The 144,179-nt window shown below is 39.4% G+C and overlaps 2 protein-coding genes and 3 long non-coding RNA genes across 6 annotated transcripts in view; 2 read left to right on the forward strand and 3 right to left on the reverse strand.

Annotated features, from left to right (window-relative positions):
• LOC124857399 overlaps nucleotides 1-351 on the reverse strand; it is a 2,890-nt gene extending 2,539 nt beyond the window's left edge. For both annotated transcript variants that reach the window (XR_007035583.1, XR_007035582.1), the window contains exons 1-2: nucleotides 211-351; nucleotides 43-123 (exon numbers count right to left, since the gene is read on the reverse strand). This is a non-coding gene — a long non-coding RNA (uncharacterized LOC124857399). The remainder of the gene's footprint in view (nucleotides 1-42; nucleotides 124-210) is intronic.
• Nucleotides 245-4,482, forward strand: LOC124857398. The gene is made up of 2 exons (XM_047348652.1): nucleotides 245-894; nucleotides 1,032-4,482. Exon 2 carries the CDS (start codon nucleotides 1,310-1,312, stop codon nucleotides 3,653-3,655), a length of 2,346 nt encoding a protein of 781 aa, XP_047204608.1. The 5' UTR covers nucleotides 245-894; nucleotides 1,032-1,309; the 3' UTR covers nucleotides 3,656-4,482.
• A 2,934-nt stretch (nucleotides 4,483-7,416) lies between these two features.
• LOC124857400 lies at nucleotides 7,417-8,200 on the reverse strand. The gene is made up of 2 exons (XR_007035584.1): nucleotides 7,951-8,200; nucleotides 7,417-7,671 (listed from the first exon to the last, which is right to left on the reverse strand). It is a non-coding gene; the product is annotated as an uncharacterized LOC124857400 (long non-coding RNA).
• Nucleotides 8,201-39,968: 31,768 nt separating this feature from the next.
• On the reverse strand, nucleotides 39,969-95,062 carry cfap20dc (CFAP20 domain containing). Its single transcript, XM_047346845.1, is given in 18 exon segments — nucleotides 39,969-40,568; nucleotides 41,399-41,493; nucleotides 49,537-49,598; nucleotides 65,572-65,808; nucleotides 69,761-70,102; nucleotides 80,652-80,965; nucleotides 82,732-82,851; nucleotides 82,937-83,047; nucleotides 85,779-85,884; nucleotides 86,855-87,006; nucleotides 91,317-91,463; nucleotides 91,920-92,061; nucleotides 92,209-92,323; nucleotides 93,685-93,757; nucleotides 93,867-93,960; nucleotides 94,521-94,544; nucleotides 94,546-94,611; nucleotides 94,821-95,062. Coding segments are annotated over 18 exon segments (2,340 nt in total). The 5' UTR covers nucleotides 94,842-95,062; the 3' UTR covers nucleotides 39,969-40,449.
• Nucleotides 74,051-76,949, forward strand: LOC124856443. Its single transcript, XR_007035331.1, has 3 exons — nucleotides 74,051-74,436; nucleotides 76,082-76,210; nucleotides 76,634-76,949. It is a non-coding gene; the product is annotated as an uncharacterized LOC124856443 (long non-coding RNA).
• Nucleotides 95,063-144,179: the final 49,117 nt, after the last annotated feature.

Raw genomic sequence — 144,179 nt, forward strand, 5'->3', positions numbered from 1 at the left:
AGATATTAAAACAGCACAAACGAAAATTTTAACGGCACAAACCTGCACAAACGAAGCACTAAAAAATGAGCCCACTCCGGTTCAATTCGGAGTAAAATGGGGGGATGGTGACCTCTGGATGACCTAAAAAATAATCTTTAATATCTCAGAAACCAAAACAGCACAAACAAAAATTTTAACGGCACAAACCTGCACAAACGAAGCACTAACCATTCTGTCTATTTGCTGGAATTTTTCAAGTGGGTGGGGTGTCAGCTTCACGCAGCTGAAGAAAATCCATTATTCAAAGATGCTACAGCAGAAAATAGTTATTTTTCAAACATGAGTGCTTCAGTAGCTGCTTAACGTAAAAAGTGTTTTGTATAGAACTGACTGAGGTTTTATCACTGAAGTAAACACCATATAGATCAGTAAAACCACCTGGAAACTGTTGCATATGATGTTCAGGAGCTGCTAAAAGAGGCTCTGCTGAAGTTTGCAGATATAAAAAAAGTATTTAATCACTTTAGACTTCAATGTCAATAATGTACCAGCAGATTAATTTTAATTAAGCATGCAGCTATGATACCTGTGGCTACAAAACGCTTTGTAGAAATACAATCCAGTTTTTTAAAGCATGGATGGTGAGCCTGCAGACCACTGAAGCCCCTGATGAACAGCTACTGATGGAGAAACGCATCTGGACACAGCAGCCACCATCCCGCAAACAGCTTACAAGAGTCTTTTTAAACTATGACCTCCAGATGCTACATGTGGTGGGGAATTAAACTCCTGCATCCCGGCAGAACGGACGAAGATCGGGACGCCTCTCCGAACGAGCTCCGGAGCGAATCAGACCAACTAACTAACTGAGAGGAGATGACAGCTGGAGCTCTATACGGAGAACTTTAGCAGGTAGGCTAACTTTAACCTGTCAGTTTCATTCTACAACATGGAGAATTGTTTATAGGTTACTTATGAAGACGAACGATCTCCATAAGTAACTAGCTAATCACAAATAACCTTAAATTACAACTTTTGGTGAGATGCAGCCTAGTTGACGGTCAACTACTTCCGGGGGGTTTCTAAGGCTACAGAGCTATGTGGAGCACGTGACAGCCGACGCGTTGATCTTCTGTTGGATGTTCTCTCGAGAGAATTCGCTTACCAATCATGTCTAATACGCACGCGTCTTGTGACGTAACGGAATGTGACGCATCATAGGCACTCTACGTTAAATATCTTTTCATTCTGAGTAAACATCACTTCAAGAAGAGTAGGAAATCAGATCGTCCGTTTTTGAGTTTTCGGTCCAAAAAAGCTTTTAAAAATGTCTCGGTCCAATAAGCAAATGAAGAGAAATATCTCCATCTCAATTGACAACGTGGAGGACATAATACTACCTCGTTTGAACACTTTATCACCGGCACAGTGGACCTTGCTGTCCCAAGGTCTGAAGGATTCACATATTACAGGCGTTCTGGCTGACATACTTAGCGAAATTTTTCAGCAATGTGTGGAAAATTCATTGAAAATCGTGGTTCCAATGATTGAAGAGAATATGGAGGCCTGTGCAAAGACTGAAATCCCAGATGAAAACATCAGTGTGAATTTAAACAGTTTGATTACAGCAGAAATGGCCACCGCTCTCCAGGTTTCACCAGAAATTTGTCACAGTGGGGAGGAGTTAAACTCATTGATGGAAGAGGAGGTCTCTCAAAAAGTAACTTCTATTGCAAATGTGATCATAAGGACCCCCGTTTATCCTGTGGAACCTGCCGTGTATGTGAGTGCCCGCTTTTCCAGCCTAATAAATCTCAACAGAATGGTTTCCAACGCAGTTGAATTTCTCCGAAAACATCTTAACAGAGCCAGATCAAGTTGTGCTGACAGATACTGGAGCAGATTCGTGAAAAAGCGGGCCTCAAGTGTGCCTCCACCAAAACCAGAGACTGCATTTGAACTTCCACCGAAAAGCGTTTCTTCAGTCGTAAAACATCCCTCTTTTCTGGCTTTAGTTGGTGAGGGAATTACAAAAATAATAGAGAAACATTCACATGATTCATACGATGCCAAAAAAGCAGACGATGTTACAGAATTTTGCCCAGCAGTTCAAGTGGCAGAAGCAATTAGCCAAACTATCATTGAGGACCTTCATTTCTGCAAATCCGAAGGTTCAGTTAGACAGAAATATGAGAAAAGTTCATGCGCGCCACATTTTAACTTGAAAAAAATTGTTGGTGATATCAGAAGCCTATTTTCATCAAAGCTCAAACCCGCTCCAGCTGGAAGACAACAAATAACCAGCAAACCAGAATTTTCCAGCTTTGTCAAGCAGCGGTTTTCCAGTATGGTGTCTTCGTTGAAGAAATCATTGGATTCAAGCGACACAAAGGTGGTCAAATTGAAACATGACCCAGGTAGATCAAGCAGACTTGTGTGCCTCATGTGTCCTGGATGTGTCCCTGAAGTTTCATCAGATGAGGAAAGCCCAAAACATCGAGACTACACAGAGACAGACCACATTCCTAAACTGGATTTTCAGTCTATCAAACCTCAGATTGATAGCCTGTGTGCAGAATCTACAGAAAACACATTTCTAAATGACAAGATCAAACAGTTTGCAAAGGAACTGACAGATACATTATATGTTAATATCATGAGGAGCCATTATTATCAAATTCCTGTTCCTCCAGAAGGAAAATGTCTTTCAGACTCTGTCCTCTCTAGCAAGAAAATAAGGGACGCTTCCGGCCAAATACAAGTTTGCCCTGAAGTCTTCTATGCCAGAGCAGAAGACGAGGTAAGGACATTTCTCCAAAGAATCTTTCTCTGGATAAAAAATGAGGAAACTTATCAGATAAGTGAAGAGGATAAAGTTTCCAGTGTGCTCTCAGAAATCAACGATCTGGTTAAACAAATATGTGTCACATCGACCCAAATAATGTCTCCAGAGCCCTGTGAGCCACAAAATGAAAAGGACAGTAAACCAAATATTTCAAGGGAATTTGCAGACAAGTCTAAATCTGATGAAGCAGACCAGTCTAAATATGATGAAGCAGACAAGTCTAAATCTGATGAAGCAGACCAAGTCTCTTTAACGTCTGACATTGAGTCCTGGATTGTGACACGTGAAAAATTTCTCAAAAAGATATCAACCAGCGATGGGTTTACAGCATCAGGGAATATTTATTTCAGTTGTAATGATGAAATTCAAACTAACATGTCAAATCAGGAGGCAATTGAAAGTGACGTGTCTGAGAACACAGAACGAGAGGAAGGTAATACATTTTTAGTAATGAGTGCAGCTTTAAACTGTTCAAAGAAAAATGGAGGGCCCTTTACGTCCAAAGAGATGGGAATGATCCTGTGTCATCTGTCAGGAGTGGATGATGTAGAAAAAGACTTTACTGTCAATATATACAATGAAAACACTAAACAATTTGTTAGAGAAATCACCAAAGATCTAAAAAACGAGTTTGGCTCCACTGAAGCAGTGTTGAAGGCTATGATGTCAGAAGCTGGCCGTCCTTTTAAGAGGGCTGTATTGAGATTTTTAAAAAGTTACTTTAACATAAAACCCCCGAAATCTGCAGTTCAAAGGTTCTTTTCAGCAATCACAAAACTTTTTAGGAATCTTTTCCGAAAGCAAAGAGTATCTTCTTCCTCCCTGTAGATTACAGACCACAAACATACACAATCTCTGGCATCCTTCTGCAAACCAAACCATTAACATTTTAGTAATAGCTAAAATAACTTTTTATACGTGTAGATATGATCTGCCATTTGATAACATAGACCAAACAAATTTCAGGAATAACTCCTATTAGCATAATATTTTTCTAGGTCAGGGCAACAAGGGTAAAAATCCCAGCCTAGCTTTGATATTTAAAGTCTCTCCTTTGGGTTTTCGCCAGGTGCTCCGGTTTTTCCTATTAAAAACCATTCATGCAATCTTATTGGAATGTTACCCTGTTATGGACTGGTTTACAGCTTAAAAGACTACAGGCAGACGTTGTCTTATTACAAGAGATTCATAAAACTGCCACAGCTGCAAATGATCTTAAATCACCTGAGTTTCCTAATCTGTTTTCCGCCTGCTATAATTCTAAGCAAAGGGGAGTAGCAAACTTAATTCACAAAAATGTTAACTTTACAGTATTAGACAAAGTTAGAGATCCAGAGGGTAAAATCCCAGCCTACCTTTGATATTTAAAGTCTCTCACTTTGGGTTTTCGCCGGGTGCTCCGGTTTTTCCTATTAAAAACTATTCATGTAATCTTATTGGAATGTTACCCTGTTATGGACTGGTTTACTTCACCACTGCCACAAGAACGGCCGAGGTACTTTAAGGGACAAACACATCAAATTCAAATTAAGAAATTTGTAACCAAATCAATTCAGTACATTCCAATAATTCTCATTCATGCTTTCATCACCTCGAGACTACTGTAATAGCATTCTTTATGGTTCATCATCCTAAGTCCTTGATAAACTCCAAAACATACAGAACTCTGCTGCTCACCTACACCCGCTCTCTTGACTACATCACCCCAGTTATCCAGAAGCTCCATTGGCTCCTTGTCCCCCAACACATTCATTTCATAGTTCTCCTTCTTACTTACAAAGCCCTTCATAACCAAGGCCCTTGCTACCTCATCAATCTGCTCCACCATCACATTCCTTCACGCAGCCTCCGCTCCTCTGATGCCGACCTGCTGTCTCTACCACCCTACTGTGACCTGGGGGGACGGAGCCTTCTCCATAGCTGCTCCCACCCTCAGGAGCTCTCTCTAACCACATCCTTGATTGTACAGTTTTATGTACATTCTAATCACATCTTAAAACTCACCTTTTTAGAAATGTTTTTAATGTGTGATTTTTTTGTCTAATGCTTATCCTGTGTTGTTAATGTCTAGTAAGATGTACTTAAGTGTTTTGATCTTATAATTTTGTTTGATTCCTGTAAAGTGTCTTTGAGATCTTTGAAAAGCACTAACCAGATAAAATGTATTATTATTATTATTATAATTGTTATCGTTTTAACGGCTGAGCCTGCCAGGATTTGTATCCCCTTCCAAAAATTGACTGACAATGTCCCATGTTCTTGATTTTTGGATCATAAACATTTCTTATAATGAAAAAGTACTCCATAAATGTTGTAACTGTTATCTCTTGAAATGTAATATTTACGGGGGATATGAAAAATATCAGGCTGACCCTGCCATAATTTGTATCCCCTCCCAAAAATTGACTAACAGTATACCACATTCTTGATTTTTGGATCATAAACACTTCTTATAATGAAGAACTACTCTTGAAATTTTGAAGCAGTTAGCTCTTTAAATGCAAAAGTTACAGCAGGATACAAAACATATCAGGGCCAGTCTGCCATAATTTGTATTCCCATCCAAATAATGGACTAACAATATCCCACATGTATATGTATATTTAATGGCATTTCATGTGACAGACCAACACAAAATAATTTAAAATTATGAAGTAGAAGGAAACTCATAAAAATGTTTAACAAAACAATCTGAGATTTATATTCAACCCTACTCCCTAGTCAATATTATGTAGAGCCACCTTTCTCTGCAGTTCCAGCAGCTTTAACCATCTACAGGTCCTTCTCAAAATATTAGCATATTGTGATAAAGTTCATTATTTTCCATAATGTCATGATGAAAATTTAACATTCATATATTTTAGATTCATTGCACACTAACTGAAATATTTCAGGTCTTTTATTGTCTTAATACGGATGATTTTGGCATACAGCTCATGAAAACCCAAAATTCCTATCTCACAAAATTAGCATATTTCATCCGACCAATAAAAGAAAAGTGTTTTTAATACAAAAAACGTCAACCTTCAAATAATCATGTACAGTTATGCACTCAATACTTGGTCGGGAATCCTTTTGCTGAAATGACTGCTTCAATGCGGCGTGGCATGGAGGCAATCAGCCTGTGGCACTGCTGAGGTCTTATGGAGGCCCAGGATGCTTCGATAGCGGCCTTTAGCTCATCCAGAGTGTTGGGTCTTGAGTCTCTCAACGTTCTCTTCACAATATCCCACAGATTCTCTATGGGGTTCAGGTCAGGAGAGTTGGCAGGCCAATTGAGCACAGTGATACCATGGTCAGTAAACCATTTACCAGTGGTTTTGGCACTGTGAGCAGGTGCCAGGTCGTGCTGAAAAATGAAATCTTCATCTCCATAAAGCTTTTCAGCAGATGGAAGCATGAAGTGCTCCAAAATCTCCTGATGGCTAGCTGCATTGACCCTGCCCTTGATAAAACACAGTGGACCAACACCAGCAGCTGACACGGCACCCCAGACCATCACTGACTGTGGGTACTTGACACTGGACTTCTGGCATTTTGGCATTTCCTTCTCCCCAGTCTTCCTCCAGACTCTGGCACCTTGATTTCCGAATGACATGCAGAATTTGCTTTCATCCGAAAAAAGTACTTTGAACCACTGAGCAACAGTCCAGTGCTGCTTCTCTGTAGCCCAGGTTAGGCGCTTCTGCCGCTGTTTCTGGTTCAAAAGTGGCTTGACCTGGGGAATGCGGCACCTATAGCCCATTTCCTGCACACACCTGTGCACGGTGGCTCTGGATGTTTCTACTCCAGACTCAGTCCACTGCTTCCGCAGGTCCCCCAAGGTCTGGAATCGGCCCTTCTCCACAATCTTCCTCAGGGTCCGGTCACCTCTTCTCGTTGTGCAGCGTTTTCTGCCACACTTTTTCCTTCCCACAGACTTCCCACTGAGGTGCCTTGATACAGCACTCTGGGAACAGCCTATTCGTTCAGAAATTTCTTTCTGTGTCTTACCCTCTTGCTTGAGGGTGTCAATAGTGGCCTTCTGGACAGCAGTCAGGTCAGCAGTCTTACCCATGATTGGGGTTTTGAGTGATGAACCAGGCTGGGAGTTTTAAAGGCCTCAGGAATCTTTTGCAGGTGTTTAGAGTTAACTCGTTGATTCAGATGATTAGGTTCATAGCTCGTTTAGAGACCCTTTTAATGATATGCTAATTTTGTGAGATAGGAATTTTGGGTTTTCATGAGCTGTATGCCAAAATCATCCGTATTAAGACAATAAAAGACCTGAAATATTTCAGTTAGTGTGCAATGAATCTAAAATATATGAATGTTAAATTTTCATCATGACATTATGGAAAATAATGAACTTTATCACAATATGCTAATATTTTGAGAAGGACCTGTATATGCGTTTTTGTACATTTTTGCTCATTCTTCTTTCAAAATAGCTTAAGCTCAGTCAGACTGGATGGAGATCATCTCTGAAGATCAGTTCTCAAGTCTTGCCACATATTTTCCCTTGTATTTAGGCCTGGACTTTGACTGGGCCATGCTAACACATAAATATGCTTTGACCTAAATCATTCCATCGTAGCTCTGGCTGTATGTTTAGGGCCGTTGTCCTGCTGGAAGGTGAACCTCCACCTGCAGCCTCTAACAGGTTTCATCTAGGATACTCCATCTACCTTTTCCCTTCTGAAATAAAGCATGATGTTGCATCTCCATGGAGATGGTGTTTTCATGGTGGAAAAGTGAACATGAAAAAGTTGATTACCTGTTCTTGGCACTGTAAGGAGCTTTCCAGTCCACTGTGGCCCTGACCAGTGCTGGTGTCACTGTCCATGATGATGCAGCCAGCTAGTCTGCCACCATTTTTAAGTAGAAGAAAATCCATTATTCAAAGATGCTACAGCAGAAAATAGTTATTTTTCAAACATGAGTGCTTCAGTAGCTGCTTAACGTAAAAAGTGTTTTGTATAGAACTGACTGAGGTTTTATCACTGAAGTAAACACCATATAGATCAGTAAAACCACCTGGAAACTGAAGTTTGCAGATATAAAAAAAGTATTTAATCACTTTAGACTTCAATGTCAATAATCTACCAGCAGATGAATTTTAATTAAGCATGCAGCTATGATACCTGTGGCTACAAAACGCTTTGTAGAAATACAATCCAGTTTTTTAAAGCATGGATGGTGAGCCTGCAGACCACTGAAGCCCCTGATGAACAGCTACTGATGGAGAAACGCATCTGGACACAGCAGCCACCATCCCGCTGTTGGGATTATAATTATTGATTAATTCATATTTATCAATAATTATAATTAAAAATCATAATTTGACATTTTTTTTTTCTTAACCAAAAAATCCTCATTTATGAATCGAAACCAGAGATGTCTTCTGGTGTTGTAATTGTGGCTCAATGCCTTTGATAATTACAACCGTTAAATACTCAGTAATAATTGATAACTATTACCAGAGATGTCACTGTTTAATCAACCGTTTCTGCCGAAACGTGGGTAACTTTAACCTTATTTTGACTGAAAAATCACTCTTGCACAAAATAAACACAAACGACTTCTCTTTATCTACGTGAATCTTTATTAAATCAACAGCCTGATCCACCTCGCTATTCCGATTCAATAATCTTCACCTAATCAAACATGCAAAGTTCTACACCAAAGAGGGCAAAATATCTAACTAAACAAAATAAAAACAGCAGTGAGTGTGTATGAGATCAAACCAGCAGTTATGGCAGTTATGGCAAAATAAAAAGGGAATATGGTTGATCGAAGCTTTGGGAGCGCAGTCCGCCAGAAAGTGTAGCTCAGTGAGATACAGGCAGTCATAAACCTTCCCCCCAGCATGGTTGTAAACCCAGAGGACAAAGGATAATAAAACTTTTGGCGGCAAGCCAGTAAGCAGTAAAGTTGGAGACAAAGAAAATGTTGAATTTCACCATAAGGTTATTATAGCAGTCCAGTTTCACAGCGCACCTGCTCTCAGGTGTTCACACGGTAAAAGCACAAGTTGCGAGACTCGACGGCCTCAGAAATCAACAGTAATCAAGTTTCAATAAGATGGCATGCACATACAATTCAGAACACATTAGACTATAAGTGGCGATTCTACATCACACTAAAACCCTACTCTACCCTGCCCAAGGTATTCCTAATAAAGAACTGAAAATAAAAGGGTGGATTTAACTTTTTGAAATCTTCCTTCTGGGGCAGCGAATGAGAGAGAAAAGGGGGGTGAAGAGTTTCTGCGCGTCCGCAGTTAAACTCCAAGGAAGCGGTCAATCTCCGTCCTTTGGCCTCCTTGGCGAAAGGGAAAAATATGATATGACTGTCAGCAGTCGACTGGAACAAAACAAGGTGGCGATCCGTCTCCTTGAAACCATTGTGAGGTTTTTTTTTCTTCTGTTACATGTTAAACTCACGTCTTCAATCGGCAAAGTGAAATTTCTGGCCTTCTAATTCCAGAAACCTCTTTCATGAATTATTCTTTTCCGTTGGCCAACGTGGAGAATAAATGAAATCCACGTGGGACCTCTTCTCCAGAATGATGCGCTTCAGTTGCTGGTCCGGTTTCCAGCGTGAAAAGCAAATGGTGGGCTAACTCATACTCTGTTATATAGTTGGTGGTGGCCTTAGAGCTGTAACGCCCTCGTCCTATCAGTGGCCACTGGGATTTGTAGTAATGGACTGTCCTGGGATACAAAATGGCCGTAAACATCAGAAGGCCTGGTAGCGTCCAGCAACGTGGAAATGGTCCAATATTCAGCAAACAAGCGGTCCAACATTCCCCCCTAGGTTCAAAGGGTGAGATGAATCGCAGTCTTTGAAGCTACTGGGACCATTCTGTCCTTAGCTGAACGTTCAGTGATCCGTGGTGAAGTAAAACAAAACAAAATGTCTCTGTGTTCCTCAAAAGCCTATGATTGGGCAGGATAGAGATTAGCCTGGGCAGGGCTAAACTCTGACTAACTCATACCTTTCTGTGTTGTTCAATGAGAAAATACAAAACAATACATTCATATCATCATTACATTCTTTTGGTCTTCAGCTTTTGGTAACCTGAGACAAAATGAAACAACAATAAAAGATACCGTATATATATATATATATATATATATATTTATATAAAAAAAGAACTAAATCATGGTTCATAGCTTATTCGTCCAACCAACTTCCATTAGGCACTGGAACTTGGCTGTGTCATTGGCAAAGGTGGTGCTATGAACCGTGGGGGAATGAATGTGAGGGAATCAATCCTGACCTGTAGACGCTTAACTTGCCTGTATGCAGTGTGTGCCGTTACTGCCGTCACGACCCACCCGATTACAAGGAGAACTAGCGTAACGGTCATAGTGTGGGTTTCTGTCCATTCTGTTCGCCTGGGGAACTGAGGGAGAGGTGTGAAGCTTAACTCTGCAGGGGTGAGACTGAACCTAATTTGTTTGGTACCTTCCACTACAAGTTGTTCTTCAATACTAGCATCAATGCTGAAATTATATCCTTTGAAGGCATCCATAATTTCAATTTCTGTATCATATCGATCGAGATTAAGATGTTGAAGGATTATGTCTCCAAGATGGAGGAGTGCACCTTGGGGTACGGAGCGGAATATCGTTTGGTTTGGTCATTTTATTCGGGTAACTGTGTCATGCTGATCGTAGGATAGCAGGGCTTCTGTTACTGGTGTGCTTACAAGCCATCGATTGCCCGCACGTTCGACCTTGGTTTCTATTCCTACGTCCTTCAGAGTTACTTTAGCCTAACAGTTTTGTTCAGGAGATCCCTCCCTTAAACCACACATGTAATCGGTGACGTCTCTAATAAAAAGATTACTTGGACAAACCCAATGGAGGTCCTTGGTTTTGGTGCACAGGTCTAAATTGGGAATTAGGTAAAGTTTTGTGTCGGCCTCGTGGTAAGCTAAGAGTGATGGGGTTTTGCGTGGGGTTTCATGTGTATGCGCCTTCCAGAACCCGACATTTAACACTGTTTTAAGCCTGTATACATTTGCTCTTTTGATGATAGGGAGTTTGAGCATAAATCCTATGTCTAAATTATCTGGATTGACGAAAATTGGAATTGTGCTGCCTAAGCTATAAGCTAGGTGTGTTTGTGGAGGTTGCAAGGTGTCTGTTGTGGTGGACTTTAGGATTTTCTCTACTAAATCCAGCGGAACTAGGTAAGTAGGTATCCGTCCTTCGGTTAGGCTGTCTACCGATGAACCAACCTCCCTAATCAGGTCTTGCATCAAATCTCTTACAACCTGTGTGTACATCAAATCATTCTTGACCACTTCTGTGAGGGTTTGTAGTGCATGCAGGGTATTGTTAATAAGAGTGGAGTGTAAATTTATAGTAACCAAGGTGCCCTGGAGGGTCTTGGTTTGTACTTCCAATAGTCTCTGTTGGAGGAGGAGTCTGTTGGATTTCCGACATTTCTTCATCTAATTCTTGCACGTGCCTCTGAATAGTTTTCAGGCTAACGGAATTTGCTGCTGAAAGGCCAATGGAAAACAAAGATCCCAGCGCCGCAGCTGAGGCTATCAGTCCACCTAGGAATCTCTTTGGGTGTTTACTGCCACTGAGGTCCTCTTCGGTGACCATGAATTTCTGCAGTTGTTTGAGAATATAGATTGTAGTTTGTTTGGCATGGTCTATGGTGTCAGGGGTTTGAGTCCCCTGCGGTCTTCCTTCAGTCATCAGTGGAGGAAGACGGACGTGTTTGCGGTACACGTCCCATGGGTCTAGACGTACGAAAACCCTCTGCGTGTGAAGTCTACAGTGTGTAATAAGGAGCCCGGTGGTGTCTTGCAGGACTGTGCCGGTTGGGGGTCCTATCTCTATTACACTGGTTGGTAGAGCAAGATTGGAGCCAACAAGAATGCCAATCATCCAGATGACCTCCATCCTGCAACAGGGAAATCTTGATTATAGAAGGGAATTTTTATGGGTGGAATTGTTAGTGATTAGTGCATGTTAGTGTGGGTTTATTTTAACATGCACCTATCTGGCCGACCCTATGCACTATCCTCTCCTCCCTCCTGTCCGGAAGTGAGCCCTGTTCCTGTGGAGGAGAGTATTTTGTAGGGTTTGATCTGATTTGCATTAACCGGTTTGTACACCGGGGCCTGTTTGGATTTTGAGATCCTTATTCTGTAGGCCACTGGTGAGAGTTTTCCCACAATTTTGAAGGGGCCTGCCCATTTTGGGAGAGATTTCCTGGAACGCCCGGCTGGTTGAGCAAATCTGAAGTAGAAAACTTTTTCGCCCACTTCGTATTCACAGTGGGCTGCTTTCCGGTCATAATATGCTTTTGCGCCCTCTACGCTGGCTTCCAGGTTCGTTTGTGCCCAAGCGAACGTGGATCTGAGGTGCTCCTTCAAGTCTGCGACATATTGATGTGGTGTGTAGGCAGTTGTCACACTCACATCTTCTGGATAGTACAGCAGATGGAGTGGGAGGGTCATTTGCCTTTCAGTTATCATCTCAAAGGGTGTTACTCCTGTAAAGTGTTGGGGGGTGGACCGGATGGCCATCAGGACCAAAGGGAGTTTGATGTCCCAGTCTTTTCCGTTGCTGCTAACATACTTCTTTAGCACGGCCACTATGGTACAGTTCATTCACTCCAGCTGATTGTGGGTGGTAGGGAACGTGAAATTTTACTTCCACTCCCAGAATGTCAAAAAGTGCTGTCATGACGCTTGAGGTGAAATGTGTTCCTCTGTCTGAGTTAATCGACAGGGGAAGACCCCACCGGCTGAAAACATGGTTCAGCAAAAGAACAGCCATGGTTACAGCTTTGTCGTTTTGTGCAGGTAAGCATTCAACCCACTTAGTGAAACTGCACGTCACTGTTAGGAGGTATTTATTACCTCTGGTCAATTTGGGGACTGGTCCAACCCAGTCGATTTGCAGGTGGGACCACGGGAATGTAACCCCCCTTCGCTGAAGTGGAGCCCGACCGAGTGTCTTGGATGGTTGGAACTGACAGCAGGTGAAACATCCTTGGATGTAGATTTGGGTGTCGTGAGCCATCAAAGGCCAGTACGCCACCTGTTGGAGGGTATGGAGTGTGGCTTTAAGACCCCTGTGACCCCTACAGGAGAGTCATGAGCGTAGGCTAACATGACCCTTTATGGTCAGTTGGTACCACCCATCGGGGCGTCCCGCGCCCGTTGTGGGTGTAGACTAACAAACCTTTCTCCAGCTTCAGGCGGGACAGGTTACGTCGGAGGGTCTCGCCCGTCGCCAATAGCGACGTTTCAGCTGACACACCGCTGGCCACTAGCTCCCTGATGGTGTGGAGGTTAGGGTCTTGGTCCTGCATAGTTACCAAGTCCGTATCACTGGGTTTTCGTCCAAGGTGGAGAATCTCCCCAGAGCTTTGTGGGTCTTCACGCGTCTCCTTTGTCTGTCGTCGAGTAACGGCACAGACGGCATAGGTATGAGAGGGAGGAAGCCATTCTTTTTGGAAACTCCACGGGGTTCCACTTTCAGCTCCCAATCGGGCTAGATGGTCTGCTTCATCATTTCCGTTCTTGTCTGGGCCCAACGTCCAGGAATGACACTTCACCTTTTCCAGTACACTACCATCCCCTGTTCTGTGGTGAGATGGTCACATGTCAGAAAGAGTTCTGAATGTTTTATCTCTTTATTCCTGGCATTCTTCATTCCATTCTCTTTCCACACCGGGAGGTGGGAGATGAAACTGTGCCGAGCATAGTTGGAGTCGGAGCAGATCACCAGTTGTTTAATGTCCAGGGCTGTAGCCTGCTGGGGGGTGATGAGTACTGCTGCAATCTCTGCATACTGACTTGTTTTCGGCCCCAGTTGGTAGTGGTTTGGTTCGGTGACGTGATGTCCAACCCAGCCACATTGCATGGTTCAGTAGTCCTTGGCAGTGACACGCCCATCTAGCACAAGTATTGGGCCAAGGGAATGCCATGATATGGCAGTCCAAACCATCACTGATCCACCCCCATGCTTCACTCTGGGCCTGCAACAGTCTGGGTGGTACGCTTCTTTGGGGCTTCTCCACACCGTAACTCTCCCGGATGTGGGGGAAAACAGTAAAGGTGGACTCATCAGAGAACAATACATGTTTCACATTGTCCACAGCCCAAGATTTGCGCTCCTTGCACCATTGAAACCGACATTTGGCATTGGCATGAGTGCCCAAAGGTTTGGCTATAGCAGCCCGGCTGTGTATATTGACCCTGTGGAGCTCCCGACGGACAGTTCTGGTGGAAACAGGAGAGTTGAGGTGCACATTTAATTCTGCCGTGATTTGGGCAGCCGTGGTTTTATGTTTTTTGGATACAATCCGGGTTAGCACCCGAACATCCCTTTCAGACAGCTTCCTCTTGTGTCCACAGTTAATCCTGTTGGATGTGGTTCGTCCTTCTTGGTGGTATGCTGACATTACCCTGGATACCGTGGCTCTTGATACATCACAAAGACTTGCTGTCTTTGTCACAGATGCGCCAGCAAGACGTGCACCAACAATTTGTCCTCTTTTGAACTCTGGTATGTCACCCATAATGTTGTGTGCATTTCAATATTTTGGGCAAAACTGTGCTCTTACCCTGCTAATTGAACCTTTACACTCTGCTCTTACTGGTGCGATGCGCAATCAATGAAGACTGGCTACCAGGCTGGTCCAATTTAGCCATGAAACCTCCCACACTAAAATGACAGGTGTTTCAGTTTCATTGTCCAACCGCTGTATATATAGATATATAAAAGTTTGGACACACCTTTTCATTCAAAGAGTTTTCTTTATTTTCATGACTATGAATATTGTAGCTTCACACTGAAGGCATCAAAACTATGAATTAACACATGTGGAATTATATACTGAACAAAAAAGTGTGAAACAACTGAAAATATGTCTTATATTCTAGGTTCTTCAAAGTAGCCACCTTTTGCTTTGATTACTGCTCCGCACACTCTTGGCATTCTGTTGATGAGCTTCAAGAGGTAGTCATCTGAAATGGTTTCCCAACAGTCTTGAAGGAGTTCCCAGAGATGCTTAGCACTTGTTGGCCCTTTTGCCTTCATTCTGCGGTCCAGCTCATCCCAAACCATTGTTGGACCACTTGTTTGCTGAGTATTGGATTATCTGCACAATGTTGGACGTCACTGTGCCCCTCCAATGGCATCGGCCATTTTGTACCCAGGACAGCCCGCTCCTACATATCCCATCGAGCATTGCGACTGATATGACTAGGCGTCCCCAGTCTGACGTCACAGGATGCTATATAGGAGGCGCTCATGTTTGAAAAGCCGCCTTCTGCTGGAAATGACCTGGTGATTGAAGAGCGCCACTTTAAGAGAAGAACTCTGTGAAGAGTTTCATTAATTCTCTCTCGTTGGACAACGAACTATTCATAACTGAAGTCTGTGGACTAAGAAGGCCGCAGGTTTCACTTTTGCCGATCGAAGACGTGAGTTAACACGTAACTGGAGACACGGAGCTTCGGAGAGACGAACCGCTACCGTGTTTCATTTTCAAGTCGACTTTGATGGTCACTTTTTTTGATGGTAATTATAATTACAATGATTTGTAATTATAATTATTGATCAAGATTATTCAATCAATAATCATACTCCCAACATATGGCGTCCCTTTGACGGGCCTTAAAAAGACATACATCAAATCACTGTTGCACAGAATGAACAGTTGTGATCCCCGTTAACTAGACGTGTATTGGGAGACTTGAGTTTCGCACAGAACGTTTGTGAATTAGGGGATTTCGATTAGGTTGTGCTCAGTTCTACTGCAAAGGATAACGTTAGCTTTCAGAGGTGTTTGTTGTGGATGCAAGGTGAAAGTTGGTTTAACTTGTGGAAAAGTTAAAGTTAATTTCCAGTCGCCAGCCTGCTGCTGCAGCTGTAAAAACCAGCGCTGATAAGCAGCAGACCTGCCCCAGTGTCCACTGAGCGTAATTACAGTTGTGACCAACATTCTCCCAGTCAGTTAGAGAACAACACCTACATCTGGTGGCCATTTAATAGATTACAGATTGCAGCTGGATTTCCCAAACCGCAGACCTGCACTCAGTACCATCTGGTGGTCACTAGTGCGAATTGCATTTCCTACGTTGATATGTTGTTTTTTTTTGTTTTTTTTTTGCATGTTTGCTTGATCAACCCCATTAAAGCATAGACTTGGGTAAGCCACAGTTTGAACGGTCAAACCTGTGTGCCCAGTTTAAGCAAACCCATACACCTGGAAGAGACAGGTATGAATCAGACAGCTAGCTGAATAGCTTAGCCTGTTGTGTGCAGCTAATTAAGTTTAGCAATCCTTAATCACTGAACAGCTTAGCCTGTTGTGTGCAGCTAATTAAGTTTAGCAATCCCTAATCACTGAACAGCTTAGCCTGTTGTGTGCAGCTAATTAAGTTTAGCAATCCCTAATCACTGAATAGCTTAGCCTGTTGAATTGCTGCTAATTTCTTTAGTGGTGGTTCATAAATAAACAGTTTGTGTGTTTGCATTGTGCATTTTGGGCCAAAGATGGAGGGAACATCCCAGACTGCAGCTGGAGATGTGTGTATGGTGGAGGACCCCATAGGAATGCAGGCACAAGAGGTGATAGGGTCATTGATTCTGTTGTCCCCCGAGGAGCGTAAAGGCCTCAATGATTATGGCATTGAGCAATGTGAAGCCAGGATTCAGGAGTTGCTCCAAGTCATTAAAAACCCACCGAAGGACAGACGGGTCTCAGATGTTTTAGGACAGCTCACTCTGTTGTATCAGCGAAGGTTAATGTTGGAAGTTGACCAGCGCGTTAAACTGCAGTTCGAGCTGAATGATACGTTGCAGACGGTGGATGTCCTTCGAGGGGAAATAACAGAAGTGGGAAATAGATTGGAAGCAATAGAGGGTAGCCATGCCACCGCGCCCCCCCTGGAAGAATGGGGGGACGAACCGAAACCCACCTCACAGGTTGAAACCTTTGGAGGTGAGCCACACCTGCGAAACCCTGAGAGAACCTGCAGGTCAGATCTGGAGGATGTAGAAGCTGCTCTCCAGAGATTACCTTTCCAGGCTCATGGGGTTCCCCAGACATCCACCGAGGTAAGAACGGGGGTAAGTAGTCAGAATAGGTTCAGTGGTGCGGTGCCCCACCCCACTGCAATCAGCAGCCATGAACGGTACCTAGCTGGGGACCCAGCAGGTGTAAATAGTTCACGGTTCAGATGCGAGCAGCCGTCAAACGTGACTCGCAGTACGGTCCTCTACGATCCCTCACCTCCGCCACGGCGACAGGAGTGCCGCCCCTGGGATTCAGGTAGCTCCTACCGCCCTCAACCGCTGCCCAGGACCCGAGTCCGGGAAGCACAGGGCCCACAGTTATACCGGGAGCAGCCTCCACTGCCTCCTCCGAGGATGAGGCGTGATGAACCGATACCCTCTGAGTGCAACCGGAGTGAACTCTCCAATGATGACTCAGATGGGCCGGGACCAATCCCTGAAAGTGGATTGCGCACCCGCCAGCTTGAGTCCCTTGCTAAAGACATAGAGCGTTTCGACCCTAATAAGGCAGAATCAAACATTGATGATTACCTTAGGGAAGTGGAACGCTGTCTTCTAGATTTGTACTGCCCATCAGCACGGGAGAAACTGAAGCTCATCTGGAAGACAACGTCCAGGAGCGTCCATGTTTTCATGGAGAGCCTGACACCCGCAGTCCGAGACCGTTATTCAACCCTTTGCGAAGCTTTGAGGGAAGAATATTCTGTGTACACGGACCGGGCCTCAGCCACACTTGGGGCTTTCACGATCCAGCAAAAGAAAAGCGAAGCACCCAGGGAGTATTACCGGCGCTTGAGAGCCGTTTACTTCCAAGGACGCAATGCGCCAGGCATTGAGGAGGAACATGCTTTTAAATCCCTGTTCCTCCACAACCTTCATGAAAGTGTGCGATACGAAGTTACTATGTATTGCAGGACCAAGGCCATGAGCATGCAAGAGATCCGCAAATATGCTCAGATGGCGTGGGAAACACGTGCTCGCCCGACCAAGGGATCGAAGAGCGAGGCTAGGGTTTTACAGGTCCAGACTGAAAGAACCAGCCATGCATTAGAAGGTCAGGAAAGGCCTTCAACCAGAACCTATGCGAAGAACAGGTTCAGGGAACAACATAGGTTTGGTCAGCTGGACTGGGGGGGTGGTACTGAATACCAACCACAGTCAAAGTTGCCGGACCACTTCCGGTCAAACAGACGACCTGACCATCACGTGAAGCCTAAAGGTAAACCTGATGGAAGAGGGTGGAACCCACACGCAGAAGGGATTATGGGGAAAGAGATGGAGGAGGCCTTGCGTAAGATGGTGACGGAAGCGGTGCGTCAGGCCACCAGGCCCCCACAACCCTTGAAACAGGAAGCGGACCTAGTTAAACCAGACCCAAACTTCCCGTCAGCATGACTAGGCGTGGACCCAGTCTGCACAGCCATCAGAGTCTACCTGATCGGATGGGGAGACAAACATGGGAAACTCCAAGAACCCCTTGGGACTTCTCCAGGAGAAACACCACAAATCATTGCTCCAAGGTTCTTAGGTAAACTGAACCATAATGAACATATAGGTTACCTACACTATCTCACTAGTATAGGAGGACAGGTCAAACTGAGGTTCCATTTTAAAACAGGATCAGAGATCAGCCTGTGGTTCTCGGTCTCGTTTGAGGAGGCGAGTAGAGCCATGCTCTCCCTCAGTAAACCACTTCAGGCTGAATTTCGTGATGTAAGTATCACCAGCTGCACCCAAAACTGATCATGCACCACTAATTGGGTGGAGCTGGACATTACACCCGAAGACACTGCTCTGGTGCACCCCATCTATAGGTGGACATTAAACAAAGACCTTTGTCTTGGTGGCCAGGACCTGCTGGACAGGCTGGCCCCACTCATTGACGGCCACCAGGACCAACTCTGGGTCCAGGCGGAGGTGCAAAACCCACGGGGTGCACGCAGCGAATGATTCGTTGTGACCAATCAGGTCAGCAGCTTAGAGGAGCCCGAAGGACCTCTCAGGCCCTCATCAGAGCCGGTCATGTGCACCTCCGAGACACAGCTGCACCCAGCCATCCAGGAAACTCCTGCCAGAGGCGGTCATGCATTGCTTGGCTCTTTAAAGAACCCAGGTGTGGACACTTACAACCCCAAAGTGGTGGAAGATGTACACCTGGAAACCATGTTCACACCAGAAGTGCTACTAGCATTCTGGCTGGGACATCCATCAACCATTAGAGAGCTGTATGACCGTTTGTGCCAAAAAGACCCCTTTGTAACTGAGGCACAACACAGCCACACACTCCTTTTAGTAGACGGGCTCCGCCCTCTCCTCAAGACAGCCAGTGTGCAGATTGGCATCAAACAGCTCTCCCATGCTGTTGGTCTGTTGGATATTGTTCCAACAGACCAAAGGGGGGTCATGTTATCCGACGCCCATTACTCTCCTGTTAGGTGCCATAGGAGCTACAAAGCCACACTCCACACCCTCCAGCAGATGGCGCACTGGCCTCCAAGGTCTCACGACACCCAGGTCTACATCAAAGGATGTTTAACCTGCCGCCAGTTTCAGCCATCCCAGCCAACCAGTAAACCTCCGCTTCAGCGAAGGGGGGTTACATTACCTTGGTTCCACCTTCAGACCAACTGGGTCGAACCAGCTCCAAAATTAACAGGAGGTAACAAATTCCTCCTAACTGCGACATGCAGCTTCATCAAGTGGGTTGGATGCTTGTCAGAAAAGGTTGACACCATCATCCCAGCTGCTGCTCTTTAGCTGAACCAGATGAAGTCCTACATCGAACTCTCCTCCCCAAGAACAGAGCTTGTCTCAATGTCCGGGAAAGGAGAGGCCAGTGCGTAGGACTAGTTAAATCGGTGCATGTAAATAAACTCCACACTAACATGCACTAACCACTAACAACTTCATCCATAAAATTTTCCCTTCTATAATCAGGATTTCTCTGTTGCAGGATGGAGGTCATCTGGATGATTGGCATTCTTATTGGCTCCACACTTGCTCTACCAACCGGCGTAGTACAGATAGGACCACAAACCGGCACAGTCCTGCAAGACACCCCCGGGCTCCTTATTACGCGCTGTAGACTCCACACGCAGAGGGTCTTCGTGCGCCTAGACCCGTGGGACGTATACCGTAAACACATCCGTCTTCCGCCACTGATGACTGAAGGAAGACCTCAGGGGACTCAAACCCCCGACACTATAGACCATGCCAAACTGGCTACAATCTATATCCTCAAACAATTGCAGAAATTCATGGTCACCGAAGAGGACCTCAGCGGCAGTAAACGCCCAAAGAGATTCCTCGGTGGATTGATAGCCTGAGGCAGACACCCTGTCTACTTTTAAGGCTAGGCTTAAAACTTTCCTTTTTGATAAAGCTTATAGTTAGGTTATCAGGGAGGGAGCCTTCCTCCCTCCCTGTTGGATGGAGTAAGGGGGAGTCAGGTTTAGCCTAAACCGGTTCAGTTATGGTTGAGGTGCAAACACACCCTTCATTTCTGCTACCTGTATGACCCCTTCTCTTTTCCAATGGTTATAATCAGTCTGACAGAAGGAGGTGTCCCAATCCTTATGGTTTTTAGTATAACAATGACCATCAGTGGGACCCTTTGTGATGTGCCTTGTGACGACATTGTTGTAAATAAGCGCCGTTTAACTAAACAATCTGAACTGAAACTATCTGTGTAGTTATGCTGCTATAGGCTTAGGCTGCTGGAGGACATAATGACCATTTTCACCCTCTTCGCTACATTCTCACGCTACTCTCCAATTTTGCATTACTTGCTGTTATTTCGGCACTTTTCTGGAGAGGGGCATCGTCCGGGCTTCTGCTGGCAACAACTTAATGCTCACCCTCTACCGATGATCCACATGGCCCTGTCTTTTAGTGTCTAACCCTTTCTCTCTCCTAGACATGGCGATTGACTGAGCTTTACTGTAACTAACTCTATGTGCTCTTTTTCAGACTCTAACCTTGAAAACCGGCTCAGAGTTGATATGTTCTTTCTTTCTAGGTGAAACGACTAAAGGAGCTACATCCATTAACATTTACTTTTCCTTCCCATAGAAAGGACTCCTGGATCAGTGCTTCTTTGTTCTCTTTGTGTCTCTGCTCTGTTCTCTCAAACCCCCAGTCGGTCGTGGCAGATGGCCGCTCACACCGAGCCTGGTTCTGCTGGAGGTTTCTTCCTGTTAAAAGGGAGTTTTTCCTCTCCACTGTCGCTACATGCATGCTCAGTATGAGGGATTGCTGCAAAGTCAACGCCAGTGACTGTCCACTGTCTCTACATGCTCATCCAGGAGGAGTGAATGCTGCAAGTCACTGACTGGATGCAATCTGCTGGGTTTCCTTACACAGAAATATTTTTTATCCAATTTGAATAAATAACTGAATCTGACTGCACTGTTCAATGGTTAGGACTAATTGGAATGTATGTACCTGACTGTTGTGAAGTGCCTTGAGACAACATGTGTTGTGAATTGGCGCTATATAAATAAAACTGAATTGAATTGAATTGAATAGAGATGTGTCTGCTGCTAGAACTCTGTGTGGCATTGACCTGTTCTCTAATCTGAGCTGCTGTTAACCTGCGATTTCTGAGGCTGGTGACTCGGATGAACTTATCGTCCGCAGCACAGGTGACTCTTGGTCTTCCTTTCCTGGGGCAGTCCTCATGTGAGCCAATTCTTTGTAGCGCTTGATGGTTTTTGCGACTACACTTGGGGACACTTTCAAAGTTTTCCCAATTGTTCAGACTGACTGACCTTCATTTCTTAAAGTAATGATGGCCACTCGTTTTTCTTTGCTTAGCTGCTTTTTTCTTGCCATAATACAAATTCTAACAGTCTATTCAGTAGGACTATCAGCTGTGTACTGTATCCACCTCCTGCACAACACAACTGATGGTCCCAACCCCATTTATAAGGCTTGAAATCCCACTTATTAAACCTGACAGGGCACACCTGTGAAGTGAAAATCATTTCAGGTGACTATCTGTTGAAGTTCATCAACAGAATGCCAAGAGTGTGCGGAGCAGTAATCAAAGCAAAAGGTGGCTACTTTGAAGAACCTAGAATATAAGACATATTTTCAGTTGTTTCACAGTTTTTTGTTCAGTATATAATTCCACATGTGTTAATTCATAGTTTTGATGCCTTCAGTGTGAAGCTACAATATTCATAGTCATGAAAATAAAGACAACTCTTTGAATGAGAAGGTGTGTCCAAACTTTTGGTCTGTATATATATAAATAATCCCCCCCCCCTCCCCCTTCCACTTGTGTGTGAAGAGACAACTGCAAATACTGAATCGGAATAAGCCTGCAGGTCCAGATTATGTCAGCCCTAGAGTCCTGAAGGGCTGTGCAGAGCAGCTCTGCTCTGCAGCTCCTCTTCAATCTTAGTCTGGCCCAGAAGAAGGTTCCAGTGTTGTGGAAGACCTCCTGTCTTGTTACGGTACCAAAGAAAACTCACCCATCAGTACTCAATTTGTATTGTAGATATGTTTATACTGTTTAATTTGTATTGTATTGCACCAACTACGCCAAAACAAATTCCTCGTATGTCCAAAAACGTACTTGGCAATAAAGCTTTTCTGATTCTGATTCAAGCACTATAGACCTGTTGCCCTGACATCCCACATCATGAGGGTCCTAGAGACACTCCTGTTGGCCCACCTATATAAGCAAACAATAAACTTTCAGGACCCCCTTCAGTTTGCTTATCGCTGTGGAGTTGGAGTTGAAGATGCCGTCATACACCTGCTTCAACAAACCCACTGTCATCTGGACAAAGCCAGCAGCACTGTGTGGATCATGTTCTTTGATTTCTCCAGTACATTTAATACAATCCAACCTGATTTGCTTTGTCAGAAACTCCAGAAGACTCAGGTGGAGGCCTCAACAATCTTCTGGATCAAAGACTACCTGACAAACAGACCACAGTTTGTGAGACTGAAGGGTTGTGAGTCTAACCAGGTAGTCAGCAGCACAGGAGCACCACAGGGGACTGTACTCTCACCATTCCTTTTCACTCTGTACACCTCAGACTTCCAGTACAAGACAGACTCCTGTCATCTGCAGAAATACTTGGATAATTCTGCAGTCGTGGGGTGGATCAGAGATGGACAAGAAGCTGAGTACAGGAAGGTGGTGGACCGCTTTGTGGCATGGTGTGGAAACAATCATCTCATTTTGAACGTGACTTAAACAAAGGAGATGATTGTAGATTTTAAGAGAAACAGGAATAAGTCAAAAACTATTTCCATCACGGGAGAAGAGGTGGAGGTGGTGGAAGAGTATAAATACCTCGGTATTTACCTGGACAACAGACTGGAGTGGAGATGCAACTGTGAAGCCATCTAAAAGAAGGGACAGAGCAGACTGTACTTCTTGAGGAAGCTTAGGTCCTTTGGTGTTTGCAGCAAGATGCTGCATATCTTCTATAAGTCTGTTGTGGAGAGTGTGATCTCTTCTACCATCATCTGCTGGGGAAGCAGCATCAGAGCCAGGGACTTAACAAAAACTCAACAAGCTGATAAAAAAGGCTGGCTCTGTTCTGGGGACTCCTCTGGAACTTCTGGAGATCATTGTGCAAAGAAGGATTCTTCATAAAATGAAGAACATTATGGAGAACCCTGAGCATCCTCTTCATGAGACTGTCCTACAACGACAGAGTGTCTTCAGTCAGAGGCATCTTCAGATCTGCTGTAAGACGGAGCGCTACAGGAGATCCTTCCTGCCCACAGCCATCAGCATCTACAACGGCTCTTTGAAGAAATCTGTATAATATGAGCTACAACAACATTTAATTTCCCTTTTGGATTGATAAAGTATTTTTGAATTGAAGACGAGTACGGGTATATTTGAAAATACTGTTTTAGATTAATCTTTTTATAATAGGAGTGCCACTACTTGTATCTCAGGCGAACATAAACAAACATAAATAAAACAAATCTCAAATTATGTGTTGGGATTTTGCAGTGTGAGAGTATGCTATTGCATTCTAAGTTGAATATTTACACATCTTTACCAGGGGTGCCAATACATTTGCTGTAAACGATTATAAATCTCCAAAAAACCAAAACTACAATCATATCTGTTATTCTGGACATAATTTGCTTACTCTAGAAAAGAGGCTATGTCAAAACCTATCCATCTGTACACCTTTACAGAAAATATAACCATGTTTGGCACTTTGAAATGTCGAGGATAAGGCTGTCTTGTTCAAAATCTTCAATCTGACTTGAATTTTATACTAATGCTTAGAGAATTTTTTTTTTATATGTTATATTGAAATATTAGGGTTTGACATCAAAAATGATTCCCAAAGATTGTGGCAATTATGCTTCAAAGCCATTTTTATTCAAAAACACATTAATCTGTGAAATTACCAACAGTAAAATCTTAACAGAGTAAAGCCGGGCTCATAAGGAGGAACTAAGGGTGCAGCCTTTATTTAATCTATCTTCTAGGTTTTATGTTTCCTCACCTAATCAAGTTCCTGTCTGCAATGGTAACATTTTAACTTATTTAGTTTTATATCATAAAATAAAAATTAAGATAAAATCAAGGTGTAATACTAAAGACAACCAGAAGGGGGCCCTTGTGCACTGCCAGGCTGGTCTAGTGGAACCAAAAGCTTCTAGAGTCAAAGACAGTAAAACTGTGGAAAGAGATCATTCATGTCAAATTCTTATTAAAATTTGAGATGGAAATAATAGCCTATTTAAAAAGTGAGCAATAGAATTCATGATCATTAACATAAACAAATAATTAATGTAAAAGAGTAGACAAAGAACAACAAGCTGAACACATCTTCACAGTTGAAAATATAAACGTGTTTGATAAACATTACATGTATATATTTCTCAAATAATTCACCAGTATGTAAACATTCAGTAATGACATCATTACAATGATCCACATTCACAGGTAAGTAGAACAATAAAAGCATAAACCCAATAAAGAGGCGACAGAAGATTCCTGTGTGGTTTTATTTTATAATTTCCTGATCACAAGGACAATGAGCAAATAAAGAGAGTGAAAGAAAGTACAGTGAAGTAATTTCTGATTAATTATTTATTATGATGCCACGGGCAACCTGTGACACTCACCACATCACGGTGTTTGCTCCAAACACCCTGACAGGTGCAAATGCTATTTTCCCTCCTTCTTTTTGTTGGATACGGTGTCACAAAACGTTAAAATCATAAAGCCCATTTAAAATTCGGCGATGGGACTCTGAGCTCTACAGAAAATTGACCTTAAGTGGGTTAATGAAAGAAGAAATCGTTTCTAAGGGGAATTTGCCAGCTGGTGGATGATCACCTCTTAATGCAGCTATTTCTGACTGCAGATCATTTAGCTTGTTTTAAGTTAAAAAACAAAACAAAATCCAAAACATCTAATATCGATGTGATAGTTTGTGAGAGATGCTAATTACATTTCCGCTGGAAGTTATACACCCGTGATCTGTAACACTGTTTCAATTTAAAATGCTCAGTTTGCTAATTAACAACATTTATTACACTACCAGGGAAATACTGCTGATTTATTAACTAGACACATTTTACTATATTTATATAAGCAATCTTATTAAATTCATAAACTTTGGTTTTATTTAGTTTGAATCTTTTGCCTTGTATCATTAGTCCAAACACAAACAGCTAATCAATGTAAAAATAACACAAATGGTGTCACCAGCAAATCCAGTGTTGTTCTTAATGGCTGAGGTCCTTCTACAATGAGTAAGATGAATACCGAAGACAAATATTTTTTTCACCAAATATATTTCTAAATGGGGATACTGACATGAAATTCACACCAAAAATTGTCAATAACCCAGATAATTACAACATACAAAGAAATCAAAACAAATTAAATTACGTGTAATAAAGTGTAATGAGAGATGGGATCATTTTAAACACATTAAGCAAACAAGATACAAAAAGCCACAGAGAACCAAGAAAATAACTGAAATCTGTCTGTATTTCCAAAGTAATCCCACTCCCCACCAGTTCAAAGTAGTATCAGCTGGTTTAGTTCTAGCTGACGGTCTATAAACAGGTTTCCAATTAGGAAACACAAAAGCATCTCATCGTGGGTAAAAGCAAAGAGGTCCCTTAAGATCTTTGCAAGCCTATTATCGCAAAACATATAATGCAGCTGGCACTGATTCAATATTTCTAAACTTCCAGTGGGCAACACGTTCCAGTGGGCAACACTGAGGCCATAATATAGAAGCGAAGAGGGCATAATTTCACCACACCCAGAACAAGGAGTTCCTCACAAGATTTGAGACATACAGGATAAAATAATAATCAGAAGAGATAAGAAAGTATCTGGAATACCTAGGTACAATTGTTTTTCATGAATACATCACGCAATACATGTAACCGCAATGGCCTTTAAGCATGGTCACTGCACAAGACTCCACTGCTGAAGAAAAAGCATGTTAAAGCTTGTTTTAAACATGCTGCCGGACATTTGGACAACAGAGTCTTGTCAAATATGAGAGAAAGAGAAATGACAAAAACACAATGTCAACAGTGAAGTTTGGAGCTGGGATCTTTATATTGTGGGGCTGTTTTTCAGCTTATGTTACTGACAGACTTAGCTTGAAGATTTGAAGAGTTTGTGTGAAAGAATGGCTTAAAATTACATCCATGCAATACATGTAAATAATTTCTTAACACTGGAGGCTTCTTGAAGTTGTCCTTACAAACCAAGGTATTTCTAAGTAGTTAATATGCTTCAGTTAATGTGTTCAATTTTTTTTTTCTTGTGACACTGTGCTTTATCACACATAATTTATGGAATAATTTGTTTAAATTTCTATGTGGAGACATTTGTGTTTCTATGTGTGTAATTCATGTTAACATCCCGACAAGAAAAACATTTATGAAGAAAAATGTCGATTTGCTCAACATTTATTTTTTCCCACCGTATCGCTCAGCCATATACCATCTTTCATGTTCCTTTTATAAAAACCATAATTTCACCCTGAAGGTGTATGGGGAAAGAATGCCACAATCATTTACAGATCATTTGTGTTAAGAACAACTCAGATTTTCAACATAGCAGCTCAGATCTAAAGATTGATTCCCTCTGTAGAGATGCAACCCATGTGATCTGTGAGGTAAAATTATCACTTATTCAAAGGAGTCTAGTGGCTTTGAAGAGAGCAATACAACAGCCGCCTTCCTGTGAAACTGTGAAAATAGTCTAAATGTTACATACTCTTAAAGCTGATTTTAACCCATTACAACCTGATTTTCTATCTCTAAAGAAGTGTTTAGTTAATTCTGACAGTGAAATGTAAAAATAATTTTATTTTGCATCTTCAAATTTAATAAACTTGTGTTTAGTACAAGGTAGTAGTGATTTAAGTGAATAAAGCACATTTTGTGTTTGACCCCAATTCAAAGCAGAAAATTGCTTTGTGCCCGTGCAGGTAATCCTGTCTGCTTTTCTTAAACTTGAGGTGTGCAAAGGGCGGTCTACTCTCAGAATTTATATAAGAGATAGGCAGACGTGAAGCGGCAACAGGAACTTAAACAGTTATACCACTGATGGAAGCTGCTTCTTCATTATCACTGCCTTTGATATAATACCATTCAACAAACAGCAAGTTCTCTTATGAAATATAACCTAACAAAATATTTTTTCTAAATTCATTGAATGCATGCTTTGCGCAGTCCAAAAACATGACTGTTAGGTTAATTAGTCTCTCTAAAGTGTCCTCGTAATCAATTACTTGGTTACAGTTAGTACACAAACGTTTGTCCAGTGTGTCTCAATGTTGCCCTGCGATGTACGGTCGACCTGTTCAGGGTGTACCCGCCTCTCGCCCGTAGACTGCTGGAGATAGGCACCAGCTCCCCCACGACCCTGTACGAAAGAAGCGGGTATAGAAAACGGATGAATGGATGGCATTTTTCTGTTCTAATAAAAAGTCAAATATAAAACAGTAGTTTTGAGTTCAGAATACAAAACTATTATTGTATTGCATAGTTAACAAAGCCTGTCGACATACCTGGGAGGAAATAGTCTACCACAAATCGTGGTGCTGACAACACCTTCTCTAGTAGGTACATTCTATCTCATTACCCATGCATTTCAATCATTAAGGATGAGAAGTTATGTGTTCTGAAAATAAAAGTGTAGCTCATCTGTGGTCCCTGTGTCCATTTTTTTATTCTTTTCCGATAAAACTATGATAGCAAACATTCGTGCAGGATTAGTTAGGTGTTGCAAAAAGGGTATTTTAGCCTTGAAAAGAAGCACAGTAGCAGTTTGCAAACAACTTGGTGCATTACTGCCTTTATCAAAAATGTATATATTTGAAACAAAATATAACATTTACCTAATATCCTTAGCTAATGTGTATACTTGAGGTCATTTATTTAAGAATGTGTCAATCAACTAAATTTTAGATCTTGATGGTGCTTATTTTTGTAAATTCCAACAGCTCAAAGTTTCAATGTGACAGTTTGCAAACAAGGGGTGTTGTCACAGTGGCTAAAACCATCTCCTATAAACAGCTTGCTGTGACAGTACAGTGGGAAATAATGCTGAATTCAATAATAAATAAGTCCTAGAACTCTAATGATTAAAAAAATCCCTTGTCGATAATTTGAAAAGAGGAAGACTTTTCACAGCTGATCGTTATTTCCCTCTTTTTCACATAGGCAGAAAAACCATACCCTTATCATAAGCAAAAGCCTGGAAAATGTGCACAGTTTAGAGGAATTTAGGTAGATAAACAGTAAAGTATTAAAATATATATTTCTTCTACATCAGCTGTACAAATAAGCTCACAAAAATATACATGCTGTCTGATACTTTGCCCACCTTCTCTGCCACCGCTGACAATAAATATTTAACTTATGTTCTATTGTTGCACATTTTAGAAGTATACTGACAATGAAAACCAAAGATGGCTTCTGTAGTTTCTTTAAGCCCTGGGTTATGCCTGCAGGTACAGCCTTCAATCTATCAGAAGGTCCAACAGTAGCCGGAGGTAAAAACCAGGTCAAGGATTAATGCTTATTGACAGCTCAGTGTCACTTCAAAGGCATCAAGTTTAACTGTATCTGTTCTCTGATAGAAACTGACTCAACTTGTGGGAGTCTACGATGCAACTGATGATCAATACCCCACATCAAACAGAAGAAAAAAGTCTGAGTTGGATTTATATAAATGATGAGTCCACAGGGCAGTTGAAACAAGACAATTATCCGATCCTCTGTAGAATAATCAGGAGGTGTTAGTAAAAATTAAATCTCAAAGAAAAAAAAAAATACTTGATGGTTCCAGCTTCTCAAATGTGAGTTTGTATCATATTCTTGTCTTACGCTGTAATAAATCTAACATTTTAGGATAAGCAGCAAGAAGTTAAACAAGTCTTAAACATCTTCAGCAAATAATAGTCAGCTGCAGGTCTTTGTACCGCACAATCCGTCGATAATGAATTCTTTTCCCGTCAGTTCGGCTGTGTCCCTGTTGGAGATTTATTCCAGTAGCTCCTGTCACAAGATAAAAAAGGAGGAGGTTGCATGAGATGAGGAAGGTTATGGTGGTGTTGACTTGTGCTGGGGGACAGAGGAGAGTGAAAGCTCCAGTCAGAGATGCCACAATGCACTGACCTCGTCTGACTCCTCTCCCACGGTGGAGGGCCCCCTGTCGCCATCTTCCTCTGTCATCGCAGACTCCTGATCCTCCATGCGCTTAAGCACAGAGTATCTGTATGTTGCCTCGCTGGAATAAAGTTACGTGACAGAATAGGCTGATGAGTATCGCCTGTGTTAATGGTTTAAAATAATCACGCCACAGCTCATTAATCAAGCCTGCTTACTTGACTGGGAAGCAGTATTTTCGGATGATCAATACGGCAGCAGCGGCTGCTGCCATGCAGACCAGGATCACCGATGCAATAATGCCAGGGTGAAGCCTTAACCCGGCCTAAAAAGACAAATGAATCCAATAAGATGTAACAGTGGGGTAGTTAAAGAGCCCATAAACCTAACAGCTCGGTTCATGATGTGTAGCACAGATAAAAAGGAAATACACGCAGGAGATATGACAGCTGAACAGCCATGGGTTATAAATCATAGCGAAGCTCCGCAGCAGGGCTGTGAATCTCTGAGTAAGCACAAAAAAGTGACACTTTCTTGGACCATCACTAATCATACAAATCATCTATTATCCCTTAGCGTGTTTAAAGCAAGGGCTGTGCATGGGATCGTTTTGTAATGTGGACTTTGTGAGTATTAGTGTTTGCAGCAATAATTAGAAAGCACAGCGAGCGTGACCGAAGCCCAACAGACCCAACAGGAACAATTTATCACATGTGGTGCCGTCAGACATGAGAAACAGTGAAACAGAGATGAGGTTGGACTGTAGTGTGACACTTGTAACGCATCATTTAGCGCCGTCTTTTAATTGGTGATGTACGGGGCCTTGCAGAAATATTCATACCCCTTGAACTTTTGCACATTTTGTCACATTACAATCACAAACTACAGCTGTTTTTTGAGGGGGTGTTATCAGACAGACCAACAAAAAGTATTGCATAATAGTGAAGTTTAAGGAAAATAATACATGTTTTTAATTGTTTTTTTCTTACATTTTACGTCTATCTCAACCAGGTTTGCAGACATAAATACTGAAATCTTTGCTCATTCATTTTTGCAAAATAACTCCAAATCAGTAAGATTTCTTGATAAAGTTGATAAAGTCTGTAAACATTGAATTTCTACTCTTGCTGGAATATCTCCATTGCATTTAGGTTTGGAGTTTTCCATTTTCCTCTGTCTGTATGTTCTGGGTTGTTATCCTGCCTGAAGGTGAACCTCTGCCTCATTCTCCAGTGTTTTGCAGCCTCCAACTGGTTTTCTTCTGTTTTCTTCAAGAATTTCCCTTTACTTTGCTCCATACATCTTCCAACTCTGCTGAAGAAAAGCATTCCCACAGCATTATGCTGTCACCATCATGTGTCACTGTAGACATGGTGGGTACAAGGTGATGTGCAGTGTCAATTTTCTTTCACCAAAGCATTTTGCATGAAGGTGAATTGATATCAGTTATAATTAATCCACATTTTATAGTACACTCTCTTTTTTTTTCCATCATTACGTCCTCACCACATAAAATCTTAGTAAACTTTGCTAACATTTGTGGTTGAAGCTTACTTTGAAAGTACTTATATTTGTCATGTATAAGTGTAAAGATTACGTCTAGAGTGGAACTTTATCTCTACAGGTAAAATAAATCTTCTAATTTTTTCACAATACACAGAGGAAGTTGTAGATACTTTGGAGATTATATTCTTTTCTAGACATGTTTTCATAAAGCTTTAGCATCTGTGACTTTCATGCTCAGATGATGTGCAATAAATTCATCTGTATTTGCAGACAAATAATGGACATAAACAAGGGACAGCAAACTGTGAGTATTTACCAGAAAACAAATTAGACACAAATGAGGGACTTAGTGCTGGTTAAACAGTAGTTGATATGTACCTCCTAATTACATTGTGTTAATGATAGACTAATGGTAAGTCAGTTAAAAATGAAGAAGGATACAAATTAGAAATTAGGCTTGCAAATTGCTTAAACCAAAGAGCTTCCATAATGCTTTGGAATAGAAATCTGGACAAACTAACTAATATGTTCCTGCACTCCAAGAAATAATATATAACTCCGCAAAGTCCTGAGGCGTAGGAAGAAGTCCTTTATTATATCAGTGATAACTTGTTCTTTAAAGCAAAGTGTGTTAGAGTGAGAAGTTGCTGCGAGTGGAACCTTACGTCATCATGACTGATCTACTTGTTAGATCGCAACTTGTATTTATTATTTATATTCAACAAGTAAAATATTCCAATGCATAATTTATTTTGCCCTTTTAGGTCTTGCTAATTTTGTCGTCATAGAAGGAACTGATCTAATCATGATGAAATGATGCCATTTAAAGCTTTGTCAGTGAGGGGCATGACAAGTCAAAACACGGATTATTAAAGTTTGTCAAAACACGGATTATTAAAGTTTGTCAAAACATGGATTATTAGAGTTCATTTTCAGTAAATCACTAAAGGACAGCTTAGGTACAAGGAAACATCCATGTTGCACCACTTCACTTGAAGGCAGCAAAATAAGGATAAGTATTATCTGGAGTAATGAATTACTTGGTTACAGTTTTATAAAGAGAAGAAGAAAACATTACTGATGTAGCAGTAATTATTAATGAGTGCCATTAATAGTTAAATGCTGCTCAACAGTAGAGTTAATGAGGAAGCTTACATAAAAGCAGTCTCACATATTCAAGTAGTAATCTTTACTTAATGATTGATTAATTTATTATCTCCTCAATCATTTCTAATCTACCTTCTTTGGGGCACAACTTATTTATCAGCAGTTATTTTTTATTTGTATGCTTTGTCACTCATTTAACAAACAAAAATGTGAAGAATCACATAATTTAACAAGAGTAAACCAGCAGCGGTACCTAATTTGAGGCTATTATTCATAGATCCTACGTCAGTCAGCTATAGTTGTTGTTAGGATCGCAACACTTTCTGTTTCTGCGCCCAACAGCTCTACAAATGAAAATAAATTTAGCAACCGAATAATCAAACAGCGAGAGGACAGAAAACATACAGCCTATACAGACGTTAACGCCAAAGACTATATTTATAACTTTAACTACATGATCTGATCTGCTCTCAGGAGGAAGTAAAGACTTAAATGTGTACCTGTTGCGTTGACATCTTAGAAAACTTCAGAGCAGGTTTTTAACACTTTCTCATCGCGAAGTGGTCTAACTTTCTCCACACACAAAGCCACAACGGTTAAAAGGTGTGAGACTATGTAAAAAGATGTTTTCTTTTACAGTCTTGCAAAGTTTCTGAAGACAGCCATCGTTGTTTACTTCCTGGTTCCTGGTCGTGGCACCTGTTGCCACGCCCCCTAACGACGCGTCTCGGAAACGGGTTTTCACGCTACAGGAAGTTTTAATAATTTCTAACAAGTACCAACCAGAGGTGGGCAGAAGAGCCAAAAGTTTTACTCAAGTAAAAGTAGAGTTACTTCTATATATTTTTACTCACGTAGAAGTAAAAAGTAATTTTCTAAAAACTGATTAAAGTAAGAGTAAAAATGTATTTAGTAACACAACTACTCAAGCACTGAGTACCTGTTTGATCATAACATCTGATTTAATTTGTAAAACAATTATGTAATCACAGATAAATATAGAAATATGTGCAATTTCTGGTATTTTAAAGAATAAAACAAAGAACGATTAAACAAATAATAAATTCAAGCAAAGAAAAAAACATTTCCAAATCTGATTTTGCTCATAACATTGCTTTTAATACCTACAGTAGGTCATTTCTGTTAGAATCAGAATCAGAAAAGCTTTATTGCCAAGTACGTTTTTGGACATACAAGGAATTTGTTTTGGAGTAGTCGGTGCAATACAATACAAATTAAACAGTATAAACTTATCTACAATATAATATAAATATATGTGCACAGTTTTAAGTGAGTGAGAGTAAATGTAGAGCAGTATAAGATGCGAGAGCAGTACAACAGTGATCATTGTGCAAGTAAAGCAGAAGTCCAACCTGATCGTTAATGTAACGCATAGAGTTACAGGTTACAAGTGTCCTGTCAGCAAAAAAGGGGGGGTGTGGGAGAATGGGAGAGTGTCAGGGTAGTTTCCGGGCTTTGTTAACCAGGCTGGTGGCAGATGGGAAAAAACTGTTCTTGTGGCGTGAGGTTTTGGTCCGGATGGACCGCAGCCTCCTGCCAGAGGAGAGAGTTTCAAAGAGTCTGTGACCGGGGTGGGAGGGATCAGCCAGAATCTTCCCTGCCCGCTTCAGGGTCCTGGAGGTGTACAGTTCCTGGAGCGACAGTAGACTGCAGCCAATCACCTTCTCAGCAGACCGAATGACACGCTGCAGCCTGCCCTTATCCTTGGCTGTAGCAGCGGCGTACCAGATGGTGATGGAGGAGGTGAGGATGGACTCAATGATGGCTGTGTAGAAGTGCACCATCATAGCCTTTGGCAGGTTGAATTTCTTCAGCTGCCGCAGGAAGAACATCTTCTGCTGGGCTTTCTTGATGAGGGAGCTGATGTTTGGCTCCCACTTGAGATCCTGGGAGATGATGGTTCCCAGGAAGCGGAAAGATTCCACAGTGTCAATTGTGGAGTCACAGAGGGTGATGGGGGCAGGTGGGGCTGGGTTCTGCCTGAAGTCCACAACCATCTCCACTGTCTTTAGAGCGTTGAGCTCAAGGTTGTTCTGGCTGCACCAGTCCAACAGATGGTCCACCTCCCATATGTACGCGGACTCGTCACCATCAGAGATGGTTATAACTGTGCAAAGTACTTCCAGTGACATTGCATACTTTGTAATGTATATTCACCTGACCTCCTAATGTAACAGCAGGCTTAGCAGGTAATACCATTAGAACAATGAAATGTCACTTTAAGATAAACTTTAGATGTGTGCCTCTGTCTGCAGCATTTTTGGTTAAAACAAACTTCTTTTTTATTCAGTGAAGTAACAAGCTAATAAAGTAGCCAAAAATTGTACTCAAAAAAAGACAGAGTTACTTCAGAATAGTCTTACTCATTTAGAAGTAAAAAGTATGGTGCAGTAAACCTACCCATACAGGACATTTTTTTCAAAAGTTATTTAGGTAGTTATGTTCAGAGGTGTGACTGGTTACATTTACTCTACTTTAGTAATATTATTTTAAACTAACGCTACTTAACATTACTTAAAACTACATAAAAAACTTAGTAAGGGTAAAAAAGCATTCAAAGTATTCAAAGGCTACTGAAGAACCACATAAATATAATTTGTGATTTGTGTTTTGGAAATGATCTAATCAGACTGACAAAAAGATAAGAACAATGAACAAATTGTTACATTTTAAAATATTAAATCATGAGTAAAAATATGAAATTTTTTTACAAAATACCAATTTAGGGCACAACACATATAAAGTTCCAAATCTCACTTTTTCAGCACATACAAATATCCACAGTTAGTAACTTACAGTTAAGCCCAACATTATTCATACCCTGGAGGGTTTAGATTTCAATTTATTTTTACTCAACCAAAACGTTTGTCTGATTAAAAAAAATTCGTTTTTATTTACATTTTATTTATAGCTAGCACATAAAAAACAGCTATTTCTCTCTCATTAATCAGTGAAAAGTACAGCATTAGAGCAATCAAACCTTTCTTTTATCTAGATTTGGAGTATGTTCATGCTGGGTGTGCTTGTGTTCTCCAGATGCTGCAGGACTGGTGTCTAGGGGCCAGGGCTTGGCTGAGTGCTGCAGTCACACCTGACTGCCATCAACTAATCTACTTCACAATACTTAAAGAGCTCTCGGAAGATCAGTCGGTGCTTGATGGTCAACCACTACTGGTAGCAAGTCAAGACAAACACTAGATCTTTTCTGGGATTTTCTTAAAACTCTTTTGTTTTCAGATATTGATGTTTTTGTCCTTTCCACAGAACGTACCTAAGAAAGATCTTACCAGTCCAAGATGCTTTCCATGAGCTCCCACTTTAGAGCAACGCAGGTTGTCTATACCACAATTCTTACTTCAACATACACTGTGTGGGTGTATCTGTTCATAGTTGGTTAAAAAATGCTTGTTCTTCATCCAGAACAGAGGTTGGTACAGTAGCCAAACACTGTTTTCAAATAAAGGTTGCGTTACTCCAAATGGTGCAGCAAAACTACTCTCATAAGAACTTTTTGAAAAAGATAACTGGAGTGAATGTAATGGTAGTACATTTAACTCATTATTAGCCACCTTTGGTACCTCTTCAGTAAACATTTCCAAGTATACCATCTTACTATGTATTTTTAAACAACTTATTAAGACAAGAAGTACAAAAAAAGGGTAAAGAAGTAACTTACTTGCATTATGCATTCCTCCAAATCTGTGGTGGTTTGAGAACCATGGGACATTATTATCATCATGACCTCCAAAGTTGTGCTTGACTTTGAGGGGAAACCAAGGAGGCCAAACTCACAAGTAATCCCTGGACATACAGTATCCCAGTCAGTCATGCATTATGATATAAAACATTGACATCATGTTTAAAATGTATGACTTGTAGTTAATTTATGACAGCTCCTTATGTAACATTCAATGTCTTTTTAACACTCATGCTGCAGCACAGTTTCCACTACCTCTATTTTGTAAGGCATGAGAGCATTCGAAATGATATCCATGAACTCTATGTCCAATGTTTTGTTATCTGAAACAATGAAATATGAAACTGAATATTGTAACCTGGATGTTGTGCAGAATAAAATTCCAGTCAGATGTTTACATGCAATCATCACAGGCATGGATATCAGTAACTTGGGGCTTCTGATGATGTATTTTCCAGGGTGGAATTATTATACAACATAGCACATCAGGTGATCTTTAAAAGAATAAGAAATGGTTTGAAAGTTTTGTCGGTTTTCATTAATCCACACAGGGTATAAAGTATACAGATATACATACATACATACATAAATTCCTACTAATATTTTGACATTTAGATCTGTGATAGATAGCAAGTTGCAGAGAAAACATTTTGTAGCCATCAACAAGGTTTTGGCATAATTTAGGTTAGATATTTCCTCATCAGAAATGGTGAACGTAATTTAAACTGTGTGGTTACAGGTAGAGCTGAAACAATTAATCGGATTAATCGTGATTAATCGATTATTGAAATAATCGTCAACTAATTTAGTAATCGAATAATCGTTAACTGGACTATAGACTGTGAAACATGCCATTTGCTGAAAGAACAACCTGCTCAGAGCAGTAATTAAGCCAAAATTGTAAAAAGAAAAAGATAGATTTTACATTAAAAATTAAAAACATTCTTTGTCTGTAAATATGTTCTATACAGAACTCCTCAAGTGTCGTAGTTTTAGCTTCACCTGGTTCAAAATCTGTTCAAAATGTCATTTTAAAGCACCTTTTGCTATCTGATTAATAATTGATTAATTGAAAAAAAATAGACGTCAGATTAATTAGCAAAATAATCGTTAGTTGGAGTCATAGTTTCAAGGCATTGGCCTGGCTTGAAAACATTGCTCATGCATTTGCAAATGGGTTAAAGTCAGTGCTATTGCCACAGCTGAACGGTAGTCTGTTTTTCCACTCCAAAAACATTATATATGTTTGGGATCATTGTCCATTTTGTACAGTAAACTCTGTTTGAGCCAAACAGTTGGAACTGTTTGGCTCAAACAGTCTCCCTCAGATGAAAGCAAATTATTTTGGTTATTCAATAACATTGCAAGATACACCAAGGCCAAAGCCTGGTGTATCTTGTCAGTGTCATTGTCCACAGTGATTTGATTTTACATCAGTATTGACTGACAGGGTTCTAATCGAGAGAAAAAGGCCACCTCTAAAATTAAAGACAGAATTAAAATTAAAAACAGAAATTTGCAGCCGCCCATGTGGACATGCTAAATGTCTTCTGGACAAAAGATTTATGGTCAGACAAAATGACAAGAAGCGTCTGACGAGTTTCGGTAAGGTTTTCATACCTAAGAATGCTGAACTAACTGTAATGTATGTTGGGACCCGCAGTCATGGTTACAACGTGAAAGGCCAGTACAAACTTTTCTGGAACTTTCAAAATAAATTGCATTAACCTACTTCCGGCACAGCCAGGAAACGGGGTAACTGTGAACTTCCTGTGACGTCACTGTCCAAATAAAAGCATCGCTGTTGCTACATCCTGCCTTATCTACGCGGGTCTCTCTGTCCAGGTCCCTAATGTCTCTTTGCTGGCAAACAGACAGGCTATCTGCAGCACACGTGCTCAGTTTTGTGTTCTGTGTTTGTGTGGTTTTAAAGTTAAGACAAACTTTATCTAAAGGGGTGATTTTAACACAGAAAATTGATCATAACGCACCGTCCGCGCTTATGCATTTTAACCCTTTTATTGACGGTAATTTTAAAGGTGTGTGTTTGATTCTGGTGCTAAGCTATCAGCTTCTTTTGTTAGCTTTAACTGCTAACAACTAAGGACACGTGCTTGTTGCTGAAGAATATTTACCCAGAAAGGTTGTTAGTTTTCAATCCAGTAAATAATATTTCCCTAACATTATTTTGCAAAATTTGATAACTAAGTAAACACCATTAAGCCCCATTTCTCCCCATTTGTGTCTACCTTTGACACCTTTCTGGAGAGGGGCATTGTCCAAGCTTCTGCTGGCAACAACTTAATGCACACCTTCTACAGATGATCCACATGGCCCTGTCTTTCAGTGTTTAACCCTTTCTCTCTCCTAGACATGGCAATTGACTGAGCTTTTACTGTAACTAACTCTATGTGCTCTCTTTCAGACTCTATCCTTGAAAACTGGCTCAAAGTTTATCTGTTCTTTCTTTCTAGATGAAACGACTAAAGGAGCTACATCCACTAACATTTACTTTTCCTTCCCATAGAAAGGACTCCTGGATCAGTGCTTCTTTGTTCTCTTTGTGTCTCTGTTCTGTTCTCTCAAACCCCCAGTCGGTTGTAGCAGATGGCCGCTCACACTGAGCCTGGTTCTGCTGGAGGTTTCTTCCTGTTAAAAGGGAGTTTTTCCTCTCCACTGTCGCTACATGCATGCTCAGTATGAGGGATTGCTGCAAAGTCAACGCCAGTGACTGTCCACTGTCTCTACATGCTCATCCAGGAGGAGTAAATGCAACAAATCTCTGACTCGATGCAATCTGCTGGGTTTCCTTAGATAGAAAAAGTTTTTATCCAATTTGATTAAATAACTGAATCTGACTGCACTGTTCAATGGTTAGGATTAATTGGAATGTATGTACCTGACTTTGTGAAGTGTCTTGAGACGTGTTGTGAATTGGCGCTATATAAATAAAACTGAATTGTTGATTGAAATATGTTTGACTTTGAGTTGACTTATTTTTGTTAAATTCTTGTATTTTAAGAAATTTTGTGAATTCATTCCATGTGTGTGCAGAGTTTTGCTGTTCAATAATGTCAGAGCTTGGCTCACCCTTTTGATTTTGTCCTATTACCACCGTCTTACTAGGCTGGTATTCACAGGACAACCCTTAACAGACCGAAATATTATTTGATGAAATATTAAATTATTATTAAATATTAAATTATATTTTCAGATTCATAGTCACAACATGTATGATGGTGCTAGCGTGCCTTGCACAAAGTGGATGGAATACTAAACCATCCGATTCTTAAACTTCACCTCAAATCAACAACCCAAAAGGTTAAAATTTAGACACAGTTGGGTGTTTTGTTGTCAGTTTGGGAGCAATAATGATCCAGAAAAAACAACAAAATTAGGTTTTAAGAAAGCGGGTTGACATTAGGCTAGTGGAACATCCCCAAGCTCAATCCTATTTTAAATTTATAAAGCTTGCAAAAAAGGCGTGGCAATGCTAAGAAACAACCAATTCAATGAGCTTGTCCAATTCTAATGAGAAAAAAGGTAAGAAATCCAGACTTTTTCATGCCCGAACCTTGTTTATGGCTACAAAAGGTGTTTTTCTCAAACTCCCTAAGGGAATTTATGTGAATGTGGGGAAAATATGTAAATATTTTATAATTGTACTTATAATAGTAATAAATCCAAAGTTGTCATCATGCCGATGATGACTGTGTTTTAACTTCTGGCCAGAACTTTACATTAAAATAACAATTTTGCACATGCTTTCACATTTCACTCAAGCTGAATGAGATGCAGTGTAATTAGAAACAAATAAAAGAAAAAAATCAAGTTTTTTCAATTTTTTTTCCCATTTTGTGCAGTAATTGTATCAGCCACAAAAATGATGAATCAATACCCCATTGTTTCAGGTGATTCGAATGTAGTGGGGGGATGGTTAGAGACCTGCCAGTCTAATCAGCGGCCCACCAGCTGCTTCTCCTGGTTACAGTTAAACACCATGAAAAGAGCCTAGAGTATGTTAAATCCACTTGAATGTATTAAAATCAATCATCTTTCATTTCATTCTTGTATTCTTGGACAGCTCTGACTAATTGGAAAGAAAAACAAGAGAAACCGGAACCATATTTTTCAAATCAAATTTATTTCAAAAACTATAAAAGCACATCAACATATTTTGATGGCTTTTTTGCATAAATTACATTAAAAAAACATCAATGCTTTTACTATTTAAATGTTAGACATTGTAATATTAAAAGGAAGCTCTGGAAAATTCTTTTAGAAGGTTTCCATATTAATTTCCAAGCCAAGACTTATGAAAAGCCTCTCTTTGTCATCAGCAGTCTGTGTGAATGAGCCCATACTTGCAAAAGGCCATGTGTTTGATTTAGTGAGTTTCCCAATACCTTACAATCTAGCATGACTAACCACACATGGCAAAACAAAGCTGCCGTCGGTTCCCAGCAACAAAGGAGCTAACACAGGAAGAAGTTTTGGTGAAAAGGGAATTCAGTTCTGATCAATAAAGCTCGACCTCAAAAAAATAAAAATCTCGAAGCAATTTATCTGCTTTTAATGTGATTCTGATGGTAATGGGCTTTCAGTTAAACTAGTTCATAGTACTTTCCTGACTCAGGATCAAAATAGCAGTTGAGGCAAGGATCATAGAGCAGTTTTAAATATTCATCTCCATTCTCCTCTTCTTTCACCAAGCCATCCCCTCCTGTATTAAAGCCAAGAAAATCACAGTGAAAACCTCATGTTCAAAACATGCAAACTGAAACAAGAAAGTATCAATTCCAATCAAGATTGTACAGATATTGTTTTGTATTTTGAGTAGCATTGCAATGCCAGATGCGAATAAAGGCCTACTCTGTCAACTTTTAATAGAATACAGCTTGGATGGTGACCTTCAGACCCAGGTGGATTTAAAAGTTTTCTGCCGCTGCCATTTTTTCTCTAATCAATCAAGCCCTAAGACACCCAGACGCGGAACCAAATTATGAAGCCGTAAAGAGATTCCCTGTAATCTCCCACTACCTTAAAGCACAGAAACTGAGCTGTTAAACTGACAGGCAGTTAAATGCTAAAAAGGTTATGGAACGCATAGAGACGAGCATTTTATCTTATCCGAACGTGAGCAACAATAATGAAAACTAATTATATGACACGTTGTGCGAGAAGTTTAAAAGTGATGTAGTAAAGTGGAAAGGTTTCATCAGTTAACCTTGCGGATGTGTCTAGGGGGGTACAGCCCTGTAATGAGCCTGTCTCTTCTGACCTATGGTGTTATGTGGAGGACAGAGAGCTCCACTCTCATGGCTTTTTTTTAGCCCTAATTAGATACACTTTCAGTTGCTGTCCCATCTTCCTGCCCGCATCCTTGGTAGAAATTTAACATCCCTGAAAGCTCTTTCAGCAGGGACTGTTTCCATTAGCTGAATGCTTTCATGTAACTAGTCTTAAAGCAACGGACTGTTTGCCGTCTTCCGAACTCCCAAGGACATAAAAGGCAGAGCAGGGGTAAAAGGACTAAAATGAAGGTTACCATACCTCTGAGTGGACTTTCCAAATTGTTCTCTGTGTTGCCTGACCTTCTCTGCTGGCTGGGAGGCATAATAGGAGGGCTGAGCACGTCCATCCACTCTCTGGGGAAAAGACCATAAAGCCAGACAGTCATGACAACACATACCATTACACTCACCATCTTACCCTATGACATTTTAACAATGGAGTCCAATCATCATGCACTCTCAGAAGCCCATCTAAGATTCCATTGTCCTTGAGCCACTTCTCTAGCAGCCTTGCAGATTTACCTGAAGGATCACTTATTAAATTCTGACTCCAGCTGTGACTTTCAAGTATCATCACATTGTGGCTACGCGTCGAGGTCCTAACCTCGCCTGTTTCTGTGGGAGCATGACTTCATTTCTCCCCAAATGAGTGCATCCTCCCCATCCGTGTTGTACGCAGGGCACAACTATAGATCTTTCACTTACCAGTAAATGAAAACACTGCTCCTTTAGCACGGTGTGAATGATTGCAGCCAGGGAGGAAATATTGCAAGATGAGTTATTACTCGGAAGAGATGCAAGATTCATTTGTTAAACAGCATCCATAATCATTTTTCGGCTATACATCAGTGGTGCAATCATCCATTAACATTTTGCGCCTCTGGATAAGAGCAAACCAGAGCATATTTAATGTGGAATTACAGTATAATCTTTTGCACAATATTTGCCTTGCAGCAGAAGATTCAAATGTTTGCCTCTGGTTGGTCTGCCTTCTCATCCAGAAGTGCAATGTTTTCTGCTGTCGCTCTTTCTAAAACAGTTCATCCACTTAGGAGGCAAATTTTTCATGCTTTGTTTACTGCTATAATTTACAGCACACTGCCAGCAACATGACATATTTAAGACTGTTGTCAATTTAAAACACTTTCAGAGAAATTCAAAGCAGCATTTCTCAAAATCCACAAAAGATTAACAAAGTAAGTTTGTGATTACAACATTTTGCCTGATTAATGACACCACAGTGATGCTAGTTTATTTGGATATTAGAAGAAAAAACAAAAAACAAAACAGCCAGTGACTTAGATCTTCAAATAACAGCTATTGAAAAAAACTAAACGCTTTGAGGTAGTTCAACCCATGTCAAATTCGGACCCATATTTCTCACCTGATTTTGTACCCATGGTGTGTCAGTTTTTTTTTTTTCATTGTAGTGTTTGCAGGAATAGTCATAAAAAAACTAAACTGTCACATGTAATTTAATTTATTCACCCATCCATACATGCCACTCTGCAGGTGTTGTCCTGGTCCTCCATGCAAGACTTAAGACACATGTCAACCATGACCAAAAGCTAAATATTTAATTTAACTGAATATAACTATTTAAAAACTTTACATTACACTGATTTTAATTCTCCTTTGGGCACGTTGACTCTTATAAAGCATGACAAATTATGACCTCAGATAAAACCATAACACAAAGTGACCTCCTAATTGGTAGATATCATTTATTGGAGTCATATAATGCTATATTCCTTACAGAAGTTTATGAATAGATTCTAGAAAATTACTTTGAATCGTTGGTTGACAAAGCAGGCACAAAACAATCCTCGGATTCATGCATTGCAATGAACCTGCTTTAGAGGGTACTGTTGCATACCCATAAAAGTTTGGTACCAAGTTTCCAAAACAGCAAAAAGCACAAAATAGCAAAAAGGCAAAATGACCAGCACCCTAAGCAAATATTCTGTTGAATTATCACAGAAAACAGGACACTTTCTCATCTTGCGATGTGTTTGAAGATTAATTCATTTCCTTCATTTTTGTTCTGATTGCTTTTAAAGGGATAACATACGTGAGGTGCTCTGAGGGTTAAATTTTTCTGTATCACAAAAGCAGTTACCGCTTTCCAAAAAAAAAAACGCTCCGACTGTTTGATGGGCAGGAACATTGTACAAAAGGTAATGGAAGCAATTTTCAAGGACAAGGGCCCCTGCAACGGAAGTGTAAATTAGACTTCAAAATGTTAAGTGGAACTTGGCAAGAGTGATTAAATTCTAGGAATTTTAATTTATTACACTCCAAATACAGGTTTTGGATAAAGAGAATAATTCGTCTTCATTTAATGTGAGCAGGTAGGCTGCTTCTGCAAAGCTATTCTTCAGTGTATTGAAAATATGCTGCCCAAATAGCTTCCACATAAAAAAATCCCCAAGAAACGTCTGTTTGCTTTACACCTTTGCAACGCCATAAAAGTACACATTTGTATTTTGTTTGAGCCTATAGTTATTCTAATTTACAGCTAAGTCTGTCTCTAACATCCTTATTTGCATTATCTCGTATTGTGTGCCAGACGACATTGTGACAATTGCAAAACGCATGTCAAGATGTTATATTTTAAAATAAGCTGGAAAAGAAAATACATCACATGTACAAAAACACAAAGCCATAGCAACATAAAGCTCAGAGACTGGAACATTTTAGTTGTCAAGGAAGCTGTAGCTCTTAGCAGAGAGAAAGGCTTGCAGTGGTGCCAGGATGCTCTAGAAACATTATAATAGTATTCACTGTAAGGGTGTCTGAGGATGCAAAGCCTTGAAGAAAAACACCATAAATCCTGCACAGCTGCTATTTAATATGTAAATAATGACTTGCCTCTAAGTCCAGTTTCAGTATTACAGCTGTAGATGCTGTAGATTTGTGTGTTTGAGCTCCCAGTCAATACTAATATCCATTTCAGTGGACATTCAATCAAATAACATCCCTTCGGTGAGCAATCACACAGTTAGTTAGTCAAATACAACAAAAACGAAAACACCTATCTGTCACAATCTGTGGCTGTAGTGGACAAAAAGGCAGACAAGCACTGGGCAGCAGCATGATGAGAGCAAGCTTCATTCTTTAATCAAAAGGTTTTCCAAAAACGTCACATAAGTTACTCCCGAGAACTTACATGAGTAGAGCCCAAACTCGCATGAGTTCTCTGAGGGAAAACATAACACCAACAGAACTTAAACAGGGGTAGTGAACAGGAGGAACCAGCGACCAGTAATAAACACAGAGCTTTTAAACAGAGGGAAGTGAATGTGGAACAAAGGAATGAGAGGCAAGGCAATCAGTGGAAATGGAGTCAGGTGTGGACCAGGTATGCGGTGAGGCTGAGGAACAGGTGGAACTGATTACAAAACTAAACCATAGGGGAAGGGACTAAATAACAAAACAGATCTAAGAAACTATAACAACACAAGATAGAGGAATCTGGAAAATAAGAACTAACAAGGTAACCTGAAGACATAAAGGAAAACCCTAACAGAAAAAGTAAAGAAACCAAAACAACTGACATAAAGCACAGACCAGAATTCAGGAATAAATAAGGAATAAAAACGAACAAAAACACCCACAGAACAAGACACAAACCAGAACCCAAAATGGCAGAATTGTTTGTTCCCACAGCTGAGGAGATATTTTACATCTGTTCTTACAAATAATACCTTGCTTTTCATCATCAATAAATCAGAAGCGTTCGGGTGTTTTTTTTTGTGTGTGTGTGTGTGGGGGGGGGGGGTTGCATAATTTCAGCAGTGGATCTGTGATGCAACCCCTTTGTTTTCCTTTGTAACACATCACATGGTTGTGTACACCCACAAAGAGACGGACAAGCACAGAGACGCGGCTGTGCTTTAACAGGCGCTGGTGCCTGTTAATGTCTCCAGAAGCCTCCATGGACAACTGGATCCATTCCTGCACTGCCACAGCAGGGCGCTCAGATGGATAAATAGTACACAATACAGCCTAGATAAAAGCTGGGATTCAAGCTCACTGAGAGGGGACGGTATTTGTGACATCCTTCCAATGTTATATTATTTATTATTTTTGCTTTTATTCATTTTTTTAATGAAAAAGGTATTAAAGCAGATTTTGAACCTGTTTTGAAATTAACACATTTTTCCTATAGCTTACTTCTCTCTGAGGACTAAAACAGTTAAGACTAACCTTGGACACAAAGAGACATCACACCTCTGTTACAAATTCTTATTTTTTACGATGTTAAAGACATGAGGCTAAGATAAACAACTGCTGAACTTTTTACACCTTTAGTGTGACCTACAACTCAATTTTAAAAACAAAATAAAATCTTGTTTAGAGGTGAAAACAAAGAAATAAAAATAATGTTGTACGTATAGATCCCCTCAAAATAATGAAGCACCTTTTCATTTCATTGCAGTCTTTTTGGGTAGGAGCCTATTCACATTGCACATCTTGACTTGGTGTTACTTGTCCTTCCAAAAATCTGATTTAGGTCTAGGCTGTGGCTGGCCCATGAATCTTCTTCTGATGAACTCATCAATTCTTCTGTTGATTTGGATGCATAGTTTGGGCTATTGTTGTGCTGAAGGATAATGTTCCTCTTCATCTTTAGTTTTCTAGCAGAAGCCTGAAGATTTTGTGCCAACATCGAGTGGTAACTGGAACTGTACATAATTCCCTTCACCTTGACTAACGCCTTGCTCACACTGAACGCGGTGCAGCTGCAGAAAGCCACTCACACTGTGCTGTGGCTATCTCTTGCTATCCCTCTAAATGAGTAAAATCAGCTATGGATTTCCTTTTCTATGGCAAAACCTGTTATTCGTGCGCATAACATTACTTTTTCATCCTCCAATCGTATTTTGTTTTTTGTCGTTTTGTTTACACTAGTCAAGTTAGCGTATGTTAGTGGGCTGAGTTTATTATGAAATTCACTGGAACTCTCTCCTGCCTGTCTTTCTGTTTGGCTGGTAAAATTCAGGAGCTTGATACAGAAGACGCTGCGGTGTCCAGCCAAACATTCTGCTTCTTGCGGAAACATTTCATTGAGTCGCACGGCATCGGTAACCACAACCGCTGATGTGAGTGTACACATTGATTTTGATGATTTGGGTTCCTTGCAGCGTCCGTACCACAGCTGCACTGCAGCGGCACTGTGTTCAGTGCAAGCCTAAGCATAAGCTCCTAGTTCTACCTGAAGCAACAAGTATGCCCAAAACAGGATGCTGCCCCCACCATGCTTCACTGTGGGTATTGTGCTCTTTTCTTGATGGTCAGTGTTATTTTCACACCAAACATATGTCTTGCATTTCATGCAAAGAAGTTCAACCTTGGTTTCATCATGCCGTGACACATTCTCTCACACATAGTTTTGGGAGGCTTTAAATGTGTATTTCTAAAATATAGTTGGGCTTAGATCATTTCTTCATCAGAAAAGGCTTCCAACCTTATACCCTAGACACATTAAGAACACTAGAGATTGTTTTTGCATGTACTGGATAGGGGGCACCTGCCAGAAATTCCTTCAGCTCTTTTAAGGGTTTGCTGTAGACCTCCTGGCAGCTTCCTTGACCAGTTCTCTCCATGTCCTTTTATCCATTCAAAGAGAGGTCCAGTTCTTGGTAATTTTACAGTTGTGCCTTATTCTCCGCCTCTTTCTCAATATTTTCTCAACTTTATTTAATCTGTTCTTTTAATTGGAAATTTGGTGGTACTATTCTCCTGACTGATACTTTTACACAATGAGATTCTTCTGATGCTTTGGAAGCTCTCAGTGAATGACAGCATATGAGAACAGCTGAACTGTATTTGTGTTTAATCTGAGCCACATTAAATGCCCCTAAAACAATTGTGCCGTACAGCTTATAGGGCAAAATAATGATGGAAAAAAGTCTGAAATGATTTGTGCTCGTCTCATGTCTTTACATCACAAAAAAACCTGGCATTTGTTATGCAGCAGAATGTAGTCCAGCTTTAAACTTGAATGAAGACTGGAATTATTAAATTATTCTATCTCTTCTAGTAATAAGAGGTTACTTCACAGAATTTGATTCTTTTTGTGGTTAGAATTTCACTTTAATCTACAAGCAAGTAAAACAACGTGGAAAACGTCTAATGGCTGTTCTGCATTAAAGAGTGCTGAATCTTCTGCATTGTAGAAAGGCAAATACAGGTCCTTCTCAAAATATTAGCATATTGTGATAAAGTTCATTATTTCCCATAATGTCATGATGAAAATTTAACATTCATATATTTTAGATTCATTGCACACTAACTGAAATATTTCAGGTCTTTTATTGTCTTAATACGGATGATTTTGGCATACAGCTCATGAAAACCCCAAATTCCTATCTCACAAAATTAGCATATCATTAAAAGGGTCTCTAAACGAGCTATGAACCTAATCATCTGAATCAACGAGTTAACTCTAAACACCTGCAAAAGATTCCTGAGGCCTTTAAAACTCCCAGCCTGGTTCATCACTCAAAACCCCAATCATGGGTAAGGCTGCCGACCTGACTGCTGTCCAGAAGGCCACTATTGACACCCTCAAGCAAGAGGGTAAGACACAGAAAGAAATTTCTGAACGAATAGGCTGTTCCCAGAGTGCTGTATCAAGGCACCTCAGTGGGAAGTCTGTGGGAAGGAAAAAGTGTGGCAGAAAACGCTGCACAACGAGAAGAGGTGACCGGACCCTGAGGAAGATTGTGGAGAAGGGCCGATTCCAGACCTTGGGGGACCTGCGGAAGCAGTGGACTGAGTCTGGAGTAGAAACATCCAGAGCCACCGTGCACAGACGTGTGCAGGAAATGGGCTACAGGTGCCGCATTCCCCAGGTCAAGCCACTTTTGAACCAGAAACAGCGGCAGAAGTGCCTGACCTGGGCTACAGAGAAGCAGCACTGGACTGTTGCTCAGTGGTCCAAAGTACTTTTTTTGGATGAAAGCAAATTCTGCATGTCATTCGGAAATCAAGGTGCCAGAGTCTGGAGGAAGACTGGGGAGAAGGAAATGCCAAAATGCCAGAAGTCCAGTGTCAAGTACCCACAGTCAGTGATGGTCTGGGGTGCCGTGTCAGCTGCTGGTGTTGGTCCACTGTGTTTTATCAAGGGCAGGGTCAATGCAGCTAGCTATCAGGAGATTTTGGAGCACTTCATGCTTCCATCTGCTGAAAAGCTTTTTGGAGATGAAGATTTCATTTTTCAGCACGACCTGGCACCTGCTCACAGTGCCAAAACCACTGGTAAATGGTTTACTGACCATGGTATCACTGTGCTCAATTGGCCTGCCAACTCTCCTGACCTGAACCCCATAGAGAATCTGTGGGATATTGTGAAGAGAACGTTGAGAGACTCAAGACCCAACACTCTGGATGAGCTAAAGGCCGCTATTGAAGCATCCTGGGCCTCCATAAGACCTCAGCAGTGCCACAGGCTGATTGCCTCCATGCCACGCCGCATTGAAGCAGTCATTTCTGCAAAAGGATTCCCGACCAAGTATTGAGTGCATAACTGTACATGATTATTTGAAGGTTGACGTTTTTTGTATTAAAAACACTTTTCTTTTATTGGTCGGATGAAATATGCTAATTTTGTGAGATAGGAATTTTGTGTTTTCATGAGCTGTATGCCAAAATCATCCGTATTAAGACAATAAAAGACCTGAAATATTTCAGTTCGTGTGCAATGAATCTAAAATATATGAAAGTTAAATTTTCATCATGACATTATGGAAAATAATGAACTTTATCACAATATGCTAATATTTTGAGAAGGACCTGTAGCTTGCTTTTTTTTTATTTTCAAAAACGGAAGTCTAATGTCTAACTCAAATTTTCATGTGAAATTAAACTACTTATCAAATCTTTTCCAGATCTGAAGTCTGTCAAGAGTAATAATCTGTGAAAAAAGACACAAATGACATTGTGAAAATGACAACAGCAGTTCTGGGAGAAGAAAAGCACAGTACCTGACATACTCCAAGTTTATTTGGAGTCTTCTGAGAGCAAGATAAGCCCCAGTCTACACATCCATCTGACAGTTGACATTTAAAGTAAATATTGCAGTCACTGGTAACCATCTGATTATGAATCTTTATCTTTTCCTTTTTTCCATGCCTAACTCTATTCTTCAAGGCTGTTTGTTTTTAAGGCATTGCATGCTGTACATCAGTGGTGATTACAATTTTATAAACAATTTTCTTTTCATCATGAAGGCTATCAATAATACAGAACACAAATAGGTTAGACAGCATCTCAGTTCTAAAGGGAACCAGTCTTTTCACAGCAAGACCTTTAAGTGAAACATATTTGAATTTACAAAATAGAAAACAGAAAACTTGCAACACAGATGTGTAGTGAGACACATGATTTTACCTTGGGTTTGATTGAAGCAAGGGATTCATTTCCTTCTGATAGTGATGTCCCTGATTCACTGCCTAGATGAAAAAAAAAAATGTCAGAAGCTACTTTAAAATGTCACCAATACTCAAGTTCAGCACATTTCCATTAATTATTATTATTTTGTCATGTCCATGATGTGTCAGTGTGAAAAAGAGCATTAAGTATGTAATTAAGAAACAAAAAAATACATGCATCAAGGGAAAAATATATATTTTTTGTTGTGGATGAGTAATTAAGGTCACTGCTCGTCCAACATTGATGCCTCTAAACAGAAAGTGGCAGTTTTCAACACATTATTGTCCAGGGCATTTAGCCTTTCTTGTGGATAGAGGAAGTTTCGTAAAGTCAAATGAGTTTGAAACAATTGGACATTGAAAAGGATTGCAAATACAAATTAGGTAGGAAGTGGTCTTAGTATGACAGTAAAAATACTGACGTGTTGATGATTTGCCAAACTTTATTGCTGCTGCTGATTTTCTCGTCTTTTGATCAGTGTTGGTGAGATTTAGTTTGTGGGCTGCAACCTTTTTTACCTTAAAAAAATCACAGGTTGCTGCTGTGAAATACTTGGGATCACTGCCCATCTGTTCTGTGAAACAATATCAGCTGATTGGCTGCATTTGGGTATATCGGAGCAGACAGTATATCTTAATTTCCTACATAATACTTTTTGAATCCTTTGGTCCATCATATCATCAGCAGACACTTGTGACCCGGTGACAAGAGAAGCCACGTGTGTCTTTGCTATCTTTCTTTCTCCACATGTTTCACAGATGATGAATGATTTAGATCTAAAGCCATTTAAACCTTCTCTGCTCCTTTTTGTATTCAGCATCCTGGTTAATGTCGATCTTTCACACTTTACAGAATGTTATTCTTGAGAAATGAGTAATGAATGATTTGCACCTCAGGGTAAATTCTCATTATTTGCATTAATGAAGTTTCATGGCAGATTCACCGATCCACCTTCTTCAATGAACTGGATTTTCTGAGGACATTTTTCTTTAATATAGAAAGGATTGCCACCACATCTGTCTCCTATGGACCTTCAGGTCCTTTAATGTTGTTAAACTTAAAGTGCATTTTTTTCATCGCAGGATGTACCAGACTGTACTGTTTTTCCCCATTCTCAGCATTCCTGCTGTCTCTCTGATGTATTTTTATTTGTTTCTGCGGCCTAAGGATGGCTGGTTACACTGGCACTGAGAGCTTGTTTGACTGCATATTGTGTGTGCACAGTAGCAGTTTCCAAATGTAAATGCATCAATTTCATTTCTGCTCCTCCCTAAGTGATGAACAAATAACACACAAGACTGTTCTTAAATGTAGTTCTTTCAAAATATATTTAGTTTTTTTCTAATTATATTGCTTTATGTTTATAATGGTAACTGATATGATTGGAAGCTTTTAATCTAATTAAGAAATAATGTTAAAGTTTGAAAATTCTTATTTTTAGTTTTAGTAGTTTGACTCAAGTGTTATTTTGGTTTGCAATTTATTTTTAGGGTGACTCTGTAACACTTTAGGGACAACAGATGAGAAATAGCCTTTTGGCTAACTCTGGCACATTTGCTTAACTGGTAATTAATGTGCACTGTTTCTATAAATAAAAAAAAACTAATAAGCTAATAGCTCAAAAATCAAGGTTCTTCATATTAAAGAGCTGTAGTCACCATCATTTGATTAGGTACACCTTGCTTTAACTGAGTTGAACCCCATTTTGCCATCAGAAATGCTTTAATACTTGGTTTACAGATTCAGCAAAGTGTTAGAAACATTTCTCAGAGATTCTGGTCCAAATTAACAGGACAGCATCACACAGTCACATCCATGATGCAAATCTCCACTGCCTCCCTTAGATTTTCTGTTATGTTGAGATCAGGAGACTGTGGAGGCCATTGAAGTACAATGAACTCATTGTCGCATTCAAGAAACCAGTTTGAGATTATTTGAGCCTTGTGACATTGTGCATTATCCTGCTGAGGTAGCCATCAGAAGATGGGTATGCTGTGGTCATAAAGAATGGGCACGGGCACCAGCAATACTCAGCTGGCTATGGGAATTATTGCCTCAGTTTTGTGTTCTTAACTGACAGGAGTGACACCTGTCTCTGTTCTGCTGATGTGTACCATCTGCTTCAAGTTTTGATGTTCAAATTCAATTCAAATTCAAAAATACTTCATTAATCCCAAAGGGAAATTAAATGTTGTTGTAGCTCATTATGAGGGTTTCCTCAAAGAGCTGTTGTAGACACTGTATAGTGACACTGCTGCTCACTGGTTGTTTCTCCTTTTTTGGACCATTTTCTGTAAATTAGAAATAGGGTTGTGCACGAAAAGTCCAGTACATCATAAGTTTCTGAAAGGCTCAGACCATCAACCAAGCCACCGTTTAGCTTAACTTAAATCTTTTTTCTTCATCAATCTGATGCTCGGGTTGACCTTCAGCAAGAAGTCACCCATGTCTACATGCCTAGCTGAACTGAGTTGCAGCCACGTGATTGGCTTATTCACTTTTTGTGTTAACAAACAATTGAGCATGTGTATCAAATAAAGCGGCCAGGAAGTATACACTTATCTGAGATTTATTATAAAACTAAATGTTATTGTCTGAGCTAGGAAATTCAGTATCCACAGTATATCTGGGTAAACAACAAATGCAAATGTATCAGTTAAAAACTCTACAAACGTATCTCTAAAATGCTTTCCCCATAAAACAATTTAATCCGGAATGCAGAGCACACTTGCATTAAAGTCACAAATCAGCCCATCTGGTCCCTGACCTTTCTACATGACAAGCATACACTCTGGAAATCGCACTTCTTCTGACAGGGCCCCACCCATGTTTTACATGGGGTCTTCAAAGGGCTGCCCTCTGGCAGGTGCACATGCAGCCCTACAGCGAGGACAAACCAGAGGAAGACAGCTTTGAATTCAACTGCTGAAGTGTACTTTGATTTATCCCCTGCTTTACAAAATAGCTTGTAACCTTCAAAAATGCACATAGAGATATGTGTTTTGTATTTCCTTTCAAATTTGTGGAGATTCATGATCAAACTCAATGCAGGCTTGTCTGAAAATTAAACCATGCCACTATGGCCCCTATTATCAATGGAGTAATTTCAGTATTTCTAGAACATGTCCCTCAGGTAGGCATTATATTCAGTGTGAGGAGTGTCTTGTGGAGACACGGTCCAGAATATCAACTCTCTAACACAAACTGTACCACTGGAACTACTCATCAAAACAGCACACAAGAAAATGAAGGAGACCTAGAGGGAATTCTCATAAAAGCCTTTAGTTCTTTAGTTTCATATTTCTATGTAATTTATGCATATATTACGCTGCGTGGTCAGATTGGGGCAAAAAGTTATTTTTGTGTTGCAAAAAGTACATTTTAAGGTTCCACTCCACAGTAAGCAAGTCAAATAAGCTAAGATTTTTATTCAAACCACAGAAAAGAAAAGAAAAGAAAAACATACGCACAAGAGATCTAACAACCTGAATAAACAAGTGAGCTATGAAAGGTCAACACATCAAGATCAAGGGATCCATAAAATGATAACAAAATAATAATCTGATGTATAATTCAAAACTAAAACAACTGCAGCAAAGGCAGAGACAAACAGACAGATACTGCTGAGGCTAAATACCATATTACAGCCTCTGGAGTGTTTTTGAGCGTAAGGGCTATTTTATTAGAAGACTTTGATGTAGAAGTAGACACACTGGAACTTTACTCTTTGCATTGCTTGATTTAATTTAGGCTCTGTCCCACTGCCTTTCTTTATGTAATCCTATAGTAGAAACTAAAATTGCACCCTGTGGAATTCTGCAGGTAAAACAGACTGATGATGACATGTTACCTGGAAAGGACCAGGAAAGAAAAAACAAAAACTGAAACTGAAGGTTAAAAACCATTTCAGTATTCTACTGTAACATAAAAACAGTCACGTATGTCATCATAAACTTACATTGAGTAGAACACCAAATTGCATCGTCTGTTCTTAGAGGTACATCATTTATTTTGAACAAACACCATTTTCTATTTGCCTGGCAGCAAAATGTTGTTTGAAAGTTCCATTCAGCAGCTGCAGCTGATGCACTGATGGCCTGTCTGACACACACGTTGCTGTTGAGCTTCTCAAAAAAACACATACAAGACAACTAGCTTTTACAGCTGACATCTCAATTGCTTGTATTGTCTCACTGTGTTATCATCAGTGATCGTCAAGCCGTAGTTTATTATGCTCCACCTCATACCCACTTTTGTACATAAGAATCTTGCATGTGAAGTAATGTGTCCCTGCAACAAAAATGAGAAAACCTTAAGAGCTGTGTTTTTGTTCCTTAACTTATCAGCTAGGACAACAAAAAATAATTATAACATACAGCAAAAAGCCTTTAATAAAATATTTCAGTGGAATCCTACTGGCCAACATATCTTAATAAACCATAACAGATAGTTATTGTCTACCTCTAGAGCATTTCTTTTAATGAAGGCTGTTTTCAGGAGATGAGTAGTGGTCCAGTTCCTGTCTCAAGGCTGTTCTCTTTTATTTCCTATGTATGCAGCTCCAGCTGTTTACTTCCACTGTTTACTGCCCAAACAAATTTACAGACGAGGCAGTAACAATGAATATTTGTTCTTAAGTAAAACAAATGTGTATTGTGTAACTCTTACAGAAACCTTGCTCCGCTGCGCATTCAGATGTAATTATGTTACATGTATAGTGTGAATAAACCTTTCTTGGCCATAACAGGAAATGTTATTCAGATTTATTAATTATTAAAGAAAGCTGCTTTCTTATTTGTTTATTAACTAACTATTTTTCTTAAAACATTTTGCTTCATTATAAACCTTATTTTAAAAAATGAAAGTACAAAGAAGTCAATGTCTGAAAATAGAAAAACTGTGTCGACTCTAGAAAGATAAAAAATGCATAAGGGAAAACTGTTCCATATCAATTTCTGTACACAGAAATTTAGAGATGAACATGTAAATCAACTGGTGAGGTAAAGGGGCTGATCTTTCTCTTGATTGGCCTGTGTTTGCACGAGCTACCAGGTCACACTGATAACATTCTCCTGTGTGTAAGTCGTTACTGAGGGAAGAAGACTCAAATGCCCCTTTTCCATGTGCTCTACTTTGGTCGGCTTCACTCCACCCAGCCCGTTTTGTGACTGTTTCCATCACTGGCTTTTCTGGACAGGTACTGGCTGAGCAGGGCCAAAATATGATGAGAACAGACTTCTGTTCATTGGTTGGCATTGTTAGTTGTACATCAGTGGCATGAGAAAGTGTTCACCAAGGTAACGCAGAGAATGAAAAGCCCAGGATTTTAATGCATGGTGCAGTGCTGGGAAAAGCTCCAAAAACTCAAGAGTGACAGCAAATTTGTCAAAGACCCCAATGACCGGAGCGGGTCAAACCAAAAGCCATGGACGTCATTTATGGCCATCGTCCCACGAATGCGGACGGGAGGGTAGTCTGGACTCCGCAACCGCACTGTCTTAGGAGGACATATTGTGCGACGGTGAGTGTTTATTTTACTTTGCACGGCACAAGACGCAACTGGAGGCTTCCAGCCACACCTCCAGCCTTCAATAGAAACACAACAGGTTTACTGCCAAGTAGGGCAAGGCAGAGCAGAGTGGAGTGGAGTCCTGCACTGTTGGAACCGTGAATGGAAAAGAGGCAAAAGTTAGTTATTTTACTGAGTTGTTTAGGCCATGCCAACTTTTCCTGCAGGCTGCTAGTTTGAAACAGATAACAGGAAGCTGCACATGCTGCAGAAAACTTGCACCATTCTATCCTATTGAAGAGTCCAGTTTTACCTGTCATGGGACATGCTGCATTTAAAAATATTGACAACCTTTTTGATATTTCACAGTTAAGGTAAGGGTCTGCTTATTCTACGAGATATACACACACAGACTGCTGTCAGTAATGATGATTATGCCAAATGCACTAACTACCAATATGAGATCCTAAAGGCAGCTTAAAATGTCAACTCTATAATCATGTTGTCTTTGGTTTTTGAATAGTAGTGAAACCCTGTTTAACAGCAGAGCTTTGTAGCACTGACTGACTCTCACATCGTGTGATGTCCTTTCTAGTCCTAATCAGTGCCATTTCTATTTTTTCTGATTTATAGTTGGACTATTGTTGCACTTTATGCTATTCTGTACATAGGTTTGTTATTTATGCACCTTACATGGATTCAGTAGACCAATTTTGTTCTAATACACATTGTATGTTGGTACAATGAAAATAAAGACTTATGTTAATATAATTAATCATGATTGAGCAGGGCAGAAATGCTCCTTGAGGCGCCTTTATTGTTCCATCCATCCATCCATCCATTTTCTTCCGCTTATCTGAGGTTGGGTCGCGGGGGCAGCAGCCTAAGCAGAGAGACCCAGACTTCCCTCTCCCCAGCCACTTAGACCACATCATCCGCAAAAAGCAGAGACGCAATCCTAAGGCCACCAAAACGGATCCCCTCAACACCTTGGCTGCGCCTAGAAACTGTCAGTAAAGTTATGAACAGAATCGGTGACAAAGGGCAACCTTGGCGGAGTCCAACCCTCACAGGAAACTAGTCCGACTTACTATCGGCAATGCGGACCAAGCTCTGACACTGGTCATACAGGAACCTAACAACCCGCATCAAAGGGCCTGGTACCCCATACTCCCGGAGTACCCCCCACAGAATTCCCCAAGGGAGACGGTCGAACGCCTTCTCCAAGTCCACAAAGCACATGTAGACTGGTTGGACGAACTGCCACGCACCCTCCAGGACCCTGCAGAGGGTTTAGAGCAAGTCCAGTGTTCAACGGCCAGGACGAAAACCACACTGGTCTTCTTGAATCCGAGGTTCGACTATCCAACGGACCCTCCTCTCCAGAACCCGCCGTATAGACCTTACCAGGGAGGGTTAAGAGTGTGACTCCCGTATAGTTGGAACACACTCTACGGTCCCCCTTTTTGGATAGGGGGACCACCACCCCGGTCTGCCAATCCAGTGGAACTGCCCCCGATGTCCACGCCATGCTGCAGAGTTAGCCAACACAACCCTACAACATCCAGAGCCTTAAGGAACTCTGGGCGAATTTCATCCGCCCCCCGCCTTACCACCGAGGAGATTTTTAATCACCTCGGTGACCTCAGCACCAGAGATTGGAGAGCCCGCTCCAAGGTCCCCAGTCTACGCTTCCTCAGTGGAAGATGTGCCGGTGGGGATTGAGGAGATCTTCGAAGCACTCCGCCCACCGACCCACAGGATCCCAAGTTGAGGTCAACAGCACGCCCTCCCCACTGTAAACAGTGTTGGTGGTGTACCTCTTCCCACCCCCCTGAGACACAGAATGGTGGACCAGAATCGCCTCGAAGCCGTACGGAAGTTGTTTTCCATGGCCTCACCAAACTCCTCTCACGCCCGAGTTTTTGCCACAGCAACCACCAGCCGCATGCCGCTTGGACTGCTTCCGGAGTCCCACAGTCCAAAAAGACCCGATAGTACTCCTTCTTCGGCCTGACAGCATTCCTCACCGCCGGAACCCACCAGCGGGTTCGAGGAAGTCCACCAGCGGGTTAGAGGATTGCCGCCGCAACAGGCACCAACAACCTTTCGACCATAGCTCCGGTAAGCCGCCTCAGCAATAGAGGTACATGGCCCACTCAGACTCAATGTCCCCCACCTCCCCCAGAACATGTTTGAAGCTCTCATGGAGGTGGGAGTTGAAGCTCTGCCTCATGGGAGACTCCGCCAAGCATTCCCAGCAGACCCTCAAGATTCGTTTGGGTCTGCCAGGTCTGACCGGCATCCTGCCCCACCATCGGAGCCAGCTCACCACCCGGTAGTGGTCAGTGGAAATCTCCGCTCCCCTCTTAACCTGAGTGTCCAAGACATGCAGCCGCAGATCAGATGACACGGCAACAAAGTCGATCATCGAACTGCGGCCTAGGTGTCCTGGTGCCAAGAGCACATATGGACACCCTTACGCTTGAACATGGTGTTAGTTATGGACAATCCATGACGAGCACAGAAGTCCAATAACAAAACACCACTTGGGTTCAGAACGGGAGGGTCATTCCTCTCAACCACATCCCTCCAGGTCTCACTGTCATTGCCACCGTGAGCGTTAAAGTCCCCCAGCAGAACAAGGGAGTCCCCCGGAGGGGCGCTCTCCAACACGCCGTCCAAGGACTCCAAAAAGGGTGGGTAGTCTGAACTGCTGCCCGGTGCATAAGCACAAACAACAGTCAGAACCCGTCTCCCCACCTGTAGGCGGAGGGAGGCTACCCTCTCATTTACCGGGTTGAACCCCAAAGTACAGGCGCCGAGATGGGGTGCAACAAGTATGCCCACCCTAGCTCAGCGCCCCTCACCAGGGGCAACTCCAGAGTGGAAGACTGTCCAACCCCTCTCAAGGAGACGGGTTCCACAGTCAGAGCCGTGCGTTGAGGTGAGCCCGACTATTTCTAGCTGGAACCTCTCTACCTCGTACACCAACTCAGGCTCTTTCCCCACCAGAGCGGTGACATTTCACGTCCCAAGAGCCAGCTTATTTATTGCTACAATAAATGAATTAATGATTTACGAATCCTACACATCAGATGTTTTCCCTTTTAAATATTGAAAGGGAGACAGCTGTTATTTATTATGAAATGGAAAAAAGTATGTAATAGCTTGTGCACACTAAACATTTAAGTGTTTAAAAACAAAGAAAAAAAATAGTGAGCTCTAACTCTTCTGTACTTGGTTTTTGTTAATGTAAATACGTCCGTCCCATAACACGGACGATTAACTGTATTTGTACATTATTAGTAATGCAGAGAGAGACAGCTCTAAATGCTCCTTGTGGTTTTTGAGAAAGGATTATTTAGTATTACCCTAAACAATTTATTTATTTCAGTATGAATAAATGATTTTGCTGTTATTTATAGCTCTTGAAGAGAAACTGGAATCAGGTAAAAGCTGTATCAGCAGGTCAAGGCTTTAAAAAAAACTTTGATCAAAACTTGGCTACAAAATCTCTGATCAGTTCATTTTTACTTAATGGTATTTTAATTTTAGAATTAAAAAAGTTAGAAGTTTGGGCTTTGAATGTGCTGTAGTTATTACATTTTCACTTCAGGAGGACAGAGGAAGATTAAACTGACTGGTCTCTCTTTCTGCCTGGGTGCGTGGGCTTTTCTCATGGGCCTACAACTACAGACAATCCAAAACCAAGCATGTTAGGTTAATTACTGATTCTGAACTGGGTATGAGCACGAGTGGGTGTCAGGTTGGCCCTGAGATGGACTCGCAACCTGCCCAGGGTATACTCCACCTCTTTCCCAATGTAAGCTGGAAAAGATTCGGCTTGGTGCAACCCCTACCCTATAAGATAAATCACGTATAACTAATCAATGTATAGGTTTATATTTTTACATTACCATCTATATTAAGAATTTCATAAACTTTTTAACCATCATGAATTATATATGGAATGAGACCATTATGTAAATTATTTAGCATTAGGCTGGGCTTTTTTAACATAAAGGTTACATTAGGGTTAGGCTATGTAACTTATATATTAAGTGCTTGTATCCACATGGTGTTGTATATGAACGATGGAATCTCTTATCTGTTTCTCCCAATGATGAGAAAATGTTTGTGGCTGCATTCGACCTCCTATAAGAAAAGTGCTGCACCAAGCTGTTTCAGAGCTTCCTCTCCCTTTATTCTGTCAAGCTGATCCAAGTGCTTTAGGTAAAAAAATAATAATAATAAAATCCCTGAGCTTTTTTAAAAGGTGCTGATGTCATCAGTGTTGCTACTTCTCAGGCAACTACCCAAAAACATAGAAAAAGTCACCCTAGCACCCACAAAAATGGAGCAGGAGTGCAAGCCGTCCTGAGTTGTGGCAGGATTCGTCAGAGAGGTGTTTTCATAAAAAACACAGGAATGCTCCATTTGTTGGGGAAGATTGTCAGGGCGCTCTGTGTTGCTGGTGATTGTTGTGCTTTTATCACAGTGCAAGTTGTCATGAGCTGTTTAGCAACACTGACATGTAAGAGAGCTCTTTTGATCAAGCGACTGGATGAAGCTCTCTACCAATGCTTTTGTGGCATTTAAAATACCTGAGTGTAGTCGCATGCCTTATCTATTTAAATTCTTCACAGCGTCTGTCACAAAGTTATCATGGTAAATTCACAAATGTTTATGTACAAGAAAAGAAAAAAGAAAATGAATTACAAAAAAAAAATTATTTAATGCACAATAATTTGTTTGTGCATTGTCATTTGCTACATGTACTGTTTTTTGGTTCTGCTTCAATTAGACTTTCACCTGTAGCTTTTGTTGTTAAGAGATTTGCAGAAGTATTCATTTCCCTTTGACCTTTTCCCATTTTTTTCACATTGAAAACATAAACTTCCATGTATTTTGTGATTTTTAAGTGGAGGTAAAAGGAGAGATGATTTGTTTCCACAAATCTAGATCTCAAAAATGCAGCATAAATTTGTATTTACCCCCTTTCAAACCGATACCCCTAAATAAACAGTCCACCTGTGCGTAATTCAATCTCAGTATAAATCCAGCTGTTCGGTGAAGGCCTTGGAGGTTTGTCAGAGAAGATTAGAAAAATACAGCATCATGAAGATCAAGGAACGGCAGACAGGTCAGGGATAGAGTTGTGGAGATGTTTAAAACAGGGTTAAGTCATAAAAATATGACAAGCTTTTAATATCTCACAGAGCACTGTGCAATCTGTCATTTGGAAATGGAAAGAGCATGGCACAATTGCAAACTTATCAAGACACCCACCTTAACTTACAGCACTTCTAAAAATAGCATTAATCAGAGAAGCAACCAAGAAGCCCATAACTCCAGAACAGCTGTAGAGATCTACAGCTAAAGTGGGAGAATCTGTCAACATGAAAGCTATTAGTTGTACACTTTATACGCCTGGTCATTATGGAACAGTTCAGTAACAAAGCCATTATAGATAGAAGGCTGTTAGTAGTTCCATTTACAATTTGCCACAATCAAAGCATGGAAGGTAGAAAACACATTTTACATGTATTTTTGGAATACATGTAAAATGCATTATGTGGCAGAAAACTAACATTGCAAATCACCCCGGACACACCATCACCACATGATGGTGGCAGTGTCATGCTGTGGAATTCTTGTCTTTGTCTGAGGAGGGGGAAATCTTTAATGATGATGGGAAGATGGATGGAGCTAAACACAGGTCAGTCCTGGAGGAAAAGATGTTTCAAAAGATTCGAGATTGGAATATACAGTGGGGAGAGCAAGTATCTGATGCACTTCAGATTTTGCAGGTTTTCCCACTTGCAAAGCATATAGAAGTCTTTCAATTTTATCATAGGTACTCTTCAACTGTGAGTGACGGAATCTAAAACAAAAATCCAGAAAATCACATTGTATGATTTTTAGGTAAATAATTTACATTTTATTGCATGATATAAGTATTTGATCACCTAACAGCTAATAAGAATACCGGCTCTCACAGGCCTGTTAGTTCCTCCTTAAGAAGGCCTCCTGTTCTCCACACATTACCTGTATTAACTGCACCCATTTAAACCCGTTGCCTGTATAAAAGACACCTGTCCACAAACTCCAAACAAACTCCAACCTCTCCACCATGGCCGAGACCAGAGAGCTGTATAAGGACATCAGGGATAAAATAGTAGACCTGCTCAAGGCTGGGATGGCCTACAGGAAAATAGCCAAGCAGCTTGGTGAGAAGGCAACAACTGTTGCCACAATTATAAGAAAATGGAAGAAGTTCAAGATGACTGTCAATTTCCCTTGGTCTGGGGCTCCATGCAAGATCTCACCTCGTGGGGCATCAGTGTTAATGAGGAAGGTGAGGAATCAGCCCAAAACTACACGGCAGGACCTAGTCAATGACCTGAAAAGAGCTGGAACCACAGTGGCAGAGGAGGAATGAGAGAAGGTCATGTGGTCTGATAAGACAAAAATAGAGCTTCTTGGTCAAAACTCCACTCGCCATGTTTGGAGGAAGAAGAAGAATGAGTACAACCCCAAGAACACCATCCCTACCATGAAGCATGGAGGTGGAAACATCACTCTTTGGGGATGCTTTTCTGCAAAGGGCGACTGCACTGTATTGATGGGAGGATGGATGGGGTTATGTATCGGGAGATCTTAGCCAACAACCTCCTTCCCTCAGTAAGGGCATTGACGATGGGTCATGGCTAGGTCTTCCAGCATGACAACGACCCAAAGCACACAGCCAGGGCAACTAAGGAGTGGCTCCGTAAGAAGCACCTCAAGGTCCTGGAGTAGCCTAGCCAGTCTCCAGACCTGAACCAAGTCGAACATCTTTGGAGGGAGCTGAAAGTCTGTATTGCCCGGTGACAGCTCCGAAACCTGAAGGATCTGGAGAAAATCTGTATGAAGGAGATGTCCTAAATCCCTGCTGCAGTGTGCAAACCTCGTCAAGAACTACAGGAAACATATGATATCTGTAATTACAAACAAAGGTTCTGTACCAAATATGAAGTTTTGTTTTTCTGATTCAAATACTTATGTCATGCAATAACATGCATATTAATTACTAAAAAAATCACACAATGTGATTTTGTGGATTTTTGTTTTAGATTCCGTTACTCACAGTTGAAGAGTACCTATGATCAGAATTAAAGATTTCTATATGCTTTGCAAGTGGGAAACCTGCAAAATCGACAGTGTGTCAAATACTTGTTCTCCCCACTGTAGCTTCACCTTCCAGCAAGACAACAACACTAAATATACAGCCAGAACTACATTGGAATGAATTAGCTCAAAGTATATTCATGTGTCAAAGCCCAGACCTAAATCCAGTTAAGAATCTGTGGCAATATGCTATCTTTCTCCTGGAGAAAAAAGCTTTTAAAATAGTTCAAATAGTCTGCTTGTGACAAAATGAGAAAAATATTTAAAAAGCACAAATACTTTTGCAAGGCACTGTAAAGAAATACACCAAAAATTATGCATATCCAAGTCTTACTTTATGGTCTTTCAGTTTAAGAAGATGGTGTCTTCAAAATAATAAAAACAAAGAACCACTCTTTTTCTGATAAAAAGTTTTTACACGGTCATCTAACAAAGCGCAGACCTGAGTTAAATAGGAAAAACACTGTAGGACTTTGTTTTTCCAAAAATAATCTCGTAAATATAAAGTCAGAAACCACATATACAGGTCCTTCTCAAACAATTTGCATATTGTGATAAAGTTCATTATTTTCCATAATGTCATGATGAAAATTTAACATTCATATATTTTAGATTCATTGCACACTAACTGAAATATTTCAGGTCTTTTATTGTCTTCATACGGATGATTTTGGTTTACAGCTCATGAAAACCCAAAATTCCTATCTCACAAAATTAGCATATCATTAAAAGGGTCTCTAAACGAGCTATGAACCTAATCATCTGAATCAACAAGTTAACTCTAAACACCTGCAAAAGATTCCTGAGGCCTTTAAAACTCCCAGCCTGGTTCATCACTCAAAACCCCAATCATGGGTAAGACTGCCAACCTGACTGCTGTCCAGAAGGCCACTATTGACACCCTCAAGCAAAAGGGTAAGACACAGAAAGAAATTTCTGAACGAATAGGCTGTTCCCAGAGTGCTGTATCAAGGCACCTCAGTGGGAAGTCTGTGGGAAGGAAAAAGTGTGGCAGAAAACGCTGCACAACGAGAAGAGGTGACCGGACCTTGAGGAAGATTGTGGAGAAGGGCCGATTCCAGACCTTGGGGGACCTGCGGAAGCAGTGGACTGAGTCTGGAGTAGAAACATCCAGAGCCACCGTGCACAGGCGTGTGCAGGAAATGGGCTACAGGTGCCGCATTCCCCAGGTCAAGCCACTTTTGAACCAGAAACAGCGGCAGAAGCGCCTGACCTGGGCTACAGAGAAGCAGCACTGGACTGTTGCTCAGTGGTTCAAAGTACTTTTTTCGGATGAAAGCAAATTCTGCATGTCATTCGGAAATCAAGGTGCCAGAGTCTGGAGGAAGACTGGGGAGAAGGAAATGCCAAAATGCCAGAAGTCCAGTGTCAAGTACCCACAGTCAGTGATGGTCTGGGGTACCGTGTCAGCTGCTGGTGTTGGTCCACTGTGTTTTATCAAGGGCAGGGTCAATGCAGCTAGCTATCAGGAGATTTTGGAGCACTTCATGCTTCCATCTGCTGAAAAGCTTTATGGAGATGAAGATTTCATTTTTCAGCACGACCTGGCACCTGCTCACAGTGCCAAAACCACTGGTAAATGGTTTACTGACCATGGTATCACTGTGCTCAATTGGCCTGCCAACTCTCCTGACCTGAACCCCATAGAGAATCTGTGGGATATTGTGAAGAGAACGTTGAGAGACTCAAGACCCAACACTCTGGATGAGCTAAAGGCCGCTATCGAAGCATCCTGGGCCTCCATAAGACCTCAGCAGTGCCACAGGCTGATTGCCTCCATGCCACGCCGCATTGAAGCAGTCATTTCTGCCAAAGGATTCCCGACCAAGTATTGAGTGCATAACTGTACATGATTATTTGAAGGTTGACGTTTTTTGTATTAAAAACACTTTTCTTTTATTGGTCGGATGAAATATGCTAATTTTGTGAGATAGGAATTTTGGGTTTTCATGAGCTGTATGCCACAATCATCCGTATTAAGACAATAAAAGACCTGAAATATTTCAGTTAGTGTGCAATGAATCTAAAATATATGAATGTTAAATTTTCATCATGACATTATGGAAAATAATGAACTGTATCACAATATGCTAATATTTTGAGAAGGACCTGTAAATGTGAAACAATTTCACACCATTGTTTAATCTACAAGTAGGCTGCTAGTAATGACAGCATCGCACAGTATCGCCTGGGGGAGAACTTCTGTCTGGGCTCTAACAGTGGCTGCTGAAGCAGGGAAACCAGCGACAATGGCACGAATGACAGTAGTGGGAATCACTGAAATCACTGCATCCAGGGACAAGAAATGGCTTGTCATTTCCTGTGGGTGCCTGCCTTTTCTATTAAGGTTTCATGATTATCTTCTGGTTCTAAATGCATCACTACATTTCTGTTGGAGGTTTTATTTGTTACAGTGTCTCCAAATCTATATTTTCTCACACAATGTTGTACTGTGTGTTTATTTGCCTGCTTCTCTCTTTATTTAAAAGCATTTTCGTTATATACTGTTGGTGGTGCTGTTGTCATACTGTGCACATTAAGACTTTAAAACCGTGCAGCTGACTAGAGCTCACTCCTATAAATCTCTCTCAGTCCTTCATTAAAAGCTGCATCTACTATAGGTTTCAGAAACTTTTTTTTTTTTTATTGATAACCATATCCATGTCTCCTCGAACCAAACCACAAGATAAAATCCCTTTGGTACTACTCCTGTTTATGTGCAGCTTGAATCCCAGAACTTTAAAGGAAACCTGCATGTATAGAGTTGCTAACAGCCCCAGAACCTAAGCTTTGTGATGATTGTTATTCACTCGGGACTCTACTTCGAAGCCAGCAATGTTCTGTCTTCATAAAAGAGTCATCCATATGCTAATGGTCCATAATATAATGACCTTCAATAGCCAAGAGCAAACTGCACCATCTTTGAATTCTGTAAAGACTTCTGGGGGATAATTTCAAATGACCTAAATAATTTTCAGTCACTGGAGGTGCTATGATATGATGCCAGTATAGTCTTAAAAGCAGAAAAAAGGCCAATAAATGTGCTGCTATCTTCTCAGCCCTTTGTAATGCAGAGAGGGGTGTAGAGAAGAAGATGCATTAGCACTTCATGGTGGCATATGTCGGGTCTTGAAATGGAAATTAGCAAGAGTGAGGGTCGACCAGGGTCAAAGGAAATATTTTAGACAGAAGGACAACCTACTAATGACTACATCCCTCTTCTGAACAGGGTTTGTTAGGAAAGAGTTAACAAGAACTGCTGGAAAGTATCAGAGCGTGATAGTGCATACTTGTGGGATGTGGGTCCAGGTTGAGGCATCGTCACTGCTCAGGCTGATGCTGACATCACACTGGTGGATTTGAGATGCGCTGAGGGCAGGAGCCCTACATTCATCTTCGTCCTGCTGTCTTTTCAGGCTTGCCAGCATTTGAAGCTCCTCATCATCTTCACACATGCCCGTACTGCCGTGCAGTTGTGAGACATAATTACTTGACTCAACAGTCCTCGGCATCTCATCTTCTTCTTCCTTTAAATTTATCACCCATAAAAGAGAGATTACTTATTTGGAACCTATCCAATTTATAGTTTTGTTGTAAACTACACACTAAATCCATAGATGTGACAATCAGTGCCTAGAAATATATTAAATACCCCTTGAACTTTTCCACACGTTGTTACACTTCAACAACAAAATTAAATATATGATTTATGGATAAAATGTTAATATTGTGGCATTAATTTGTATACAGCCTGCCTGAGACAATACTTTGTAGAACCACCTTTCCTAGCAATCACAGCTTTTGAGGTATATCTCTACCAGCTTTGCACACCTAGAAATATAGTTTTTTGACCATCCTTCTTGACAAAATATCTCAGGCTTCGTCAGATTTGATGCAGGGTGACGAAGAACAACAATTTAACGTCGGGACCTAAACTGGTCATTCTAACACATGTATTAGCTTTCTCAAGTCTTTTGCAGCTTAGCTTCGTTAGTCTTCCCATCAACACTAACTGTCCGTCCAGAAGAAAAGCATCCTCAAAGCATGAAACTGCCTTTACCATGTTCTACTGTGAAAATGGTGGTTTTAGGGTTTTAGTTGTCTGCATCGCAACATTTTTAATGTCAAAAAGTTTTGTTTGGTTTTATTTAAACAGAGCAGGTTGTGCCTGGCCAGAGAATTTAGGATAAAACTATTTAAATATAGAGTTCATTTTCTTTGTGTGACTTAAAGGAGTGCTAAATAAGCTATATTATTTGAGGTGCTAACAGACCTCTAAGCCTTGATGGTAGTTTACTTGTTTTGGTTGTGTTTTTAAAGTTAAGACAAACTATTTCAATGAGTGGTTTAAACACTGATTGTCCGGTAAGGTGAGTTTTCTGTTTTATCTGTGTTTTCCAACCTCCTTTTTACTAACCTGCATAAAATATGATCAGATAGTTCTTACAAATAATGCTAAAAAGCTATAGCTCTAACGCTAACAGAGTAGCTACCAGTAGTTTGTGATTACTAATTCAGCAAATATTTTATTTTTAAAATATTATTTTAATAAAATATATTCTGAATTGCATTGTAAACTATTTGTTTGAAAAAACACAAATAGTTTTTTTTTTAAATTAGTTTTAAAGCTAATTTGGCCTTATCACCAATTCCTCAAAACAAACCTTGGTTGTTAAACAAGCATTCACATCGAACTGTGATCTGCACCAATTTAATGGTTATGGGTTTCGGTTTTATTATTTTGGTTACTTTTTTTGCAGTTTATTAGTTTTCCTCATTCTTCTCATTTTTACTTAATAGTTTAGTTAACTGTTAGTAGCCTAATTAAAGTGTCTGTTAATTAAATCATTTTAACTTGAAGTTTAATAATTTTTCTATAAATTCTTATATTTTAGAGAGAAGTTGTTTGTGTTTATTCGGTATACGTGTGCAGGGCTTGCTGTTTGAGAACGCCAGGGTCCAAATTCACTCCTTCATCTATTGTTCCATAATACCACCCCTCACCAGGCACGTATTCATAAAGCAATGACTGAGACTCAGAGCTGTTTGGCTATTAATTCCTGATAATCAAGTGATGCCCCGACTTTGTAATTTTGATCAAAATTACTAACTTTGTTAATAATTGCTTTCGGCACTTAATGATAGGAGTGTGGAACTAATAACTATCCTGTCAACAGATTATCCCACCTGAGCTGTTTGTTCACTAATGCTGTCTAAAAAATATGTGAGGCCTTAATTAAAAGCTGTATTATGTTGGGGTTTAATTACAATGTAAAAAGATGGTGTACGAATACATCTGTAAGTATGACTTCTTTGCAGCCAACATACGAGTGAAAAGCCTAACTGCAGCAATGAAGCCAGGATAACATTAAAGTTGTGCTTGACTTGCTCTGTTGTTTTGACCCTCTTTAAACAGTGCATCTATTGATTTAGGAGGCTCTTATGGTAACTTGATTTGTCAGACAAAGTGTAAGGAACCCTGGTGGTAAATCAGTGGTAGTCAATACACCAGAGCTGCAGGAGGGGAACAAACTCCTTGTCATATTTCTCTGACAACATTTCACTCAAAGCCGTCACTACATGCTGGCTGCTGGAGGTGGCACAAACCAGCGGTGAGGAGCTGCACTGATGAAGGATGCTGCGATATCACTCAGCAGAGAGTTGTGTACATGCAAAAAGCAACAGCTTTGTGACAGAACTTGCTTCAGGGCTTGAGAGGACTTCAGTTGACTCCTCTTAGATCCTAGATGTTGTCGATATAAGCAAGGGACTCCCTCAATTGTTTATAGTATAATTCTGAAAACATTTTAAACCTTTAAGCTGTCTGAAATAACTGATCACACAGTGCTTGTAGGGACTGGTAGACAAGAGTATTGATACACTTTAAACTTTTACACATTTTTACCTTAAAACTACAAGCTTTATTGTATTTTTGTGGGATTTTATGTAACAGACCAGCACAATATAGTGTGTGACTGTAAAGTAGAAGGAAACTTCTACATGCTCTTTCTTTTTTACAGATACAAATCTGAAAAGTGCAGCATTCATTTATATTTAGCCCAATTAAGCTCTCCATCCAATCTAACTGAGCTTGAGCTATTATGCAGAAGAAGAATGCCAGTCTCTAGATGTGAAAAGCTAGTAGAGACATACCTCAGAAGACTGTACCTGCAGCAAAAGATAGTTCCATATATATAATGCACATAATATAATTAATTAACATCTTTACCATTTCACATTCAGTTAAGCATGCAACAAGTGTAATTCCCAGTTGTAGATCATTTAGAAAATTAAAAGAATACACTATTTAACCAGAACAAAATAGCTAAATATTTATATTTGTGTTCAAGGAAAACTAACAGAAATAGGAGAATACCAGTTAATGCTATATTTCTAAATTCATTCAATAGGAATCGCTTTTATTTTGGATAACTGGAAATATCTGTGTATTGACACTAGCTAAAGAGTGAGAGAATAGGATATCCAGTTGTGTTGGGCTTATTTTGTTTTAAACAACTCAAAGTCAGAGGTCAGTTGGAGATTATCATGATGCTACAGCAAACATGAAGTATCAAACTCAGACAGCTGAATACAAATTCGCATTACACTTTTCATGCTTTTTATATGTAAAATTTGTTTAAATTTAAATTTTGTCTTAGGTATATCACATAAATTTATAATGAAATACACGAACGTTTGTGGTTGTAAAACACTGCAATAATAATGTTATGCATTATGATAAAATGCCTTTATATGCTGCCTGTTTGCTACAAGTCCTCAAAGCTTAATTTTAACATTATGGCTGAAGGTAAATATGATATTTACTGTAAGTTCCATCCAGTCACAACAATCAAGCCCTCTTAAAAATATTATGATTATTTTCATTCATTAATACATTTTTGTGGAAATAAATATTCCACTGTGGTGTCTATAAGCTCCCGACCAGCATTGAGCCCACCTAACTTCTGTGAACTCTTTGTCTGATGTTTGATGCAGGACAAAAAGTTTTTGGTGGATTTATCTGAGCGTTTTGGTAAAGGAAACAGATGCCTCCAGGGACTGCTGATAGTGACTCAGAGTCAAGTTTTGACCGTTAAATTTACAGAGAAATGTACTCCAAGAAGGTTATAACCTCTTTTTCTTAGCAGATCTATGTCCATTTCATTTTATTGTTTTCAGTTATTTGTTAAAATATCAAGATAAAGCAGTTATGCAAAACCTTAAAAAATAGAAATGATAATAATTATGATATTAAACAAAGATTTTTGGCTTTGAACTGATTTTATGGGCATAGATTGCATCTTGTGAGTGTTGACACATAACATCAAATAGAGGGAGCTCACAATGGAGGGAATTAGGTGCAGTGTCTCATTCACAGCTATTCAGTTAATTCTAAGAAGGCAAGGGAAAATTTTACCCCTAGAACCAATTTGAGAGACATAGTGTAAGATGGGTGAGTTTTAAATCTGTGAGTCCTACCTTATGCTGTTTGGAGTTACTGAAGTGAACTTCTTGCAGAAGTCTCCTACAAAGTGAAACACTGATGTTGTCACCCGAAACCAGATCTGCTTTTTTGGACTTGTGGCCACATCTGCTGGGTGAGAGGGAGCGTGCGGGGGCTATCCTTAATGGTTCAGCTCTCTCACTGCATGGAGACTGCACGCAGGTGTTAGTTAAATCCTGCTTCTGTGATGCCAGGTTTGTATTTGGAGATTCAGGAGGATTCTCAAGCTGCACATGTTGACTTGTATCAGCAGATCTGAGAGTAGCAGGATAGGACATGCTAGTTTTTTGATGGTGGAACATGATGTGGCTCATTTCCTGAAAGAAATACAGTGTTTCAGTTAAGTAAATATTACATTAAATAAATATGAAATTAAGCATGTTAGAATGTTTCAAATCAGAATTGCTAAACTTGTATGCTTTGTTCTGCTTTTTAGAAGGATGTATGCATCCTGAAATATTTGAATAAAGGCAAGTAACCTTTGCCAAAGTGTTAACAACTTACACTTACATGGATCGCTTGGAATGCTTGAAATTAAGTTCTGTTAAAAGGTTGTAACCTTTTAACAGAACTTAATTTCAAGCATAGCATAGCAAGAACTTAATTTCAAGCAGTGAATCTTTTATCTCTGGTGGCATTTTGTTTCTTTTAAATCCAGCATAGTTGTTCCCATAGGATGAAGCTAACAGCTAATTTGAGAAAGGATAAGTGGACTTCTTAGATCTTAAAACAACTCCAGTCTGGGAAGTGACACAGATATGTAAACACTAATCTGAATTTCCTGTTCTTACTACCTGCTTCATACAGGAAGATCATTGGTGGTGCATGCCTCCTAACTCCCCTTCCCATGTGAATAAACACAGGCTTCTTTATAAATAACTATCCAACAGAAGTGTTGTAATTTTTTCTATGTCGTAGTCAAGTCTCAAGTCTCTAATGACTTCAATTAATTTTATTAATTATGAATTCAAATCATTAGCCATATATATAATGCACATAATATAATATATTTACTATTTTCTGACATTTAGTTTAGCATGCAAACAGTTGTTGTGATATCCAGTTGTTTTGGGTTTATTTTGTTTTGAACAACCTAAAGTCAGAGCTCAGTTGGAGATTATTATGATGCTACAGCAAACCAAATCCAAAAGGATTTTTAATAGGAGAACATCTCTGTCAGAGCTGCAGTCTATTGGCTTGCTTAATGGTGGCAATAAATAAAACCAGAAGAACTTGGGTGTTGCTGTTAACTCCCTGCCATTAAAGGGAGTTAATGGCAACTTCCAAGTTCTTCTATTTTAATTTAGGAAACATTACAGAGAGCCCATAATTGCTGTGCATAATGTTACCATAACAACCAGTCAGTCAGTCAGTCATTTTCTACCACTTATTCCATAGTGGGTCGCGGGGGAGCTGGTGCCTATCTCCAGCAGTCTATGGGCGAGAGGCGGGGTTCACCCTGGACAGGTTGCCAGTCCATCGCAGGGCAACACACAAACAACCATGCACACACTCATTCATACACCTAAGGGAAATTTAGAGTGACCAATTAACCTAACAGGCATGTCTTTGGACTGTGGGAGGAAGCCGGAGTACCCGGTGAGAACCCACACATGCACGGGGAGAACATGCAAACTCCATGCAGAAAGACCCCAGGCCAGGAATCGAACCCAGGACCTTCTTGCTGCAAGGCAACAGTGCTACCAACTGCGCCACCGTGCAGCACCATAACAACCAGTCATTTGTATATGCTACAGTACCTTAGAAGGGACAACATTAATCATTTGCTAAACTAAGCTACACTTCAGGACCTCCTTTCATACATGAATACATGAGAAAAAGATTGTTCCTTAGACCTTGAGTCCAGGCCAAGTCTCGTTTTTTTTTAAAGTGTGAGTCTAAGTCAAGCCTGCAGTTGTTTTTTGAAACTTAAGTATAACAAGTGTAAGTCGTACACTTTAGGCCCTACCTCTGCCATCTGTAAAATTGAATAAATGATGTTCATCTGAATTTTATGATATTTTTGATATTGGATCTGGGATCAACTAATCTGGCTTTATACTAAATGAAGATTCCATTAGGGTTATGTACTCCTGGAAAAACATTAAATGTTTAAAACCTTTTAAAAGAACCTCACTTCAAAAATCTTGAACGATCCTTTTAACTTGACCTCACATTAAGGAGGGCTAAGACTTAAAATTAGCTAACCTGCCAAACTAATATATTTTGAGTTAGATCTCAACACTCCAGCTTCAGATTTGTGCCTGCCAATGAGGTTATATAAGCCACTGGAAACTATAAAAGCAATGCATGGTTCCTCTCTCCACTGATATGGAATTCACAACTTTGAATACCAAAAGTTATCTTAGCAAGCTTCAAAGATAAATGTTGCTAAAATGTTGGTGACTTGCTCCTTTAATGGGGATGGGAGCTGAATTCACAGTGCAGAATTCAAACTGTGACCCACTTTCGCTGCACAAGAAAAGAATAACAAAAATCTCACACATTTCTCCAAAAATGTAATCCAGATCAGTTGACCACTGTAAACTGTACACTAAAGGTAGCATGCTTTGTTTGTTAAGATATATGTAGCTAAACTGGTTAGCAAACCCACAACACTGTGCATTACTTGACTCATTCAAGGGTAACATATATGAACTGCTGATGCTTTGTGTGGACAAATCGTCGGTGATAATGCAGAAAGGGCTATGAAAAGTTTCTCTCCTTTGTATTGACAGTCTTTTTTTCTCAATGTACAACTGGGTCGCTAAAAAAGAAAAAAAAAAATCCATTGCAACGTTTGTGAGACAAAGCTGACAACAGCTTCTGTCGTTCTCCAAGGAGCAAGCTACACACATGAGACACACTGTTCAAGCTTACACTGCATGAATGTTTCATATCGAAAGCATAGATTTTCTGTGGAGCATTAATTTAGTGTTATTCTGCACTATTGGTTACAAACTGACATTGATTTAATATCCTTACTTGATGAATAGATGCATCAGATTCTATTTATATTTTAATAAACCACGTTTTCAGTGATACTGAGAATTCCCAGCCTAAAACCAATGTTTCTCTAATTATGTGTCCTCTCATTTTTCTCTCTTTGTAAGTTCTTCAGAAAACAGATAGTCACAGCTATAGAATGTTTTTAAGTGATTGCTGGCATATGTATATTTATTAAGCTCATTGTATAGCCATTATGTCTCCCAAATGAAGTCCTCCTATTCTAACTTCAGCACTATCTCTTCCTTCCATTGTCCATCTCTTAGTTTTGTTTAGGGTGAAATGTTATCATAAGCCCCTGGAGGTTTGGCGCTCAGTCAGTCCACATATTGTTTTTCCCTACTCCATTTCTTTGCTTTATCATTTTCATAAGTTCAGGTGAATAAACAATGAATTACATGTATTATTGAAAGGCTGGATATGGGTGTGGCTGCAAGCATGAATAAGCTTTACTGAGCTGCTGTGCCGTCCATTGTTTGAGTTATTTTTACATCAAAACAACTGTTTTCCTCTAAAACTTATAACAAACGTTACCTTGGTCCATTGTTTCTGATACATTTCAAAGTGTTTCATATGCTGAAAGTTTGTTGCTTTGTTCTGCTTTTAATATTTCTCTCTGTTTAAAAACTAATGTCTGCACAAGAGAATTGCATGAATCTGATGTAACACTTTGAAAGATAAAAATGCACCAATTTCAGAAAAGAGCAACCTACAATAAATTAATAAAAATCAAAATCAGACTGACCTGTGTTGGATGGATAAACATATGGTTTAACATTATTGACAAGGTAGCAACTGTGTTGTTACCCTACTATGAGCTTGCAGTATTATAAGAAAGAATTTTGTGTTGACAGTGTGGACTCCTATAAAAACATACAGCTGGTGTTTTAACAAAAGTGGGTAAAACATCTCACAGAGATGAGCGTAACGCCACTAATTGGCTTTTGGATGATTAGGCTTGAAGTTTAGTTTGAGAACAGCTTTTTCAGGAGTAAGCATTTACTGAACCACATATTATTAACAGAGGTAATAATAGAAGATATTATAAAGGGTTTAGTTTTTAAATTTACAAACAAAGTTACAGCTATTCACTCTTTATCCATTTTGAACTGTAACCCATAGTGATCTTTCAAACTGTCTCTGCCTGTTTTTGTTATGAAACTAACAATCTTCCTTTTAAAAGATGACGAAAATGTGGATGACCGTAACCTAGAAATAACAGGTGTAGCCAATAGGTGGAAAAGCATAATTAACTGCCTCATAGATCCTCAAAACTAACAGGACTAAAGAAACCTGGAAAACTGATCCATTGCCCCTTTTCCATTAGTACCTACTCTACGTGACTTGTGTCAGGTCAGCTACATGGTTTAGTTACTTTTCAATTACAATTGAGTATCATCTCAATGTGGGCAGGATCGTCAATAGCAAGGCGACCCAACAGTCTGAAAAAGTAATGTGATGTGATTTGTATTTGACACAAACACAACAACAGGCTTGACTGCTGCTTGGTCTATGGTTATTGTCAGACTCATAAAAAAGAGACCCGGAGAAGGCTGCGGGCAGCAAGATGAAGAATAAGTACAGGAGAGAGAGAAGCCATGGAGCAGTATTAAACTGAATGGTGCAATCTAGAGGACGTGTGAGAGTAAGCTAACGCTACCTAATGCTACCTTGCTATAGTGATCATATACACAATAAGCCCAGCATACAATGATTTAATGCCTGAAGATATTAGTTTTTAAAATATTCTGTGAGTAGTGACGCCATCCCCTACCCAATCAGTGACCAACAGTCTTCTGAAGTCGCATTTACAGCATGGGTCTGCTTGGTCTGTACCGCAAGCAAGCAGGTACTAAAAATGCTAACAGTTCCACAAAACTGTTATTAATGAATGGTGACCAGACGTCCCCGATTTCCGGGGAATGTCCGTATTTTAGACAACATGTCCTCGGCTAAAGCTGTCCCTGGAAATGTCCCCGATTGTATGGTTTTGTGAATGAGAATTAAAAAATGTTGCATGTAGACTACTATTAAGGTTCCCAGGGGTAAAAAGCGTGAGTGAGCATATTACGAGCAACAACAGCTATTACATTAGCTGGTCACGCTGCTATTAACGTTACAGAGAGAATAGAAGAGGTGAACGCACTGCCTTCAATAAGGCTTGGATGTCTTTTGTTTTACAAAAGGTGAGGTCCAAAATGCAAATTCATTCATTCATTCAGTTTATTTATATAGCGCCAATTCACAACACATGTTGTCTCAAGGCACTTCACAAAAGTCAGGTACATACATTCCAATTAATCCTAACCATTGAACAGTGCAGTCAGATTCAGTTATTTATTCAAATTGGATAAAACGTTTTTCTGTCTAAGGAAACGCAGCAGATTGCATCGAGTCAGAGATTTGTAGCATTCCCTCCTCCCGGATGAGCATGTAAAGACAGTAGAGAGTACCTGGCGTTGACCTTGCAGCAATCCCTCATACTGAGCATGCATGTAGCGACAGTGGAGAGGAAAATCTCCTTTTAAACAGGAAGAAACCTCCAGCAGAACCAGGCTCAGTGTGAGCGGGCATCTGCCACGATCGACTGGGGGTTAGAGAGAACAGAGCAGAGACACAAAGAGAAAAAAGAAGCACTGATCCAGGAGTCCTTTCTATAGGAAGGAAAATTAAATGTTAATGGATGTAGCCCCTTTAGTCGTTTCACCTAGAAAGAAAGAACAGATAAACTCTGAGCCAGTTTTCAAGGTTAGAGTCTGAAAGAGAGCACATAGAGTTAGTTACAGTAGAAGCTCAGTCAATCGCCATGTCTAGGAGAGAGAAAGGGTTAAACACTAAAAGACAGAGCTATGTGGATCATCGGTAGAGGGTGAGCATTAAGTAGTTTCCAGCAGAAGCTTGGACAATGCCCCTCTCCAGAAAGGTGTCACAGGTGGACACAGAGTCAGGCCAGGTGTAGCTTCTAGGAAGAGAAAAGAGAGAACAAAGTTAAAAGCTGAAATAACAGCAAATAATGCAAAATTGGAGAGCAGTGTGATAATGTAGCAAAGAGGGTGAAAGTGGTCATTATGTCCTCCAGCAGCCTAAGCCTATAGCAGCATAACTACAGAGATAGCTCAGGATAACATAAGCCACTCTAACTATAAGCTTTATCAAAAAGGAAAGTTTTAAAAGTAGACAGTTTGTCCATCTAGAGCCCACTGATGGCCATTATTATACTAAAGACCACAACGATTGGGATACCTCTCTCTGCCAGATTGACCATTAACCAAGCTTTTATGAACCAACAGAGCAACAAATGCGGAACGAGAGCACAGGGATTAGCTGCAACTGAGTGAAGGAGAGAGGAAGAAATCACTTTTTAAGCATTGCCTGAATTAGGAAAGAAGAGCTACAGTGTCAACAACGGTTCATGCAAAGTAAGATGTTTTAGAATTGATTGGTGACCTTTAGTTTATATTTCGTTTTGATCATTTATTATTGTGATATGGGAACACAGATGTTCAGGCTGGGGGGTGTTTGTCTACTCAGTTTGGACATATGAAAGTTCACAAAAATAAGGCAATCAATAATAGGGAAACTGAATGAGGCAAGAACTGCATGAACTGAGAATGATTAGGAGGGAGAGATGTGCATTTCTTCTGTTATATGAGCTTGTAGCTTGAGGTAAAAAATAGCTGCATTTCTTTACTAAATATAGCAATTTTGGTATTTCATCAGCTGAGGAAACTGGTCAAATAACCAAAGAAACGTTAATATTTATAAGATTATTACATTTTCAATATGTTATACGCTGTTATGTTTTTGGAGAGGATTGTGATTATATTATGTCTCTGTTTTAGAAAAGTAAAAGACTGATAGAAGAGGAGAGAGGAGGAAAATAGAAAGATAGAAAAAAGAGTGAAAGAGCAGAGGAAAATTGGAAGAGTTAAAGAGAGAGGATGAAAATAGACTGACAAAAAGAAGAGTAAAGCTAAGAGGAAGAAAAGAGCAGAAAAGTGTTTCACAGAAAAAGGAGGAAGACAGATACATTACTACCAAGATTACTTTATTAGTTTTACCGCTCTTGGGAAATGCTAACAACAGTGTGAATAGACACTTTCTTGCCATTACACCTGATTTGTATTGTTTAATTATGAATAAATATTTTAAAATAAATTAAAACGTAACTTCAAATGTTTTCATTATATCTTGATAACATTTAATCCTTTTAATCGCCAAGCTGAAAATGTCCCCGGATTTGATATCAGAAATCTGGTCACTTTACTAATGGAAAAGCCTAAAGAGCGAGTAGAGCCTTACCGAACCACACTGAGCTGGGACTGGTGGAAAAGGGGCACATGTAGCTATAGAAAATTCAGAAAAAGCAGGATAACAAGAGTGAATAGCTACTATTACTACTGCATTATAACACTAACCTGACAGTGACCAAATGAAACGTATAATGATGGACAAACACTAGGACTGGAAAAACAGCAAATGAATGTATGGTAAATAAACAGGAAAGACAAACTTCAAAAGATAAAAATAACTGAAAACTCCAACACACAAAAGAAAGTGTAAAAATGACAAGTTTAACTCTAGAAATTATCAAATGTACCTGTCCACATTCACAAACAGATTGTGACATTTTACTGAAATATGCAAAGTGCTAACTATAAATTTAAATCTGTAGTAACCTTTGTTGTATGTAAAGCTTCGGCATTGATAAATCAATAGATCTGAACATATTTAGCCTGTAAATTGGAGACACTAGTCCCTTGAATGTAAAGCTATCATTTAACTACATATTTTTTTATAATGTCCCCAAGTCTGCATGTGAAAGTCAATTTGAATCAGTTTTTCTTGTTTCTGTAATATTTTCCAAAGTATGACAAGGAAATCCAGAGTTTTACAGTGAGGTTTCTGTTCAGCAGGACACAAAGACACAAAACACAGTTGTTGCTTAAAACACAAAAGCAGGTGGAAAGTTATGTATGTAAATTACAGTAGTTTTTTACAAGCACCCCTATCTTAAATTACCTACAGTGTTTTTATTTTACAAGTTTCACAAAATCTTCATAAACATTTGGCTCAGTTTCTTTTCTACAATAATTTTCATCTGTATAACTTTTTAATTTGTAGTATTACCAAAAATGTAATTGCCATAATACTTCAATGTTACTTTTAACTGGTTGCACAAAATTGTCAGAAATGTTCTTATTCTGGTCTTAATAAATTTCCTTTATGTGACTTTATCAAGATCCTCTTCTGCCTCACTCACAGGTGCTTATGTACCCATCACTGCAGCTCAGGAAGGTTGCATGTGAATTACCACATGAGTGGGACTGAAAGGTACTTATACCAATACAGCAAGGTTTCTGAGTGCATTAGAGAAATGGTGGGTTTTTACTTTGCTACATACAGCATTTAAAAGCAACACTGTATTCGATTTATATGTCTGTAACAAAACTAAAGGATAGAGCAAACTAAAGCCCCTAAAACAAATTGGATATTTTTTTAAGAAAATGTGCATTAAAATATAGAAAGATATTTACTACTTATAACAGGCTTTAGGTTATTGCTGCTACAGTAACTCACAATAAATCCAGAGTGGTTTTGGTGCATTACAGGTTATGTGCGGTTTGCAGGATTGTATCCCACAACATAGATGTATTTATATTTTATAATAATGTTAAATTTAAACAGCATGCAAATTAGAATGAATATCGTAATATTTAGTGCATGTGAGACACTTTATATCATGATGTTATTTACTTGAAAATGTATTTTTCTTACTGGTTGAGAAGAAGGCTGTCCGGTTTCATTTGGAAATATTCTCTATTTCTATAGTTTGTGCACTTTCAAAAACGTTCATTTCCGTAGTCATAATTGTCCAGAGTGCTAATGGTCGATACAAAGCACAGATGTGTTTAAATGTTGGTGTAGAAAAATAAGTTAACTGACACAAAGATTTACAATGACTAAGCAGTGGTGACTTTCCAAATCAGTCAGTTAAAAGTTCAGAGGCATTTTTTCATGTTTTTCTAATGTTTATGAGAGGTTTTCTGCAATAATAGATGAATCAATAATAAAAAAAAAATAGCAGCAGATGAAAACAATTACATACAAAACATGATACTGTATTTTGAAAACTTCAGGGCGTCCACTCGTACGGTCGTGTTTGTTTCTTTTGAAGTGCTCTTTTTCTTTTGAAGTGTTAAGACGAATTCAGTGAAGAGGCTATATGATCATTTGATTGCATAGAGAGAAAGATGTTTTTCTCTAACAACCTGTCTGCATGTGGGTGTGTAAGTGTGTTTGTGAGAGGGTGTGTGGGTGTTCAGAGTGAGTATGCGAATGAGTGTACCATGTGATTCCTCCCCACATACAAAGCAAACACTTATTCTGGTCACTGTCGTTTCATTTATGTGGTTTTTAGCTTGTTTTGTATTATGATGCGTATAACTTATCATAAACTATAAATGTGATACTAGACTATGTGATTAAATTATGTGAAATTACAGCTTTGAAAAGGACTGAGCACTTTTAGCTGGGGGGAGGGTTACTAGATATACAGTGCCTTGCCAAAGCAATGATATGCCATTAACGTTTTTCCCATTTTGTCACATTCCAACCAAAAAACTAAATGTACTGCAATGCACACTATTAGAATTAAATTTCATAAATCAACAGAACCCAGTATTATTGCATGCATTTTTATTCAGTGCCTATTTCTTTGATACCCCATAATGACATCCAGTGCAACCAATCGCCTTAAAAATTCAGCTAATTAGTTATAAGAGTGCAGTTGTGTGTATTTTAATCTCAGTGTAATCATACCATTTCATAAAGCCCTGAAAAGGGTACAACTACAAACCAAGATGTGGCCAGCTGCCTAAACTAATCAGACTGGCAAGGAGAACAATAATCAGAGAAGCAGCCAAGAAGCACATGGTAACTCTGGAGGAGCTGCAGTGATCCACAGCTCCGATAGGACAATTAGTGGTTGTGCACTCAATATATATGGTTTTTTTGGAAGTGACAAAAAGAAAGTCATTGTTCATAGACAGCTCTAGGTATTGTTGGGGATACAGCAAACATGTGGAAGAAGGTGTTTTTAGTCAGATGAGATTAAAATGTAACTTTTTGGCCTACATGCAAAACGCTATGTGTGATGGAAAACTAACATTGTACATCAACCTGAAAAAAACACCATCCCAATGCTTTAACATAGTGGTGCCTGTATCAAAGATTCATGTGACAGGATTACCCAGTCAAGATCTAGACCTAGACCCAATTGTTAGTCAGCGGCAAGACTTAAAGGTTTATCCTTACAGACCGTATCTATGTATTCTGACTGACTTATTAACACGTTTTAAATAAGTAAAAGTAATTAGCATCTCTTTGAAGATAGCTCTTTATAACTTTACTTCAACAGTTTTAATTTCCCTGCTCAGCATTAAAAGAATCCTGCTCTTCGATACAAACAGGAAAGTGATTACCATACAGTATCATGTGCTGATGAGCAACCCTACTGACTTTTGAAGTGAAATATGCAACATTAAATACTTCTCTTCCAGTAATAAAACATATAATGCATCCTGACGTTTACGACTGATCAGGTTAAAATCAACTTTTCAAATTCAAACAAATTAAACTGAATTTAACTGGAAACATATTGTGGGTCTGAATCACTTTAAATGACTGCTAGAAACATCGTAACAATGCTGTGTAAAATCTACCAAAACTCTGTCAAACGTAGTGCTCTCTGTGATATAAAGCAGATGTTATCCTACTCTTTTGTAATGAATGATCTAGTACTATGTAGTAAGTGCATTGAATAAGTGTGATTCTGTGGCTCACAAAAAACAGACATACCTCATCACTTTCACTGCCAATAAAGTCATCTTCAGGCTGCGCATGTCGCCGCCCTCCACCAGTGCTCTGGGCCTGACCATCTCCCAGCTCCATCTTCTCCTGGTCACCCTGGCATTGCCCTCGTTTGGGTGAGTGTGGCTGGGACAAGAAAGTGAACACCTCCTCCTCCAAAGTGAGCTGGGGCTCGGACCCCTCATTATTATCCCAGCTGTTCCAGACCTCCAGGTCAGAAGACAAAGCTAATCGAAGTTGAGACTCTACTGGTGTGGGGGCAGCTTCCATCTTGTCCTTGGCAGGGTTGCAGCTCTGCTCAACTAGAATTATAAATACATACATTTATCATGTGCTCAAGTTAATTTTCTCTCTGGCTGTTTTTGATGATTAATTTCTCTATGAACAGAATAACATCACCTTCATGATGGGGGCGATGGTATTCTATTGATAAAAGCCACTTGGCAATCTTAAATACCAGTATGTAATTAATTCTTCTGCCTGGAAAAATCTACCTTCATTCCTGACATTTGTGACCATGATATGTTAGTCGTTTCTTTTCATGAACCTGCTATAAAAATGTCCCAATGAGAATTTAACCTTATAAACATAAATAAAGACACAGCTTTGGTGTGTGGTATGATATGTATTTAGTCTCACTAAGTCAATAGTTTGCAGAAATATTTTTTTACCTCAATGACAGTTTTGCACATCTAGAGATTTGTTTGCTTGTGCTTCATTGCTAATTAGATCAAGTTCAGTCAGACTGGATGGAGAGCATCTGTGATCATCAATCTTCAAGTCTTGCCACAGATTCTCAATTATATTTCGATCTGTACTTTGACTGGACCATTCTAACTCATGAACATGCTTGGATCTAAACCATCCATTGTAGCTCTGGCTGTATGTTTAGATTATTTTTCCTGGTAGAACATGACACTCAGCCCTAGTCTCAAGTCTTTTGCAGCCCCCAGAAGGCTTTCTTCCAATATTTGCATCTAATTAGCTCCACCTATGTTTCCATCTCATCTGAGCAGCTTCTCTGTCCCTGCTGAAGAAAAGCCTGCATAGCATGGTGCTGCCACCACCCTGTTTAATGACAGTGATAGTGTGTTCAGGGAAATATGCAGTTTTAATTTTCCACCAAACATAGCACTTTGTGAAAGTGTTGTGTGTGAGTTAATGACTGCCTTGTTGACAGATTCTTCCACCTGAGCTGTATATCTCTACACATTTAGATTTGTAAACAAAAGGTACTACTCTGTTTTGGTCTTTCACATAAAATTCTTAACAAAATCACAGAAGCTTGCTATATAAATACCTTTGCAATGAACTATATGCACAGTCAAGAGGGTAAAAGCTTTTATAAGCTTAAATGAAAGTTGCTCCAATGTGTAAGTGCAAGTAAGACACAGTGAATCTCTACTCTCTAAGAAAAATCTCTGTTAAAAGACAGAGGCACCTAAATCTGAATGAGTGAGCACATTTGAACCTCTCGACAGTATAATCACTTCCTCTAATTGCCCACTGTGTGGCAAACCCCGGGCCCAGGAGATGTCCCTCTGACTTTTATTTAATGTGCCACATTACCATTAATGAACTAACTACTTTCCATCGGTGGGCAGGGCTGCACCAAAGGAGCTTACTGCTTGTGGAGAAACCTCCATAAATGAGCTCTCAGAATACATGCACTCGTTTTGCAAGGACAATGTGAGCGTGGGTGTGTGCGCATGAGGGTTACGTGGGGGGACGGCGGTGGGGAAGAGAGCGCAGGTTGGAGAGAGGAGGGTCATGCAGGTGGCCCTGATGTGGGTTATGTAAAATTTAAAAGAGGGAACAAAAGCACATATGCAGCACATAAGCATTAAAATTCATGCTGTATTTTGAAGTGATCTAATTTTTGAATTATCTAAACAGTAGGACTGCTATTTCCCAAGCATAAATGAGCTGCCTAAAAAAATCAGAACATGCAACATCATCCAACCTGCATATCAATGTTTTTTTATGTTCTCATCCCTTGATGTCTTATTATACTGTTGTGACTTTCTCTTTGTCTTAAAATTTACATGTCATCCTACTTTTAGCTTACCCACTACTAGGTTTGCTGGCTTCTGTGCTCGGGTTGGAAGCTGCTGGCTGCTCTCTTGCTGACTGGATGAAAAAGGACTATCATCCCTACTTCCTTTGGTTTTACAACTACATTCAGCATCTGGGGGAGTTCAACAAAAAATGAAATTCTTAACATAATACAAACACAATTCCATGCCCTGATACTGTTCACACATATAGTGTACCTGATGATGGTACCCTCTCTCTTCCAGCACTCAGGATTCGTAGCTTCTTAGATGCCTGCTTACCAAACAAACTTCGTTTGGGTGGGTGGGGTTGTAATTTGCAAGATGCTCCTACAAATAATAATTTGAACATCAGAAAATGGTTTATAACACATAGATTCAAACAACAATGTTATTAAAGCTTGCCAGAAGCATGTCTGAGAACTGATTATGCACTGTGAAAATCCCTAATAATGAAGGTATTTCGGCAACTGAGCTTCTTACGTTCATTCATTGCAAAAAGAATATATCCAGCTACATTATGTTTGGCTGAATTAAGGAATTTTAATCAGTCAGATTTTGCATTCAGTCATGCTGAAAGGATAGTGTATTACCAATCATAAAGGCTGTTATTGGATGCTCGAGAGACTTCATACTCTGCAGAAACAGGGCCTATTTTTTTGTTGCCTTATATATAATACTTTTACAAGGGCACATTGCTTGGAAGAAGAAGCTAAATCATTTCCTCCTGGAAGATTCTCAGCCATAGGAGATGCCATGTAATGAGCCAAAGCTATCTAGACTTCTTTGCAATGCAGTGGCAAAGTCAGTGACACTTTCTTTTTATATTTTTACATTCATCCTACTGCAGATGTGTTTAGGGTGTGCCTGCAGTCTCCACCAATGACAGTAGATAGGTTTATCCACTACATTTTCTTGTTTTGTCTGTTCATTTTCCTGTCTACTGCTTTATATGAAGATATGGACAAACTTGTTGGTATCCTTGCAGCTAATTGAAACAATGCTTTATTTCTCCTGAAAAAATTGTAATATAAAAAAATGTGTAATGTTTTCTTGCATGTCTTTGATAAAGTAAACTAAGGTTGTTTATTTTATGAAGTTAGGCTAAAATTAAGAGACGTGTTACATGTAGAGGATCCCTTATATACCTGTCATTGCCTTCTAGACAGACTTTCCTTTGTCTAAGCTTTAGCAATATTACAGTGTAAAAATGTAATTCTATCTATACTGCTTAGTTAAAAAAAAAAAAAAAATTGAAATTTTGGCATATAATGTAAAATTATAAATAAAATTCAAGTGTATTTGAAAGGTGATTAAATTTTATGGGAAATTCTTCACACCAAGATAGAAGGTGGACAGAGCATGTTCTACTGATATAAACAAATATGGTTGTTTGTGCATGTAAAAATGTACTTTTGTATTTTCATTGTTTAAATATGTACCAAAGCATTTACGCTAAATGGACTGAATTGTATTTAGTGCTTTTCCAGTCATATTGACCACTCAAAGTGCTTTAAAATAGAGTCACATTCATTGCCTACTGATACACAGATCAGTAGGCAACTTGAAGTTAAGTGCAAATCAACATATGGCAACAAGTTGAAATCGAAACCACAACCGAATGCAAGATGATTACTCTTCTCACTGAACCAGCGCTGTCTGTTACTTGGCAAGCCTTCCCTACATAGGCCTGGGCCCATTGTCTGTACCTTTGGCAACTAGCTTAAGCAAGCCTTTTGCCTAGCATGTAAAGGTTAGTTGTTTATATTTAATAAATCTTACAAGGGTCCTTTAAAATGTATTATCTTCCTTGTGCACCTAAAGACTACAAGTATTGTTTTAAAATATTAAGGGAACAAAATAGTGTATAAAATTCAAGATATGGAAATTTGAATTGATGTTTCATGAGGTGTAGTAAAATTAAAGATCAATTTGTGCCCATAAAGAAATATGTGCAGTATTTTGGCAGTCCTTATTTGGTTTTATTTTGTTTACCTCCTACAGCGTGCTTCTGAAGAAAGCTGCCAAAAAAGTTAAGAGCCATCACTTACACAGTTGGCAATAGTTTCTAACTACATGCAACAGTTCACCAAAGGAGACAATGAATCCTTGTATCAGTCATGTTTCAAACTAGCTTTTTAACTTTAAGTACTATCACAAGTGCCATCAAGTTGTTCATTAACTATGCAGTCATTTTAAAATGAACAAATATGCTACTGAATAGTTTGTTAGTGCTGTGCTCCAAGCATGGGCCAGAGAGACAAAAGATAAGAGCTCAGAGGATTACATCTTTGTTAAAGGTAGGGGCTACAAGAAGACCTCCAAGCAGCTTCATGATCCTCTTACCACAGGCGAGCGTAAGTGTATTTTCAGGTTGGTCAGATGAATAGTAGAAAAAATAGTAATAGAATGGTAAAAAAGAGCCAAGATAAACTCCAAAGTCAAGCTCTTTAAAATCATCCGATGTGTTTTGACCAATAATGTGATCCACGGAAGAAGACCTATGAGGGCTTTTTGCATCTGATATAGAGAACCTTTACTCTGTGTAGGGCAAAATTGGAATCTCAAGACTCTAGACCTAACTCATTAATAGAAACGTGGCCCAAGAGAAATATCAAACCTTTGCCAGTTTCAAGTGATTTCAGCAGACGTTTTTCGGTTTTGTTGTTTAGTGTGGAAGGGAACTAACAGATTTATCTGTGTCTCTGATTAAAAACACTAAGTGTAAATAATTGATAGCAAATCCAACTTCATTATGGCCTATGGAAGGTGTGGTTTTTTGGTTACGTATTTTTTTAATGTACCCTTTGAAACCTTTTGTGATTTTTTCATTATCCTGACAATCTACTGTACCCTGACAAATTTAGATTCTCTCTCGTTTTGTGTTACAGATGTGAACATGTATTTGCTCCTGTTTACTGAGCTTGACTCAGTACACAACAAAGCTAACAAAGAAAAAAGTGAGATTTTCAATGACAAAATAGTAAACCAAGGACGTTCTAAGATGTTGAAAACATTCACACAATAAGAAAAATACAGATTAATATCTACTCATAATTACCTTCAGCAATAGTTGACTGTTGACCATGGGAGAGATTTTCAACTCGTATGTTAATGTTCTGACTCTCTGTGGTTTTCTTTTGATTTAGTCTACATGATGAAGAACCCTGTGGCACAATAGCAAAAGAAACAAAAACTCAATGACAAGGTTCCACTATTTTTTTTTACTGTAAAGGCACAGATAACTCACAAGGAATTACATCAGTTTGTCCAAAACATTAAACCCATTAACGAAAAGGCAGGCCATTGATTATATTACATCTTTTATGCCTACTAAATGTTGCCCAAGGAAAGTCCTATTAATAGGGTCATGCTTTGTTCAGGTTCTGTGACGTGTTTTTACAGTGAAGGGTTTACGTTTTGGTTAGAATTACTATTCTACAAAATGCTTGAAACAATACTGATATATGCACATTTGAGAACACATTTGTAAAGTGACTTAAGATTCTGTTATCTTGTTTCTTAATTTGCTACGAATGGTGGCATGTCTACAAATGCATTTAACATGGGTTAAACAGAAAAATACTGTTTATATATATATATATATATATATATATATATAAAATATATATATCTCAGAATGGCTAGCTTATAAGCAGGGATCATATGTGCAAAGATGACTGAACAGGCTAGTCTGGTCTCCTAAAACATGTTCAGCAGTCAAGCAGTCAAGTGGATGTTTGACATTACCGTTTTCTTAGTATTGTTGCAAATAGCACAACAATTTCCTCCACAGTGCCTTCTTTCATCTGAATAATTTGTTATGCAATACAGTAAAATGTATCTAGAATAGTTTGAACAACTTGAATTATTCAACAATTCAACATTTCAATCCAACAAAGTTTTTTTTGGTTTTTTTTTTAACTGATGAAAAAGCAAGTCTAATCCAGCCCTCAGATTATACAGAACAGGATTTTAAAGAACTGCTACTGAAAACAGCTGTGCCTCTAGGGTCATAGCTGTTTGGGGAGCACAAGGAGAATTTAAACATTTCTTAGTAATGTGTTTTAAGTTATAGTTCACTAGTCTACCGTTCTCTGGGATCAGATTGATTACAGTAATGTAAATAAAGCATACACTTCTCTCCATTTTGTCCAACTTTGCACTGCTTGTTCTTCCAGTATTGGGAGATGCTGAAGAAGCTCTGGAAACCGAGGCTGTCTGTAAAACACCCCGGGGCTTGGTTCTCCGATAACTTGTTGATGTAGCAATGTGAGACTGATCAGGTACTGCAGAAAAAAGGAAATTTCCACATCTCATTGGTGCACAGAATAGTATATTTAAGGTCAGAGAAGCAGCGTTTTGTCTGGTAACAATGCCTACTAAACGTTTCTTGTTCACTGTGACAAAGAAAACAACTTTTAAAACAGGCCTGGTTTATATACTGAAGTATTATTTAGGCTTTGATACTTTGTAAACATACCCAAAAATAAGCTTTAGGTATTATTGTGATATGGATGAACCTGTGGGCCTCAACTAACAGCAAAATTAAATAGCATTTATTCATAAAGATATACAAACAGCTAATAATTGGATTTCGATTGAACTAGAGCTTATCCTAGTGAAAAGATGTGTTTCTAACTATCAGTGCCATTTCATCATGTGAAAATAATGGGCTGAAGTGGGAGTTACTGTGATATGGCATCAACCTGACCCTGCTGTATCTGTGCCAGGGCTAATCAGGACCACCTCTGCTGAAGCTAACAGCAAAACACACATTCTATCTGATCCTCATCAAAGCGCCGAACAAACACTTTCACTCCGCAAGACAAACATGATCGACAACATGATACCGACCGGGCTTAGCTGGATGTTCTAAGAAGGAGAGAGGAAATCACACTTCTCTGATACAGCAGATGGAACACATTGAGCTGTACCTGTTATGTGAATAAATTTCAGTGTACTTCAAATCTGCAAAAGGCAGTAAAGAATGGGATAACAGAAAGGATTACAATGAGATATAGGTATGATAGCTGGCTCTGGAGAAGTAGTTTCAGCAGTGATTTGGATCTGTAAAAATTCATTGACCTTCAACGTAACAAAGAGTCTTTGGTGTAGCATTGAGTTAAACAGGATTTGTTTGTTGTCGCAAAACAAAACAAAAATTCTGTGGCCTCCCTTTTAACTGTTTTTGACAGTTTGGGTACTAAAGGAAATACATTCAACAAACAACTCTGTCCTAGTTAAATTGGATGTCTACTTTAATAGCGATCGGTTTAATTATGATTAGGTATGCTGTACTAATAACGAGGATGCTAATTATGAAAAGATTTTTCTCGTTTGTGGTTACTGCTCTCATTTAAGGGCACTGTTGCTTGATTAAACGTGACTTGGACAGCTGTCAGAACAAATAAATATGCGCTGATAAAAAAGGCCACAAAGGCAACAGAACTGGATTACTGGTGCATGTCGTCCTGTATGAGGAGATAATTGCAGCTTCTTGAGAGCAGATAAGACCCAAATAAACACAAAAATCAGAGAAAAAGGAATTTCAAATCACAGTCTTGTTATAAACATACAAGCTTCTACATATAGATTTATCAATTATCTTTACTCTAATAATATAAACTGACACCATCAGAATAGGTGTGTCGAAACAACATCTTTGCTATCTCCCATAAATTCATGCCAGTTAGGTGGTTCTGAAAAATGAAAAGGACTAAAACTAACTGAAACTTTTTTTAAAGTTAACTTTGTCTTATATTTGGCCACTCTACATTGCTCTACAAAAAATCCTAATATGGATGCCACAATATTAATCAATTACATGTCTACAACTAACTAGAGTTTTTGGCAAAGATCATTAAAAAGGCATTTTATAAATTAATTTAATCCTTTAGAAAATAAAAATGATATCTTTAGTGCTTTATAGACAAATCTTTGACCACATAACAGTGCTGATACTGCACTTGTTTAAATGCTGTCTTAACAGTGATGTATCAAAAACCTCTGTCTAGGTATTACTGTATTATAGTGCTGCGTTTGGCACAGTTGATCAAAACATACTGACTGATAGACTGGAAAGGTCAGTGGGGTTGTCTGGGACTGGGCAAGATTGGTTCAGATCTTACTAGGCAGTTCGGGACCACTTAGGGACATTTGGCAATTAGAAATCTGAGTAAAAGGAAATCACGCAGGGTCCCTCAAGTCTTTATTATAGGACCAATATCTAGTACTCCAATATTTCTTACCACATAACTACTAATGACATGAATCTTTATATTTCCTTCTTACCACATGAGAACTGTCTTCTCCAGTCACTAAGCAATTGTGTCATTAAGTGCAAAAAAGAAAAAAGTTGTTTTTGTACCCAATAGCACAAGGATAGAGATTACCCTTAAACCAAAAATTATTCATACACCTAGTAGATTTAACCTTTAAATGAGTTTTATTTGATCAATACATGTTGCTGATATGAAATGACACAGGCATCTCTGAAAAGATAATAAAACAATATAAGAAGAGTGTCACTTTTGGAAAAAATATTCATTTGTTTTTATTTACATCTTACTGAAAATGGTGAAAATGTCAAAAACTATTTATACCCTTCTCAATAATCAATGGAAAGATCATAATTGGAATTACAGCAATTTCACCCTTCTTTTCCATGTTTCTGTGGGTATTTTTAGGGTTTCTCTTTGGTAATGAGCTCCAAGTCTTTGAGAATGGAAGGTCTCCTTGCCATCACCCTAATCTATAGCTCCCTCCACAGTTTCTACATCCGATTCAAATAGTACCTTCTGTCTGAAGGAGCATGTTGGCAAAGTTAAAAGATTAGTTTAAATCTAAGGTTGCCAAGGTTTTGAACAATTTTGGGCTTAACTATAGTACCTAACTAAACTCACTGAAGCTCAAGGTGTCGTTAAGAATCAAAATTTTAACATCCAAATACAGCCAATTAAAGTCAACTTAACCAGCCTACTACTTTCCTAAAAACATTGTCTGAATTAAAAGTTTCCTTTCAAAATATCACACAAAAAAAAACTGGAGCATGCTTTTCTTTTTGTTGGTCAGATTATTTTAATGGTATATTTAACAATGTCTGTAAAAAAAGGAACCAACCATGTAAATGGATCATATCACAATAGTCCCTAATCACCAAACTGTCTCCCTGCTTGTAAAAGGATACAGTGCAAAATCTTGTTATTGGTCTATTAAGCACATTTCAGAATTCCTTGTCAGGTTTGAACCATTTAGAACAGTGATGTCAAAAATGCAGTCAGTATCCTACATTTTTATAATCCTTCCCTGGTTCAACACACCTGAATCACATCAGAGTTCACTACTAAGCCCCTGCAGAACTTGATGGCAATCTGAGGAGGTAGTTCCAGGCATTTTAATCAGCTTTGTTGAAACAAGAACAGATATAAAACACGCAGAGCACCGGCCTGGGACCGGAGTTGGACAACCATGATCTGGAGCCTTCAGGTCATCAGAGACCTATTTACTCAATTTTTCCAGGGCCAGAATTAAGCATTTAGTGTTTATGCTCCTTAGTTCTGAAACCAACTCCCTTAAAACCTGAGATGTGCTAAAACTGTTGGCTCTTTTCCATCTAGATTGACTGTTTACCGCAGCTTTCCCATTACGGGCTAAGATTATTGTTTTATAAGTTAATTGTTATCATCTGTACTATTTATTTATCATAAATGTCAAGAATGCAAAGTTGCAAAGTTTATTTTATGTGATCTCCTTAATGTTTTGACTTTCTTGCCTTAAATGAAATTCCCCCTCTTTATTCTGTTATCTTTCTGTAAAGAACTACAAATTACGTAAGCATGAATGGTGCTACACAGATCACTTTGTCTTGCTTTGCCATGACTTGTCCTATATATCCGTTTGTGACATAAAAATGTGTAACTGTGCACATACAAGGTATTATGTCCTGTGTGTCTTTGTGTGGCTCTGTGATTTACTGATGAGTTGTCCAATTTCTAGTGCCTCTTACCCATTAACTACACCCTACATCTACCCACATGATGCTGCAAGGATTTAGGTTATATAAGATGGTTAGATAGATCATGGAAATCTACCTTCCTCATGTTATTTTTAGATGTTGAGCACGTCACCATTGCTATTTTGCTGCAAAAACAACCCTTTTCCTTCAAAAAAGCCTCTCCAGGCAGCAGAGATTTCTTTCATTACAGCAATAGAAGTGGTCAGGTACTGATGCTGAAGACAAAGGCCAACTTCTCCATCCATAGCAAAACAGAGTATAGGTTAAGTATCCTGGAAGAAAAATAAGCTCCACATAAAGCTTACACCTGCTATTGTGCACAGGGGCAAAGCCAAGCTGAAACATTAAAGGGTCCTTCCCAAACTGCAGCAGCAAAGCCAACCGTCTAATACCACTGACTGAGGAGGCAGAGTCCACTGCAAAAGGGCATAAAACTATGAGGATGAGGATAATCTGCTCTATTGTGGGTATTTTTTTATCCTGTCAAACAACCTAATGCCATTTTTAATTGAAATTGATTGTTTTAGAGCTTTTGTTATGTGCACTGAATCATTCCAATTCTGGGGTTTTTGTCTTACTTACTGGAGGCAGAGCTAAGAGGATCAGACTTCACTTCGGCCTTCTGCGAGTTCTCGTAGTTCAGCACTTGAGTAATTTGGTTCACATCAGAAGGGTACCAAAAACTGCGAGGAATAATCTCCCTGAGACAAGCCCCACTAAGAAACACATCTGCAAAGAAAAACAAATATGCAGTCTTGGATAAATTCTAACAAAATGTAGGGATATTTTTTGGCAAAACAGGCCAAAATATATCATTGTGACATATTATCATGTCATAAAAATAACAAATTAGTGGTGTAGAGTGAAAAGGTACTGGCCAGCCACTACTTTTTCGTTACACCTGGCACGTGGTGCATTTCCACTAAATCCACCAATATATTTTCAGCCGACCATCACAAAGAACAGCAAATTGTTTCCAAATCTATTCATATACTTCACCATAAACACACAAGATGCACATACATACATGGACACAAAATAACAATGCTTTAAGCTGAGAGCACTGGACTGCTTCAGTGAACAGCAGTTAGCCATTTGTACCTGTTAAACAACCAGACATACAGAGGACTTGAGGGCGAGCTGATAAAACTGAACAATATGCGATCAATAATTCATTTTCATCACCTGACATAATTTTAGGGTCTGTTTTCATGGTGAAGATCCTCCGAACTTTACAGGTAGCAAACAAAGTGATGCCATCCAGAGTCAAAAATCCCTTGAAAAGTTCACCAGCGATTGATACAAGGTCGATGCATAAAGTAGACCACTGAGACAACAGATGCAACATAAATTTAGGGTTTTAGTGATACAGTTCAGCTTTTACATTTAAACATGAAAAAAGATAAAAAGTACATAGCCAAAAGTGCTTTTAAAAAATCATGATGAATGCATAAACCATGAATTACACACTCACAGTATTTCGGTTTAGCTCTGTGAAAGGTATCTTTGCATGCAAAAGTGTGGCAGACATCTCTTTGTGCACTGTTGAAAAGTAAAGTCTTCTTTTAAGATGCTCTGAATCAGTTATCCTGTTTATAACAGATAAGACAACAGCACATAGATTATTACCTGTTGCAACTGAGTCACTAGCAGATCCTGATTATATTAAATGTTAAGCTTTATCTGTCTCTAATGTGAGTTCTTAAAGAGGTCTTCACTTTAATATAACACTGGAAAGTAGCTGTCTAGATCCGCCCTAAAGCTACAGGTTCATCTCTGTAAATGAAAAATATACTTGTTTCAACTTAATTTAGTTCAAAAGTAAAAAATGTTATGTAGATTCATCACACACTGAGTAATTTATTTTAACCATTAATTTCTGTTAATTTCAATGATAATGGCTTACAGTTAATTGAAACCCAAATATTTGTTAGTTTCTCCAAAAATTTGCATTCTAAATAACAACAATGAAAAATGATTTAAATACAGAAACGTTATGGCCAACACAATCATGAGGAAGAGTGTAGACACATATGGTGGTCCAGCAGACAGCCATTGACAATGTTAATAAAGGCAAAAAAGATCTTCGCTATCCAGGCATATCAGTGGCAAGTTCAGTGGAAGGAAAAAGTGTGTTAGAAAAAGATGAAAAAACAACAGGGATTACTGCAGACGTGATAGGATTGTAAAGCAAAGAATTTGGCAGAAATTCACAAGGCATGAACTGTGACCAGACAAGGCTCTGTAAAAGCCATCACACGCAGACATATCCAGCACATGGGCTACAAATGTTGCAGTCCTTGTTTTAAGCCACTCCTAAACCAAAGACAACATCAGAAGTGATTTACCAAACCCTGCACTGTTCCTCAGTGATCCAAAGTAATTTTTTCAGAGAACAGTAAATTTTGCATTTCATTTGGAACTAGAGGTCCTAGAGTCTGGAGGAGGGGAGAGAGCAGAAAAGGTAGAGTGGGAGGTTTCTAAAGACAGTGAATATTTAGGGAGCTATGTCATCTGCTAGTGCTGGTCCACTGTGTTTTATGAAGTCCAAAGTCAGACCCCTCCATACCACACTGCATTGATGTAGTATTACATGCAAAAAGAGCCCTAACCAAACATAATGTGTTTATAATGTACAGTACATAGACACACTTTTCAGAATGCATCATATTTGAATTATTTTCCATTCAGGACCAGCTATAATCATAACATTAACAGATATAGATGCTTCCAATAAATCATTCTGTGTGTAATAAATCTACATAACATAAGGAATTTACTTTTTGAAATCAATTACTAAAATAAATTAACTTTTTGATTATTTTCTGATTTATTTTCAAAATAGGTTAGGTTACCTTTTTCCTGGGGTCTGCAATATATTCCTACTTGATCATTTTTATCAATACTTTATTAATATTAAATAAGAATATTATTTCAAACTCATACTTACACAAGCTCAATAGAAAAATCATGGCGCTCTGGAACATTTACTTGAAGGACCAAAAATCGCTGAATAAGCCCAACTATGATAAAAAAAAAGCAAAGAAATGAGTTCTAATCACCATGCAAAATAAAAAAACGCACAAAAATAATGTGACAGATGGATGTATAAAAAGAATGATATTGACTTACGAGACATTTTAGCATTCTCCGGCATTTGCATTTTGACAGTGTGGCTGCTTCCCTCCAGACAGTAAACAAATCCTTTAACTTCTTTATTATACTCCTAAGAGAGAACATAATTCAGAAGAGGTCTTACTAAGTCTAGGCCTTCCCGTGTATGATTGTATACCTGTTGTGTAAATGTCCCCAGGGGATAACAAATGGTTTTTATGGGAGCATATATAAGAGGCTTCAGCTATAAAGTCTATGTGTCAAGATCAATTCCAGCTGTAAAAAGTGTTTAGTTGGCAGTATTGCTTGGCATCTATTGTAATGAAAGTAAGATTATTTGTCAGCTATGTATGAAAAAAGCAACTGACCTCCACAAAAACCTTGTTGCAAACATCTGATTTGATTTATCGGGATGACACCATATGGCACTTATGCAGTGAGCACTGTGCTACTGAGCTGTTGTGTAACATTTTTGCTTTTTTATCTTAGCATAGTGCTCACTGATGTATTTTGTTCCACTATGCTGCATTACTATATATATTGCATGAATGGCTTGTGCAACCCAGTAGTCTAGATGCGAGAATAGCGTGAGTTAGAGGACACACAGACCTGTTAAATTTGATTGTGATGTAAATAAATAAGCAGAAAAAGGAGCTGGCTTGTAAACCTCACTTTATGTATAGCTGACGGTCCCCCCCCAAAGCCTCCATTTGGCTACAGGGTCCTTTCCTTGTCCACTGAAGAGATCAAAGACAGCTCCCCCCTACAACAAATAGGAGCTATTTATTATGAGTTCCTCCTTCTAATACTCTCACTAGTATTGTTATTATTATTTTAAGAATAATAGCAACAACAATAACATTTAACAATAAAAACATAATATAAAATAACAATAATATAAAAAAATGACAAAAACGTTACATTACAAGGCAAGTTGGTCATATTAGTTAAGTTTACAAATGTAGCAGTTACCTGGTAAATGTTCCTGAACATTTTAATGACACGTCACATCAAAGGAAATTAGTCAAAACATTACTTTAAATTGAAATTCTTTAGTTAAGGTTCATCTGTTCCTCACGCCCGAATCGTATCAAGCGACACAATGAAGGAATTTAATGTTTATCTTTTCAAAATACGACAGCTAGGAAGTTAGAGAAGTAAACAGAAGAGAAATGACGGTTTAGCTAACTCGGGAAGTGTCTCCATGGTTACCTGACGCCAAGCCGTTACGTTCCCGTGCTCTCGAGTTCTGCTTCAACGCACAGGCCTGAAAATATGACGCAGCCTGAACGTCAGTTTGAATGATTACGTAAATATTTGAAACGTGCGTTTTAACAACAGTAGTGTTGCTCTTTTCAGGCTGGGAATTCGGTAGACACTGGGTGAATTTTTTTGTAGGTCGTTAGAGGCGGTTTTCACACAAGCTATACTTAATGTAGTTATAAGTCACTCAATTTCGAAAACTTCCAGGTTGCTATTTCTGTTTATATACTATCTCTATGAATAAGCCTGATACAGACTACAGTCATGAAAATAAATATTGACAAAAAATGTATTAAACAGAACTTTTCAAAAAGAGAAACATATTAAATAGAGTTATTTTACATAGAGTAATATATAAAATCTATTTCAGTTTTTTATTAGTATTTTTTTTGGCTTACAACTAATAAAAACCCAAATTTGCTTTCTGAGGAAATTAAAGTATTATGATAGACCAATAAAGAAAAAAAGATTTATATTAAATAAAGATTATGTGATGACCCTGTTATTGTCTACGCAATTGAGGAGGAATCTGATGACCTAACAATTATAATTGACACCCTCCTCCATAAAGGAGGTAACCAGTAAAATGCCAATGTTAAAGAAGCTGTCTAGTCACAGACTGCAGTGTCCTAGAACGTTTTGTGAAATTTAGTGGAAGGAAAAGCATTAGTTTAAACTTATATAGAAACAACAGGAATAACTGCAGCCTTTAAGGGGCTGTAAAGAATACTTAATTAAAGAATGATGCATTTCTTGTGTTACCTGGTTTAAGTAGCACGGCATTACTGTGCTTGACTGGCCAGCAACCTCAACGGATGTAAGCCCTTATAGAGAATCTATGAGAGAAACCAGTCCCATCAACGCAGATTAACTGAAGGCTGCTATTAAAGCAACCCGGGCTTCCTTAGACACACAAGCTGATTGCCCCAATGAAACACTGCAGTGCAACTGCAGTAATTCTTGCAAAAGGAGCCACAACCAAGTATAGAGTGCATGCACTCTATAGTATATGGACAGACTTTTCAGTATGTTGGTTCATTTGTTATAAAAACTGTTAATAAAAACTGTAAATTTGTAATATTATTCTCTGAGAAACTGTATTTGTTTTTTATTATCTGTAAGTCATTATCATCAACATGACCAGGAATGTATGTATGTATGGAAAATTAAAACGTTATTATTGCCATTACAGCAGTCAAACCCTTTTAATCATTGCTGACAGGTCTTCTGCATGTATATTGACAATTCATCTTTGGTGTTAAATGAAGGCTGGGAGGCTTCTTCCCATCACCCTAATCTTTTTGCTACCCCCACGGATTCTCTATCATATTAAGGACAGGACTCTGGCAGGGCCACTCCATATTACTTCCAGTCAGCAGAAATATGTTGTAAAAACTGAAAGATTAATTTACATGCAAGTCTGCGATGGGTATGAATAATTTTGAACGTAACTGTAAATTATTACTATAAATGTTTTACTAACAGGTCCTGATTAAATAAAATGTAAAACTAAAATAAATCTAAAACTAAAAAAAAAAAAAAACTTGAATGGAAAAATTTGATTAATCTTCTTTTAGGTCAGGTGTTTGAACAAATAATTGCTCAGATGAAAACAACACTTCAGATTCATCATAAACATGATGGGCACTGCACCTTATGAATCTTAAGGGAGAGAAACCATCCTCAGAGTTCAAATGCTGGATCTTCGTTGTAAATAACTACATTTTGCAAGTAAAATGGCTAAATCTTTAAAGGCATTGTTCATGCTTAAGTGGAATTACACAATCTGCTACCGAAGTATTTTGGTTAAAAAAAAAACAGACAATATAATTTTACATTCTGTGGTCATTAGAATAATGTGTTTTAGGAGTCCAACAACAGAACATACCTGCCTGCTGTTACAGAGCAGCACAATCAAAATTTCATTTTTAAAACTGGTGCACTGGGTGTCCTGAAATGTCAATTCAATTCAATTCAGTTTTATTTATTTAGCGCCAATTCACAACACATGTTGTGTCAAGGCACTTCACAACAGTCAGGTACATAGATTCCAATTACCGTAATCCTAATAATTGAACAGTACAGTCAGAGTTAGTTATTTATTCAAATTGGACAAAAGGTTTTTCTGTCTAAGGAAACCCAGCAGATTGCATCCAGTCAGTGACTTGCAGCATTCACTCCTCCTGGATGAGCATGTAGAGACAGTGGACAGTCACTGGCGTTGATTTTGCAGCAATCCCTCATACTGAGCATGCATGTAGCGACAGTGGAGAGGAAAAACTCCCTTTTAACAGGAAGAAACCTCCAGCAGAACCAGGCTCAGTGTGAGCGGGCATCTGCCACGACCGACTGGGGGTTTGAGAGAACAGAGCAGAGACACAAAGAGAACAAAGAAGCACTGATCCAGGAGTACTTTCTATGGGAATGTTGATGGATGTAGCTCCTTTAGTCATTTCACCTAGAAAGAAAGAACAGATAAACTCTGAGCCAGTTTTCAAGGTTAGAGTCTGAAAGAGAGCACATAGAGTTAGTTACAGTTAAGCTCAGTCAATTGCCATGTCTAGGAGAGAGAAAGTGTTAAACACTAAAAGACAGAGCCAAGTGGATCATCGGTAGAGGGTGAGCATTAAGTTGTTGCCAACAGAAGCTCGGACGATGCCCCTCTCCAGAAAGGTGTCACAGGTAGACACAGAGCCAGGCCAGATGCAGCTTCTAGGAAGAGAAAAGAGAGAACAAAGTTAAAAGCTGAAATAACAGCAAATAATGCAAAATTGGAGAGTAGTGTGAGAATGTAGCAAAGAGGGTGAAAGTGGTCGTTATGTCCTCCAGCAGCCTAAGCCTATAGCAGCAACCCCCTATTGGGTATTAAACAGTAAGGTGGTACAACGTAATGCCAAGCAAACCCATTTTGCATTCTTTCAGAAATGTTCCTTTTGTCTTTAAAAGTTTTAATGATATAACATCAATTTATAACAAATGTCATATCAAGGCACTTTACAAAAAAACATGATTGTAGTTTCAGAATTTGTTTTGTGAGCGTTCTCAGAATTTGTATTTATTTCTCACTGCCATCTTATTTTCTATTTTCTGTTTAAGCTTACATGGCCTGTTCCTATCAGTTGGGTCAAACTGAAGCTTTTTGTTATGAAAAAAAAACAGGGCAGTAGATTCACATAAAAATGTTATTGTAAAGTGGCAGAATCTCAATGCTGTTTTTGTTATTTTTGAGAGGCACTGAAATACATTTTTATACCTATTTTCCACGACAAAAATGTTAAAAATAGACGTGGATAAAAAGTTTCATCTGTTCTTGAAATGCTAAAATCCATTACTGTGTCATTGTCACTTGCTTTGTTTACCCAAGAAGCACTGCTATTACAAGATCAAAAACTTGTCTTTTAATTAGTTACAGAGGGAGAATACGTCCGGAAGTACGACTGTATGTCTTACCGCTTACTAACATTTCTGCACGTCTCACTTCAAAAGCATAGGTGGTCTCAGTTATTTACAGATTTAGAACAAAAGAGGCCGCACAAAGAGAAATATTTTCAGTCGCACCTATGACTACTGTGAGGTTTTATTGCTCCAGAACAAACGTTGCTGCAGAGTTTGTTACTGTCGCTGTTTTCACTATGAGTGGAGGCAGTTTTCAGCTAAATGACTTCAGATGTTGTAGCAGGGGTAAACAGTTATATAGAGCCTAATAAACACATCTCTGATTCCTTATAACTTGTTTTGATCATATGTGAAATATGATTGATATGAGGTTGTGCACATTGCATCATAAGATCTTGTTTTAATCTTTTGGGCAGTTTTCCAGTTTAGAAATCACATCAGTGCAAGTGGAGGACATTATGACCTGATTTTGTATAACTTCTTGCCTTAGCAAGTTATGCCTCCAGGGCCTATTATATTCTCAAGTTGGCATGCCTGTCATGTTCACATGTGGGATCACAACAATTATATTAAGTTCTCCTGCTCTAAGTAGGCCAGTAGTATTCAACTCAAATTAGTTGGCATGACAAAAAAGCTTGGTCCTGAACTTGAAATTAATTGCTACAGATATTGGGCTCATTGTTTCTACTTCCTTCTTGGTTGACTTTTCTTTGCCGTTTATTCTCTTTAGGTCAATGCCTATCTGTGCAAAGTTTTGATTTTTACTCTCGACTAGTGCAGCACTGGGAGCCAGGAACATGCCTCTGGAGACGTCAGCATAGCCTGCCAAAAGATTTGTTTTTGCTACCTTTTTGACACTTTAACGTTACTGCCACAAACCTCAATTTATATTATTGAGATTTTTTGTGATAAATGGGTGCACTGTAATGATGCAAAGTGGTGTATTATTTTTGAGTTCAAAGAAGATAATTAAACTGGTAGTTATTTACAAATAAAACATAAAAAGTTTTGAAGTGCAAATGTATTTAGCCTCCTGGTTTAGAAATTTGTCGAACTTTTTTTTCACTGCAATTACAGCTACGTTTTTGGGGTATGTCTCTACTAAATGTACATATCTAGAGAGTGAAACTGTTGTCCATTAATTTTTGAAAAATAGCAAAAATATTTTCTGGTCTTTGACTAGGCCATCCAAACACATTAACATGCTTTTATCCAATTGTTGCTTTGGCTGTATGTTCAGGGTTGTTCTGCTTGCGCGAAGGTGATACTCCCAGTCTTCCCAGTCTCAAGTGTGTTGCATCCCAACATAACCCTCCCAGCTGTTCCAGACCTCCAGGTCAAAAAACGCAGGTGGATTTTATTTACTAATTTGATGACTATTGAAGAGAATAGGGTGCAGTTGATTTTATTTAGGAGTATATTTTTAAAATGAACTGAGTACATATGCATGACACACTTTATTCATGATTTTTCTTTTTCAATTGAATGCCATATATCATTGTCTTTCCACTTCACATGTATGCATCACTATTTTTGTTGTATTATGATAATCATAAAACAATACATATTAAAGCTTGTGGGTATGTGACAAAATGTGAAAACTGTATTGATTATTTTGCAAGACACTGTATCCAAATAACCTTTGATGGGGTGGAGAACCCCACCTTTTGCCCAGTAATTGCCAGAGATCGGCACCTGACCCCACCAATCCCCACATCACCACCACCACCCCCTCATAAAGCTGCATTCATCTAAAGATGCATATATTCTTCACTGAACTGCAGAACAGGTGTGGTAGTAAAACTATTACCTACATTTCCCACTGACTTGTAATCACTGTAAACACCCTCCTCTCTGAATACCAGCTTTATCAGGATACTAAACAAAGGATTGTGTGTTAGATGAGAAAAGCATCAACAGAGCCTGGCACTTTGAGAGCTTCATAACTGACTTCTCTATCTGCAATAAAAAAAAGTGGTTTGATGATGATTGGGACAGACAGCGTTATTAAAATAAAGCCTGGCATGCAGAGAACACTGACGAAGCCGGTATGGAGAAATCAGTTAATAAATCAGCTCTTGCTAGCATACTTGATTATGACTAATTATCTGCTCATTATTTTCAAAAGAATCTATTAATTTAGACCAATCAAAACACTTCAATTAGGGTTGACACTGTTTGTTATTACATACTATAGAGGGACAGTCACATTAGATGTTTTGCTTTACAGCTAAAATGGTCATATTCATGTCCTCTAAGCACTAATGGATGCACACAATTTTATTTCACAGGTGAATCGTTGTGACCGGTACTGTATTTACATAGCATTTGAATGCAGATTGCATTTGAATGCAGTGAGTGACCCTTACAGGCAGTCTGAGAAACTAATGCATCTCGGAGCATATACAGGACCAGTCTTCTACCTTAAAGCTATTTGTATTGATCCAGTCTGGGTTTTCATCCAAACGCTCATCAACGCTGAAGCGTAAGCTTCTTACATCATAAAAAATGTAACCATTCACCACAAGATCCTGCAGAAAGTGCAATCCAGGAGGCAAAAGAGCTAAAAAGCCACTCTTCGCCAAAGGTAAAATCACAACCTTTGTTCAAGTGGATTACCAATTTCTCCTAGTCTAAAGCCCAAATTAATATGGGAACTAATAAAGACTATCATTGAAAAGCATTCATTGTTAGCACATGCATTAGTAAATATCTTTTCTAACCTCCAACCAAAGAGCATACATTTTTCATAGAGAAGATAAAAAATAGATTACCCAATCCTCTTGTGGCAACATTCATAGTTTGCAAGAAGATTCATGTGTTTGTTGGTTTTTCTCATTACTTTTGTATTGATTTAAAACAGGGCGGTAGGTTGTGAGGGAGAATGTGTTAAAGGTGTAAAATTTTAGGTGACTAAATTTGCTTGGTACTTTGTTTATGTACTTTGTGGTGTTGGTTTCTTTTCAGCTTATGTTATGCATGATACCCCAGCATGATCGCAGACAAGATCAAGATCAGCAGTATCTTTCTGGAAACACTGAAGGTCCTAAGCTTCCTCAAGATGTACAGTCTGCTCTGTCCCTTCTTGTAGACGGCTTGACAGTGGCATCTCCACTCCAGTCTGTTGTCCAGGTGAACACCGAGGTATTTATACTCCTCCACCACCTCCACTTCTTCTCCCATGATGAAAATGTTTGACCTATTCTTGTTTCTCTTAAAAATTACAATAATCTCCTTTGTTTTATTCATACTTAAGCTGAGATAGTTGTTTCCATAACATGCCACAAAGTGGTCCACCAGCTCCCTGTACTCAGCTTTTTGTCCATCTCTGATCCACCCCACAACTGCAGAATCATCTGAGTATTTCTGCAGATGACAGGATTCTGTCTTGTACTGAAAGTCTGAGGTGTACAGAGTGAAAAGGAATGGTGAGAGTACAGTTCCCTGTGGTGCTCCTGTGCTGCTGACTACCTGGTTAGACTCACAACCCTTTAGTCTCACAAACTGTGGTCTGTTTGTCAGGAAGTCTTTGATCCAGGAGATTGTTGAGGCCTCCTCCTGAGTCTTCTGGAGTTTCTGACAAAGCAAATCAGGTTGAATTGTGTTAAATGCACTGGAGAAATCAAAGAACATGATCCTCACGGTGCTGCTGGCTTTGTCCAGATGACAGTGGGTTTCTTGAAGCAGGTGTATCTTCAACTCCGACTCCACAGTGATAAGCAAACTGAAGGGGGTCCTGATAGTTTATTTTTTGCTTACCCAGGTGGGCCAACAGGAGTCTCTCTAGGATCTTCATTATGTGAGATGTCAGGGCAACAAGTCTATAGTCATTGAGGACTGATGGGTGAGTTTTCTTTGGTACCAGAACAAGACAGGAGGTCTTCCACAACACTGGAACCTTCTTCTGGGCCAGGCTAAGGTTGAAGAGGTGCTGCAGAATCCCACAGAGCTGCTCTGCACATCCCTTCAGGACTGTAGGGCTGACACGATCTGGACCTGCAGCCTTATTCCAGTTCAGTCTTTCCAGTTGTCTCTTCACTTGACTTTTTGAGACAAACAGGTGAAAGGGGGAGGCAAAGGGAGCACCAGCATTTTCTGATTTGGTTGGAGGCAAACATGTAGAAGTAGAACGGTCCATGGCTGAGGTGGAAGATAAAACATTTGAGGTGAGACATGAAAGCTGTGGGTCAAAGGAGGGTGGGATGTCTGTTTGGCTGTGAGCAGGAGAGGAGGATCCTGAGCTTATTTCTGATATGAACCTATGGAAGAATGTGTTTCATTGGCTGTTCATTGGCATTCATTCTGTTCATTGGCTCTTCATCGTCCTTCTGCTTGAAGCCTGTGATCTTCTTTATGCCTGACCACACATCTCTGATATTGTTTTGCTGGAGCTTGCTCTCCAGCTTCTTCTTGTACACCTCCTTCTGTAAACTCCTCAATAATAAATAAAACAAATCCAACGTTTTGTTTTCTATGGTTGAGCATATGACAAACTGTTGAAACGTTGGAAGTGTAGCAGAGAGTGAAGCATGGTTAAAATCACCAGATATTGCCACAAACGCATTGGGGTGTTGTGTCTGTAGCTTAGCAACAACTGAACTGATGATATCATATGCAGTGTCAGCAACAGCTAAGGGTGGAATGTAAACTGTTGCCAAAATATCACTGTTGAACTCTCTGGGTAAATAATAGGGACAAAAACTTACTGTTAATAGTTCAATATCTGGACAGCAGAGATGACACTTCACAGTAACATGTCCTGGATTACACAATCTGTTGTTCACAAGTACTACCAGTCCACCTCCTTTGCATTTCCCACTCCTCTTTAAATCTGCTCGTATAGTTGGAGAGCCCTGTTAGAGTGACGCTGTAGTCAGGGTTATGATCCTGCAGTCATGTCTCAGTGAAACACATAATACTGCATTCCCAGTACTCTGGCTGGGTCCTTTGTAGGAATTGGAGTTCATCCAACTTGTTTCCCAACGATCTCACACTGCCCATCATAATCGGCGGAAGATATGGTTTGAACTTCCTCCTTCTCTCTCCTCTCTTTGCTCCTGCTCTGCATGCACTGCCTCCTTTTCAAGTCAAAAGGGATTTGGGGTTGTAGTTGAAGTATAATTTGAGCTTTTAAGATATTAATCAGGTGCTCCCAGTTGTAAAAAACAACCCCATTACCATGGTGACGTATTATAACAAATGTCCAAAAGCAAAAAAAGCATCAGCAAAAATCCTTCCAGTTGCAAGGCATCTGAAACCGGAGAGGATAACCGTTCAAAAAGATCTATTTTTATCCACCACAAGAGGAATTTGAGTTCTTAAAAAGAATTAATCAGAATGAAAAGTAACAGAGCCACCCAACCTGCTGCCACCTTGATTGGCGCAATTCTAGAATATAATATAAAGTATATCTGCTAGACCTATTATCTTAGTAGATAATTCATTATTAATATGCCTTAATATTTTATTTTCAGGTATTGTGTTTACATTAAACAAATTGTAATGATAGCAGGGCAAAAAGCAAATTCTTCTCTATATTTTATTGAGCTATCTTCATTCATGAAGACATAAAGAAATTATTAAGATATAAATTCTAATTCTAATGATATAATTATTAAATATTATAATTATATATCAGTCAGTCAGTCATTTTCTGTACCGCTTCTTCCATAGTGGGTCACATGGGAGCTGGTGCCTATCTCCAGCAGTCTATGGGAGAGAGGCAGGGTACACCCTGAACAGGTCGCCAATCCATCGCAGGCCAATAATATATTTTATTATATTAAGATATAATTATTAAGATATAGTGAAATTTATAAATTTCTTCACTAAAAAGCAATCACATCTATTAACAAAAAACATACTTCCAACTCATTATAGGAATGACTGTAAATGAGATTAGGATATGAGAAAAAAAACAATCAATTTAAGAGCAGCTCTGTATGTTTAGCTGTATCTGTCTACTTGATGAAGCCATTGAAAAAGCTACTGCTGCCATAAACTTTATAGACAGTACTCCCTTTGTTCGTATTATCCTAGAAATTTCTCTTTTCTCAAAGTTTCTGATTTGGATGTGTCTCCTTCATTGATGGAGTAATGGATTTGCTCCTGCTCCCATTTACTTTGTATACTCTTTTCATTTTTTTCCCATATAAAGTACTTCTTACTATATGTCTCTGTTTGACTGTGTCCATTTCCTTGACTGAGTCATGGCATTGAAACCAAAAACCACATTAGTGTTGCTTGTAGATTGTATACCATTTTTTGATTGTTTTTTCATAGAAAGTATTACTCCCTCATTGTTTCTATCTTTAATTGTCTTTTCCCTGAACAAAGTCACAGACAGAGCTACTACGTCAAAGAGTTGTCTTTATTTTCATGACTATGAATATTGTAGCTTCACACTGAAGGCATCAAAACTATGAATTAACACATGTGGAATTATATACTGAACAAAAAAGTGTGAAACAACTGAAAATATGTCTTATATTCTAGGTTCTCCAAAATATCCACCTTTTGCTTTAATTACTGATCCATACACTCTTGGCATTCTGTTGATGAGCTTCAAGAGGTAGTCACCTGAAATGGTTTTCCAACAGTCTTGAAGGAGTTCCCAGAGATGCTTATCACTTGTTGGCCCTTTTGCCTTCACTCTGCGGTCCAGCTCACCCCAAACCATCTCGATTGGGTTTAGGTCCGGTGACTGTGGAGGCCAGGTCATCTGGCGCAGCACCCCATCACTCTCCTTCTTGGTCAAATAGCCCTTACACAGCCTGGAGGTGTGTTTGGGGTCATTGTCCTGTTGAAAAATAAATGATGGTCCAACTAAACGCAAACCGGATGGAATAGCATGCCGCTGCAAGATGCTGTGGTAGCCATGCTGGTTCAGTATGCCTTCAATTTTGAATAAATCCCCAACAGTGTGACCAGCAAAGCACCCCCACACCATCACACCTCCTCCTCCATGCTTCACAGTAGGAACCAGGCATGTAGAGTCCATCCTTTCACCTCTTCTGCGCCGCACAAAGACATGGTGGTTGGAACCAAAGATCTCAAACTTGGACTCATCAGACCAAAGCACAGATTTCCACTGGTCTAATATCCATTCCTTGCGTTCTTTAGCCCAAACAAGTCTCTTCTGCTTGTTGCCTGTCCTCAGCAGTGGTTTCCTAGCAGCTATTTTACCATGAAGGCCTGATTCACACAGTCTCCTCTTAACAGTTGTTCTAGAGATGTGTCTGCTGCTAGAACTCTGTGTGGCATTGACCTGTTCTCTAATCTGAGTTGCTGTTAACCCGCAATTTCTGAGGCTGGTGACTCGGGTGAACTTATCGTCCGCAGCAGAGGTGACTCTTGGTCTTCCTTTCCTGGGGCGGTCCTCATGTGAGCCAGTTTCTTTGTAGCACTTGATGGTTTTTGCGACTGCACTTGGGGACACTTTAAAAGTTTTCCCAATTGTTCAGACTGACTGACCTTCATTTTCTTAAAGTAATGATGGCCACTCGTTTTTCTTTACTAAGCTGCTTTTTTGTGCCATAATACAAATTCTAACAGTCTATTCAGTTGGACTATCAGCTGTGTACTGTATCCACCTCCTGCTTAACACAACTGATAGGCCCAACCCCATTTATAAGGCTTGAAATCCCACTTATTAAACCTGACAGGGCACACCTGTGAAGTGAAAACCATTTCAGGTGACTACCTCTTGAAGCTCATCAACAGAATGCCAAGAGTGTGCGGAGCAGTAATCAAAGCAAAAGGTGGCTACTTTGAAGAACCTAGAATATAAGATATATTTTCAGTTGTTTCACACTTTTTTGTTCAGTATATAATTCCACATGTGTTAATTCATAGTTTTGATGCCTTCAATGTGTAGCTACAATATTCATAGTCATGAAAATAAAGACAACTCTTTGAATGAGAAAGTGTGTCCAAACCTTTGGTCTGTACTGTAAATAAACTTAACTGAATTAAATCATGAAGCTTTAAATCTGCAATATATGTGAAGAGAACAACAGAGATCAAAAAGACAAACTTATCAAAGAAAAAGATCTGTCCATCTTTTTACAAGAGATATCCCTCTTCTTAACACCACTCTCCAGCTCATTTTGAGGTATCTCAAGGCATTTCTAGACCAGAATGGAAATATAGTGCCTCAGCAAGTAGTGGTACTACTCTGTGGATCATATCTGGAGAACCTACAAAGCGAGGCATCCAGGAGGTACATTATCAGATTTCAGATCCACCTCAGCGGAATACATTTGATGTGGAGGAGCCGCAGATCCGCCATGCTACAGAAGACATTCATTTCTACTGCTTGTATGCAGCATGTCACTCTTTCAGTGATTAGCATTGTTCACATGGTTTTGTTCCTGCAGAAGGGAAATTATTTGAATGCATCATGACCTTTCATATTCCAAAAGGTTATTATTCTCAACTCTACAGATATGAAGAAATCACACATATACTCACAATTCTGTTTATGTTCTAAAAAAGTGTTATTGTACATATTATTCCAAGCACAATACTTCACAAGTCAAACTCTATCTCTTAAAGCACCAGCTTCTCCTAATCTCTTTCTCTCTAAATATTTATTTTTTCTTTCTTTCTTCCTTATCCACCACATTCAGTTAAACTTTGCTTACAAACAATGGCAGAGTCCACCGCTGGCTCACTGGGAGGTTGGGCAAAGACTGAGCCTCTGGTCTAATAAACCCTATCACCTTGAAGGCCAACTCCTCTGTTATATCTGAAGACATATTTAGGTCACACTGTTCTTTGTTTTACTCTTTATGGGCATGTATTCAGCTACTCTGCCAGGATTACCACTGGGTAAATGAACCAGTGGCTGTTGCAAAGACCCACTGTAAGACTCTTGGAAATTTAACTTTTACTACCAATCTTTTTTAAATCTCATATTCAAGCATGATACATTCCAAGAAAAGCCCTTCATTTAAAAAACTAAGATTGCTCTGTTATGTTATTATTAGCAACACCACCAATTTTCTTGTCACATCAACTTTAAAACATTTATTGAGAGAAAAACCTAATGGTGGTCAATCGATGGAGCTGACAGGCGATAATTTAGCTTCATCAGTGTAATCTTGTTGGAAAAACGAGTTTTAGTGCTGTTATGACATTTTAAAAATGGACCTTATATGTTTTTTTTCGCATGTACCAATGACTTTTTGATGAGCCATGAACAGTGGTGAGATGTCTTATGATGAAATTAGTGGATGTAATTAAAGAAGGTAATTATCATGTCATAAATGTATTTTATCTTGTGCCATTTTTCTTCGCCATTCTTGATTATAACTTAGTGTGAACCAATCAAGACCCCAGAGGAAAATGTAAAAGAAAGCGAGCCGGAAACAGAAAATGGGAAGAGGACTGTCATTCAGGAAAATTAGCCGAAGGCAAATAAACCAAAGTCAGTGAAGTCATAAAAGGGGGGTTGATTAAGCTGTCATAGTATACTGTTTCCAAATTGCATTTCAGCGTTGCTCAAAAAACACGGTCCCCTCTAATGACAGGTGATAATTCACATGCATGGTTGGAGACAGACAGGCTGTTTTCTGTATTTAAGGTTTTGAGCCTATGAATCTGGATAACAGTCACGTTCGTCATGAGCTGTGTAGCTTTGGTGGAAAGGAGGCAGATAAAATGGACGGAACACAGACGTCTGCGGCTCTGAAACACTGTCGTTCTCTGTGTGTTTTTGTCTTTAACGCGACCCCGCCCCGAGACAAGGTTTTGGAACGGCAAAGAGTGATGAATGTGTCTGTTGGATACAGACACGAGGCTGGTGGGTTTTGAATTGGCGAAGGCACATGATGAAAATGCATTACCTTTCTGATGTTTGTGAAAGTAACTGGAGAGCTCTGCAGGTTACAGTAGAAACGTTCCTAAAAGGAAATGATGAAAAATGCACTACGCCATATGCTCACCAACCCTCTCAACCCCTCCGTCTAATGTTATTTTCCGCCCAGGAAGATGAAAACATACAGCATAAATCATGCAGTTACCATAGATCCACAAGGCCCCTCAATTCTGTTCACGCCCTGGCCCTACAATCTGCTGCAAAGTGATCATTTTAGTGTTTAATATACGACCAAATAGTGTCCTCCTTCCTAAAGCAAAACTCTTTATCACACATTGAGATGTAATAAAGTGACTGCTCATGATGTTGACACTCGAAATGCTTTGAACAAATTGACTTATTAAAAAAATGTTCCCCTTATGTTTGACATATGAGGAATCACAGAGATTATTGATGAAAGATGTAGCATTAAAATACAACCTCTGGTTTTACACTGTACACCTTTAAACTGAAGTTTATGTTTCCTCATCATTAGAATGAATCTCTTATTAATTTGAGATATTAGGTGAAATTTTTCTACAAAATGATCACACACCACAGAACTTGAATTATTTTTTATTTTTATCTGTGCAGAACGTTATTGCAGACTTGCTGAAAATCCAAAAGTATTTGGCACCACATTAAAATCACTTCCCTTTTGTAGTCATCAGTATGGTTCTGGTATAGTTCAACGTATATATTTGACCAGTCTCATTGTCAGAAGTAGAAGAGCTCATTTAAATTAGTTTCCTGGCAGAAACACCACTTTTAAGCATATTCCATAAATTTTCTATGGGGTTGAGGTCATAGCTATTCCAGAATAATAATGTTAGTCTGCACTGCTCTGGTAAAACAGTTGATTATATCCAAATACCAGTGGTCTAGATTCTGATTTAAGGTAAAGCTGAAGAATTCCCAGGTATCCCTTCTTCTTTATTATTCTGTCAACTTTGCGCAATTCAACAGTACCAGTGGTAGTTTAACAGACACTTAGCATAAGTGCTACCACCATGCTTGAAAGCATCACCTTGGCTCCTACAAATGTTTTCTTGTTATTGTGACCAATCAGCTCAAACAATTTCTTCAAAAAGCTATCTTGCTTGTCTGTGTGAAAAGCTACAAGTTCCACAGGCTTTTTAGGGTCTCTGTTTTGTAATTCTTTCTTCTTTCGCATCCTCACAGTTGAACTTTTTGGTCTACATTCAAACTTTTATCTGCATTGGAAAACCAGCACTGCACATCAGCCTTAACACACCATTCCCAATTTGAAACATGGTGCTGGCAGCATTGAACTGTGGGGCATGATTTTCTTCAGCAGGGACAGGGAAGCTGGTTCATGGGTTGGTGGTTGGAATAAATGCAAGACAAACTTGAGAGAAATCCTGTTAGACGCTGCAAAAGACTTGAGGCTCGAGGATGCTCACCTTCCAACAGGGCACGGCTCAAACATACAGCCAGGGTTCTGATTTTAACGGTATCGATGGAAGAATAAATATGTGTCCGAATGGCCCAATCAAAGTCTGGATATAAATCCAATTGAAAACGTATGGGAAGAAATTGATGTTCACAAATGCTCTCTGATCAATCTGACTGAACTGGAGCCATTTTGAAGAAGAATAATGGGCAACATTTTTAATCTGTAGATATGAAAAGCTGGTTGAGACACACTCACAAAGACTTGCAGCAGTAATTTTAAGGTAGTTCTACAAAGAATCGACTCGTGGGGGGCAATCAAGCATTTGCGATTTGTAATTGTTAAAAATGTTTAAAACCATGTATGATTTTCATCTCAAAATAAAGCACAACTTTCTGTTGCTCTACCACATGAAATCCCAATAAAAACAATGAAGATGGTGGTTGAAATGTTACAAAATATGAAAAGCCTCATGTGGTATGAATGCTTTTACAAGGCACTGCACTTCAGAAATATATTAATGGCTAGTGAAAATTTTGCCAAATATTATAAGGAGTGTATGCATGTAAAATAGTTGAGCCAATATGTTTAATTTTGGCCTTCTGCAAATTAGAGAAATTCAACTTTTAATTCTAACATTTGCAAACAATTCTTGGTATTTAAAATCAGAGCAATATCTTGTTTGTTCTTCATAGCCTGAAACATAAAATGTGTGGCATTTGTTGACAGGGTATATGACTAAAATCATCTGCATCTTTTATACTCCACAGGGTAAAAGAAAATCAACTCCTTACAATAGAGCCTAGGCACAAGGTAACTAAGACATTTCACATAACAGTAGTTTAATTAAAAGCCCGGAGTTATTATAACAATCATGTCCATAATGAGTTTATGTCAAGTTTTGACCAGAACTGTATGTTATTAGATTAAAGGAAGAAAAAAAAAAGTAAATGCACCACGCTGCTGTGGGTGGATATATTTTAGTTTTTAAAGCAAAAAAAAAAAAAAAAAAAAATCAATAATGTTTTTATGCTTACTCATTTTATGTTAGAGCAGTGAACATATACATTAAACATAGAAGTTACTGCACTAATTACAATCTCATGCCTCAGAAAGCAACCCACATGCAGAGAAACAGGATAATTTGTTTCATTTTGATCAAATTGATTGATCTGGCCTCAGGCTGTTCAGATTAAAAGGAATAAAAACAAATTTACCTGCAGAACCTTAAAGACACAAATAGGAACTGTAAACACAAAACCCCACACTCCATGACAAGAGCTGACAGTACCAACGCTTGTATGTTGGCAATATCTGTCAGCAAGTTATGTTAATAATGTGGCAAGGCAGACAAGTGGCAAACAAGCCAGAAAAAATAGAAGATTAGCAGGTCTCATTTACTTCCACTCTAATTGTCGTCTCTGGATATTTTAACAGAAGCTGCTGAATTTGATCATTTGGTTTCTCCTCGATGAAAATCCGACGTGTTAGTCACATGACTGTAGTTAAATAATTGCTTGTTATTAAACTAATGAAGCCTTTTGCAATCATTTTGCAGCATATTCCTTCTTGTGTTACTGTCAGTTTTGGATGATTTGATGATTAAATAAAAGTGGAATGAGTATTTATGCATTACATTCAGGTCTCTCGCAGCTCTCTGTTGCAAATGCATGTGGAATGGTGTCGGAGTGTAAGCAGAAGATTTGCACTTAATTTGACAATCTCTTTAATATTAAAAACAGCTTTAGAGCTACTGGAATGTGGTTTTTGTATTGTAAAAATATATGGAAATAATTATACGTTCCAATATGCAAACTTTTACTTCAAAGCTAACTGTAATTTTTCTAAACCACATGCATGCGTTTTTTCATTGCATATATGGTTGACTGAACATATTCTTTCACCTTCTGCGTTTATAATTCATTTTCAGCACTGTGCTGCAGAATCTACCTGCCAAACCCAAGTACGTATGAAGCTTGATTTTACATGACCAAAAGTTGATTGATATTCATAAAAATACTACAATGTGCTCTGCAGCGCTGTGGTCTTGAAGCTGTTTGAAAAAAAAAAAGAAAATGAGAAATTGTTCATCCCACTGATGTTAAAGATACATTTATTAATTGAAGCAGCAGTCTATCAAACTGTAATTGTAAAGCCTCTTTGTGCTCGTTTAATGAGAGGTAGGCCCGCCACTGCAGAGCGAAGACGAGCAAGAAACAGTGAAGGAAATAGCAATTTTTCTAACTGGCTCAACTCCTTTTATGTTGTTGGACAGCTGTGAATAGAATCAGGGCTAGTTCTTCCGACCCCCCTCTTTTTTTTTTGCTAAAACGATTGTTTTTTTTTGAGGGGCATGTGTGTGAGAACAGGAAACAAAGGCTGAGTGATGGACAAACAGACAGCCTGACAGACAGAGTTGGCTATTTTCCGTTGTAGCTGGCATAGTTAAGCCGAGAACACAGCAGTGGTTTTGTTGAGTCCTGATATGGCTGAGCAACACCGACAGATGCACATTACTGGCTACCCAGTATACCTGCCAGTAAACAGTGCTCCACCATTTAGCAGTGATTTTGGTGTTTCAAATGTCATAATTATTTTTGACATTTCTCTCAGTGGAACCTAATCTTAAGTTTGAGTGCTTGTGAGATGAGCTTGGAAGTCTTGTTGTTAGTTGCCACCTACATGTTGAGATAGCTTGCATCCACATAAGGAAAAGAAAAATGTATTAATCTGCATCGCTAGTAATTTGGCCAATGGGCTGCTATGTTGTTGTGAAATAAACCCCTGTTGCTTGTGACATGGTACCACATTTAGAAAAAAATACAGCCATTGTGTAAAGCATCCCCTTCCAACAATGTGCACATGTAGCCTTGAGGGTCAGTAATGTAGAATCACTTACTGTGTGTGCACAGAGGGTGGGGGATATATGTGGTAGCTATTTTGCTGGACTCTGCCCCTAGAGGGGTGCAGCCCTTTGTGTGAAATGAAGCAGTAACAAAAAATAACACAGGCCCTGTAATCTCCAGCTCAAAATCAGTTGGGTAACGTCATAAAACACATTCACAAAAGGAATAATTTACATTGGCTCTTCTTTTGTTCCTTTAAAAACTGAATTTAGTGCCTTTTAAAATAGTTGTGACAATTCACAATTTGTTTTGTTATTTAAACTCTTTAAAATGTAATTGATTGCTTTGCATTACATAGAGAGATAGATAGATAGATAGATAGATAGATAGATAGATAGATAGATAGATAGATAGATAGATAGATAGATAGATAGATAGATAGATAGATAGATAGATAGATAGATAGATAGATAGATAGATAGATAGATAGATAGATAGATAGATAGATAGATAGATAGATAGATAGATAGATAGATAGATAGATAGATAGATAGATAGATAGATAGATAGATAGATAGATAGATAGATAGATAGATAGATAGATAGATAGATAGATAGATAGATAGATAGATAGATAGATAGATAGATAGATAGATAGATAGATAGATAGATAGATAGATAGATAATTTCTCCTGAGGATGAGAGGAGTTAGATGCAGGGCAATTATGAGAACGGTGAGGATCGGTCATTCTTACCGTGGATGGTGGCAATGAGGGGAGTCCAGGTGGATCCAGACCAGACTTGATGTGGCATTTGAGAATGATGACAGCTTGTTGTTCTCAGGGAGTTTATCCAAGTTTCGGTGTGTAAGAGCGCAGGAGAGCAGGCAGGCAGAGGATGGCTGGGGAAGAAGGAGCTGCTCAGGACGACGATTGAAACAGGCGAGTATGCAGGAAAGATTGCTCAAAGGGGGAAGTGACTTGAGAGGTCCAAGGTCAGCTCAGAAAGTTGGTTCATTGGAAGGAGTCAACCTTAGAAGCACAGATGACTCACCAGGTGAGTTTCACATAGAATAAACAATAGGTTTCACAAAACGAGGCTTAATTATACCACTATGGTCAATAATCACGTGAAGAACTGCTGTCTGCCACTCCCTCAAACATATATACATATACACATACAGTACAGACCGAAGTTTGGACACACCTTCTCATTCAAAGAGTTTTCTTTATTTTCATGACTATGAATATTGTAGTTTCACACTGAAGGCATCAAAACTATGAATTAACACATGTGGAATTATATACTGAACAAAAAAGTGTGAAACAACTGAAAATATGTCTTATATTCTAGGTTCTTCAAAGTAGCCACCTTTTGCTTTGATTGCTACGCATATCTTGCCATTCTGTTGATGAGCTTCAAGAGGTAGTCACCTGAAATGGTTTTCCAACAGTCTTGAATGAGTTCCCAGAGATGCTTAGCACTTGTTGGCCCTTTTGCCTTCACTCTGCGGTCCAGCTCACCCCAAACCATCTCGATTGTGTTCAGGTCCGGTGACTGTGGAGGCCAGGTCATCTGGGGCAGCACCCCATCACTCTCCTTCTTGGTCAATTAGCGCTTACACAGCCTGGAGGTGTGTTTGGGGTCATTGTCCTGTTGAAAAATAAATGATGGTCCAACTAAACACAAACTGGATGGAATAGCATGCCGCTGCAAGATGCTGTGGTAGCCATGCTGGTTCAGTATGCCTTCAATTTTGAATAAATCCCCAACAATGTCACCAGCAAAGCACCCCCACACCATCACACCTCCTCCTCCATGCTTCACGGTGGGAAGCAGGCATGTAGAGTCCATCCGTTCACCTCTTCTGTGCCGCACAAAGACACGGTGGCTGGAACCAAAGATCTCCAACTTGGACTCATCAGACCAAAGCACAGATTTCCACTGGTCTAATGTCCATTCCTTGTGTTCCTTAGCCCAAACAAGTCTCTTCTGCTTGTTGCCTGTCCTCAGCAGTGGTTTCCTAGCAGCTATTTAACCATGAAGGCCTGATTCACACAGTCTCCTCTTAACAGTTGTTCTAGAGATGTGTCTGCTGCTAGAACTCTGTGTGGCATTAACCTGTTCTCTAATCTGAGCTGCTGTTAACCTGTGATTTCTGAGGCTGGTGACTCGGATGAACTTATCGTCCGCAGCAGAGGTGACTCTTGGTCTTCCTGCCATAATACAAATTCTAACAGTCTATTCAGTAGGACTATCAGCTGTGTACTGTATCCACCTCCTGCACAACACAACTGATGGTCCCAACCCCATTTATAAGGCTTGAAATTCCACTTATTAAACCTGACAGGGCACACCTGTGAGGTGAAAACCATTTCAGGTGACTACCTCTTGAAGCTCATCAACAGAATGCCAGGAGTGTGTGGAGCAGTAATCAAAGCAAAAGGTGGCTACTTTGAAGAACCTTGAATATAAGACATATTTTCAGTCGTTTCACACTTTTTTGTTCAGTATATAATTCCACATGTGTTAATTCATAGTTGAAATGCCTTCAGTGTGAAGCTACAATATTCATAGTCATGAAAATAAAGAAAACTCTTTGAATGAGAAAGTGTGTCCAAACTTTTGGTCTATACTGTATACTTACTCATGCTCAACATAACCTTTTTCTGTATTTCCATATGTCTCAAAGTTTATCTTTTGTCAATAAGAGCTAACAAACACACATACGGTACTGTGCAAACGTTTTAGGCAGATGTGAAGAAATGCTGTCAACAAAGAATGCTTTCAAAAATATAAATGATGATTGTTTATTTTTATCAATTTACAGAATGCTAAGTGATCAAACCCAAACAGACAGCCAAAGTCATTAAGAACTATTTTCAGTGTAAAGAAGAACAAGAATCACTGGAAGTGATGGTATGGCCACCAGAGAGCCCTGATCTCAACATCATGGAATGTGTCTGGGATTAAATAAAGAGACAGAAGGATGTGAGAAAGTCTACATCCACAGAAGATCTGTGGTTAGTTCTCCAAGATATTTGGAACAACCTACAAGCCGAGTTCCTTTAAAAGCTGTGTGCAAGTGTACCTAGAAGAATTGATGCTGTTTTGAAGGCAAAGGCTGGTCACATAAAATATTGATTTGATTTAGATTTCTCTTTTGTTCATTCACTGCATTTTGTTGATTGATCAAAATACGATTAACGATTATCACTTTGTTTACAGCATTTTTCACACCTACCTAAAATGTTTGCACAGTACTGTACATATATATATATATATATATCGGGGAAGAAGCGAGGTGGCGGAATCTGCTTTTATATAAATGAAAGTTGGTGCAGAGACGTAAAAGTGCTGGGAAAAACATGTAGCCCGGATCTAGAGTCATTTTCCATAATCTGTAAGCCGTTTTATTCACCGAGAGAGTTTTCCTCGTTTATAATAATCGGCTCATATTTTCTACCGCATGGCTGCACTTCTGCAGCGGAAAAACATTTTGCTGAGCTGATTACAGGCCTGGAGAAAAAATACACGGACTCTTTCATCATAATACTGGGAGATTTTAACAGCGCAAACCTCTCAAATGAACTCCCCAAATACAGACAGCATATTAAGTGTCCCACCAGAGACAAAAACACACTGGACCATTGTCACACAGCTTTAAAGGACTCATATCATGCTGTTACCAGGGCTGCTCTGGGTTTTTCGGATCATTATCTAATCCACCTCATCCCAGCCTACAGACAGAGACTAAGATCTTCCAAACCCAAGGTTCATACTGTTAAGAAGTGGACTGAGGAATCAAAGCAGATGCTACAGGCCTGCTTTGAATGCACAGAGTGGACTGTTTTTGAAACCTCAGCCACTGACTTAAACCAACTAACTGATGTGGTGACATCATACATCAGCTTCTGTGAGGACATGTGTGTGCAGACCAAAACCTTCTGCACCTTTGGGAACAATAAACCATGGTTTACTCCACATCTCAGGAACCTGCACAGGGAAAAGCAAGAAGCTCACAGCAGTGGAGATTGGGCGCGGTACAAGCAGGCCAGGAACAGACTAACAAAGGAGATCAAAGCAGCTAAGAGAAGCTATAGTGAGAAGCTGAAGAACAGCCGTTCTACTGGTGACACTTCAGCTGTATGGACTGGTCTGAGAAACCTGACTGCCTACAAGAGCCCCTCCACCCATCCTGAACAGAGTCGTCTCCTGGCCAACCGTCTGAATGGCTTCTACTGCAGACATGACAAGAAGCCATTCACACCTCAAATCATCCCCTCTACATCCCATTCAGGAACAAATTCCTCCCATAAAGTAACCAACCCCCCACCATCAGATCCTCTGCCTGCACTAAAGATCTCCGAGGAAGCGGTAAACAGGCTCTTTCAGCGCATGAAAACAAAGAAAGCTGGAGGATCTGATAACGTCTCCCCATCATGTCTGAAAGCCTGCGCACATCAACTTGCTCTGATCTTCACAAGGATCTTCAACAAGTCACTGGAGAAATGTGAGGTCCCCTCCTGCCTCAAACGATCCACCATCATCCCGGTTCCCAAGAAACCCACCATCCTAGGATTAAATGACTACAGGCCTGTAGCCCTGACGTCTGTGGTCATGAAATCCTTTGAGCGGCTGGTGCTGAAGCACCTGAAAGACATCACAGGCCCCCTGCTGGACCCCCTGCAGTTTGCTTACCGAGCAAACAGGTCGGTAGATGATGCTGTTAACTTAGGTCTACACTTCATCCTGCAACACCTCGACCACCCAGGGACGTACGCCAGGATCCTGTTTGTAGACTTCACCTCGGCCTTCAACACTATCATACCAGACATCCTCCACCAGAAGCTCACACAGCTCAACGTCCCAGCCTCCACCTGCCAGTGGATCAACAGCTTCCTGACAGACCGACAGCAGCAGGTGAGACTGGGAGCATCTTCTCCCGATCCAGATCAGTAACTACTGGTGCCCCCCAGGGGTGTGTTCTATCCCCACTCCTCTTCTCCCTGTACACAAATGACTGCACCTCATCGGACTCGTCTGTGAAACTCCTTAAGTTTGCAGACGACACCACTGTCACTGGACTGATCCAGGACGGTAATGAGTCTGCATACAGACAGGAGGTGGATCGGCTGGTACACTGGTGTTGTCAGAACTACCTTGAACTGAACCCACTCAAGACTGTGGCAATGGTGGTGGACTTTCGGAGAACACCACCCCCATACAACCCCCTCACCATCCTCAACAACACTGCATCGGCCGTGGACCACTTCAGGTTCTTACGAACCACCATCTCTGAGGACCTGAGATGGTCTTCGCACATAGACACTGTTCGAAAGAAGGCCCAGCAGAGACTGTACTTCCTGAGGCAACTCAAGAAGTTCAACCTTCCACAGGAGCTGTTGGTCATCTTCTACACTGCCATCATTCAGTCTGTCCTGTCTTCATCCATCTCAGTGTGGTTTGGCTCATCCACAAAACAGGACAGGTCCAGACTGCAACGAATAATCAGGACTGCAGAGAGAATAATCAGAGCTGACCTTCCCTCCATCCAGGACTTATCAGGTCTAGGGTCAAGAAAAGAGCTGCCAAAATCTCTGCAGACCCCACACACCCTGCACATAAACTGTTTAGAGTTTTACCTTCAGGCCGCCGCTACAGAGCACTGTTTACTAAAACCAGCCGCCACAAAGACAGTTTCTTCCCCCAGGCTGTTTCTCTGATGAACATTCAATAGAGTACAGAACAACAACATACAGATGTTGCAAATGCACCTTTTTTATTAGATATGTGTATATTGTACATTGTAAATTGTAAATCTGTATATTCTTGCAACAGAAGTTTTTGTTTTTTTGCCTCCCTTTAGTAACAAGTACAAAGATTTATCTGGTGTTCCATCAAAATGTGAAAAATCAGAATATGTCTTCCGCTGCTGCTCCAAATTTGCCAAGGACTTTGTTGATTTATGGTTTTTAAAAATTTGCTCTACAACAGTTTGTTGTACAAAAAATTATGCAAAGTATGTGCTTATGTAGAATAGGGTTGTGTGGTGCTACAGCTACAGGAGTGAAGCTTATTATTCATTAGAATGAATATTTACAAGTCCTCAGCTGTCATTTATGAGGAGCACTTTCATATTTGGAAAAAATAATTGTCATTCAACTGAAGCTCAATTAAACTTTTGTTTTTGTAGGTGTGGTTTTATTCAAGTATTGTTATGGTTTGGGAGATAGAACCCCAGAATGCAGACGAGCAGGCAGCGTGATGGTAAGTGAAAAAAAACAATTTAATAAAAAACAAAAACTCACTCTAAAAAGAGGCAGGAACAAAACAACAAACACGCAGGCAGAACAGGCAAAAAACAGACTTGGCCAGGCTGATCGAGACAGGCGTGGCCAAAAACAAAAACAAAGTTCAGGCGGGCGACCAGGAGGTCGTCCCAAGCAGGCACAGAGTTCAGGCGGGCGACAGGACCTGCACCACAGAGTTCTGGGCGGTCGACGGCGAAGGCGTGGAGACCTGCGACAAAGACGTGGAGGCCGACAGAAGCGTAGAGACCGTGGCAGCCTGAGACGGGAACCTGCAGGTTGGTCAGGAGGCCGACCGAGCAGAGTAGAGGACCCCCCAGAAACTCTGTGGAACTCCAGAGGCGTGGAGCTAGGCAAACCCTCGGAGGCTGAGGCAGAGCCAGGTGAGCCTGATGCTCATCCGTGAGGTCCATTGTTGGCGGAAACATTCTGTTATGGTTTGCGAGACAGAACCCCAGAATGCAGACAAGCAGGCAGCGTGATGGTAAGTGAAAAAAACAATTTAATAAAAAACAAAAACTCACTCTAAAAAGAGGCAGGAACAAAACAACGAACGGGCAGGGAGAACAGGCAAAAAACCGACTTGGCCAGGCTTGTCAAGACAGGCGTGGCGTGACTACAGGACAAGAGCAATATTTGAATAATGTTTCCGCAATGAACAACTGAACAGGAGTGTATATATGGAGAGTAAACCAGGTGGAGCAAGGAGACAGATTAGTTTGGAGCAGGTGAACCGGATTAACAGACAGAACAGAATGTGGCTGGAGCAAGAACAGAGACTCTTGAATACAAACAAAAACTAAAGCATGACCAGAACCAAAAACCAAACTTGACAAAACATGAACAAGACTAAAACATGACCAGAAAAATAATAAACAGAAGCATGATTCAAAAACTGTGAGACAAATATAAGAAAAACCCAGAAACCAAAAACCAAACAACCCCAAATCATAACAAGTATGGTAGCTGGGGGTTGATTTACATCTTCTCACATCTTACCTGTCTAGGAAAGTGCATAAACTGTTACAGCCAATAAAACATTTATAGTGAGTTAAATAATGACTAATAACGGTTGGAAGGAGATCAAGAGTTGTGCACCTACAGTGTAATTTGAAGTGGTATTGGCTGCCAAATGGAGTGTGGTTGCTGCTTTCACTCACTTTCAACTAGAGGCTGCCAAACAGCACAACACACCTTTGTTTGAGCCTTTTCACAACACCATTAAATTCCCACAATCTCTGTGTCACCTAATGCAAATGACATTTTAATCAAATTATGACACATGTTTTATTCTCATTAGTGCCTAAAATGAATATTGTTTAACTTGGCTCAGGCTATTCTGTAATCCCTATCAGTCATTTTAAGTTAATTTACTGCTGACTTTGAGCCTTTTGCTGAGGTAAGCAAAATGTTGAACACATGCCTGCACATAATAATTTCCCTCCAAGGGGTGAAATTATTCAGCTAAATTGCTTGCTTTGCCACAAACTACAGCTTTCAAATGCAACCGATTTCTACTTAAGTAATAAGGAATAGTCCACAACTCATGAAATATGGAGTCACTGCACCTTATTTTCATTGTTAAATTGGTTAACATTGAGTTTGCTCAGGTTTTAAATCTAGATTACTTTAGAATTTGTTTTAGAAAATAAATAGGCAATGATAGGAAAGAAACACTTGTCAGTACACTATTTAAGACCTTGAAATTTTGTTTGAAAAGGTGCGATATCATCTTTTATGAATTTTGTGAACTTCGTTTAAACTTGTGATTAGGCTCTTTTCTTGGACAGCTGAATTGAATTTTGCAAGCTACATTCAGGTCAGATTTCTACTACTAGGAAAACACAAAAATAACCAAAGTGGAACCTATCCAACAATACAAAGTAGGCAAACAGATCTAAAAAAACAAAAAAAAAACAACACATCATGCCTGAATCAAAAATGTTTTAAGACAGATGACAAACAAAGTAATTGATCACTATCAGTCTAGAAAGTGTTACAAAACTATTCTAAGCCTTTGGGACTCCTGCAAAGAGAAGACTGTACTTTTTGAGGAAGCTTAGGTCAGCAAGATGCTGCATATCTTCTATAAGTCTGTTGTGAAGAGTGTGATCTCTTCTGCCATCATCTGTTGGGGTAGCAGCATCAAAGCCAGGGACTTAAAAATGGTTAACAAGCTACTAAAGAAGGCTGGCTATGTTCTGTGGACTCCTCTAGAACCTTAGGAACCTATGATTGTGCAAAGAAGGATTCTTCATAAAATGAAGAACATTTTGGAGAAGTGTCTTCAGTCAGAGGCTTCTGATCTACTGTAAGACAGACAGGAGATCCTTCCTGCCCACAGCCATCAGCATCTACAACGACTCTTTGAAGAAACCTGCATAAAATGAGCTACAACATTTCATTTATTTTTGAGATTAATAAAGTATCTTTGAATTGAATGGAATTAAATCAACAATAACAACATCCTCTGCAGCTCATGGCTTCTGTGCATCCTACACAATTATCCACCAGGGTGTTCCTATAATAAATGATGAAATAAAAACATAACTGACTAAAACATGTTCTCATAAAAGAAACATAGAGGTCTTCTGATCGCAAAAGTAAAATTAATAAACGAAATTGATCATGCTTGAAAAGCTTCTGTAGTGGCTAAATTAAAAATTCTGCCAAGAGGAGGGGGCTAAAATCCCTCCACAGTGATTCTAAAAGACACATTGCCAGTTACGGTTAATGCTTGATGGCAGTTGTTGCCGACAAGGGTGATACAACCAGCTATTAGATTTGGGGGCAATTATTTGTTCACCCAGGACCGGGTTGGTTTTGATAGATTTGCTTCCTCAATATAGAAAATCAATGGAAAAATGCTTTTTTATATTTATGAGGTTATTTTTGTCAGTTAATAAACTTTGTTGATCATCTGAGACATTTTAATGTGACTAAAAAGCGTAAAACAAAAAAAAACAAAAATTATCTGACAAAGTGTAAATACATTTTTACACCTTTGTAATTAAAATTATATTATTTGATAGTGCAGTAAAATCTCAAGTTAACATTAAATGGCTTTAGTAATTAAGAAATATTAAATCATATAAGCAGAAGTTGAGTGTCTTGGTTTACTGCATAAATGAAGTATCCTAAAAGTCAAACATTTATTGTCTTCATGTGTGAGGATTAATATTACATATATGAAATATTTGCAAAAGGAAAAATGTATCAACTTCCAAATTCAAAATCACAACTAATTTGAGTTTAAAACAACTTGAACATACAAGCCGGTTACAAGAAATTAGTGTAGCAAAGAATGACTCACATATCCACAGACAATAATTTGAGCTGATCCTACCCATGCCACCTTTAGAGATAAAAAACGTAGATAACCTAGAATATTCTTAGTAATTAACATTTGTACAAAAAGAGAAAACCAAGAGGAAATAATTTGGTTGGGGTGGTTTCATTAAGTGGTTGCATTACAAATGCAAGGTGGTTTGCATTAGGAATAAAACAATGTGGAGTTTTTAATTACTATTTATCAGACTTTCAAATGGGTGAGAAAATAAAGCTAGAGTTGGAAACTTGCCCTTCAGTCTGAATTTTTTATTTCTGCAGCAATGAGCTAACAGAAGGAACAGAAAACAGGAAACTTTCTCTTAAATACAGTCACTTTTAGACACTGAGAAGATGTACAGATCTTTTGCAAATGTATCTTCATAAATGGCACAACTCTAATTTAAAACAGAAGTTTAAATTAAGGGCAAGTGTTCTATATGGTCATGTATTTCCATCATATTCGATAACATTTAGATGAAATTTAAACAAGAAATTAATTTTAAACAAGCAATCAATCTTAAATGAAACAGTTATATTAAAACTTAAAAAAATTACACAGTTGCCAGATTCATTATTATTATGACAACATTTCCAACAGTAGCTTTTTTAAATAAAACTGTACTTGGTGACTATGATGTCAAAACTTTTTGTTTATTGTCCATTAAACCCAACTTTTCAGAGGTTTTGCTACATACCCAAGGAAAAGTCTGCAAAAGTAAAGCAGGGATATTTTAACTCCCACCAAGTGGGAAAAGTAGCTGTATTCTGGGCTTTATGATGAAGGGAAAGCTTTTTGAAGATGTTTGTGTCCTGGCTACATGCAGAAGGAAACAGCACAAGTAGTCCTCTCCATCCAGCACCCACTATAGCTGCTTTCCATTCATTTTGCTTAAAGTTAACTCTAAGCAAGGTGTGTGCGGTCTCCAGAACTGTCTGGTTTGTCAAATTTCTTTAACTACTGGCATTGTTGCCAAGTGTTTGCTTGCACTGGGTACAACTGCAAAAATATTACTGTAAGACTGGAGAGAGTTAAATATTAGGCTGATAGCAAGGAGGTTATAACAGTAAATAAGATCTTTGTTGTATATTTTTGAGAGAAAAAACTTTAACAAGCAAGGCTGTCTGAATGATACCTCATGCACATTTATTACATCACATTTTCGTTAATCTAGCTTGTGTCAGCCTGACACTTTTGCATGGTCTCTGTAGTGGCTGCTCATGCATGACCCATTTTGTGTGGGTCGTAATTTTTTGTAATGGCAATGTGCATTTTAGCCCCAATACAACAAACACATTGCAGCACATTACTGAAAGTTAAAATGATATGTGCTTTAAAATGTGTCTCCAAAGGCCTTTATCAAAACCAGAAAAAGGGCCAGGATTTGGTCAAGTTTTAAAAAAAAAGAGTTGTTAGAGGGGTTTAGATATTTAATTTAAAAATTATGGATGTTACGAACAGCACTACAAAATCTGCTTCTCTGTATTGCACCCTATAAAACACTAGTGGACAAATTGGAAAACCACAAGATCTCCACTTGTTTTTGTTTACCTATAAGTTAGACTCAGCACTGCAGTACAGCTAGCTACAGAAGGAAGTTAGAGAATATGAAGTCTGAAACTTCTATTAACCAGTGCATCAAAAGTTGTGGGGCTGTGTTTGACCCGTTGCTTAGTTTTTGCGAACTGGAAATCATTTAAGCAAATAATTATTGTAGTTTTCAATATTGATGCTGCAGAGGACATTACTTTAAATTTGGAAATTTATGACTGACATGAAGTAAGTTCCATCTGCAATGGCTCATATGCTGCAGAGCTCTGAAAAGCAGAAGCACTTACATACATACTGCTATAGACAAGTGCATTAGAAATGGTATGTGCAAGTATTTATTGTGTGGTAAATCAGTTCTGAAAAGCTGTTGAAGAGTTGTCTTCCTGACTGCCTGTCCAAGTTTGCACACAGGAAAAAAATTGTGAGTACTGAAGTCTAGGTGAAGGGCACAGACTATTGTCAGCATTTTACCGAGCCCAGCAATTGTTGTTTGGGCAAACATGGTGCAATAAAAGAGCTTTTTTTACCATCACTAAATTAACACTGGCTGCTCCCTGCCTCAAGCACACACAATAAAAAATTTTTTTTCCTCCCATTCACTGTGTTGTTGTATTGAATTGTTTGTAACATTCAGCAGGTCTTATTTCTTATGTGTATTAATTCTCTGAAGAGCATGGCACAAAGGAACGTTTTCATTGAGTTGAATCTTGAGTTAAACATTGCAAGGTTGCTTTACAGGGTCTGTAGTTAGTGTTATAATGTACAAAACACCCTGCAAATTTATCTTCTACATTTACAGCTAGATACAGTGTTACCATGGCTCCTCTGGAATGCGTGATATGTTGAGGTCAACTCATTTGTATTTCAAATGCAGCCTTCATTTTATTTGTATTGTGGGAAGTGTAGAGACAGAGAGTGGAAAAGGATTATTCTCCTGCAGACACAGAAACCTGACATTGTTTTTTATTCACCTGGACCTATTGTTGAACCCATCGTAGGGGTTCGGCCTTGAGCTTGAGTTGTGACCAGAACTTTCTTTTTGGTTTTTTTCAACACCAAAGCAACAGGATTTTAGATGACAAGCAGTAGCTTACGTGTATTTTCATTTGTTAAACCATGCTGGTATACCATAGATCCCGGTATAACTGTGCACAGACAAAAATTAATTGCTGCCACCTCAAACACATACACAACAAATTTCAGCTCTAAAAGATGACTGACAGTCCGGTAGTTATGGTAGACACAATGAAGGAAGTCAAATTACAATGAAAACAACAAGATGGGTGAAATGGATAGATAAACAGAAATATACACTTCAAATGCAGAAGACAGCAGTTTCCCTGATAATGCTGACATTTTTTCCTCTTAGCTGTTTTCACACATAAACTCTGTAGATTGACATCAGAGTCAGGTTGTTCAAACATACACCGACAACATGAGATTGCTTGTGCGAGAAGCATTCTCACCTATGCCAAGCACACACAGGAAGCACAGGAGGATACTGAGCAAAACTGCCAACTTGTTGGTAATGATGACTGTGTTGTTGAGTTTATATCAGCGTGGATGTATCCAAAATAGTAACAAAAATGATCTGCTCTCTGACTCCACGGAGCACTGACAATTCTTGAGAAAATAGGGATTGTAAATAGCAGAGAGTTCACCGATGTGAGGGCAGCCGGCAGGGCAGGAGGAAAATAGGAAAGGACAAGAGTCTTCTGTGGCATCTTAATGATGAAGTGTATCAGAAAAGAAGAGTGACAGAGGGTAGTGGATGGAAAAGTTTCAAAAATAATGGAGGGAGAGAGAAAAAGAGTCTAAAGGAATGGATTTATAGAAAAACTATAGTCAAAATATATACAGCAGCCTGCACATTCATTTTCACCCCACAAACAAATGTTCAAAAAACTTGATAAATTAATATTCTGTTGAAGCTGAATATTCTCATATTGAAGAATGTACTGTAAAGTTTGTAGATTTAAAATAAAAATCACTTAGCATCCTTGTCAAACTTTCTAATTAGTACATTGGCTGAAAATATGGACAAGTTTGGATGAGGAGCTAGTCACTTCTAGTCATTTCCTGACGTTTGAAGATCAATACTCATCTGCTTTACTTAAATGGCATGTTCCTTCATCTTTCCCATTTTGAGGAGTGACTAAGAGAAACGGGCCTCTGTGTCATGCTAAATTTAGGATGAATCACTAATTAAAAATAATTCTCAGAAAAGCATACATTAAACAATGTGTCATACAGAAGTATAGTATAGGAATTGTTAAGAGTATCACTAATTAAAACCACTAACTGATGATTCTGCAAGAAAAAAAAAATATTTCTTTAAGTGAAATTATTTTTCTCGCTAAATAAACAAAGTCAAATTGTTGGCTGTATTTTTTAAACTTTTGAAAGTTGAAGAAAAGAGTTCCCGGCAAGGCAATATTGACAGCAGATAATGGAATAAAAGACTTTAATATGAAAACTGGAGTACAGAGTAAGAAAGAAAATCAACTGAAACCAACAGCAGGAACAAAAAGAATCTGCTGGCTCTCATCAGTATTCCTTATGTACCTATTTACTGCATGGAACAAAATGTATACTAATTCCTTGCCCATTTATTAGGCATATCCTGTTAGTGCCATGTTGTACAATGTGGGGCCTCTTTTGCCTTCATAACTGCCTTAATTATTCCTGGCAAAGATTCAGCAAGGTGTCAGAAACATTTGCTTTACATTGATGAGATGGCATCATGAAGTTGCTGCAGACTTAAAGGGTACATATCCATTATGTGAATCTGGTCCCACCACATCCCAAAGTGCCCTGATAGAGTGAGATCTGGTTACTTGTAAAGGACACTGGAGTACAGTAAACTCATTGTCATGTACAAAAAACTAGTTTGACATGATTAGTGTTATGTATGGTACATTATCCTGCAGGAAGTAGCCATCAGGAGTTTGGTACACAGTCATAAAGGGATGGACATGGTAAGCACACTCAGGTAGGCTGTGGCATTTAAACAATGCTGAGTCGGTACTAAGAGTTCCAAAGTGTGCCAAAAAAATACCTCTGTGAATTCAGCGGCTGAAATTGAAATTCATCAGACAAGGAAAAAGTTCTTCTAATCTGTTACTGTCTAACCTTTCTTAGCCTATAAAAGTTATAGCCTCATTTACCTATTCTTAGCTAGTAGGAGTGGCAGCATGTGTGGTGTGCTGCTGCTTTAGCCCATCTGCTGTTTTGTGTTCAGAGAGTTTGTGTTTAGAAAGTTTGGTTTGATTGTCGTCGCCACACCTAGATAACTAACTGTATTAGGTTGCTGCTTTGTGATTCAATAATTAACTATTTAGGTTAACAGGCAATTAAGCAGATGTACCTAATAAAGTTACATTTAAGGACATACAAAACATTAGCTAAGGTGAACTTACCAGTTTTCAAGCTGATTCAAAGAAAAATAAATCAAGTGGGACAAGGACAAAAATGTTCTGGATTCTCAAAGGACAGAATGATGTGCTCAGATTGACCAAACACAAGGCTTAAGGTCATTCCCCAGCTCACTTCATGCATATAAAGGCATTCAGCCTTTTTGTCACTATAAAAACAGAAGTCTGTAACAAGCTGGATTGACATCTGATCCCTGGTGAAAGGAACAAAAAATCAAGGTAAGTTTTTATGTAGGAAAAAATTACCCAGTGTATCTCACAAAATAAATAAAGAAATTAGATAATACATAATACATATCAAGTTATTCTGCCTCTATTTGCATGCCAAGGTATGAGAATATCTGTGCTCAAGTTTAAACACAACCTTCTGATGCAAGGAAGAAAGATTGTCAAACACCGCTCTACATCACATAATTAGTAAATAATTAGTGAAGCAGAAATAAAGACAACATTATAATACAGAGGAGATGCAACATTTGTAAGAAAAATCCATTTGTGGGTTGAGCAACAAAGTTGAGTTTGTGGGTTGAGCCGGAAAAAAAATTGCCAAATCCACTCTGCCAATGCCAAGCAGCTTTTGGTGGAAGCATAGTTGTGGCCGAATCTCCTTCACTGGAAAACAAGGCTTGCCATCATTGCAGGCAATATCAATGCAGCCAGTGGTAATCCCATATCTCCATTGGTGCGAACTGAAAAAATCCTCCAAGATGTAAAAACTAGCCCCCAGAGGGCGCATTGAACACCTGTGGGTCAGCTTTGGCCAAAGTGACCATTGCAGCCACATTTGCTGACTAGGGATGCCATACCACAGCAGTGTGTCACCAAGCTGGTGGCTTGCATGAAGAGAAGGTGCATAGTTCTTCCCCTGCTCTACTGAGGCCCCTGTTTGATGAATAAATGGTAAAATGCTAGTACATCTTGTTTAATTAAACTTCAGTCATCCAATAAGCAAAACAAAATAAGTCAATAATAGCATGAACTGTTTGGCATACATTATCAACTCCTTGCAATTGTGGCATAATTCAAAGGGAAATAAACAACAGTTAAAGATGTATTGCTTAGTATAGTTACAACAAAAGATAGTCCCCCCCAGTAAGTATATATTTATATGGGTCATGCTGCATTAGCAAACTGCAGATAATAATAGATATAGTTTGGTGATTATTCAAAATGGACTGAAAAAAAGTGCTCAGACTCATTGCCATTTCATTATACCTGAGGTAAGCGTGGGCTGAGGATTTAAGTTGGTGCTGGGATTAATTAGTTGCTCCAAAACATTAGACTAGATAACTACATGCCCTCAAGTCCAAGATAAGACATCCAAAATATTAAAGGAGATAAAAGGGCTGTCAGAAATTATAAGAACAAATCAAACAATTATCAGAAACTTAAGACACAGAAATGAACAACTACCATACTCTAACTTAACAGCAATCAAAACAATGCTTCATGCAGCTTTATTCTTCTTATTTGAATTGTTGATTTCCTGACATTTGTTTTGACAACCGATGTTTTCTGTTCATTTTATTTGAAATGAGAAATTTCTGAAAAGGTCTGACTAAAACATTAGAAAAGTAAACTTTGCCTATCAGTGTTGTTCAGCCAACAGCATTCAACCACCATTCCCAAAAGCAACATTAACCTGGTGCAACAGTTGGATGCAAGATGCAAGCGCAAACTGAGGGGGTCGTGGCTGAAGCAATATGGCACAAATGAGGTGAAATCAATCAAGTGCACATCCTCACTCTGACTTTTTCATAAACTGATATTAAAAAAATATAACTTCCAACTTTGAATATTTCATTCCAAGGGATTCCCAGACATCCCCATGTATGTGTTTAAAGTGAATCTCTCTTCCTCAATCTCAGTGTACTTACCTGCAACCAAAAACCCTTTGAAATTTGGCTCTGCCATCAGACAGGGGGAAAAAAATAGGACATCATCGAGTTTCCTGCTCCTTGTCGAGAGAGAACCCAGAGTGATGCTTTTAACAAGTGTTCATCTCCATTCGGTAGAATGAAGACAATGAGGTGGTTTTAGCTGTTCTTTGTCCTGACCACATAAATTATTCATCGCAGCCTATTTTGTTTATGTGCAGTAAATTGTTTCTGCACCTGCTGGGTTGCGGTTATATTTGCACTATCAAGAACATAACTGAACCAAGTGCTCTTCACATTACTGCCTAAGTATTGTAATTATGTTATTGTCTCTTCTGAAAATAAAAGAAAAAAAAACATAGGTGGAATTTAAAAAGGAGTTCAATCTCCTACATTTTTGCAACTGTTTTGCACAGGCTATTGGTTTTATTTCTGTATAGGATTGTGCTTAATATATGCAAATTAAAACATGCCTATCTAGTGCAGCAGTTTGGAGCAATTTGCAAACACAAATACAGCACCTCCCAAAGTGATCAAAGACATAAAGAAAATATTTCCTCACAGGGAGCTCCAGAAACTTACCAAATCAAGGCAGTCCTCCACATTTTAAGTATGGCATCTAGCTGTATCCTGGAGGAATCACATTTGGATTGACATTTCTAAATCAATAATGTGCTCTACAGTAATGTCAAGGATCTCCTCAACCCTATATGCAACAATCAAATGGGCCAGCGATTGACTGACGTGCCTCTTCTTCGTTTGATCAGAGAAATAATTTGCAAAAACAATTAGTCACACCTAATTAGTAAAGACTTTAACTTCTGTGACAGCCCAGGTCTGTTGTTTTTTTTTTTTTTTTTTTCGTAAAGCCGGTAACAAGTTGTTATATTTCCACTTTTTCTTCTCCTTCATAAAAAATAACACCAGCTTTCAGCAGATGGTATTTTTCCATCTGTGTGATATAAACATCGCTGGGGTCTCATTTATAAAAAAATGCATAGAATCTATGCTTAAAGTGTACATACGACCAAAATCCGAAAATGTCATATGCTAAAGAAAATCCAGACTTGTAAAACCATGCCTAAGCACACCAGCAAGCAATTTCCCTTTATAAATCACAGCTGCGCCTCAACGTTTGTGTACAAGGTTCTGCCTCATGTTCTGCCCTCTACACACCCACATTAAACAATAAACAATCAATGCAAAGCACCTCATGGATATCAATGTGTATTTAAATGAGCCAGCGAATCGATGTTATTTTATGGTTAACAATGGCAACCTCAGAGAAAAAAGCAAAGAAATGCAATTTCCTCAACGCAGAAATCAAGGTGTTGGTGAGTGAAGTGAATAAAAAATATCATGTTTGGTAGTGACAATGTAGGGAAATCTGATGTATCAACTGGTCATATTAACAATGCCATCCAGAACAGCAGGCATTATTGTGCTTAGCGCAGGCTGCGATAACACAGACCTATGGATCATTTCACAGAATTATGTTGTGAAAAGTGGCTTTAGGTAGAGAGTTAATTAATCGTTGATTATGTTAAACACATACCTGTTGGCTGTAAATGAACAGAAAGGGGGTGGTTTCGGTGGGTCGGCCTCTCCAATACTGGACCCAGTTCAGCACAGATCGAAGAGTGATGCTCTAGGGAGTCTAAATTGGCATATTAGCCAGTCATCATCTTGGGCCAGAAAATCTTGAAAATCGCTGAAAACGTGTGCCAATGCATCCGTCAAGCAGCATTACGCACAAGTGTCACCATGGTATTTCAATGTTTATAGCAATCAGTGTTACTGCCTCACACCTTGTCACAACTTACATCTTAACCCGTGGTACATATCACTCTGAACATCATTGAGGAGAGGAATGAGATAGTGAGAAGACTTTGTTGAAATGTTGCCCAGACTCTGTTTTAAGATTTAGGTTTGTTTATGATAAAGTCGATCTATCATTAAGGTTTTATATGGAGTGAAACTGAATGTCTGAAAGGAATCATGATGCAGTGGGGCTTCAATTCTCCACGTCACCATCTGTGTCATGATGTGGAGTTTTGGTTTGGTGTTTGTTTACGTACATTTAGTTAGGTGTTTTTTCTGTTACTTCTGGTGATGGTAGTTTTAGTTTCTATGCTTCAGGTGTGTTTTTGGGTTTCTTCTTGATTTGTCTAAGTTCTGCGTTGTTCTGTTTTCTTATGGGTTTGATGATTGTCTGTTCAGATTTGGTTTTCTTGTTTTTAATTTTGAAGTTTATTTCCTGCCCTGTCCTTCGTATTTCTGTTCTTAGATCTGTCCACACCTGTGTCTGTTTACCCTAATTCCCCCCCTATTGTTTCATGTCCACCTTTTGTCTGTATTTAAGTTCCTCCTTGTCCTTTGTTCCACGCGGTGTCGTTAGTCATATTTTGCGACCCGTTTGACTTATAAGTGTGAAGCTTATTTCTGCGATCCTGTAACCTGGATTTGTGAACTTTGTTTTCTGGATCGCCAGTTAAGCCAGCACCGGCACAGCAATAAAGAAAGATCATCTCGCCAACCATCTCTGCTCGTCCCGCATCTTTGGTCCACCGAAAAGACTGAAATCATGACAATCTGCATCGCCAGTTTCCCGTTTTCAAAACAAGTGTATGTATTGCTCAACGTTTGCGAGAGGGACCACACATTCTCCTTTTCAAGTAGTTTTTTTACAGATCACAACCTTTGCGTGGAAAGTGACGTACGCCGTTTTCAGGCTCCGTTTTGTGCAAACGCCATGTTTATAAATGAGACTCTTAGCCTTTTTTTACATACATTTATATGAATAAGGATGGATTTCCTCCAAATGCATGCATAATGACTCAATAAAACATAGGCAAACGTCATCAGTGCATAGTGATGCTATTTGCTCTGAAGTGCTATTTTAGAACCAGATCTACCTTTGTGACTAGTTTGAGATTTACAAGTACATGCAAAATCTGGTCTGTGCTAAATATCCTCTGTCTACCATTTATTCATCTGTGTTTGTCAAATGCAATTTATTATTTATGAAAGCCTACAAACAAGGCTTATAATATTAATAATATATATAAAAACATTTATATTTATATTTATTCCTATTATTTTATTATTATTTAATTTATTTATTTTATTTATTCAGAGTTCACACCAAGTGCTCCTGTCATCTGCAGAAATACTCGGATGATTCTGCAGTCGTGGAGTGGATCAGAGATGGACAAGAAGCTGAGTACAGGAAGGTGGTGGACCGCTTTGTGGCATGATGTGGAAACAATCATCTCATTTTGAACGTGACTAAAACAAAGGAGATGATTGTAGATTTTAAGAGAAACAGGAATAAGTCAACTATTTCTATCATGGGAGAAGAAGTGGAGGTGGTGGAGGAGTATAAATACCTCGGTGTTCACCTGGACAACAGACTGGAGTGGAGATGCAACTGTGAAGCCATCTACAAGAAGGGACAGACCAGACTGTACTTCTTGAGGAAGCTTAGGTCCTTTGGTGTTTGCAGCAAGATGCTGCATATCTTCTATAAGTCTATTGTGGAAAGTGTGATCTCTTCTACCATCATCTGCTGGGGAAGCAGCATCAGAGCCAGGGACTTAAAAAAGCTCAACAAGCTGATAAAAAAGGCTGGCTCTGTTCTGGGGACTCCTCTGGAACCTCTGGAGATCATTGTGGAAAGACAGATTCTTCATAAAATGAAGAACATTATGGAGAACCCTGAGCATCCTCTTCATGAGACTGTCCTACAACAACAGAGTGTCTTCAGTCAGAGGCTTCTTCAGATCTGCTGTAAGACGGAGCGCTACAGGAGATCCTTCCTGCCCACAGCCATCAGCATCTACAACGGCTCTTTGAAGAAACCTGAATAATATGAGCTACAACAACATTTAATTTCCCTTTGGGATTAATAAAGTATTTTTGAATTGAATTGAATTGAATTGAATTAAACTCAACCAAATTTACAGTAAATTTGCTATTGAGGGGTTTCTTTCTCTCCCTTTTCAAATATTGTGTCAAACAGAAGTTTTTGGGGTGCCGCGCATGGATTAGTGGTAGAGCGTGTGACCCATATACGGACGCCTCAGTCCTCGTCGCAGCCATTCAAGGTTCAACTCCTGACCCCAAAGAGGTGTGCTGCATGTTTTCCCCTTATTTCCACCCCACTTTCTGTCTGTCTACTCTGAAATGATTTGTTAAAGTCTTCACTAACATAAGGTTTTAACAAATGTAGTTACCTCACACAGTATCAGAGTTCACACCAAGTGCTTTGTCATATAAAGTTTCCCAAGTATAGTATTAGAAATAAAGAAATCTAATGCATCTAATTAACTAATCAGTGAAACATTTTCCCAAGTCATTTCAGTAAAACATTTAAGCATAATCCTCTGTAAGCCAATGTTGTAATTTTAGCCAGCAGACAGCACCTCCTCTTTCATCATTAACCTTTACCTCTTTTTTAAATTACGGTATAATAGATTAAGGTAATCTTTTGCACTGCTTAGAGGAGACCTTATGAACTGCATTTAGTTCATCACTTTTTACAGTCTACTGAAGATAAAAAAGTAATTTCTAGTACATACAAAGATAAGGCCTTATGGAAACACTTTTATATTCAGCTTTATGGCATTTTGAACTTAAAACACAATCTTTTGCACTTCCATGTGTAAGTCTTACAACTTTAGGGACTTTTATTTCCCACATACGTATTCATGGTCGCTCCATTGTTGTTGTCTCATTTGATTTGCTCAAGAACCATATCACTGCTTTTGCCATGATTTTTTTACCTTAGCATCTTGGCAGGTGTTACAGCCTGACTACAATAATTCAATTAACTGTGTCCTAAATAGACATGAACTATCTTAAACATGATTCATTCAGTGTTGGTTAATATTAGCGAGGAGGTGAGGGGGAGATGTGTTCCCGCTGCGTTTCAGGTTTAAGACCGGGTGGCTGACAATTCTCCAGCCCCTGCAACCATAATGGCATTCTCAGATCTGCCTCAAAGTGACTCATCAGCCTGCGGGCCTTGTGATGCTTCTCTTCCCAAAGCAAGTCTGCCTGCTCTGACGTCTCTTCTGGGGATGGAGATTTCTGCTGAGACCAAGAGCATCACAGTTGTTTTACTTCAAGAATGTTTTCTTCCAGAGAGGGGAAAATTGTTGCTTCGCTCGCTGTCGACACACAAAACACCTTGTACTCGTGCACCATTTTAAGTGATCCCATGGGCAATCCTAGTGTTTTCACATTGCATAAAAACAACAAGCAGTCAGGTTTTGGCTCAAAGTCTGAAGCAGATTGCTGAATATCAGATATTCTGCAGAATTTTACCAAATAGGGAAACACTCACTGAAAGAGCTGGGGGGTGTAACTTGTTCCTGAATTCATTTTGTTCTCTTACACTGACCACATTCACCTTCTCCATTGTTCAACTTCCCTTGAGCTGATTTAGCCTGGGTGCACCCAATAAAAAAGTACCTGAAGAAATGAAATGTTCAGCTTTATGCTCATATATCAAATCGAAGAGGTTAACTGCACAGTTAAAGGGAGCAAATTGGTTGATCACCATCAAAGTAAAGGGTCAAAAGAATGTAATCATTGACTTGGTATCTGCTATTCCAGGGAGAAAATGGATTATCCAAGGTATCCTTTTGGTTTAACAAAAATGAATCATAATAATATCAGGAGTGTAGAAGCAATTAAGTTTACATTTAAATACAATTGAAAAGGCTTAATTAGAAGCTCTGTGAGAAGAGCCTTTGTGTTTGATTTTGATTTTTAAGTTTATTCACAGAAAGTGATATGAAGTTTATAATTGTTGCTATTCTGCAGTATGTTCACATTTGATTAGTTTTGATGTCAAAGACTCAGAATTCCTGAACAAAAATAGTACTTACATAGGCCAGTTTATGGTTGTCTTTTCAACATTTTTGTTGCATTATCTTGTGATTGCAGTACCATGTGCCTGTTTTCAATTTCCGCAAATTGGCAGCCCTAAAGATAATAGTTGCTATTAAACGTCAGTGTTAAAGCAATGTTCTCTGTGGAGCACTTATATATATACACAAGGCCCATATTGGTAGGAGATGGGCTTACAAATAAGCCCCAGATAGGATTGTCTGTGGGTTACATAGTGGCCCCAACTTAGCTGCCCATAGGTTTAATGCAAGACAACTCTGGGTAAAACGTAGAGCCTCAAAGATATGTTGCACAACTTAAACTGATATTCTTACAATCTATTTCAGGACAAGCAACACATAGGATGCTTTGTTTTGTGACATAGGCTAAATCTAAAAAAGGTTAAAAACAAAAACAACTGTACTTTAGTTTTGTGTTTGAAGAGGTTTTGCTCATCATCTGAAGGGCTTTCTCAATTTGAAGCTAGTAAGGGAGGGGTTCCAAGCTTTCAAGCTGTTTGGGATGTGCCGTTCTACACATCTAAATTCACATGCAGGTGAGACTCCCCTGACAGTAGGACATTATTAGTGCTGCTGTTTGCCTGGATCACTAAGAGATGTTTTGGTCACATGCAAGAAGATGTGAAATGATTTGAAACTGACTGGGGATCAGGCTAAATGCTGAACAGTATGTTTCTGATAGGTGAAACCTGTGGCCTTCTACTCTGTTTAGTTGTTTTCTTCTCTTTTGATGTAAATGGCTACCTTCACTCCTCTCTCAGACCATCTATATTGTCTGTCCAAAATATAAACATTTTAGTCCTCAAAAGAGTGTCCCTTGTCCTTGAGGTGTAGGTGCAAAGCTGAGGCTTGTCCTGAGGAGTTGGCTCTCTTGTGTTGAGTTATACATCTGTGCAGAGGCTGTTTGGTTTCTCCAAAACTGTAGATGTCTGAGCATTCCTCTCTACACTGAAGTGCATACAACGTGCCACTCAGTTTGTGTTTGAGAATGATGTCCTTCAGATGAAACAATGTCTGTCTGAGAGTTCAGTTAGGTTTGAAATGCCCCGATATGTTGCTCCTCATAAGACTTCAAACAAGAGCAAAATCCATACTGGGCCCATACTCTGCTGGGTTAGCATCACCAATACTGAAAACAACTGTACGAACTCTTTACAATAATCATCTAACACATATGCAATTATTAATTAAGGAATCATAAACAGTCTTTACAAATAGTGACTGATTGTATTCTTGCTGGTCTCCTATTTTTACTTGTTGTACCAGCTAACTGTGCTGCAAACCTAACACTACCTTGCACGTTAAAAGGGAAGATTTCTGTTGTTTAAATGGTCCACTTGTTTAGTGATCGAATTAGCTATATTGGATCATTTCATTTGCTAGACACGGTCTATTTCAAATTTACCATGCGTTACAGTAAAGACTGTATAGACTACATGAGTAAAAAAAGATCTAATGCATGTGGTCTGAGCTGCTAACCATAACCTTAGCATGCTGATGCTAACGTTTGTATAAAACGTCCAAGCTAGTTGCAAATGTTAGTGTCCTTCATTGTCTGAGCCAATGGATTTGTTAGGAAAATCGGAAAACCTTTGTTGTCATATCAGAATTACAAAAGACGGGTTTTATAGTACAATGGAAAAAGGCAACCACATTTTAAGCATTTACACTTGAACAAAACAACAACAAACAGTTGTTAAGTATTAAATATATATCTGACACATGTACATGTATACAAGAATGTGAGGAATAGATGTTTATGTCAGTGTTATAAAGAAGGTTGGCGATCAATAAAAACACCTTATCAGACAAAACCTGCATCTAATCATTAAAAAAACCCTCTATCAAAGTAGTATTTCAAAATTCAAACACAGCAAAAAATCTCTATCCTCGACCTACTCCTTGATGCAGTAAAGATAAGATGGTGAGTGAGTGACTGAATGAACCCTTCCCTCTGATCTACCATCTATTATACACCTATTATTGTTAGCTATCCCTAACAACATTTTTGTTAGTATCTTACATGTAAAATATTATGTTAATCGCTGCTGCATATGTAGCTTCCTGTGCTAATGTACAGTATACTGATGATATTTTGTATTGAAGCAAAATCCTTTTAAAATTTATCAAATGATGTATGCAAGTTTTAGCCCCTGATACATTATTAATATGTTTAATACCTCCCTGGTCACTCAACACTGGTAACAGGTGGATGTCAATGAGTGACACAGTTACTTGTTGATTATTTTGGGCTGCTAAAAATATACTAGTTTCACTGCTAGGGGACTTGCAAGAAAAGCATTGCAGTAAGAACGGAAGAAAAGTCATGACCAGCACTACAAACTAGGTGGCTTATTGGGTCAGATAGGTCTATTTTTTATTAAGTTATAAAACACAAAGCAAAAAAAAAAACAAGAGACATATTGGATATGTCAGTGAGAAAATTTGAGATTTGAGACCTTAGGGTCATTGGGCAAAATTTTCCAGTACCGTAGGATATCATCTGTGTAGCAGTGATATGAAGAGTCATGCGAAATAATGACTAGGCCTAAGGAGCAGATGTATATTACAAAATAAATGCCTTGAGGCACAACAGTGTAGAGGTGACAGACTATAAACACGTGTCTTTTCACTAAGTCCTTGAATGAATGCCCACTAAGATTTGTTTCAAATAATCCACCATGCCTGAAATGTACATCTCAAACTGGACAGATAGTTGGAAGCCATTAGTTACAATGTCAAAAGTTGAGGTAAAGTAAGATGATAACTGAGGGCTACATCATGGATCTAGGTGCCTTTAGGGCCACGTAAAAGGAACAGAGCTATCTAAGCAAAGTTGACTTGAGACAAATGCTGTGCAGATGTCATTATTTTTATTCACTGGAAAACACAATTTTAAATAATAATACAGAAAATAAATACCAAACCACTTTTACATTTCTAAAAAAAATTCCACTAAAATTTATTTTTTGCTAATAAAAGACAACAGAAAATAGGCTAAACAAATAAAAACCTCCTCAGCTGAGGTCACACTAAAGGTTGCAACCTTTATTAAAGTCTCAAAGGTGCTTTCGTTATGACACAGTGGACAGCCAAGCAAATAAAAAGGAAAACAAATTAAGACAAAATGAAAATCAATGATGTGCCAAGGTGAAATGTGCATTATGGACCTGGTCTGATGGTTCCTACTAATGAAAAATAACAGCTGATAACAGGAAAAAAACAAGACACTCATCTCAACAGAATAATGCAATGGGGCAGGAATGGACAAAGGTCCTTTAACAAGTACCTATCTTTCGCTACATTTCCGAAATTATTCTCCCCCATTTAAAGCTAAAAATTGTCAGTGCATATCGCAGGCAGTGCTGGCAGTGATTCATCTGCCAGCAGTGTTTATGGGAAAGTGCATTTAATACAGATTCCCCTGGCTTGATTCTTTTTTCCGCTGCTGATGCCATTTGTGTTAGGGTGGTAGATGAGATGTGTCTCAGCTGAATCCACTGAAGAGACTTTGATAGCACTCTCCATATGTTCAGCTACACGAGTACAAGCATTGTGCAGTCACTTGAGTGATGAAAGACCCCATCACTGGTGAATGTTGCCAAAGCCTCATTAAATGCAAAAAATGGGTAGAGCTCTCATCATAGATGATCCTGTGATAGAGGTCGCCACATAATGTGAAAAATGCTGCTACACAACATCATATCCAAGTTCATCAACTAACATAACTGAGAAAATGTTCTCAAAAAAGTAAAAAATAAAAGCAAATCAATCATTTTAGATCTCCAAAAACCTTCGGCAAAGATGCAAATATGTGTATTATGCAACTGTGCTGTATACTAACTAAACAGAGTTCACTTTGGAACAGTGTCATTACAATGTTCTATTTTTTTTGTTTTGATGCAACTTTTTAAACTGATTTCAGGGAGACTATAGAACCTGTAGGCTAAGAAAACTGTGCCAACGTCTGTTTGTTTGAATAATGAACATGACCTGATAGAGTTGAGAAATTTGCTATTCTCACTTTAATTTATGAAGCTTCACCTGGGGGTAAGAGAATACAATATTTCTCATATGAATGTAGTGAAAAACACTCATTATGCAACAACAATGAATAATTGTGACATGCCTGTGTGCGTGCGCTTGCTGAAAAGATAAAACAGCTGATTTCCATACACTAGAGTTGTCTCTTAGTGCCTGAGTAGGGAGGAATGTAAACACAGTTTACTTTGCTGTTAACTTGCCAACCTAAAGCTGTGCTTTATACTCATCAGAGTCACTAATCACTCTCCAGTCGGTCATGAAGCCTGAAACAACACCCTCCTGCCACATAACTCCAGCTAAGCAACATGCTGGGGACTCGTTCGGCGAGCCTGCTCACTCTCTAATGTGCAATGAGCAGAAGGAAAAATCTGTCACCACAATGTGCCACACAGTAAAAACATTCATCTGAAAACCATGTTACTGATTTTTGAACACTTTCATAGATCTGTTTTGCTTTCTCCTTCCACACCCTGAGGAGATTAAAAAGTCAGAAGTTTATCTGTTCACCATCCAGTCCCTAACTTAGTCTGATGTTTGTTGCTATTGCAATACTTAAAGGGACAAAGGTTGGTAATTCAACCTGTGATTTCTTTTTTAAAGTGTTGATTTCTGGCCTATGGGGTTGAAAATATTAAACAATTATAATTATATCAACATAGAAAGGCTGTAAAATGATCAAATGTTTTGATTGAGATGCATCTGTTTGAGCCCATCTCATACATGCATATCTCAATAACTTTAAATATTATCAAGGGGTTAGATTATTTCAGTAATTTAGTACAATATGTGAAAAATACATAATAAATTCAGTTTAGGGTGACTTCACTGCACACATTTGAACTTGTGTGACATCCCATTTCTAATCCAGATTTTTTAATATGATGTCGATTCAATGTTGGACTAGAAACCCTGGCTGGTGGCCCCTGCTCCAAATTATCACAAAGGTGTTCTTTTGGGGTGCAAGCCAAGATTTCCATGCCTAACACCATGTCATTATGGTTCAGAGATGCACATTCATGTTGAAGAAACTGTACAAGAACAGTTTGAGACATGAAGTTGTCTTAAAGCCAATCTGAAGGCCACGCAAAGTTTGAAAGTCTGTAGCTAATGACTCTGCAGAAAGTTTGTAACCTGTACGCACCAACTACTAGCATTAGCTGACCCTGCTCTGTGATTTTACCACTTTGTGGCTGAATTGCAGTCATTCCCAATCCCTTACAATTTGTTGTAATTCCACTAACAGGTGACTAAGTAATATTTAGGACTAAGTAATATTTAGCAGCAAGGGGTGAACTACTACTTTTGGCAATATAGTGTAAGATTGACCTCTACTCAGTTACATATTTCTAGTTTTTACTTTTGTGAATTTAAATAATTATGGTTTACAGAAAATTTAAAATATTACATAAGATCAATAAAATAGTTTTAATACTATTGTTATGTTCTGACCATGTTATGGCCTTCACAGACATAGGTACAACTTGTAACGATGAAGCAACTCAACCAGAACCCAAAACGCAGCCAGACAAGAGAATGGTTAACCAAAAGATTTATTATAAAAAATAATAATAATAATTGGGTAGAAGAGGTTCCACTGAAGCGGTCAGACAGGAAGGACAGGAATGGAGGTTTCTCAGGGAACTGAAATCCAGCCGGGGAGGAAGGGGAAGTGGACAACAGGAGGTCTTGGGGGTTCCAGGAACAAACAGGGGACAGAGAATATTTCCACCAACCAGATGCAGAAGCGGGAGACAATCCAAGGTAAAGCACTGGAGGGTTTCAGGCAGGGGTAGTCCAGTAATCCAGAGACAGAGTCAGAGACAGGCAGGTTTCAGCAACGTGAGGTCAGGACTTTTCTGAACAGCAGAAGGACTAGGCAGAAATCTGTGGTCAAAAAACAGGCAGGATCAGATAACCAGAAAAAACTCTTGAAACATGAATCAAGGCTTGAAAGCTGTGACAGAGGCAACAGACGATCTCGCACTGAGCTGGTGACGAGCAGCTGATTAAATAGGAGCAGCCCAGTGCAGATGAAGACAATGAGTAATCAGCACAGTCAAGGTTGAGTTGAAGAGCTGGAATCATGACATCACCCCCCTCCTCAAGGGGCGGCCCTTGATGCCCCTCTGGGCTGGTCCGGATGTCGGCGATGAAAATCGCGGATAAGGCCCTTATCCAGGATCAGGCGAGAAGGTATCCAAGACCTCTCCTCAGGACCACAGCCCTTCCAGTCCACCAGGTATTGGATGCCACGGCCCCAACGTCGGGAACATAGCAAGCGTTTTACAGTGAAGACAGAGGCTCCATCCATGACTTGGGGTGGTGGAGTGGGTCTGGAAGGAGGCCAAAACTTGGATGACCTTACAGGTTTGACCTTGGAGACATGGAAAGTGGGGTGCACACGTAATGAAGAAGGTAGACTGAGACGCACAGCTAGTGGGTTAATGACCTTGGCAATAGGAAAAGGACCCACAAAACGGGGTGCCAACTTGCGATTCTCTACCTTGATGGGTAAATCCTTAGTGGATAACCAGACCTTCTGACCCACCAGGTATCTTGGAGCTTGGGATCTGTGACGGTTGGCATTACGGGCATAGACAGCTGAGGTCTTGCAGAGAGATACTCTGGCCTTTCTCCAGACTCTGAGACAACGACGTGCTGTTAAATGGGCAGCAGGAACCTGGGTAACCCCTTCCTGAACAGAGAGAATAGGCGGTTGATAGCCATAAACAACATGAAATGGTGACATACCATTGATGGCGTACTCCACCCATGGTAAGTTCTGTGACCAGCTACTGGGAGCATCCATGCATAGGATGCGTAATTTGGTCTCAACTTCCTGATTCATCCTTTCTGTCTGGCCGTCCGTCTGAGGGTGGAAACCTGAAGAAAGGCTGACGTCAATGCCAAGAAGGGTGCAAAACTCACCCCAGAAACGGGAAATGAACTGAGGTCCTCTATCTGAAACGATGTTACGGGGAATGCCATGAAGTCTAAACACCTCTCGGGTTATTACATCAGCGAGTACAGGAGCTGAGGGTAAGAACCTCAGTGGATCACTGCCAGGGTCCTAGTAATACCTGGGTGACAGAAAAGTTTAGAGCCATGACAGAACTGAAGGACTTTAGACACCATTTCCTCAGGAACATACAGAAGTCCCCTAGGACACTGAACAGGAGGTGGTTGTCTCTGATGACTCCTCTTGAGCAGGCTTTTGATACTGGTAAGAGCTAGCCTGGTCTTGGGGGAAAGGATGTAGTCGTGATCAACAGAATCAGAAGGACCGACAGAAAACTGATGAAATCTAGAAAGTGCATCAGGCTTGATGTTCTTGCTGCCAGGTCGATAGGCTAGGGTGAAGTTAAATCTACTAAAAAATAGTGACCATCTAGCCTGGCGTGGGTTAAGTCTCTTGGCAGATTTGAGACATTCCAGGTTCTTATGGTCTGTCCACACAGTAAAAGGATGTGTGGACCCCTCAAGCCAGTGCCTCCATTCCTCTAACGCTAGTTTGATAGCCAATAGTTCTCTGTTCCCAACATTATAGTTTCTCTCGGAGGTCGAAAGCCGGTGAGAAAAAAAAGGCACAAGGATGTAACCTAGCATCGTCTGACAACCTTTGCGACAGGACTGCGCCGACCCCAGTCTCAGAGGCATCAACCTCCACAACAAAAGGGTTTGATGAATCTGGAAAACGCAGAATAGGAGCTGAGGCAAAGAGACGTTTTAGTTTGTCAAAGGCCTGTTTGGCTTCTGAGGACCATTTGAACTGAGTCTTTATAGAAGTGAGTTGATAAAGAGGGGCGGCCACAGAACTATAACCCTTGATAAAACGGCGGTAAAAATTGGTAAACCCAAGAAAACTTTGAAGTTCCTTCAAACTGGATGGGTCAGGCCACTCCAGGACTGCAGCCACCTTTGAGGTGTCCATGTGAATTCTGCCAGGAGCTATGACAAAGCCCAGAAAGGATACAGATGATTGATGGAATGAACATTTCTCGGCCTTAACAAATAGTTTATTTTGGAGAAGCCTGAGAAGAACCTCACGAACATGTTTGATATGGGTAGAAAGATCCTTTGAAAAAATTAAGATGTCAACAAGGTATACAAAAACAAATCTGTTTAGCATGTCCCTTAAAACATCATTAATCAATGCCTGGAAGACGGCTGGAGCATTGGTGAGCCCGAAAGGCATGACCAAGTATTCATAATGACCTGAAGGGGTGTTAAAAGCTGTCTTCCATTCGTCTCCTTCTCTTATGCGGACCAGATGGTAGGCATTACGCAGATCCAGTTTGGTGAAGACAGTACTACCTTGAAGGAGCTCAAAAGCAGAAGTCATGAGAGGTAGAGGGTATCTGTTCTTAACTGTAATTTCGTTTAGACCTCGACAATCGATGCATGGTCTAAGTGAACCATCCTTCTTGCCAACAAAGAAGAATCCTGCACCTGCAGGAGAAGAAGACTTTCTGATAAGTCCTGCCTTGAGGCCTTCAGAAATGTATTCCTCCATTGCCTCTCTCTTTGGACCTGTAATGGATTACATTCTGCCTCGAGGAGGGGTAGTACCAGGGAGAAGGTCAATGGCACAGTCGTACTCTCTAAGGGGTGGTAGAGAAGTGGCCTTAGATTTGTTAAATACCTCACACAAATCATGATAAATCTTAGGGACCTTAGACAAGTCTGGATAAACAAGGTTGATATCACGGGGAGATGTAATGATAGGGGCTTCCCTCAAACAATTAGTGGAGCATGATGGCCCCCAAGACTGAACCTCACCAGTGAGCCAGTTGATGACTGGACTGTGTTTGATGAGCCAGGGGCGTCCCAGAATCACAGGAATCTCTGGAGACCTGGTTAGCAGAAACATGATCCTGTCGTGGTGGTTTCCTGAAATGAGTACAGAAACAGGCTTAGTGCAGCAAGTTACTTGATCAATGAGATGCCCATCAATGGCAGAAATCTCACGTGGTCTCTCTAGAAGTTCCAACTCCAGTGCAAGCATATGAGCTAGGCTGACATCAATAAAGTTAGCATCAGCCCCAGAGTCAATGAAAACAGGTACCTCCTTATTTTCAGGAGAGTCGGGAAAT

This window comes from Girardinichthys multiradiatus, chromosome 20 (genome assembly GCF_021462225.1).
Source record: "Girardinichthys multiradiatus isolate DD_20200921_A chromosome 20, DD_fGirMul_XY1, whole genome shotgun sequence".
NCBI classification, from domain to species: domain Eukaryota; kingdom Metazoa; phylum Chordata; class Actinopteri; order Cyprinodontiformes; family Goodeidae; genus Girardinichthys; species Girardinichthys multiradiatus.

Bases quoted from the DNA above. Each gene is read 5' to 3' on its own strand.
- LOC124857398 (XM_047348652.1), top strand. From the start codon at position 1,310: ATGTCTCGGTCCAATAAGCAAATGAAGAGAAATATCTCCATCTCAATT.